Genomic DNA, 144179 nt, shown 5'->3' with positions numbered 1-144179 from the left:
ATTTAACTTTTTAAAAATCACTCCTTTTTTCTGTTAATAAAATGTGCTTTCTCTTCTTTAGCTTGATTATTCAAAAATCTCACAATTTGCCATGACAAAAGCAAAAAGAAGAGATACTTTCTAGTGTAATTAATAGGAAGAACTCCACCTAGCAAAGCTACCAAAACTGATTGGTAAAAAAATAAAAAATAAAAATGTTTTGCCCCACTAACATTTTCTTTTCAAACTCAGTTCAGACTTAAGCACTCATGCAGCTGATGGGTGACATCAGAGAGTTATTGATACTATTAAATTCAAGAAGATTCCTCATATCCTCATATGCATAGGGCTAAACATGCTCAAGCAAGGTTTCATATAAGAAGGCAAATCAAAATCTGCATATGATTACAGGGTTATAAAATTTAATTTGTAAAATACAGTTTCTAATATTCAGGTTCCATTACTCTTGTGTTGAGGATGATGTTATCAAAAAAAAAAAAAAAAAAAAAAAGACCTTTTTTCAGCAAAACATAAAAAGAGGCCACCAGGCCACCATTAGTCAGTTGGGACAGCCCAAACTGAGCGAAAGAAGTCAAACTAGGTGTTGTCGTGTCCATACTGACTCTTGAGAGTGAGCCCCTGTGTCACACGGGAGCTTAGGGCTGCTACAAATTCCCCACCTGTGCTGATGATGTGGGGCACACACACACTGCCCAGCTGGTCAAGCCTGGTGAGAAAACACTCCATCAGGTTTTCTTGCCTGGAAGCTGTCCAGGTGGATTATTCGGGGGTTTTGAATAAAATATTCCCAGAATTACAGAGAGGTTTTACTTCTGAGGAAACTGAGTCACTGCAGAGAAAATGCACACAATAAGGGGACCGAGGACAGAGATGCTGCTAGGCAGCGAAGACATACTCTCTGAGACAAAGTGCTTGCAATACATCTTCCTTGTTTAGCATCTGAGTTTCCACTGCCTCTGTATTATCAATTGGAAGTCGCTTTTCATAATAATCTTCTTGAACACATATGACACTGAATGTTTAATCCTTATAGCTAGCCTAATAAGCACAATACTATACAGTGTGAAATAAATACTCCTGGTGATCCGCATTGTATTTTGCACTTGACAGTCTCCTTTCTGATATTATTATTCTGCAAGTCTGTTTAATCAAACAATACCTTCTCCTGTCTGACTCTTACTTTCCTCACTTTGAGTAGCTGTTGTCTCTGCCTTTCAGTGTGGAGCTGCAGGTTTCTTTAGTGTATGTCCATTACGGCTGACAACCTCATAAACCTGAAGCAAATGTCTTTTGAGACAAAATTGCATGTTACAATCACATGTTCTCAACATAGATGTGTACAGTGTCATTTTGTAGTAGAGCTGCCATCTTCTGGGACACTAAATAATACTTTTCCTCAGCCTTATCCATGTCTCTATATTTCTGCAAATCCTCCATGATTTTGACAACCATTTCTACTCAGTGCAAGTAATCTTGTTTTCAGTTTTCAGTTAAATAAAATGTCAGCAGGTGTCAACCCATGCCTCACTGGTGCCATCTTATAATTTTGCAGAGCTAAATACAGATTGGTGTTTCATTCCACTGACGCCTTTGTAGGCACTTTATTCTTCTGACACTCTTTTCTACCAGCCTACTAGGAAAGGGGATAACAAACTAGAGGTCCCATAACTAAATCTATATTTCACAGCAAACTGCTTCTTAAACAGTGGCCCACAGGTAGGCATTACTATGGCTGATAACGTCTAGTGAGAATAGATGTGATGCACACAATCATCTGTTTACCTGTACTTTCTCCTTTTAAGGCTATGTCAAAGGAATAAAAGTTTAAAGCAAATAAATATACATTCCCATTAATTGCAAACAAATCTCTGTGGTAGGCATTCAGTTTTGCTATGTCAGCAATCTGGGTTGTCTGGGTTGAACTTGGCCTTCATTTTTGGCATATGCAGTAAGCCTTGACAGCTTCCTCAGTATCCTTGGCCACCTGAGCCCTCAGTACAAATTATCTCCTGCTCTCCTCTTCTATTTTTTTTTCAACTCACAGATGCCTTATTTATGCAATTATGTTTTCAAGCCGTCTAGGAATCATTGTCCTTTAAGCAGAATCCCCGCTTCCCTTTGAAGTAATTGAGAGCTTCCTATTGATTGATTGTATAGGCTGGAAAATTGTTCTTCTGGCCTCACTGTGCTAATAACCTAACTTGCTTTCTGCACGATATCATCCTGGAAGTATAGCTTCAGCAGTTGTTGTCCAGCTTGTGGCTAAGACCAGATAAGAATTTTAAATAAGACTTATTTTCTCACTCTGAACTTGCCTTGGCATAGTGCTGCCAAATGCCTTTGGGAAGTCTGTCTGAAATCCTTAAATCTCTTCCAGGTTTCTATTCATTTTGTAAATCATGTCTGTAATTGGCAAACAAAAAGGAGATGACAAACTCGACAAACCCCCCCTCTCTGTTTTGAAGTGGTGTTTGTCAGGCACCATTTGGCAATGGCAGCAGGTGGAACTCTCACAAGGAAAGATGTTAAACTTTGTACATCAAGCCAAGTCCTGCTCCTCAGTCTGAGATTATTAAAATTCATTTGATATAATAGTTATGATATTTCAGTCAATGGTCTTCCCATATGATCATACTGTTCTGAAAGTGCACTGGTTGCTTCCTGGAAGGCACCTAACAGCAGCTTCATGTAGTATGTACTATTATAGTATTTTAAATCTGACTACCTAAGATTCCATTTTTCCAGCTTTTTTAATTCAGCATCTCATCTTCAAAGGATGTTTTTGCTGACATTTGCGATGAAAAATGGGCACAAATGTCCTATAAATTTGCCATGCACAAAATCTTTACACCCCTTACCCAGAGAAGTGGGTATTCTAGTTTTTGCCTTAAATATCAGTAAAATCTGCTTATGATTTTATCACCTTTAAAATTACAGTTTTGACTATTGTTAAGCTGATAAAAAAAATATTTTATTTTATTTTATTATTTTATTTTATTTTTCTCAGTCCAAAACATGACTAATATAGTCATTGAAATTCTCTGTGACAGTGTGCCAAATCAGCCAGGATTCTGAATTAAACCAAAAACACGAAGAGATTTGCATGTAGCCTGAAGTTTCATTAAAACACACATATGAACAACAATCTTATTTAAAGTAGAAAATATTCATTTTAAATGGCAGAGAAATAAGCAGAAGTTTACAAATAAGCCTTCATCTTTCTAAACTCACAGAGGGAAGGTGCTTAAATATGTGCTGCTACTTGTCAGAATTCTTCTATTTCTAATGTATCTGGGATGGAAAATTATTGTGCCTTATTATTTATTTCTTGATTAAGTTTATAAATATGTTGTGTCTGTGTATGTATTCATAGCTATACCAATCCCCAATGAATTTTATTTTCTTTTTTTAACTAATATAAGGAAAGGAGGCAAGGCTTGAAGTTCCTGCTGCAAAGCAGTTAAGTGGTTTTACTGAACTTTTTTGAACAAGCACAGCTTCATAACAAATTTGGCCTAGAACTCAATGTGAAGATAGCGCAGTGCACATTGTTTTTTCTTTCAAGGAATACCAAAATAAATGTATAATGGAAGGTGTAGCTTATCGAGTTTCACTTTCCATGAGGTGCTGCGATGCTTTCTATTGTATATCAATGTGTTGTTTCGCTGCTGAAAATCAGTAATGCTTCCTTTGTGACCTGAGACCCTGTATGTAGGTAAGCTACCAGATGGTGTTATTACAGGAGAGAATCAGAAACTATGCAACTTGGGAATCTCTGCATTTTCATATGATACATAGCGCTCTGAAGAGTGCTGTAGCTAAAACTTTTAAAATAATAGTGAAAAATAATGAAATAACTATTAAGAGACTTACTCTATTTGATCATTATGCAAATCACAATCATCTCTGAATCTTTTTGCTTACCTGATTTCTTTGTAGTAACTATATCATGAAAGAATGTGATAAAGCAGCTTATTTCAGCTTCATTGGGAGGTTAGAAGCTTTCCTGTCAAAGGTGGGCAAACTGATAGATATACAACTATATTTTGACAACTAAACTCTGGACTTGGAATTTGTTCTGAAGTCTGCTTTTGTATTTCAGACTTGAAGAAGGACTTGTCTAGTGTTTTGTTTTATTTTATTTTATTTTATTTTATTTTATTTTATTTTATTTTATTTTATTTTATTTTATTTTATTTTATTTTATTTTATTTTATTTTAATCTGTTCTAATATATGCTACCTTGATCTAAATGCTTTGTCTTTTGTACATGCTTTGGAATAGTATAGCTGCAGTGAAGCAGCCTTAGAGGAACAACTAAACCTATAATTTTAACAATTTGGGATATGATATCTCTTTTTTTGTTCTGTTCCCTTGATAATAACAGCTTCTGTAATATTACTTGTGAGATTCTGAAGCCAATTAAATGCCTGTGTAACTCTTCAAATGCAGATTCTGGCTTGCTCAACAGTGCTTGATATAAGTATATCTAATATATAAGTACTTTTTAAGCTGATTTTAACAAGTACATAAGTACTTCTTTATATGATACTTCAGTGGAAAGCAAGTATTTCAGAATAAGATTTCTAACATTCTGTATTTTTATTCACATGCGAATTCAGTGACTGTATTCATATAAGTAAGGATTTGCCCCTGAATACAGGTTGTAAAATTAAGCTTATCTGTTCTCTTCTGTGTGTCTTTTGTTAACTGACAATCTATCTTCAACAAGAATTATCTTCTTGTTGAAGATAAATTGTACATTTTTGTATTTTTGTACATTTACTTACTTCTTGAGGCAGCATCACTGTAATTGCCAAAAATCATGAGTAACTGAATCAACAATAAAGTAGATGTGTCACAGTCATAGCACTGTGACCATTGCAAGCCCTCATATTCCTTTTCTTTCCATGTTAAAACTGTCCCAAGCTTAACATTATACAGTATGACCACTTTTACTGACTGCTTACCACATGCTGAGTTTAAAAGCCATGAGGCCTTTTGAGGAGATTAATATAATGTGTTTGGAAGATGGAGGATTAAACTACCATAAAAACTGAGCTCTCTGGTGTCAGATCAGGCTGTTGGCAAAGAAAGCTTCTAAAGATGCTTCTTTCCTGAGAAAAGTCATTTCAAATATGAATGCATTTTAAATGAAATGCACAAAGGGTTCCTGGCAAACAGCAACAACAAAAATCAAACTTAAATTTAGATCCTCATACTCTATATGCTTTTTTTGAGAAATGAAACCTTCAGTGATGCATTTATACTGCAGATGAAAATGTATCTGATTTGTCATAAAATCATTAATGAATACCAAACACCATGTGCTCTGAATGGATAAAACTGATCTCCTGTCATGTGGATCCATAAGATGGATTTTCACTGGCTTTTAGAAATGGGTATCTTCAAAAACATTTAGGCATGCTTTTTCCTTTTCTCCTTTCAGGTTCCATTTTTTTCAGCTCTATGTTTGTTAATAGTGAGCTGCACAGACACAGAAGCAGATAAAACACTGAGTGTTAGAGTTCTTTTTTCAGGATTTCTTAGTCAAGAATCAACAATGGAGAAAATCATTTGCATTGGTCTGTTAGTCTATGAAACATCAGTTTGTCCCTTTGAATTCTGAAACACAAAGGTAGGATTTCAGTTCACCTGCAAAGTCCTTTCCTTTGAGCTTGTTTAGGTAAATTGACTTTGCATAATGAAATTTTCATTGCTTCTGGAAGTAAGCAGAATAATAAATTTCAAAAAGCATTTACTACATGGGAATTGCTCCATTTCTAATCACAGGCTATATCTATGAAATAGTATTACTAGCTCAGTAAACACCAGATAAACAGCTATAACATTTTAAGGGGGTATAGCTTAAGGACATAAATAAGAGACAAGAAGATAAATAATTCACAAATTTTTTTGTTTTAGAGATATCGTTGCATCCCAGATCACTATGTTCTAAGGGGGGGGAAGTAAAGGAGGATGATCTGTCTTTTTGTTTTCACCTTGAAATTATTAATTAAATTTTATACTATAATAACATATATGTACAGCAAATATAAATGTAGTTTACGTTTCTGAGTAGTCCTATACAGTCAGTGTTAATTTTCACCTTCTTATGTTATCTTTGAAAGTGTTTGAAACAATATAGCACAAGAAAAATAGACACAAGTGTCTTACTAGAATAAACCTTCCTCACATAAGCTTATTTATCCCCTTCCTCTCCATAAAATGTGAGAAATGATCCCTCAGAATGAGTAACCAGATGATTAATCTAAGCATAACAGCGTTATATAGGAGGAGTTTTTCCCTCCAAATACAGAATTTCCTTCATAAAGAGGTTGCATGATTGATTGTTCCCTGCTTATTAAAACATACTCATGTCCGGTAGAAAAGATCACTGCCTAAGTGAAAATTACATTTTAGTGGGGTAAGAGCTAAGCTTCAAAACAGCCTGTACCTCTGGGCTTCTCCTCTCCATGGCTGATGCCCACTTAGTGGAGCCATATCCCACAGGCAGCAAACCGCTCTGGACATTTCTACACCTGCTAGAGCGGAGGTGAGAATGGCAGATAGTGCTGCCTGAACCACAATCACGTTTCATTTATTTTGTTGTACACATTCCATATGTAAGGAATGTTCCAGCAATTTGTGTCAATAGGGGGCTTGAGTCTCTGATATCCGGGGATAAGAGAGCAAAGGGGTTTCAGAATAACTGCCAACTACTGTGACTATTGCATGGGACACTATGCAAGTCTCTGATATCCGGCCAAGAGATTAAGGAGAAAGGGGAAGCTGAAGGACAACGAAAAGACAAATCTTGCATGGGACGCTGCACAAGTCTCTGACATCCGGCCAAGATGGACAAAGGAGAAGGACAAGGACAAAACCTGGGAAGAAGACTACAAGCCTTCAGCACAAGAGACCCCCAGAGGGACCACCGGAGACTGATACGCATGCGCCAGTGGGAGGGTTCAGATTCCAGGAACTAATTATAATAACTCTGCCTTTTCTAGAAGTAGCAATGAATATGTATTAGCCTAGGAGCATAAAAACCAGCCACCTGATGTAACGTGTGTCTGTTGGAGGAGCGCAGACTTCCCGCGCACCCAGCGCTGTTTGCTTGCCTTTTATTAACCCCATAAATAGATCTTATAAAGCTAAATTGACTCAGAATTTGTAACACATAGCATCTCATGTTGAGCAATATCTTGTACACCTGTTTTTTTGTGTGGCACTATTCTGGCACCATTGCTCAGGATCCCAAGTGAATAGATGCAACAGCCCTGAGCAAAAAGTGCAGAGTACTGGTATTAATGAAATTCTGTGCTGTACAAAGCTCTGTCTCCTGTTACACTTCTACATATTAAAAAGGAAAAAAAAAAAAAGTGTCACTCCCCTCTTCCCCCCCCCCATGCCAGCCTCCAGCATGAAGTCTGAATTTTTAATGAGAAACAGTAGATTCAGTTTCTCTGTAAGTGCAAAATTTATTGTGGCCTTAATTGTTGTTCAGAGGCTAATGCATGCACAGGGTTCTGTTTATTACTATCTAGGTCACAGAACTGATTTTCCCTGGAAAATTGAATTACATTGGATAGGTGAATTTCTTTATGCAAAATAATGATTCTGGATATACCCTTGACTAGAGAAGTGGGGCCCAGTTAGCATTATTTCTCAGTCCATTTTTTAGGCTTGTTTACTACAGTATCATAGTTATTTTTTGGCAAATTTCATATAAAAAACCAACATCCAAGCTTACAGTAAAAACTCAGATGAAACCGTCACTAACCAGGCAGTTGCTGTAATCCTATGCTGAAAAGTCAAAGAATTGCCCAAGAAATTTATGTGGATTTTTTAAAATTCACTTTACTCTAAATGCCTAATTCTTAAAGCTAGAAGAACTGGTACACAAGCAAAGGTTTATTACACATTCTGTACCTTGAGAATCCCTCTTGAATACAAAATTCTCTTAAAGACATAATGAATAGGGCTCAGGTATATGTTCGTAAGTGTCTTGTGTCATTTGAGATGTGTTACTGTGTCCAAGAGACCATAACGAGGCTAGAAGATATGACACAAAACAGAAAGACGTGTTCCCTGTTGAGAAAGCAGCTGGAGACAAGTCCGGATGCCACAGGCATAGCAATGGCAATTGAGTCCCCCCTCAGCGTTTCACTTGTTACATCTTCCTTAGATACATCTTGTTCATCTTTTCTTTCTCCGGTGTCTTGAAGTAGATTTCAGTAGTGTTTCAGTGGCTAGGCACTACAGGATCAAGTAAGGACTCCTACAGGCAAGGAAAAAATACATTGAATTGCTCTTGAAAGGCATAAAATGGGAATCCTCAGCAGGAAAGAACACCTTACTGAAAGGAGGTCAGAGACAAAAATCCGGTTTGCTTCTTGGTAGCAGAAGGGCAGATGTAAGTTGAGAACTACATGTATTTATCTCAAGTGATGCTAATCAGGAGCTGCCCTCTCTGCTTAGTACTTTACTTTCCTTCTAAGTATTGCCACTGTCATGATATAAATACTTTAATAACCCTAGTATCTGTAACTTCTACTTTAACTGCTTATTGAGTGTCAGACTTATTTCTGCATTGATTGTTAATTTGTTATTTTCTTTCCCTTGTCTAAAAATATGGAAACATATTTGATGCATATTCCCAACAAGAATGTTTTAATGAGGTTTCATGATATTTTATTCATCCTACCTTCTTTACCAGTCGATGGGTATCCTTTAGTATCTTATCTAGGTTATCCTGTTTTTTACCAAGCTATATATAACCTTTATCTTTCTTCCTCAGCCCCAACAAAATCTTACATATTAAGCTAGTAAACTGGTGTTCAAATACACCTTTCTTCTTTTCTAAGAGTTGTTTTTTGTAGAAAGTTAAGAGGAAGACAGTGCTTCTGATGATACAATATACAGAGATACCAGCTTGTGTTCAGGGTGCTACTCTTCATGCTGGAATCTTGCCTACTGGACAGCGTGGGTGAAAGGAACATCATCTCATTTGCAGGTTTTTCGTCCTTTACCTGAAGAGTAGAAGAGCTATATATGATTAGTAAGACTTACTCCTCAGTCCATCTGGGTACACAATACCAGTAGCCACCAGAAACATCAGATTTCCGAGCATATATTTACAAACAAAACTACTCTTTCATCAAGGACGTGAGAGAGGCTTCACAAGATAACTGCCTGTTCAAAGTATACTTGTTTCCCAAGCCAGATGTTATAATGTGTATCCAGCAAGTTCTTTTTCCTACCACTCCTCCTTCCAAATATCATAACACCTTTGTTGAAATGTGCACATCAAGACTTTTTTCATCTGAGTGTTCAGGCTGGGACTTGGAAGTCTGTCCTATCTGTGCTTCCACACTCATGATTAGAAGACTTGCTAGCTACTTCCTGGGAAATGCCTGAATTAGTGCTTTGTGAATGAGTACTGGTTGCTATAGAAAAGTACAAAACCAAACCACCAATAGTAGAGCTGGTGCATTGCAACTATGTTCATACTTCATTTCTTTTATTCCCAGGTTGAAAAGAGATTTACATACAGTATGGTAAATTTCCGTTACACTTCGAGATATGACTGAGAGACTTAGGAAATTTTTCTTTCAGAAAAATAGTAGGGGTTATTACCATATTGACAATTAATTGTTGCTCTCTACAAGCACAATGTTTGACAGGATGACTACTTCTGCAGTATGAAAACCTTAAGCTCATATATATTTGCATTATGATGACCGGGATGCCCTGCCTGCTGTTCTGGCAAGCTTTACATTGCAATATTTTACTTTTTACAGGGTCATATCTTTAATTGTGTCTTATTACTGGAAATAAAATAGTGAATTGAGACTATGCACGAGTGCTTCACTGCCTTTATTTGCGCTGATCTTCTTATAAGTTAACCTATCTGAACTCTGTAAGTGTTCTTCATGTTATACAGCAAACAGCAATATTACATTCCATGTCTGAGCAAGGGAGTTTTACATGAATACAAGTTTAGTGTACCTTATGCATCTCCTGAAAACTGGCACTGAATCATACTTTGTTTTGTTCAGTAATTATATCAAAATTATTTGAAAGAATTGAACACTCAGATATAGGGTCTTGTAAAAATTAACAGTGCTTCTAAATATGTTGCATTTCTTACATATTCTAAATAGTAAATTGTTTCTGAAAACTTACTTTGGGCTCTTACTGCCTAATGAACTAGTCATGTCAAGTAAGAACGATGATTTTAAAATGTCATATTTTAAACACAGTGGTTATTAACTATTTTCAGTCTTTTTCCCAGGTTGATCTGTATGTTTTATCTGTGGCATGAGATCTTAAATACTGAACATATGCCAATGAATCTTTTAGAAGACAGACAAACCCTTCTGAATATACAGTTTGTATTATTAAGCTGTCATAAAGTGGGAGAAGCCTTTCCAGTCACAAGACTATGTTGAAGTGGGAACACAGAAGTAACTTAGATGAAGACCTGCAATAGTGAGGTCTGGAGGAAGGCACTGGAAAAAGGACGGGGGGAAAAAAAAAAAAAAGGATAAGAAGTATGAATGTAATAAAACCAAAAATAGGAAGCTGGTTGGAATATTGAAAAAGGGGTTCATGTTTCATCTAGCCACCACTCTCAGAAGTAAGGCTATCTTGGCAGCTGAACAGTATCGATTAGAGGCCTCTCTTTGTAACTGTCAAACTAAAAGGTTCAAAGTGGGAATCAAGCAAGTGTCTCAATCAGATAGGCAAATTCTGGTTTTAAGGAAGAATATTGACTGCAAGGCCTTTTTATAGTCTGGTGGATCTAGATCATATGGCAGAGTACAGTTCTCAGTTTGGAGGAAGTAAATTCTTTCTATACCTAGAATTGATTTTGTTTAGTTCTTTATGATAAAAAGAATGATAGAACTAACGTTTCAAGGTGAAATTTTGTTTTCAGATAACCATATGGCTGCCTGGAAGTCCTGGTCTGATACATTATGGAGCCTCACAACATCCTCCTGCTACAACAGCAAGAATTTTCCTTCTGTGTAAGCTGTCCTAGGAGGATGACACCAGTATCTAACAAAAAAGGTAACTGTTTTCATGGGAGGTTTGATCAGTGGGAGGACATTATGTAACTATCCACTGATCAGATAAACTGATAACAAACAAAAAAAAAGGATTAATCACAGATATAGGAATGTGGAAAAAGAAACCACTTTCAGTGATGGAATTTCCTGATCAGCCAAAAATGTAGTTGTGTTTATACATGCAGAAAAAAAAAATCAAAGAGAAAACAAACAAAAATGATTTGGTATAATTTACTGTTTAGGAAGTTCATTATTATGATGCTACAGCTAACTTTAATAAAATTTGTTCTGACTTGTATAGCTATACAAAACTGTAGTTCTTATGACAAAGATCAGGCCTAGGGGAGAAGTTGAAATGAGATAACATGGCAAAATCCAGTTGTGAAAACTAAAATGTAACATTAGATGACATAAAATAGCAGAATCAAAATAGTGAAAGTAACCTCACAGGACACCAGAGGAACACACAGATCATAAATCTAAGAGTTACTGTGAATACAAATTTGTAAAAGGGACCTTCTGAATCAGATCAACTACCTGCAGAGCCTTATCTGCAGTACTTACTTGCAATAGCAGAAAAAAAGTAAAATTGCAGAAGTTGTATATAAAGTGTTCCTTCTCCTGGTAAAAGTCCTAGCTTCCAGCAACACCATTTGTACTGCTGGTCTCTACCGTATGTTGTGGGAATGAATTCCACAGGAGGAGTCAGAGACTAGTTAGCTGACAACAAAGTCAGCTAATAGAAGGTTAAAACATGATGATTGGTGTTTCCTCAGTCAACTCCTAAGTTATCCAAGTATTGTTTTCTAAGTAAAAACCAACCAACCAAACAACAACAACAACAAAACAGAGAGATGAACAAAATGCATAAAAGTTCACTGAGAATTATTTATTTATGGTTTTGATACACTATTTGACAACGTTTCACAAGTCATGTCACCTCCTTTTTACAATCAGTGCTTGGTCAAATGTCTTTCCCTCTACTGGTCAGCAAAATCACAGAATCATAGAATATCCCGAGTTGGAGGGGACCCATAAGGATCATTGGGTCCAGCTCCTGGCACTGCACGGGTCTACACAAAAGTTTATACCATGTGACTAAGTGGACAGTCCAATCGCTTTTTTAATTTGAACAGGCTTGGTGCAGTGACTGCTTCACTGGGGAGCCTGTTGCAGCGTGCAGCCACCCTCTCGGTGAAGAACCTCTTCCTGATGTCCAGCCTAAACTTCCCCTGCCTCAGCTTAACACCGTTCCCACAGGTCCTATCACTGGTGATTACGGAGAACAGGTCACCTGCCTCTCCACTCCCCCTGGCAACGAAGTTGTAGACCGCGATGAGGTCCCCCATCAGCCTCCTCTTCTCCAGGCTGAACAGGCCCAGTGAACTCAGCTGCTCCTTATATGTCTTCCCCTCTAGGCCCTTCACCATCTTTGTCACCCTCCTCTGGACACTCTCCAACAGTTTTACATCCTTTTTCTACTGTGATGCCCAGAACTGCACACAGTACTCGAGGTGAGGCTGCACCAGCGCAGAGCAGAGCAGGACAATCACCTCCCTCAACTGACTAGCAATGCCGTGCTCAATGCACCCTAGGATACGGTTGGCCCTCCTGGCTGCCAGGGCACACTGCTGGCTCATATTCAACTTGCTGTCAACCACAACCCCCAGATCCCTCTCTGTGGGACTGCTCTCCAGCATCTCATCACACAGTCTGTACGTATAGCCAGGGTTGTCCCTTCCCAGGTGCAGGACTTGGCACTTGCTTTTGTTATACTTCATGCAGTTGGTGATCGCCCAGCTCTCCAATCTGTCCAGATCTCTCTGCAGGGCCTTTCCACCCGCATCCATGTCCACAATGCCTCCAAGTATGATGTCGTCGGCAAATTTGTTCAAAACACTTTCTAGTCCTACATCCAAATCATTTATAAAAACCTTGAAGAGGACTGGCCCTAAAATGAAGCCTTGAGGGACCCCACTAGTGACCATCCGCCAGCCAGATGTGGCCCCATTTACCACACCCCTTTGAGCCTTGCCCATCAGCCCATTGCTCAGCCATCGTATGATGTTTTTGTTAAGTTGTATGCTAGAGATTTTGTCCAGTAGGATCCTATAGGAAACCCTGTCAAAAGCCTTGCTGAAGTCCAAAAATATCACATCAGCTGGTTTCCCTTGGTCGACTAGATGGGTGATCTTATCATAAAAGGAAATCAAATTTGTTAGGCAGGACCTACTCCTCATGAACTGTTGGCTGTGACCGCATTGTCCAACAGGTGTGCTTCAATAATTTCAAGAATCATCTTCTCCATAATTTTACCAGGCACTGACATGAGACTGACAGGCCTGTAATTGCTATGGTCTTCTTTCTTACCCTTCTTGAAAATCGGCACAACATTTGCCAGCTTCCAGTCTATTGGGACCTCTCCAGATTCCCAAGATCATTGAAAAATAATTGAGAGATGTCCTGCAATGACATCAGCCAGCTCTTTAAGAACCCTGGAATGGATCCCATCCAGACCCATGGACTTTTATGGATCTAGGTGGAGTAGCAAATCCCACACACGTTCAGGGTTGGTTGGGAGTTTGTCTTTCGCACCATCATGGTCCCCCAGCTCAGGGCATCCTGAGTCCCGAAGCCCATCATCAGTGTTCAAGACAGAGGCTAAGAAGGAATTAAACGTCTCTGCTTTGCTTGTGTCATTGTCTGTGAGGAGACCTCCCCATCAAGTAGCAGACCTATGTTTTCTTTGGTTCTCCTTTTTCTGTTCATGTAGCTAAAAACCAACCTTTTTATTGTCTCCCACAGACTTGGCCAGCTTCAACTCTAGTTGGGCTTTGGCCACATGAATTTTCTCGTTACACACACAAACAGCATCCCTGTATTCCTTCCTTGTCACCTGACCCTCCTTCCAGCAGCCGTACACTTCCTTTTTTCACCTAAGCTCCAGCAGAAGATCCCTGGTCAGGCAGGCCAGCCTTCTGCCCCGCCTGCCTGCTTTCCAATATTTTGGAATTGCCTGATCTCATGATTTTAGGAGGCAGTGCTTCAAGATTGACCAGCACTGATGGACGCCAATGCCTTCAAAAGCAGTTTCCCAGGGGACCTTGCTGACTAGTTCCCTGAGCAGCCTGAAGTCTGCTTTCCCCGTATCCAGGGCTGAAGTTTTGGTGGCAGTTTTCCTTCTGTCACCATAAATTCTAAACTCAACCACTTCATGGTCACTAGGGCGGAGACATCCGCCAATTGCCACGTCTCCCACAAGACCCTCTCTGTTCTCCAGCAACAGATCTAGGAGGGCACCTTTCCTAGTTGGCTCCCTTAGCACCTACACCAAGAAGTTATCATCTAGGTGCTTTATGAACCTCCTGGACTTGCTCGTGTCAGCCATGTGGTGATCCCAGTTGACGTCTGGCAAGTTGAAATCCCCCATAAGGACAACGGGAGTTGATCTCGAGGCATCTCTTAGTTCTGCAAAGAAAAATTCATTGGCATTGTCGTCCTGGCCGGGTGGTCTGTAATAGACTCCCACTATGACATCCCCTTTATTTGTTCGTTCCTTAATCCTTACCCAGAGGCTCTCAACTTTGCCATCGCCAACTTGAAGTTCCACACAGTCCAGCCCCTGCCTCACATACATTGCCACCCCGCCACCTCACCTACCCTGCCTGTCCTTCCTGAAGGGCCTATAACCAACCATCTATTGCAGCACACCAGCCACAGGACTCATCCCACCAGGTTTCGCTTATGCTGACGATGTCGTAGCTGTGGGACTGGGCCAAGACTTCTAGCTCATCCATTTTATTCCTCATACTGCATGTGTTTGTGTAGAAGCACTTCAAATGCGCCTCCCTACACACAGCACCTTGTGAAGTCGACCGAAGGTTCTCACTGGCACACAGTCCCCCTGATTCCAGTGCACCATCCCTTAGCTCATCACTGACATGCCTGGTTTTATCCCCTTCCTCCTTTGACAGTAGCTTAAAGCTCTGTCAGCCCTGCCAACTCCTGAGCAAAAATCCTTACCCCTCTCTGAGAGAGGCGCATCCCATCTGGTGCCAGCAGGCCCGGTGTCACATAGACCTTCCCGTGATCAAAAAACCCAAAGTTCTGCTGGTTGTTCCAGTCCCAAAGCCACATGTTAATCATGTTAATGTGATGAGCCCACTTGTCAGCATCTATCCCCCCTATCGGAGCACAGAGGCAAACACAACCTGTGCCCCTGATCCTTTAAGTAGTCACCCCAAAGCCCTAAAGTCCCTTTTGATCACTCTCAGACTTCTCATTGCTACCTTGTCATTACTAGCCTGAAAGACCAGTAGTGGGTAGTAGAAAGATAGTAGAAAGACCAGTAGCAGGTAGTAACCAGTAGTCGCTTCATTACTGAAATACCAATTGACTGTCATTTATGTTAAATTCACAATGGCAGGACTAAAACCATATGGTTCAGGAATAAAGTATAAGGACATTCTGAGAAAACAACAATATGCCTTACAGGGAGGCATCTAAGAAGCTTAGTCTATTTAGGATACCAAAGAGTGATAGTGATATATATATTACTTTCCAGAGTGCTTATTTGTGAAGTGTTCTGATAAAGCAGCCTCAGTACTTGAAGAAAAAGGAGTGCATTTAGCTAAAAGTGAGTAAATTAATGCTAGAGGTTCAATATAATGCTATAGCAAGGAGAGGAAAACTGCAATATGAAAACATATGCAGTTATATGGAAAATTGTTTTTAAGTTTATCTATTTAAATCAAGATGTTTAATGTTTGATTTAACTGTAGCTTAAACATTTTAGCGTGTTACATAGGTAGGGCCAGATCTTTCATATTCACAGTGTGATTTCCCCACAAATAAATTTGGAAATGATCATTGTACCTTACTAAATGATCGCAGATGAACTAGCTTTCACTGACTTAAGAATAATACAAGCACTTCAAAAATAATGTATCTGTATGAGGCAAAGACCATCTAAGAAAAGGAGATCTTTTTTTTTCCCCTGTATAAGCTACTAATATTCTAGCACTTAACCTGGAGGCAATCTCTTTGAACAGAGCCTTAAGAATTTGAGGTAAGTTAAAATAAATCAGTACAGTTATCAAATATTGTGCACAAAATTGTGACAGTAAGGGAAGATTCTTACCACCTACTTCACTGCTGTAAGTCTGAGTTCAAATACAGTACCTATCTAATAATGAAAAAAAAATAAACAAAAACTAAAATGAAATACCTTAATGTGAATTACTCCAAAAAGTAGTATTTCACATTTTTATGTGGGTATGCTTTTTACTGTCTCAGAAATTCATCTTAAGGTCAGTAATGTGTCTATTGATACTGTTCAGCTGAATTTTAACTGACCAAAAAAGATGGAAGCTTTTCAATTAAGCTATCAATTTCCTACATACACTAATCATCCAATGTGATGCTGTTCCCTTGAGCTATAATCATTTCTTAAAATAACAGGAGAGAGTACTGCCCTTGCTTTTATGATCCAGACTTTTTCCATCCAAAAAATAACATCCTAGGTATGTAGTACAAACAGAGAAAGGGGAAATCTTTTCAGACAAAAGATAATAAAAACCTCCCTAAGTTCTAACATATCACAAACTATGTTTACTTGTAACAAATTTCCTTGCTATTCCTGTCTGCCCACCACGTGCTAGTTAAATGGTCTTCTGATACACTTTATTGCTTTCTTATACAGTTGATTCCTCTGACCTTTGAAGGGTAGCAATAACATACATACCTCTGCGTACGGAAATCCTGGGTTAGCCTCATATATCTCTTTTAATATCGAATTTAATTTATATTTTTTAAATCTCCTTTTTTTCCATGAGTTAGTGGATTGTCCTTTAGTGATTAATATGTGAGCAACTTCTCTTAGGGCTTTGAGAGTTCTTCTGTCAGCTCACTGCCAGACTTAAGAAGCATCTCCCAACTTGTGCCTTCAAAAGTGGGAAAGCAAGGAGAGACCTTTGGCTGGGGGCTGAAGGAAGCATGACTGGGGTGATGGTGCATCCAGTGAGCAAAAATATATGTATACATGCAGAAGCTTTGTAGAACTGTTTGTTTTTGTATGCATGTACATGTACCCATAAATGTGTTCACTCACAGCTATGTGTTTCTATGGATATGCATATATACACACTTGCACCTTCATAATACCTATTTTTCTAATGAAGTTGTGTTATCTTCCCCATGAAGTTCTGAAAACAGATTGTTTGTAAAGCTGGGGGAATTTAGACTGCAAACTGATTTCAATTTTACTTTACTTCTTTGTGGGAGAAAGGAAAGGATTGTTGCTACCTAAAGCCCTTGAGGTCAAACTTAATCATTAAAACTTTCCCATAGTACATGTATTTTGTCTTAAATAAATTGTGATTAAGTAAAAACATGATGTGAGCATAGCTGGGACTCAAGCATTATAATGTTTGCTCATTACTTATTGTTAATCACACTATGGCTGCTTCAGATATTAAGAACTAGCAATCAAAATTAGAAACAAAGATGAAAAACAGTACCATAGTTAAAAGAAGTTTATAACCATTTTGCTGCATCTTGAAAATGAAGCATGAAAAGCAGGAGGGGAGATCAGAGGGGGGAAAAGAGTAAGAATAATACTTTTTCAGTGGGCAGGGTTTTGGTTCTGTTTTTTGTTTGTTTGTTTGTTGTTGTTTTTTCATGGAAACTTTGAAACAATTACATTATCAAGAACTCCAAGCAAAGAAAAGCAAATTATAAATGTTTGGTTTTACATATTCAAAAGTAATCTCTTAATAACACTGACATTAATGTGATGATATTGTTTAAACAAAGAAGTACTTGTAGAATTTTTAGACAAAGATTTACATTAAATTGGAAATCAAGTAATGCCCTCAAAAGAGGATTTTTTGCTGTCATAATCAGGAATGGGACAGGATTTCCTAGTAGCAACCACTGATGCAAAATGGATTTTCTTGTCATGCTGCTAAATTGTGCCTATTGCTGTCAATAGGATAAACTGGATGTTAAAAGCCTGAGGTGTTTACATTTGAATTACAAGATTTTTATTATTAATATTATTTTTAAGTAATTCCCACTTCATATAATGCAAAGGGTAAGATAAAATTGGTGTTAATACTGTTCACTGTTTTAAAGTGGTGAAAAAGCGCACACTAAACAATGAAATGAAGCAGAAACATCTGCTCAGCTGAGAAAGGAACAGAGAAGTGTACTTTCTGTTTTCTACCTGGATAAAACATTTCTTATGAACAAAAAGTGGCAGTGTACCTGAAGCCTTTACCTTTATTGCTATACAGCGTGTCATTCTGGATCAAGTCTGAGGGACCTGAGGCAGCTGTCAAAATACCACCATTTCTCCTGTGCCTGCCTTAATAATACACCATGTAGCAGCATGGTCCTCAACTTGGACAGACAAAAGTAAAAGGAAAAAATACCTTCCAGTAGTAAATGGGAAAATATTTTTGATAATGCCTCAGCAGACATGGATGCAAACTAAAATAAATAAACGTCAGAAGATGAGACACACTTTGAAACTATAACCTACATTGCTGAGCTACGGTGTGCTGAATTGTTTTACAATGAGGTACATTTTAAAAGGCAGTAAAATGTGCAAGTGTAGAGATATGGAGAAGGCTTCCTGGCATCTCACATTTTTTGTAAGAAGGTAAATTCTCTTCATGCTTCAAAGTTTTTAGACAAACAGAACAACAATTGTAGAAATTAGAAGAGGGAGGTAGTTCTGCAAAGTTAAGCGCTTAAGCACTTCCCTGATACCTGCTGGAAACCAAGCTGGCAAGAGATGAGCATGCTTTACTATTTCCAGCTGGTAAAGACCTGGGAATTGAAGGGGAAAAATGCAGAAGGGATGTGACACTAATATTAGAATCTTGTGTTTCATTTCATTTGTGATTATAGAAAAACAGCTGTATAAAAGTAGGTGATGATTCTTTATTTTGAATTACAGGTCAGAATTACAGACATAAAACCAGAAACTAAAAATAAATAAATGAATAAATAAATAAATAAATATCTCTGTGCCAAGCTGATTATAGCACACAAGAGTTGAAAAAACAAGTGCAACCATCGTTAATCCTGCATAGTAGCAATAGCACCTCTGGGTGATTACACACAATGTACAGTTTAACTTCAATTGCCCCGAATTTGCTTAGTTTCTTCAAGTAATCTCTTGTTTTCTTACTATAGTTTTTGTAATGTGGCTCTCAACATTCTTACTAAACCCACTCCTACCTCAGTTAAGTTTCTTTTCCAATATGGCATGTGTAGTTTGTATCAGCAAGGCATATAAGATAGCTGTAATGTTGTACAACACAATGAATAGTTGTCCAGAATCTCTTTCCCTGGGTTAGCAATTCTTCTGTTATCAAACTTTTGGCACTTGCTTATTTCTCCTTTAGTAGATAGACTTTTTTTGATCCCTTTCCCTTCTACTCAGGGAAGGGTAGAATAGAAAGAGAGAAAGATAGGATCAGTAAGAGAAATAGTAGTCAGATGTCATGTCACATTCATGCTTTGCTGAGCAGCAGTTAGAATTCAACAATCACAAATTAAAAATGATGTCAAAATAACATTACATATTATCATGGTCTGATAATCAGCAACGACACTTACTTCCTTAAATTCTAATTCTGTCATAAAAATCTTAGATATGCATAACAGAAACCATATCACTATAGCAAAAATAACTTCAGTACAAACAATTAACGATCAGCTATTATCACTAATAGAAGGGGATTACTTGTACCAGCTGCTCTCATTGACTAAATACAGACTTATTAATGTTTCTTTTCAATTGTACCGTTTGAAAAGCCTGTCATAATTCTCATACCACATGATCACCTGCCAGCAATGACAAGTCTGTGACACTGATTCCTAAATACCAAAATAAAATTAACATTTGACCTTTCAAAACTTAGCTCAGAATCAAAGTCCATGTTCTAAAGTTCAGGTAGATCATCTTTGCTTGGCTGAAAACAGCAAGAAGCCATATAGCAAGCCACTACACTAAGCACAATGAAAGAGCACAGAGGTATTCAGTTTACAGAATGCAATTTACTTCTATTAAAATGTTAAACATTCTGCATGCACAGCACACTGTACCAAGGGAAAAAGAAAAAAAAAAGTCTAATAACATTAGAATGGCATCTAAAATAATTAAATTTTGTTTTTCATAACTCTGAGAAAGAAATGAATTGAAAGGAAAATTTATCTTTCTAATTTTTAGAAAAAAATAAATAGCCTGTTGTTTCACTTCAGTTCTCATGAAATAATGCTTTAAATTTTGATGCCAGTTTCTTTTAATTCTTACATCGTTTTTACATTTAAAAAAATGGTACAGCTTAGATAGTCTTTAAAAAGCAAGTAACAGCACATGTAATTGCCCCATAACAAATTTTTTTCATTTTTTTCCCCTTACCCTATGTAACTGGAGGCTCATGCAACATTTGAATTCTGCTTTCCCTAGACTGCCTCTAAAGCCAGTGGAGAATAAAAGAATCTCTAGAGAGCACTGCAGCACAAATTCTGAATCATCTTTTTTAGATCTCCCTTTTCAATCACATCTGTTGAGCCTTTCTTGAAATGAAACAGAGCAATTAAATACCCGTTGTCCACAACAGTTAAATATTCTAAACAAATCATGCATGTGTGAATGGTCCATAATATTAAGACCCTAGTGAGGGAGTTCTCCCACTCACTAATTTACAGAGCAAATGTAAATTTACATTTACAGAGCAAATGTAAATTAGTGCACTAATTTACAGAGCAAATAGATGACATTTAAGTTTCTTATGTTGGTACACATTTTTATAAGAAACTTTGGAATTGTAAAAATTTAGAAGATAAAGGATAACTTTACTAAAAATAGAGTAAATACCAGAGCTAATATGTTAAAAGCACACAGAAGACTTCAGCAATCTAGTTGTAAGAATTAAAATGTTATGATTTATATTTCATACCAATATCTTTGCAAGAAGCTGTGCTTTAGGAAGTTTCTTTTTGTTTTAATAGCTTTGTTTATATTGGCATCAAGTGGTATGATGCACAAGTCTATTCTTATAATAGCATCCTGGTTTTATCTATTTTATTAAAGGATGCTCTAAAGCATTTTAGGGACTTAACAGAAATCAAGGCCAAAAATGCAATACTTACAAATTTGTAGTATGTTCTATTTTAGAGACAATGAAAATTCCTTTGTTGTAAAGTGATTATGGGTAGCACAACTCTAATTTTTATTGCTTGTCCATGCACATTATCTTTTCAAACAAAATCAGTTTTCCATCTATTTGGACATACTCAAGGTTTCCTTTCCAAAAATATAATTTCTTTCACTTTCAGTGCAAAAGCATAGGACCTTGTTATGGCTTATCGAGATTTATCCTCAGGACATTCCAAATGCTTAATGGAAGTTATCAATATACACCAGTTCTGTTTCATTTTGAAAACAAACAGCCAGCTTACTAGGATAACAGGCATCTTAAATACTTTGTGCTACAACACTCAGCAGCATACTATTTCAGTAAGCAAAATGAGACATGACACAAGCAAAGTAACTCTATTAAATGACAAAATATTTTCCCTGTTCTTGTACTCTGAAATTATTTTGAAAGACCAAAAGAATTCTATTTGCATTTTGTCTCCATAATACATGTCCTTTTATTGCAGCTGTCTAGATAACAAATGTATATTCTGCAAAAAAAATAAAAATAATTCTGTACACAGTAGTTTATTCTGAATAACCAGGAGTCAAATGTTATGGTAGAAAGCATTTAGAAACACAGTGGAAGAGTAAAAATAACATCATCTTGAAGCAAGAAAATATAGCCCCAGCTATGTTGCCTGGAAGAGTGGAGCAGTTTTTAAAGGCAAGTTTTTTTATTTCTTTTTTAAAAAATAATGATTAAAAGAATTCCAACATTATGCAAATATGATTAGCTTAGATTTACTACTTTATGCAACAAGCTGTGCTTTAGGAATCATGTTTTTATTTTGGTAGCTGCTTTTCCAGTGGCAGAGAACTTATGATGTACAGCTATTGACATAATAACATCCTCATCTTAGTAACTTTATTAAAAGTAGCTCCAAAATAGGACAGTGCATAAATACACAATTCAAATCAAGTCAACCAAACCATCTAACTTTATAAAAAGAACTTAATTTTTCAGTGTCAATTTAAGTTAACAATTCTTTTATTCTGTTCCAGATAAGATTATTTTTTCACTTGCTGAATAGTTGTTAAATTGGTGAAAGATACCCAATAAAATGAAGTCCCAAAGGGACTAGTGTTACTGTGTCAATGTTTTAGGACTTGAGGCAAAAAGGGATGCGTGATACTATATTCAACTCATTGCAGCCTTCAAAGAAATACTGATGCGATTTGTCTCCCCTCTTAATTTATGTAGACCATGTAATAGCATTAATTTCTATTTCTAGGCCTTCATAAGACCTGCTCTTTTGATTGGCCACTCCTTTTAAAATTTCTCTATTGGCTTTTCCTTTTTACTGCCTCAGAAACAGTTTATTTTCCTCACTTTCTGACTCTCCCATTCCAGCTCCACCTCCCACCCCTTCTTTAAAAACCTCTGAAATCACGTCTAGCCTCTTTTCCAGATAAGGCTGTACTCAGTTGTCCAGTTTCTTTTGCAGCTACCTCAAAGCAAGATGTTACATGCTCTGTAGAAACACCTTGATTTTTTTCTTCCTTTTAAAATGTCTTCTTTCTAAGGTAGCATCTAGAATTCAACGTGCCAAAAATCCTTCATGAACTACCTATTGAAATATTTCCAAACTTCTGCTGCCCAAAATATAACATGTCTTTCAAGACATACTGAGAGAACATTTCATTTGAACTAACCGTGGAATAAGGTCTTTTAACTCTGGCCACTCCACACCTCTATTGCAGTCTCATTCATGCCATGGAACGTGCCTCAGGCTGTGCTGTTGTTCTTGGCTGGTGACTGGCAAGGCCCTGGGACATTGCAAGGTGGCCAAGCTGACAGCAGGTGCAAACACTCAAACCCCCAAGGTATCAGTCAGCTCACAAGGGTGAGCATTCTGTGTTCTCTGCTCAGCTTGCAGGTAAAAAGAAGCCACATTTAATTGAACTAATTTGGATCTCACAGACAGGCTACCATCTCGTGTCCATACGTTAATTAACATGTAAATCAAAGTTTAAAATAACAGTGAAAGATTCAGCTTCTTGCCATGAGGTGATGATACAAATATCTAAAAAGCAGTCAATTGCAGTTTATAGCAGCAGCTGTAAGAACAACAATATTAAAAGGTATCCAGAAATCAAGTCTGTAGAAAAGACACTAGTCAAATCACAGCATGCTTGTGACACACACAATAGCTGCAGTATAGTTTCACAGTTCTCTAGGGCACTAATTAAAGGGTAACCTTGCTAAAAGACCTGATAGCAGGTAGCTTTCCAGATGTGGATTCTCCAGGCAGTAGTAAGGCAAACGTTAAGCCTAAACAGCAGAGAAAAAAGTGTGTGGGGTGGGGTGGGGGCAGGGTGGGCAGGCTGAATTTAAATGTGCTTCTCTATCATATAATTCTACCTTCTATGTATTTTAGGTGGTTTAAAGTATAAGGTAACTTAATTTACATTCTTCGTAATATGGAACTTGAAAAAACCCTGTAAGAGTTTAACTGAAGAGAACTATCTAAATTCATTTTGGGGGGAGAGGGAGAGAGAATGACTTACACATAAAACTGAACTTGTCCTACCCAGTATTTTGCAGAATATCACACACGCGAAATTTACACTGAAAATACACCAAAACTTTGTGACCTTTTTTCCAGTGAAAGTATTTGTGCATGCAAGGTAGTGCAAGTGAAAAGTCTTCAAGAAAAGAAAAAAAAAGGATTCAAGTTTGGAAAAAATCTGTGAAATGTCCAGTCTTTTAATGATCTTTCCTTAAATTTCATTCAGTTCCAGCATCACAATCAAAATAATATTCATCATTCAGGAGATGTTATTGTGGAGACATCTGTGTTAACTCTGAAATATTGATCTGTTAATTGTTATATAAACTTCTTTTCCTGCCTGAAACAACCTAGGGGCTTGTTAAATAGAGATTAGAAAAGGAAGAATAATCTCGTAATGTAGAATTTGGCTTTTCCTCTAAGATCTAAAAGTTCTTTTCCTCAAACTCCCACTGGCTTCATTGTGCTCCTGGAAAAGTCAATCTTCATCACACTTGAAAATAATATTTTGTTCCTTCTATCTGGCTCAGAAATAACATCTATCTACAATTTAAATTTGTTGAGGTATAGAATGTCAATCATTACACAGAAACATGGGAGCTTCATTTTCCTTGGGATGCCTAGGCGCTATTATAGAGAAAATAATCACCATAAAAAGAGTTGGCACAAAGAAATACATTAGTGAATGATACAATTTCCAGAGCCCGTGAAGTAGGCAGCCAGCCTCACTTGGCTGTCAGGTACCTGCAGTGTCAACGGTTTTAAGACTTCCAATAGAAGAGGATTTCTCATTTTTCCTTTTCTGCCTATGATTTTGTGCATTGCAGATTAAAGTTCCTCGTGGATTTTCTAAATTTATACCCAGTTTAAGTATTAAAAGAAAGTAAATGGACATAGGTAGATTTTACAAAATGAGTGAAATCTCATTGTGAAACATCATTGTATTATTTAGCAGGCCAGCTACTCAACTGATATTAATTGGGGAGTTACACGGATTTGTACAGAGTACTGACATATATATATGATGAGAATTTGACTCAATTTCTGCTCACAAAACCAGATTAATCTGAAGACTAGAAACTTATTTTTAAACCCTTTTCACATTTATTCTCAACCTTCATTATGAGTTGCTGACTTGTTTGGCGTTTGTGGATCTGTGAGTCTCATTTGAATAAGTTCATTATTATACTGCCAGGAGAAACAAAATTAAACTTAATTAGAGGTCACATCACCTCCAGCTCAAGTTAATTAAAAGCCTAATCAAACCTTTTGGGAAACAGTAGCCTGTCAGTGAAAAAATGATAAGGAGAATAAAGCTCACTATACCCACACTAAGGACAGTAACGTGCCTGGTTACCTTTCATTTTATTTCAACTCATTTTGCACAAAAAGAAATATAAAGAATAGCATATATATTCTCATATAATGCTCATATTAAACAAAACCATTTGTCAGTTTTCTATCAGTCTAGAAAACAACAGATACTGCAGAAAGAAAGGCATGCATGGATCACAACATGTGTCTTTATGCTTCCCAGCACATAGGTGCAAACTGAAAATAATTAGCAAGGTCAGATTTCCAACTTAACTGCAGTTGGGAGAAGTACGAAAAACAGCTGGAGGTCTAACATAACTAAATCCCAGTTTAATAAAGATGAGCTGAGTAAAACTAGTGGCAGAGTGCGTAATATGACTGAGTCTGGAGACACATTGCACTGACCTGCTGTGTGACCTAGGAAAGCCACTGCTTCTCCTGGGTGTTTACTTTGTCAATTTAAATTGTCCATTTTATGACCCATAGCCTGTCTCTTCTTCAAGTGAGTGTGTAGTCCTTGGAGGGCTGGTGCCTTGGTCTCAGTTTTGTTCTTTTGGTGCTATAATCATCAACATAAAGCTTCAGATTAATATCCATAGATATAAAGAAGACAAAGATTTGTGCAACTGAGTGACTATTCCTGTAACGGTAAAAAGCTCATATAAAATAATATTTACACAAATATAATTACCCTTTGGTCATAAAATACATTAATTGAGACAACTGAGACAATCTTTTGTTCTCAGTAAGATATTCTCTTTGATTACTGCTATCTTATTAATTAATAGATGTTACTACTACTCATGTTGCTTCTGAACATATCCTGCAACTTTATTCACAGTAAGCAATACTTAAAGTTATTCTCTCTCTCCGTTATATTTTCTGTCATTTGAAAAGGTGGTAAGCCCTGCAGATCTAGGCCAGCCTGTTTTCATTTGTACTGGTAAGGATTTTAGGGAACAAAGGGATTCCTTTTGTTATTTTAAAGCCATCATCTGAATAAAACTCTAATACTAAAAGGCAACTTCTACGTCTCTGTGAAGCCCTGCTCACTGCAGTGATTTAACGTACTCAGATCATCTCCTAAGGATCAGGTCACAGCCTTGATTGACTGCATGAAGAATATTTATGTGTCCCTGTGTTTCTGGAAGGAGGCAGTACACATTGTGAATTAGCCTGGCATAAGTTTCTCAAAAACAATGTCTCTAAAAAGAGTTATTGTGAATATACAGAACTAATACTGTGTTGGGACTGTGTTAAATAGATCCACGGCCAAATATAGGTTTTTTTGTGATGCTAGAGTCTCTATCTTGTTTTGGTAGAGTCTCTATCTTGTTTTGGCCTTAGTGGGACTAGTTATTAAGCATTTTATGTGCAAGATTACTTAATCAACATTTACAATGAAAATACTACAGGTCATATGAATACTTCAAATAAAGATATTTGTTCTTTTCTAGCAGTGATAGGAGAAGCTAGACAGCTTACAGAATCCTAATTAAATAACTAGATGAACTGCATTGTGTATCATTTTAACAGCAAAAGAAAGGGCAGAAGCTCAGATGCTTTGCTGCCTGGCACTGGAATAGAAACTTACACAGAGACAACTCTTGGTTACCAGGTAAAGCTACCTATTTTAGGTAGGAGACTTCAATTAACAGTCCAGGACACTACAGTAAGAGTTAATTCAAGTAACAATTCCAAGTCAAAGATTTGGCTGATACTTGTGTCTGTTTTCATTTATCAGTACTTGTATTATCAGTGTTTGCTTTCCTACTTATAATTAATAGGAAAGCAGAATATGTAGCCATGTGTGATATGATACTGCTAAGCACCATAAAACTATCAGATAACAGTACGAATTTATTTGTTCAGTCAGCCTCAGAATTAGTGGCTAACGATGTGCCAGTTTGCCTTTTGGAACTAGCAGAAGTGATAGAATAAGCCCTTGCAATTCTGAGTGATACTGTCAACTTCAACAGGTTTTAACCAGATTTATGCAGCTGTAACAGAGACCAGATCCTGTCTCATCAGATCAGGTTGAATTGTCTTTAAGGGCAGATCTCAATGGGTAAACTATTCGGCAAACATATTTAAGTTATCAGCTGCCATGTACTAATATTTACGATGAAACTGAGCTTGTGTTCTAGCTCTAACTCTGTATCTAAATTAAAAAAAAAATGGTTTAGTGAATGATTGCTTTTCCTTCAGTATAACTTACACTATTGAATACACTTCTGTTCAACTTCACATTTCCCTCACCAAATCTTTGAATTCAGCCTGCTTGTTTCTCTGTCCATGAGCAACGCAGAGAGCAAAATGCATCCTTTTTTGTCTTAGCTCAAGCTGTCTTCCAAAGGTTTGAAAGCACAGAAAAATTAAGTCATGGCATCATTAAATAATAATAGATAGCCTCTAGTATAAAACAATCCAGAAGATGTCAGAAGAACTTAGTAACAGCCGTCACTGCTGTAAGGAACCTACAAGGAAAGATACTTTTCATTTGGGAAGTCTAATGAGGAAAAGTTCTACTGACAGATGTCGAAATTTTTTATGGCTGGTTTCATATCACTAACATCTCTCATATAACAGCTTGTCCCACCAGAAGCCCACAGCTGAAATTTATGATTTTTTTTTTTTTAATTTGACAATAAAAATAGTTTATTGAACTTGAAAAGAAGTCTGGAACAAAAAGCACCCAAAAGGAAATCTGGGATATTCAATGTATGTTAATTATCTGCATTACTTTGATACATATTTTCTGAGTAAACCAAGAGCCTTCATTTTTAGTCTGAAAACTTCCCTAGGCACTATAAATAATATTCAATGTTAAATAATAAAAACTAATAAAAACTCAGATTGTATCAAACAGTTTGGCATCATCCCTGTTCTGTACTGGATGAGCTAAAATTCCTGAAAATGTGAACCAAGCCAGTTGTTCTTGACATTTTGTGTGCTTGCCCTTACCTTTAGTGGTCTTTTCAGTGGTCTGTGGGGACAGGACAAGGAGCAGTGGACAAAAAATGGAGCCCAGGAAGTTCTGCACCAACATGCAAAAGAACTTTGTCACAGTGAGGGTGGCAGAGCACTGGAGCAGGCTGCCCAGGGAGGTTGTGGAGTCTCCTTCTCTGGAGATATTCAAGACCCGTCTGGACGCCTACCTGGGCAGCCTGCTCTGAGGAACCTACTTTGGCAGGGGGGTTGGACCCGATGACCTCTTGAGGTCCCTTCCAACCCCTACGATTCTGTGATTCAGTATGATTTATTTCTTATTCCTGCAGGATGAGTATCTCTTTCAGCTGAGGCAAGCAGAAAATTTTCATCAGAACATTTTGTGACAAGCTTTCAGAAATCACGTAAAATCATGTTGACTTAAAATGGAAATACAAGGAAAATTTTCATAATTACTGATTTTCAGATCAAAACCCGGAGATTTGAAGTTTCATTTTAAACTTTAGTCTTAATATTTATATTTGTTTTGGTTTGCTCTTTACATAATTTAATGATACATAGAATATTGTTACTACTGTTGAGATCTCCCATTTAACTCAAACTGAAATGCCTTATCTTCTTAGATGAAAATCTTTCCTATTTTTGGACCTAATGAAACCACAAGTACAGATGCATTTCCTTGGATTGCCCCAGAGTAATCATTTTCCTTACTAATACATCATGAGCATTTTGTTTTACCTAAACAGAGTAAAAATAGTATAACAGAAAATCAGAAAGCAAACCTTTCTGATTTTTTCTTCAAATAAGTAGCTAATACGTGAAAATTCAACATTTGATTTTAGTATTGTTTTTCTCTCGTTACATGTTTTCAGAGAGAAAATACTAAAAACACACACAAGTTTGTTCTTTAGCCTGCTATCATTTTTCCCCTAAATGTTATTTTCAATTTCAGAGCCAAGGGGAAGTATCAAAAGTGGCACACAGATGTTTACATCTGAACAAACACATAGGACATATGAACATCCCAGTTGCAAATCAGGGCTGAAATAAATGCATATTATGTCTGGCACTGTTGTCTTTGAAAGCATTTTCATACCTTTTTCTAACCATGTTAGTTCCCTGTGAGAACACGTTGCATGCTATTCAGTAAAAATTCATATATGTTTAGATTTGTGAAAACATGCACAAATTTCTTAATCATATGCAGGAATTCATGTGTGTTTTCCTCAGGGAAAATTAGAGGAAGTTCAGGAGAACGTTGCTTCAATGAAAAAAAAAAAAAAAAAAAAAAAAAAAGCTGCTAAGAAAGTCTGCTCCAAACTTTGTCATGCTTTATATGGCTTTTATACAATCAGGCAAGAATAATTGAGGAAACAGGAATTTCCCAAGGATTAACATTCACCTTGGAGAGTGCATTATGGACAATTGACAACAAAATCCACAGAAAACAACCACAAAGCATTACTTCTCAGACTTCATGAATGTTTATCAGCATTTATGAAACCATCTCTGACAAATAAATAATCATTTGATGCCTTTTATGAACAGTTTCATAGGTTGCAAACCATTTCTAGAATAATAAAGTCTTGCATGTCAGCAACATAGATCTATAGTGATAGAACATTTCTTGTTCTATCATTCTGTCTTTTTCTCATTCACAATATATGTATAGGCCAGCAAGAAAAGAATTGAAATGTACAGGTGAAGGCCAATATCCATACTATAAGGCACTGGAGCAAAAGTAGTAAGAAAATGCTGATATTGCCAAAGACTGTCGTGACTGTGAGAGCTAAGCTTCACTCAGACTGAATACTTTGACTAGTGAAAGAGAAATCCTAACTTACAAAATAAGCCTCCCTTAACATATATATTGGGAATTTGATTTTGTGTATGTGATTAATAAAAACTGGTAATGGCTTTTGTGATAGGAAAGAGAAACTGAATGATCCCTGTGGATCCCTTACAACTCTGGATATTCTATGGTTCTATGATAAGTGACTTTGTGACCAAGGGTCATAAACGTGGGGAAGCTAATATCTAGGAACATTAAAAGACAAAATAAAAGTAAAAAATCGCACTCAAACAAAGTATACAGAAATGATGGATGCCAGGAAAGAAATAATTTTGTCATAAGAGGAAAACAGGTATATGGAGATAAAAAGAAAATACATTGAAAAGAGAAAGATGTCTTCATCTTTCACAAAGTAAAAATCAATGAGAATAAAACATACATAAAGTGAGTCATAACAGGATGATCGTATTTTCTCAGATGGGTTCATCAATCCATAAAAAGAAATAAAAACATAAAGTGGTGGAATAAAGAACCAGCAAAGCTGGCTTGGAAATACGCTGTAGCTTCCCTGGGGCAGCACATTGCCTGAGGCTTCCCTCAGCTGCGTTGTCACATGTCACAAATGAGTTCTGGTATGTGCCATGACCAAGCTCTCTTCCTAAAGTTATGGGTATATCTTGGGAAAGTTAGTACTCACTGTCCACTGCTTCCTTTCTGAAGTGAAGGCAATTATTTTGCTTCTAGGAACCACATTTAAAGTGTCCCACAAGATTACTGGAATGACTCTCCATTGGCATCAATTTGATGGATGATATTTATTTAACCTCTTTGAAAAGACAGAGATGCTATTCTCCTAGTAATAGTCTTCTGAGTTACAGTGATGCTGCATATGGTCCAGGGACTTCCCGTATTGATGGGAAACCAGGAAGGGATGTGAAAGTATATGGAAAATGTATCTTTCTTTTCTTAGTGCTTGAAACTTAGAAACATATTCAAAATAATGAACATCTTTTTGTTCCATAGCCGCTTAATAAAGTGGTTAATAAAAGCTTTTTGCCCCAGTTTCAACTTCGGTGAAAAGAAATCTTCTGAGTTGCATAGTAGGAGTTATTTTGATAATTAAGATCAAAATGCAGACTGGCAATTACCAGTTGCAAAGCATTGTGTACAGTCTTCCTGTCTGATACATTACAGAGCTTTACAGGTATCATAAACAGCTGTGGAAATGATAACCTCCTAACACGGGAGAACAGTACACAGAACCACCTTTGCAGCCTGTGTAGCTAGTGCCAACTGTTTGTCCACGTGGAAGCTCATGCTGCACCCCTTGGTGGTTTTAGCACTGCTAGTTAGATTAAATCTAGTAGGAGTGTGTTTTTTTCCATATTTCACACCTTCATCCTGCCGGGTGAAAACAATTAGGCTTCAAGTGACCGCTTTTCTTCTGGAAGTCAGCCTCCAAAGTTTCAGCTAAGAAGAACTTTCCATTTTTGCTCTTTAAAAGTGAGAATTTTACTGAATGAAGAGAGAGAACAAAGATCGATGTGAGGTTGTAGGACAGACAATGCGTCAACCTCTCTATAGATCTCTCTAAAACTTTTGCAAACCTTCACATTTAAGGAAAAAAAAAATGGGCCCTGCTGAAGTAAAACTGAATTCCAAGAAATTTGGGACCTAGGACTTGGTGCTAAATTACATTCTTTTTGAGAGATAATGTAATATTACCAATCCAAGCACTTTTAATTTTTTCTGTTAAAATGTGTTTTATCAGATGGAATACCAGGAATAACAGAAGGTCTTCAATGGTAGCTGTTTTATGAAACTTATCAAAGTGAAAACTCAGAGAACAAAGGACAGAAGAACATTTACAGTGGATAATACTTGGTTTATGTTTCCAGTGCAAATAAAACCTGGCAAGAGAAGAACTTGGATTATGAAGAAGAATTGTATTACAGGCATAATTTAGATTAAGTATCCTAAACTTTGTTCAAAATAACACTGATTTTAATAGGCTTGGCTGCTAGCTTCTTCTGTCATAATCTTAGTTTCAAGAAGTCTGGAAATATGAATGACGTTTCTCATTCATACCTCAATTTTTCTTTTTGATGCTCTCAGAACAACTTCAGTTTTGGATTACTAACATTACTGCACTTCCTAAAACTGGTATATATATTTTAGTTGCAAGCACTGCTGAAAACTTCAATGCATGCAGCTCTGTTTTTTCTTTTCAAGATTGTGTGCAAACAATTCCTCTTCTTTGGTACACAGAAACATAGTCTCTTTAGCACGTTTTTCATGCTTTTCAGTTTGGGCTAGCCACACTAAAACCAAAAGCAGAGTGAGTTATTTCAAGGGCTACAGGGGATTAAGACAGAGAGTGAAGGTGGGTTGTAGGCAGATGATGGCAGGAGGCTTGGTAAGCACAATAAGAACCTATATATATCAGCTTCTCTTTCACCCTAATGCATGCAGCTATGCATAGTGAAATATGTATATGTACATTACAGTTCTCAAAGCAGCACATACTGCTAGACAGTTGGAGGAAGTCTGTTATGGCTGTTTGTCAAATAGAAATAGTTGCAGTTAGTCTGCTTTTTAAAACTGATGTCTATTACAGTCAGAGTTGTGAAAATGAGAAATACATGCAAGAAAATGTTAAACTGAACAGTAATTTTATAGCTTGTCTTGTATTTGTTTAGTCAATTGAGGTTGTAGGTAATAACATTATTTGAAGGCTAAAACAAAGAAAAAGAATAATCTCAGAGGAAGCTGGTAATTCAGGCCCAAATACAAGAATTTGTTCATTATTGAGGAAATAATCTGATATTTGGCATTCCATCAGCGCAGAACAGCAAGAAATGTGTTATGAACTTCCCGAGAAAAGTAAAAGGCAATGACAATTCCCCAGAATCAGTACTCAGGTCATTTGTAGTTGATTGCTATGTTTTAGAAGGGGCTTCAACATATTCTTGGTTGTGTTTAGAAATGGAAGTAGTAATAAATACATAACTTGGCAGAAACTGACATAGGAGCAAATGGTTTGGGGGAAAGAGCTTTTGAGATGTTACCTTATGAAGCCCTCCTTCTCTAAGTAAGCTGTTGAATGAGGAAACACTCAGACTGTGTAAAAACAAAGGTGACTTAAGAAGCAGGCTAGGAGATAGTGATACTGCAAGATGGTTACGTAAACTGTTTTCTGAGTTCCTTCTATCTGATTCTACCAGGCAACAGATTGCCAAAACTTAAATGTTCATGTCTAAATTTAGGATTCCTGTACAATTCAGCAGTCTAAAAACTCAAATTCATACAGAATTTCTCCAAAGCAGCTACATGAAGATACAACTGAGCAATAGAAGAATGGCACCTTCCCTACCACGTAGCTCCCTGTGCAGGTGAACAGATGGAACTAATTATCATTTGTGACCAGACTACATGCTAACTGCTCAAACCTTCTTATTTTTCAAATGTCTGCTTGCCAGTTCTTTAAATTTTTCTTATAGCTAAGTTCTGGTAACTGTAATTAAAAATATAGTTCTTAAGAGTTGGAAGACAGTTTTTTCTAGTAGCGTGGCCAGAGTATGTCTGTTTCTTTGCTGACCAAATGGAGACAGATTTGGGGCTCCTGAGTCTACAGATTAGAAGTCTGAGGTTATAAAAGCTTAAATTCATAGAAGTACTTGCTTGCAAGAGGAGAGGTTTAAAACATTATTTACAATCATAAAGAGAGAGGAAAATCATCAAGAGGCTTCAAAAAAAATCAACCAAGAACATTTAGATTAATAATTTAGTTCTAATAGTAAGATTGTAATGCACGGGAACAGACAACTCTGAAGCTGTAGATCTTTCACACTTTCCCTGTTCGAGCACCTGCCAGGAATGAGCTATGTAGTGCTCTTGCTTTGGAGCAGAATAAGTAAAATTGCTCCCCAAATCTATTTGTTATGGGTTCTACAAAATGGAAGTGGACAGCAGTTCTGCAAGTCCTACAAATGATTCTTCTTGCCACCTTTCAGATTAAGGGCCTGCCCAGCTGTGTATTCAGTCCTTAAAATGTAAGGCATATGATTTAGCTTAGACAGAACAAACATTTTCTCTCTACTAGAAAAATCTTCTAGGCAGATTATTTTATAACAGTTACATAGGCAACAAATCCTTAGTTGTTGTTACACTTGTATTTCTGTTCCTCACTGGCATACTGAAGTGGAAGCAAATTTTACTTCAGATACTTAAGTAAATGTGTCATCCAGTTCATATATCTGGGATTCTAAGTATCAGGCGCTATTCAAGGAAAACAAGGTAACTGAATTATTTTTTTGATATTCCTTTTATCATAATTACGGAAAAGTGGGCTGAGGATTCCCTGTTGTCTTTTCCTGTTCACCTCCCTTAAAACTTGTTTCACTTTTTGTTTTAAGATCCGTTATTCAAGTTTCATTATTTTTGTTACTAAGCATGGTTTCACAAGGTCATTTCCCAAACCCCACAGCACATAGGGTACATACGAACTTCATGCTTGATTCTGTATGAGCTTTATTTAAGCTTTCTTTCTAAAACTTCTAAAAATCTCTTTAGGATGAAATTGCAAATAGACTTTCAGAACTACCTAATTTACAGCAGCAAATGGTTGGTAATCTTAAGAAATGGGCTTGATGCACTATTTAAGAAAGTTTAAAAGGCTATTTGAACCACTGCTTTAAAAAAATGCCACGAGCTTAACAGAACAATAAAATAAATGGGCTGTGAAAGGTTTGCTAAGTTTAACAGAACTGCTCAATTGAAAATGAAGGAGTCTTAAATGTAAGAATTGGTTCCTTCTGTCATAGTGACATTTTTGATTTATAATTTAAACAAAAAAGAAGTTATCCTCTTTTCAGATATTAATATCTGCCTCAATACAATAACATTGATTAAGCATCTATAGAACTTCTTCCTCTCATATTCTGCTACTCTAGGATCAAAAGTACTCCTGATACACTCTACTGCTTTCCTTAGATAAGGAGGAATAAATTTTTGTACGAAAAGAATACAGAAAGTTCAAAATAATTTAAAAGCAAATTCTGCATTTATTGTCATTCAAGATATTCCCACTGTTTCTTCACAGTAGCTGTTCAGCTTTCTGCATTTTCCTGCACAGTTTTATTCAAGTATGTGGGTCTCTCTTTATTAAACATTATTGTATCTGAGTTAAACATCTGAAATTCCAATTTTCCAAACCTAATTTCAGTTATTTCTATCTGAATAGGTTACTGCTGCAGTGCAGATATGCTCACTCACCTACAGTTAACCCAATCCCTTTGCATTTGAGGCAGACTGCAGAGGTTCATAGGCACTGATCAGCTCGTGTAGCAGCAGAGCTCTGGTATGGGTGCAGATTTGCGTGTGGCTCTTCCCAAGGAAAAGTGGGCTTTTCTTCTGTGAGGAAGATGCTGAAAGACCTTCAGCAGGCTACCTGCATGGCTGAGCTTCACAAATACAAAGTGTAGGCTTGGATTGCTTCCCCCCTACACCTCCCACCTTATTTTTTCAAATTGTTAGTTTCTTCAAACCTTCAGTCTCTATCATCCAGTGTGAGCAAGTGTGACATATCTAGAAAACCTTACTGAAATGAGGTTTTTCAATAAGAATCTTGTTTTGCATGGGTACTTCCCCTGGATGTCACTTGGTCACATAGGCAGTTTGATTAACACCCTCTAGTAGAAAGCATGGGAACAATAAGCACTGGCAAAATTACACACCAGCAGTTATCTCAGACTTCTAGGGATAATGTTCTTGAGAATGATCCTTCTTTATGACCTTCTGTATTATTCTGATTACCAAACTAGAAATTATGTGAAATAAAATAACCTGTGGTTTCATTAATGTTGGGAAAATATTTATTTCACACACACACACCAAAAAACAAACAAACAAAAAAAAAAAAAAAAAAAAAAAAAAAAAAAAAAAAAAAAACCTGAGGTTATTAGGTAATTGCTACTAATTGTACAATTCTTATACTTAATATGAAGATATTCTAGAACAATGGAAATATAAAGGGAATAAATTAGTTGCTGGAATGTTAAGATACATATTTAAAAATAATTTTTCAGTTTCCAACAGGCTTTCTGTGTTTCAAATTTCTGGAGTTTTCAAGTTCTACTCTCCTATGCTCTTAATGGTCCCTGGCTGAGACACAAGAATGTAGATGTATAGATAGATAGCTAGATGGGTACGGATTATATATAGAGAGAGATTTATATTTTCATCTCTCTTGTATAGATGTGATTAGATTAAATTGCATTTAGCTGAATAATCTAAAATGTATTATCCTCAAAGTAAACTGTTTCTAATTTGATAAGAATCATAGAATCATTAATGTTGGAAAAGACCTTCAAGATCATAGGATACTACCAGGAGTGAGCTTTTCCTTACCATTTCATTCACAAGCTTGGTTACATGAAACACGCTTTATTTCTAAACATCTGATCCTGTCTTCCCCAACACCACCCCATGAAGCTGTCAAGATGCTGTTTGGAACACAGTCCTGTTAAGTCACCTACAGAAGTTATTTTCCTGTTGGATAATCATATGCACAATAACAGTATTTTACATGTTGAATACAGTAATACAGCTTTTGTTTTTTTATTTTTTTAATTGCATGACTACTTGACTTCTTTACTCTGTCATGCTATATATTGCATGCCCTCTTACATTGTTGCAGCATTTTCCCATTTTTTATTACATTCAGGACACTACTATAGTAATAACAAAAACAACAACAAAAAAAAGTCTATATACTTAATATAAGGAAATATGAATCAAATTGCTTTCAGTTTAGGTGGTCAGTTTGGAGGTGAACATTTATATGTTGCTTTTGGATGCAGATGTTTTGTACTGACAACCAGTTGTAAGTAGCTGAAATAGCATGCAAGAGAATATGAAACTAGTTTATGACCCGTACACTGATTAAAAGTTTGCCAGTAACTTTAAGATAAACATTACTTTCACTGCTTTATATGTTAGTAGAGCAATGTCCTATGGAGCTCATGTACTTTCTTTATTATTAATTATTCTGTGCTCTTTATCATTAATGTTACTATCTTTCTTAGAAACAGTAAAAAAAGTGCCTTCTGCACATAAGAATATCTCTAACAAATTCATTATTGAAAGCTAAGCAATACGTCAAGCAGCTTATAAGCTGGTTTATTCTGAAAGTATACATGCTCACTGCCTTGATGCAGAAAATTGCTCAAATACAAGCCAAAGAAAATAGAAATAATAGGTGAGATTTCCAGCCCTTTTGTTACTCTAATGAGAGTTGGCAAGGTATTAGAAGAGTAATGATAGTACTCTATATTAGTGGCATAATAGAAATAGAAAGTCCCTGGCTCCAGGAGAAGGGAGATGCCCAGATCCAGACAGTGCATCTGCCCTTTATTGATTATTTTATCTGTTCTTCTGTAATTGGCCATATGAACAAATAGAAATAGTAATTCCTGACACAAGCATTTGTCTACTGCAACAGAAATAGTGTGCTCCATCCACATGCACACTTGAAGGGAATGTAAACTTCATTGTCTGAATCTGCTGTAGGATATTTGATCAGAGCTTACAGAAAATAAAAGCTATCTTTTCTCAAATTAATATATTATGTGCGACTCTACATTAACATGCTTAAAGCACCATTTCTGAAGTTGTGAACTGAAACTGTTTTGAGGCTGGAAACCATTAAACACCTGCAACTGGCAATAGTTCAATTGCCCTGAGGTTGACAATGGAAAATTACTGACTCAATGTGTTTATTCTAGTCAGGAAACTGCTAATTACCTCTTAATTGCTAACAGGAGATTATTTCCTCCAGGATAAGTGAATAAGCGTTTGTGACCAGTAATAATCAGGTTTCCCTTCCTTTTCTAAATGCATGCAAGCAATTCCCACCTCAAGGTCCTACATGAAAGTACGGAAGAAACTGGCCATAACTACTTCGGATAACTTCACACTTCAGTAATTTTAGTGGTTGCCAAGGCACTGCCTGACAATATTTTCATACCAAAACAGTCAGTGCATCTCCATATATTCAGAACTGGAAAGAATAAATAAGGAGTATTTCTTTTGAGAGGATAATAAAATCATAAACATGTAAAAGTTCTCCCTGAATTGAGGTTTCCATCTTATACTTCCCTGTTTCATTCTGCATCACACAAGTGTTACACTCAAAGTCTTATGTGGAAGGGGGAGCAAGGCAAGAACATGGAGCCAACAATTTATCATTAGCCCATTTAAAGTCTTTACAATCTAATCAAAATCCACCAAGATATTACCAGTTTAATTACAATAATATTAACTCTCAGCATAATTCAAAATAATACAGAAAAGACTCATTAAATTCAAAAATTCACAGCAGGTTACCAACATTCCAGAGTCCCTATGGGACATACACATGTGCCTTTTAATACAGCCTCAAATTGCAGTTTGCTCCCCTATCAGCCATGCCCAGTGAAGCTCAGGAAAGCCTCCCTCAGCCCCCAGCTCCAAAAGCTGCTGTTGACTGCACTGCAGCTACAGAAACATCTGGTCTTCCCAAAGTACAGCAGGTGAGCAATGAATGGCCTTCTAGCTGAGTGACAGCATGGCTCAGGCCACAACAAGGCCTGGCAAGTTCTTGAGACCCTGCATTGTCAGGGGCCTTTTTCTAGTACACACAAATGTATTACTAGTTCCAAAAAAAAAAAAAAAAAGCTATGGAGGGAAGGCTGATATACCTTGGTCTTAGATTTGGTCTTAGATTTCTTTCTGCAGACACCAGAATGAATCTACTATAATATGTGTGGGAATTCTTGTGTTGGCTTGTTTGGTTCATGAGAAACCGGGAGATCAAAACATTGCCTTAATTACAATCTCTTCTTAATCCTTGTGATCTTAAAGTGAAAAGGATAGCATTAGTTTACATAATGGTATGCAGCAAATCTGTGCTTGAACAACAGCTGTAGCTAAACGCCGTAATGTTTCTCTAGATAACTATGGTGCTTTATTCTCTCTTTCACATATGTATTTATACATGCTTTCTCATTACATAGCATTCATACTGTAAAAAAGTTAACTATTCTTTTTTTATATATAAAAATATTAGAATTGAATGAAGGCAAAAAGGATATTTATAAAATGCAATTTGTTTTTGCATATCACCAGTAATCTCTCTATGAAACCTACTATGGCATCTATCTCTACTATTCAAAATTCACTTTAAAGAAAGTTAAAACACATTGTACCCTTATGTCTTCTGTGTGCAGTGGGGGGTCATGAACATGATTTGTTGAGCAGTTTGAATTCCTTCTACTATTAAATAAGGAAGTAAGCATTAGTTTCATTTTGCACAGTGGAGTTTGCTGCCCCTCCACCAAAAGAAGGATTATTGAAAGGGATTCTATCATTGAAAGTAACTTCTATCAAATTGTGGTTCAGTGAGTTGTTATCAGTGGATACAGTTTAGGAGAGTCAGTTTGATTCAGGCATTCAGTTTGATTTTTTGCCTTTTTGATATGTATTACATATATTACAAGAGTAACAGAAGGTTGGCAGGTCACAGTATAAAACTGAATGTTCAGTTGAACCACCCAAAAGAGGAATGAAATGAAAGAAAGCAATTGAGAGCCTGAGGTTTTCTTAAAAGTTTAGATCATGAATTTCTTTGGTGACAGTGAACCAAAGAGAGTCCAATTGTAGTAATTTATATTATATTTTAGGATATATTTTTGATCTGCATATTGATAATTTAATTCTCACAAATATGTTTTGGTTAAACTAATTATTCAACTAGGCATGGCTGGTTCAAAATAGTAGTTAGGATATTTTTTTTAATTTCAGAGTTCACATAAAGCTATGATGTAGTGTTGCCTTGCAAGTCCTCTCTCAATTTTACTTCCATGTCTTTTGAATTTGTAGTAATAATTTTCTTTTAAAATCAAAAAAGAAAAAAAAAATCCTAAAAAGCTACACAACCCCTTCTCAATATTAAATTTTTTTTCTTGTCATAGTTTACTTATTGAATTAGACAAAGAAGTAGTGTGGCAAGTCTTGTACTTTGGATTTAGTTATGTGTCCAGTTCGTATTCAGTTTCTTTCTTCCCCTTTCATCTGGATGCCTTGACAAACAAGTGAAGGTTATTTTCCTTGTGAAGTGATGTAACTTGAGCAAAAATATCATAGTTGCTTGTGAGTGTTTGTATAATGCCTATATAAGAGGTAGGAGGTAGGAGGCTAAAATCTGATTAATGTTAGGAAATAATGAAGGCAACGTATCTCCAGATAAGCACTATTTGAGATTTTATTTGTATACCTTGTAATATTTATACATGAAAGTCAGTGATCTGTAAAATCCCTATGCTTGATGTTTTTAAGTATAGCTATTACACTGCCTTACACTGCCAGTAATCTGTTTCCATGCATAGTTGTAAAGCTATTTTGTAATGAGTGGTGATTTGAGGACTGTTGCATATACAACAGTTAAGATTAATCTACAGGAACATGGTAGGTTTAAAAAAAAGAGAAGGGGAAGGGGAAGGGGAAGGGGAAGGGGAAGGGGAAGGGGAAGGGGAAGGGGAAGGGGAAGGGGAAGGGGAAGGGGAAGGGGAAGGGGAAGGGGAAGGGGAAGGGGAAGGGGAAGGGGAAGGGGAAGGGGAAGGGGAAGCAAGGGACCCAACAGTATCCTGTAGCACCAGCACAGATAGAGTGCCTTTAGAAATATCATTAATAAATTAGAATAAATTAGTATTGCAAATATAAATTTATATACAAGGACATTTTTTAAGCTGCAGAATTTTGTTCTGACATCCTGATCCAATAATTACCCTTAACTGTGGCATCTCTAAATTTTTATGCCATGACTACACGAGCTGCTGTAGATCAGTGAATTTTTGCTTACTAACTTCATCTCTAACGTACCTAACGTTTTTTCTATCCTACTGCTGAATACCTAATTTATTAGCATTTAATAATTTAAATTATCATAATACTCAAAAATTATGAGAATCTCAGACATATTAGTTCTGATGTCATTGAAATTTCATTCATGTTATCAACCCCTTACAAAATCCTTAAGGATTCCCTGCACACAAAATTCAGATATCGGTTAAAACCTCCATTAATGGACAAAACTCCACCAAATACCTTATTCACTGTTAAAACCAAACAGCAGCAGAAGGGAAGAATGGATATGGCTTCAAAAGGTGTTTGTACACCTTTTAAATGACATGAAAGCTATCCTGAAATATGGGATTATGTACGTTAGGCAAAAATCTGTGAAGGCAAATATATATATACATATGTATATATATATACACACACTGGGAAAAAAAAAAAAAAAAAAGTAGACAAAAAGCCATTAAGTGTTTATGTAACAGGGCTGAAAGAGCCTAAACTTGTTGGAATGGTGTGAAATCTAGAAAACAATCTTTTGCAATCTCAGTTTCTTCAAAAACAAACATAGCCAAGTAGGTGAAAATATGGAAGGTTGCATGAAAAAAAAAAAAAAGAAAAGTCTTTTTATACATATGCATCCTAAATACTAATAGATTAGCAGAGAGACTTGCAGTAATATGAATGTTTTCACATATTACAAACTGCTTTTATACATTCAGTTTGTGACTGCACAGTGCTGTGTCATCATGAGACAGCATATTGCCATTTAGGGACTGGGTTTGGATCTTAAAATCATTCTCTCATCAAAAGCATGTAATATTTTGGATGTAGCTCCAAAGTCTGAAGCTAAGTCAACAAGTGTCATGATCTAACAAACAGAATAGAGTTACCCTCAGAAAACCCAAGAGAGCATAAAGTTGCTATCTTGATTCTGATCTGAACCGAAACATCACAAAACCAACTTGTCTGTGCAGGCAAGACTAAAAGTTATATATTCTATACACCAAGCATACCAAAAGCATATACTAAGGGCTGTAAGGTAGTTATGTTTTAATTCATTCTCACAAAGTATGTCTTCTTATTTTTTGAATATTACAATATTACATTAAGATAATATAAACATGTCTGTTCAAAAGCCATTGGGAAAAATGAGTTGTCAGTTATGATATATTTTACTTATCATTCATAACTTACATTTTAAAGCAATAATGCCTATGGATGTACAAATGCATAATGTACGCACACCAGATGGCAATTTGGAAATATATGCATGAGCTGAGGATATATGGAATACTTCGCTCACAGCACACCTTGAATTCAAAGAGCATATTGATTTTTTCTTTCCTTATAATGAAACACATTTTTTCTGTAAAGGTGTTTTCTGTTTAAGATTTATAAAGTGAGACTCCAGCAACACATCTCTCAAATGATGCCGTGATCTGGTTTGTTCTGTATTAAAGAATTAATATTAAAAACTAAATGGCTTGTAGTTTAGAGTAGTTATGAAAAATCAAAGATAAAATGTCTGAAATAGCTGTAAGAACATAAATATTTTATATTTTTTATCACTAATAGTGTTCTTCCATTTTAAGACAAGCAAAAGATCCTTCCTTTGCATTTTAACTTTAAATAGCAGTCTAAACACTCTTTTTAAAAGCTGAAAAAAAAATGTAATTAACTGAAACCATCTTGATGAATAAAGCAAAACTGTCTACTATCAGTCTTTTTCTACTGGTGGAGTTTTCTTCATTGCATTTCAGCCCCTAATTTCAAACTCTACTTCAGTAAATAGCAAGACAACCTTGCAAAAGGAATAGAAGTAAATTATTATTTCATTTTTTTTCTCTGAAGTATATCTGCTGCCATCTGTTGACTTCCGAACTACCTTCTAGTCTTCAGTAAAATACAATCAGATTATCAGTGTTATACATACAATTGCACCTCTTAACAGCACTTGAAGATATTGCCAAAAAGCCATTTGAAACTGAGCCATATGTTTTCATTTTGTAATAAAAAAGACACACAGAAAAGGCTAAAATCTGTGAAAATTCCCAACTAATTAGCATAACATGGTACAAAATCATTTGTACAGCTACTGAGGAAAATATTAGCAGTTAACTTAGTTTGAAAAGATGAAGTCTGTAGAATACTGTTTCCAGGCAGATACTGAGTATTTAGATGCAAAAATAATGCAGTTGTGTATGTCAACATGGGGTCAAAACATGCAGCTGGATTTAGTTTGGTTTTGGGAAGAGTGCTGGGATTGAGTTTGCTTTGGTAAATATACAGGACTCATTTACAAATTCAAATGAGAAAAATCTGCTTTGTGAGAGTGTAGAACAACAAAGTAACTGGCTATTCTGCTTTAATTCTATTCGTTAGCTGTGTTGCATGCAGAATTTATAGTTTTCTATGGACTCCTTCCAGTTTTCCTCCTTCTATACTTTATTTAGAAATCTGGAAGTCTTATTAAGGGAAAGAGGCATATTACTTTCTCTCATGTTTGCAGAAGCATCCAAAGGGGGAAATTATTTGCGCATTTTTAAGATGTCCTGTGTTTTGCGAATAATTTGAAATTTATTTATTAAATGCACTTCATTCTATAATTTATTTTTTTTTAGGAGAATGCCCTACAAGTAATTTTAAGTTATTTTTAAACCTTCTAACGTACCTTTTAAAACCTTTTAAAGTATAACCATGGGAGGTTGTGCAGTGTCTATGAACAGTGTTATATTTTGTATTATTTTTCCTTTCTTAAATTATATTATACTCATCTCTGACAAATTTCTTCACCCAAAAAGCAATGATGTTTTTTCTCTGTCCTTTTCCTAATCAGTAAGAAGAAATATAAGCCTATGAAATTCAACAAGTGCGTTTTTCTGTCTGAAATGTTTTTGTTTGTTTGTTTTGTTTTGTTTTGTTCTGATTACTTCTGTTTTGAGCATACTCGTGAGAATACTTTGATCTTTACTCCTCATACAGGAACTGAAACATCACTGTAGAAGAAGGGAATTGCAAAAGGAAGAAGGCTTCTAAAATGCAGTAATTAGAGTTTGAAAAAAATGTTTAGCAGCTCCAGATGTACTTTAAAGCACCTGTTGCTATATATATTGAATTGTGGTTGTCTAAGCAGCATCAGTCACTGCACCTGTTTGCTGCCTTCTGAAGAGTATTGAAAATTTTTAGCTCCCTGAAATTTATGAAAGGCCTAACACTGCTGGTATCTTAATGCAAAAGTAGCATGGGTCCTCACAAAATGCAAGTACTACACAAAGTCCTCGGTGCTATCATAAGGTTACCATTGCCCCATCTGTTCCACAATGCACCACATTTGTGAACAAACCAATTGTGCTAATGTGGAGAATAAGTGTCCTGGAATAGCATTTTATAAGAGATCATGTCCTATATTTTCTAGCAGATTCACTTCTTCGGGCTTTATGCTGTGTCCAAACACTTTCTCTATAGTGACTGAAAGCAGGCTTTGAACACTATGTTCCCTAGTTATTGGCAATGTGTATGAGTATTTACAAAGCCAACAGGAAAAAGTCCCTTCTATAGCTTTAAATCTCTGTTCATACAGCAGACTGTATATTTTTATGTGTCAGTCTGATCAGCTGGAGTTATTTTGTTCCAACATTTATTTGTTGTCATGTTTTATGGAGAAGTAAATAGTATGTTTAAAGCAATTGCACATTTGTTTATCTGTCAGTTGCTTTGGCTCAGATTAATCCTAGTTACAAATCACAAGCAGAATCACAAATGTTGTATGTAGTCTTAGTGCATAACATCTCCTGAGAAGTAACTCCTGCTTTCCCCAGAGGAACAGACTCAAGTTGGCCTTAGGATTCCTGCTAGGAAATGAAAGTTGTGAACCTTCTACAAGAGGTTCTAGAGATATCACATTGGCACAGAAACTTGCAATCCCTACTTCATATAGCCTCTTTGCCCAGAAAAGTCTTTAGACAATTTTAATGATATTCTGATTAATTTTCTGTGCTATTAAATTGAATTTTCTTTTTAAAATGTTTTCTCTTTGGGGCTCCCTGGCTACATCTTCTTTATTCACTAGCTGTGGAATATAAACTGGGGACCTAATAAGTACTATCAATAAAATTGGTAAAATTAAGTTTCAGACACAATTCCCTATTATTATAAGAAAGCTCAGTGAGATATAAGATAAAAGAGTAATAAAGCCCTGAAAATTGGGATTTAACAAGGAAATACCAACAAAGCTTGGAATGTTGTATTGTGATCTCAATGACATAATAAATATTGAATCATTTATTGATATTGATATCAATATTGATATTGATAAATTTAAGCAGTACAAAGACCTGAATAAAGCAGCAGCAGAGTTAAGTTTGGGCATAGATTATTTACAACAACTTTGCATGTCTATTAATTTTAATAAAAAGAAAACAGAAGCCCTGATTTAGAGGTCTTCAAATAATGTAAGTGTTGTTATTAATTTATTAATTACTTAAATGTTAAGGGCTATTAAAATTGGTGCAAGCATAAACTGGCACCTCTCTGCCTAGAGAATAAATAGAATTCAGATGATCCTTTTTCCTGTCATGATAGGTATCATCTTTTGAAGGAATTCCAAGCTATTAAATAGAGAATGCTAAGCCTTCAGATCATACAGTATTATAACATCAAAACATACTGGAGCAAAATGTTCTGACACTTCCTGAAATATTTATTTAAAAACTCAGTTAACACCTGAATAATGATGTAAATGACCATGGTGTTAGATTTTTCTCCCCTGCAGTCTTGGTAATAAACTGGAAGAATATTTTTTCGTTAATCTTTTATAATGATTACAGAGGAATCAATTTCCTATAAAATCAACCAAGAGCAAATCTGTAGCAATGAGTTCCAGAAAGTTATTGTGCACATATGAGCGATTGCCAACTTAACCTGATCAACCAAGACAGCAACTGAAATGAGGGCTGACAATTATGCTTACAAAATGACACATAGCAATTTAAAATAATTTTAGGGGTTATGGTTGGCTTTAAAACACTTTCAAGTGAAACTACATTACTTTATTTCATTAGATCTTGATTAATGTGTTACAAAGAAGTTTTTAGTCCTGAATTCTATGTTCCACAGACATTTATCAACATGATGTGGCATAGCTTTGAATTTATAGTTAGGAAAATATTACAGGAAACATTCATCGGGAAACTAGGGAAAAATTTGTATCCATTGAGATGGAAGGTATATATATAGAAAGGCACTCTTCTCTATTTCCTGTCTTTCCCACTTTCCTCTCTCCACCTCTCCCTCTTTTTTTTTTTTTTTTTTTTTTAACTGAATGGTAGGCCCTCTACCAGTAGAAGGGCTACTTTTTCAAGGAATATTTATATTTCTCTCTCCTATACAACTTGGTTTCACCTTGTAAGAAGCTGCTAGATGAACAACTGCTTTCTGTTTGGCACAAGTGTGAATTTGTTCTAATATAAAGCAGCAGAAAGTTAATGGGCAGAACAGCTTATGAATCTCTGTGGTCATCAAACAGATGCACAGAGAATGTATATTATTAATGCCATCTTCTGGGTGAGAAGAAAACATAGCTCACTGATGTGAAGATTATTTTGTAGTATTTTTCTTAGCCTCAGTTTCTAAAACGAAACCCTGCAGTGTCTCATTTTGCTTTGTGGTGTTGTTTTTTTTTTAAAGCCATACAGAATTACAGCCAGCCATGGTGTTCCACTAATTCATACAAATACCAGGTGTGTAAAAGCAATTTATTGTTCTTGGTTGCTTTCCTTACCAGCAATGAAATGCAATCCTACAATATGCCACCCAAGAGAACCCTTGGCTAAAATACTGCTTGATCAGTCTCAGGGAGCAGCATGAATGGGCTGCTCAGAGGGCAGCAGAGGGGAAGCTGATGGATGCAGTCCTTCAGCAACAAGCCATGCAGTCTCCCAGGACCAGAGCAAAGCAAGCAGCTCAGGTCTGGTGAGAGCAACCAGCAACCGCAGTTCTGTGATCACCAGGCAAGCCTGTAGTGATAAAACAGTTCAAGACTAAGTCAGGAACTGAAGTGAGCAGGGCAGGGTCAAGATCAGCCAAGTACAAGGCAAACACAGGCATAACTACAACATAGCCCATCCCAAGCTTAAATGCAACTCCTGAGACAGCAGATGGGGAAAGAAATATAGCTGCTGTTTTCATGGAGTCTGATGCAAGGTTATGTAGCTATACCACATCAGAGCAGACCCTGCTCACAAGCAGCTAAACCCCTGAAGCAGGGGGAGGAGGTTTCAGCATAAAATTACAGAGGGGTGGTATATGCTGGGTATAGCAAGTAGAACATGATGGTTCATGCAGGGCAGGGCCCGGATGACTGGTATTTACTCTTTCTCATCATATACTTCAAGAAAGTATTGAGACAAAGTTTGGCTTTACTTCTGAAAGGCAGGGCTTCTGTGATACAAAATGATATTTGTATATGCACAGGGGATCCAGAGCAGCAGGCACCTTTTTGAATTCTCTATGATTTACCACTGTTAGTAGCTCTAAGTTTTCTGACCCCAGACATATACATAAATACACAATTTCTGAGGTTTAAGGAGCTTAAAAAAAAAAAAAGTGTATTTGTGCGTTAAGGTTTCTCATGCAGAGTGCATTATTGATCTTGTTTTGTGACACTTTTGTAAGCAACATAATCAACATGTTGCTTTCTCTTATGAAATAAGAACCTATATACACGACCAAATTAAAGCAGCCTGATTCCAGGCAAAAAGCTGCAAACAGGCTTTTAGTGACTATATAAAATGGAGGAGGTAAAATCTGTTATCTGATAATGTTAGAGATCCAAAAAATCAGGAGGGTTACGTAATTATTTGCAGTGTTTTCTATTTCATCTGTTTTCATTAGATAGAAATTTCTTTAGTATAGCTGATTTTCTAAAAAATGATTATTAACTAGTCAGCTGTTTCTCTAGTTAATTCAGTGAAGAAACACATAGAAGAAGGAACAAAACAAGGATGAAAACTGGTCATACTGTCAAACCACAACACTGAGTCAAGATCTGAGCTGTTTACATAGTTCTGTCATGTAGCATTTATAACCTCCAGGAAATTTGTGGAGCCATATCATAGGAAATATTTCATAGGTACTTATCCATTTGACAAAATTCGACTGAAATACACAGACAGAGCTTTAAAGAGATAGACAAGGGAAATAGTTTAGTTTCCTGCAGCATGCTGGCAGGTTGCTAGAGACCTTACAGTTCTGATTCCACTGTAGCTGCACTACAGTGACCAGCTTCATTTTCACAGCATGTGCAGCAGCAGTTAGGTGAGAGAATATTTTACCTTTAAAAATTAAGCCTTCATAATTTAAAAATATATGTATACCTCAATTGTTGTGAAAAACATCAAGACCTTTCAAAGCTTCAGAATGGAAACCAGTGAGCTTAACACCATCATTGGTACGTATTAATATGTATTAGCCTGACAGCATAATTGGTATATCATCAAATATAATGTGCAATAATTTAATTAGTATTCACATGGGGTAAATATGTGTGGGGAACAGTTCTTAAAATAGTTTATGGAAAGAGAAACCTTGCAGGGTTCTTTCAGGCAGCTGCCAAGCTTACACCAATAAGTACAGTCTGCTTGGATAACCAGAAAACATTCAGTCAAAATTCCTCAACAAAATGCCATTAGGAATTTAGACAGGAATTTTAGACATAAAATTTTAGACAGAAATTTAGACATAAGAGCTCCTTGTGTAGAAGAAAAACTGCCTTGGCTTGTCAGCTCAGCCCAACTGCACTAAAATGCCGTAAGCCTCCCTGACCAGCCTCATCTTGACTCCCATCCACCCACCCTCTGCATGCAGGCTGGGACCTTCATGAAGACTCAGGACTGGGCACCCAGAGATGTGCCCCTGTGCCCAGCCCTGTCTCCTGTAGCCCTTGCTTTCCATCTGATTTCCCCAGGTGGACTCTGCACATGCCCTTTTTCCAGCCCTGCCTCCAGACCAGTTTCATACTCCACCCAAGCGGACTGCCTGGGGAGGACCAGGACATGACCCAGTGTGGCAGGGAATAGGACAGTGGAATTGTGCCCTGCCTCTACTGCTCCTCTCCCACCTGCAGCAGCCACATCCTTGCTGCTCCTGCATGGGAAAAAAAGTAGAGAGGAGAAAATGTTCCATTGTGCAGGGCAGTTGTCAGTAGAGTCCATCTTGCTGGATGCTGGGCTGGGTTTTGAGTTCCTCAAAATGTTCTATAGTGAATGACTAAAAGGAGTTTTCTTGTAGTAGCAAGTTTTTCACAGTATCAATGCCAAGAGCTCACTGGGAAGAAGTACAGAAGGCCTTTATGACACTGAGTGACTGGTAGAGGACATGGCAGATTACATTCAGCATAGACGTATTGAAAGTCGTTCACACAGGGTGGAAAAAGAAAACCTAGTTCTCTGTAAAATAATAGAATCTGAGTGAAGGATTACCACTTGGGAATGAGATATTGCCATTACCGGAAAAGGAATAATGAACAAAATACAAAAAATCCTTATGTCGTGTGCAAGCTGACTGTGTGCCCAGCTCCATCAATGTGGTGTGGAGCATTTCCCTCTCCCTCTCAAAAAGAATATAGAGTAAAAACTGGAAATGGTTCAGAGGGAGTCAACAAAAATAATCAAAGGTATGGGGTAGCTTTTCTACAGGGAGCAGTTAAGCAATCTCATTTTTTTTCAGCAAGGAAAGGTGACTGAGATAGGCGATGAAACAGTTGTAAACAGAAGAGAAAGAGCTCATTCTCCATTCTCCATCTCTTCCAAAATTTTTCTTAAATGAAAACATCAAAAACATGTTTGAAACAGAGGGAGACCAATCTACAGAGAACTTAGAAATGAGCTGGGATTGTCTGTCCTGTTTTTGCACGCTAAACATGCATATGACCAAAAAGAAACTGCCAAAATTCAAAGGGAAAAACCCACCAAAGGTTATAAAATGCAAAGACTTTTTTTTTTTTTCTATTTTTTTTTAAGTACATTTTCTAGAGTTCTTTCAAAATAATATCTTTCCATGATCTGAAGTATAATTTGACCTTTTCTGTTCATGACTTGGGGTGAGTGTATTTGTTATCCATTTTCACTTAATCATTTTTGTTCACTGACTGTCTCACTTTAATACAAAATTAGTAATAAAATATAATTCCCTTCAGAAGTCACACAGTAGTTTCAAGATCTTTACTAAGAAACAAAAGGGAAACAAAATGGCAAGAAACACAATTCACAAACGCTATGCATGTGTTAAAGAAGTTCTTTCTTCCTGTCCATATCATTAATCATCCAGCTCTAATGTTTAGCCATAATTACCATATTAATTTGAGCATGTTTTCTCATAGCTGTTACTTATGGCTACTGGCTGTTATTTAAAAGAATAAAACAAAACAAAATATTGTGTTTGTGGACAATTAAAGGTCCACAAAGAAACAGTTTAATCAAAAATACTTGGTTTAGAAAGATAATGGTGGGTTTCCTAAGATTCAGTGAATGCAATTTAACTAAGTAGAGAGTTGTTCTTCACTGAATCAAGGTAATCTCCTTTATTTTTACACAATGTTTAGAAAAAAAGCCTATTAGAAAGTGTACAAAAAGAAATGAAATAAGGCAAAAATCTTAAGTTTTTTTTTTTCTTTTCCTCAAACATAAAGCAGGAACATTATAATTGGTGTTTGTCTGCTATTTTTCAAAACCAGAAAGGGCAAAACGGTGTCTTACTGAAAGCACTTAACAAGGTAGCAGTGGTAGGGTTGTATAATTTAACACAGAGATGATCAGCAGAGTAGACAGGGCAGGAAGATATTTTAACAAAACTAAAACTAAAATTAAAAAAAAAAAAAGCTAAATAAATTGCATGGATGATGTCTTCTTTTTCTATGACTTTTAGATGCATTTGTTTTGTTTGTGTAGCTCCTCTTTCCTTTAAATGCTCAGTTGTAGCTCATCTCAACTGAATTCTTGCCAGAAAACAGTGCACTGAATTGTACATTGATGAGGAATGGTAAGGAAGGGGTTGAAGGGGTATTATTCTGTAACTGCAGATTAACATGCTGTGAATGAGAGTTAAAACGAGAATCTGAATGTGGTGACAATTAATTACCCACATGAGAATTTTCAACAAAAAGTTATATGTAGAACAGAACAGGAGTGGGGTTAGTGTAGCTACAGGAGTGGTTCCCTCGTATACCAGTTATGGTGGTTAACATACGGGACATTGAATCTATGCTTGCAGTCTGGAATAGGCAATCTGCTTGGGACACACCGAATGCAACTCTAGTTACTTTCTAACAGCAGAGTGGAAGGCATCAAGTGACTGAAGCTGCCAAAATAAGACACCTTCACTTTTTCTTAGTACCACACCAAACTCCGTTTCTGTGTTAAAGAATCAAGTTAACATAGAGTGTATGGAGAATAAACTCCAAAATATTTAACTGCAGGGCCCAATCTTCCACTTATTAGTCTTGTTCTTCATTGGTATGACTCAATTTGGGTTGGTTGGACTACACTACACTAGTCTTCTGGTCTGTGTACATATTCACATTACCGGACTTCTGTTTTGAAGAAAACACTAAAACACAGTAATACCAGCGTATTATAAAGCTCATTGATAAAAGGTGGTGATGGGGAACAATGGCAATCATGGTGAATTTTTGTGTTCTTACAGTCTATATTGGGCTTCCTGAACATTTTCTTAACATTTCCTGAAGTGGGGAAGGGAATTTACCAAAATCATCAAATAATTTTTCAACATTATTTGTATATTTTTAAGAGGCATCAGAGTTGGGGCATGTCTTTGACTGTTCCAGCAATGGTTCAAAAAAATCCTCATTCAAAACAACTAATAGCATTATAACAAGCTCCTTAACAGCGGGAAGTTTACTCTGGTTGTCCATTTGCTTTTAGTTCTGAGTGTCTGGAGGAACAGCACATTCAGCAGTTTTTCTAAAGGGGTATTTTAAACCAGTTCCGCAATTCTCCTGGTATAGTGTTAAACAGTTAAGCAATATTACACGGTATCTTATGCAAGTGTGTGCGCATACCGTATGTAGAGTTGCTTTGTTAGAAGCACTAGGGTGTTTTTACTACCCTTGAACAACACATGGTACGTTCAGCATCAATTTTATTCCCCTTTTAATTTAGAAAGGAAAACTTATGTTCCCCAAGGTATGGCTCACTTTTCTTATGAAGTATTGTATTTCTGTGATTTATTGAGATATTAACATGGAAATGGTGATGTTAAACAATACTTGGAATAGCTCTAAAAGTGTAGTGGGAATCATGATTTCATAAGAAGAAAATTAGTTATGTAGGTAACATTATTGTATAATTTCCCATAGGATCTCTACATCAGGCAAGATTTTATTATATTCTAAAACAAAGTTGCTTGCACTCACTTTAAATATAAAGTACTGCTGAATACGGCAATATCATAAGAAGGCTCACAGTACAAGCAAAGACATCTGTTAATAGTACCATGAATAGTTATGAACTGTGGTACTCAAATGGCTTTGCCAGCAAAGCATTGCCTCCTAATTTATTTTTATAGCAAATGGATGCCTCATTTTTCATGGTTTGGTAGTTTGCATTCAAATGTACCAATAACTTCCAAGGCAATCTCTTCTACACAGTGTGTTTTATTTGAGAACATAAGATGCAATAGCTAATGATGTGTTGGTGGGTAGTCCTCTTCTCCATCAGCAGTTTTGTATGAATCCTTATGTTCTTTTTTTTTTTTTTAAAAAAAAAAAAAAGCTCATGAAAGAATGTACAGTATAAAATTATGTTTATTGTATGAAATATTTAACTTCTTATCATACAAATGAAAGGGGGCAGAGGATGTGTAATAAATATACTGTGTTTTTTTAACCAATATGCAACAGCTGAACTGGGCATTTTACATTTTCTCTCATTCCTGGAGGCATCACCAAAAACTAAAAGGGAACAAGTGGTCTCAGCTGTCACAGAGCAGAGTTCAAAAGCCTGTAAAGGCTTCCATGGAAAGAAGAGGAGGGAGGCAGCAAACATTTATTAAGCTCTGCCTAAATTATTTTTTCGAATTTGCGGTAGTTATTAAATATTATAAATTAGAATAACTGGTTGTAGAAACAGTTTGTGATGATAACACAATTAGTAGTCAGTAGCTACTTTCAATGGTTTATCAGCTTCCTTGTGGTTTATTGTCATATAATCATTTTAAAACAGCATTGTGTGGCTGGATGGATGGGGATGCTACAGCTATTGGCTTGCTAGGCTGTTGGCACGCTCAGCTTTGGCTGTGGTAAAAGAGCCATAGTTCACTGATTCCAACATTGCAGATCCTCTTACATGTGCTTGGCACTGCTGCCAGCTCTGTTAAATTAAATCCAGTTTCCTTTAATATGATGCCGCTAACCTCTGTGGGGAGTATTTCTGCATAAATATAAGTGATACTTTCTTCAGCAGTGACAAAATCTACTGAGTGAAGAGCAAAACATCCATGTTATTTGTTGTACTAGGTTGACATGTGGTCTCTACTGATCTGGTTTTGAAAGACCTTGGAAGAATAAAAATGCACTGGGAATCTCATGATGGAAAGTTAATGAAAATTAATTTCATCTGATAAAAAAGCAAGAATACAAGTACAATTTTAGAAAAGACAGTTTAAGTCTTTATAGGTGTACTGGTTGGTTTGGTTTGAAGATTTTTTTTTTTTCTCTGAGATTTCTTTCAATCTTTTCCAAGCATAGATTCAAATTTCTATATCCTGTCAGTCTCAGAAGGCAGTCTTGTGAGATTCATTCCCTGAAGTGTATGTAGATATTTGTGTCTTTGGGACTAAACACAAACTGGTATAATGCTGAGCTACATTACTGCTCTCCCCAAAGGGCCTCCTCCCTCTCCAGAGAGAGCTATTAAATAGAGCAGCTTCACTGACCAGTGAAGTTCAACTTCTCCTGTGTGCACAAGGCCCATGAATGCTCACCAGCACCCTGCAAAACTGTTTTTTTATTCCACTCTGCTGGCCTTGTATGGACGCTAATTGAAAATTGCATTTAGTTTTACAATTTAATACTAATATTTGTTACAACTAGCCTATATGCTTATCTTGGATATTAGAAAGTTTTACTTTTTCTGCACTTTTTTTCCCTTTTATGATTTCACAGCATTTTGTATAGTCACTTCCACAGGAATCTTTACTCAAGACTTACCCATGACAGAGAAGCCTTACTGTTTTGAAAGAATGTTTCACCTACTCTTAGGGAATAAAAGAAATAATATTAATAAAAATAAAGCTAAAACCACCATACACATTCCCAACATAGTCTTTCTCAACTTGCTATGTCTCTGTGAAACATTCAGCTTTGGAACTGAATTTAATTGAAGGTGTTTCAATTAACCCTCCAAAGGCCTTTATCAACAAAGCCCCCTTCAGCTGGAGCAGTGTCTCCATTATGATTCGAAGCAGCTTCAGGAAAACTGCTGTCTTCCCTGCCCTCACATTTTGTAAATCACAAAAACAATCACCTGAAGCCTCTGACTAGCACAGGCAAAGCAAAGCAGTGTCAAAATGCAGTTGTTGTATGAGTGGAATTCAGATAGCAGATCTAGTTTGAGACGCCTCAGTTGAATACCAAGAAGAAGCTTGTCAGCTAAATGACTGTTTACTGTCCCAGTCTATTTTTGCGACTCCTGTCCCTTTTCACTAGCATCACCATTTCATACCTGTCTTACAATGCAGCCTGCTATCTAGCATTTAGATCTTCTTTGTCAGAAAGTACAGTTCTGAAATACATCATGGTGATGTACTCTAGAAATAGGGCATTTTTTTTCATGTGGACATGACTACACCTTTGTGATACACTATAATTAACTGGCCTTATAATGACAATTATTTCAGACCAGTAAGAGTAACAGAAAGCTAGGCCTGCCATTCTTCAGTGCCTAAATAACATCCTCCTTGCATGCCCCTGCTGACAGAGGCCTTCTCTTTGTGCTAGAGCGAAATTGTGACAGGAGTCCATAAATAAAATCACTGTGAAAGTGTACCATTCAAGCCACTCTTACTAGACATGCTTTGTGTGGGGCACCACTCCAGCCATCACTGCTAAACTCTGCTGGCACTGATTTGTCACTTCTGAAGTCTGTCGCACGCTAAACACAGAAGCTGTTGTACTGTAGGGGATATTGATCAGATCTAGTTAGTGCCTGGTGACTGTATGCTAGTGAAACCAATTGGGCAGATTACTTTGTGCTCGCTGGCAAGTAAAGCTCAACTCAAGATGTGATCAATCCACCAATCTATAGTGACAGAATAATACATTAAAACAGATTGATCCTTGAGCTCTACTAAATCAGGTAAAGTCCTTGTCCTTGAGTGCATGTGTTTTGCAGAAATATGATTTATGTATAACTCTATGAGTTTCTGTTAATAGCCTTGAAACAGTACATTTTTTTAACATCTTCCTTGCCAGAAGTGCTTTTTATTTTTAAGATGACACTATGCTGTATGTTTCCCACACAAAAATATAAAAAAGTAATTTTGTGAGTAGTAAGTTGCCAGTTAATTATAACCGCTCCTTATGAATTCTTCATTGAATTTAAGCCTGAAAGCTAAATCAAAACAACACTTGCTCTCTGGTGATGCTAGAGATAGAAGGGTTATGTCAGTTCAGAAGAAATCATCTCATCTATCTACACGTCTACCAAAGATTTCCTGTCTGCTAGGATATGCAGCCTAAGAGTGCCATACTTCATCCTTTTTTTCCCACATCTTACATTGTGGAAATACCACTATCTGTAGTGACTGTATAAAGCAGAGGAGAGAACTGTTGACTGCAGATGCAATGAGTAAAAGCTATCCTTTAAAATGGCAAAAAATAGCATGATCTCCTATATACATCAGGATAGCAATTATTAATGAGGCAATGGTTGGTGATCACTTTTTCATTGAAAATGAAAGAATTCCAAGAATTACTCTCTGTAACCCTCTAAGTTTCTAAATGGTATATGATCTTAGCAACCTCTTTGTTAAAGAGAGATACCTAGCACTAAGAATATTAACATATATAATTAATGTTAATATTAATTAACATCAATTAGGGAGGGTATTAACACGTAAAAACGCTGTAGGACAGTGAAACACCAGGAAAACCTGTTAAAAAAATTCTGGAAGCTTAGTTGTTGGAAATGGCATTTGCTGGATGAGAAAATTTACTTTTTTTCAGCTTCCATGCGTCAGAGACCAGGGTGCTGCCCATTAGCAATGAAATGTATAAAAGAAATATTTAAAGTAATAAAGTAACACACCAACATAGAGTGAGAGGGTTGTACAGAAAATACACCTTTGGGGAGTAGTATTTTCTTATTCTCCTCCTTTGTTTTTGTCCCGTAATTGTCCTCAATTGTCTTCTAGACTTGTGCTTCAGTGTATCCTTGGAATTTTCAGCATTGCTAGAAATTTCATGTGTCCTACAGTACTGTTTTACTGTATAACCAATGGTGAACGTGAATAACTCTTATATAAATCCTTATTTCAATGCCAATCATTAGTTTTTCTGATATTTGAAAGTAGTTCCTTATTTTTTAGAGAACTACTTTATTTTCAGCATTTTATTGCATCATGGGAAAGCAACAGCTTGACCCGTATCACCATTCGTTATCACTTTTCATGCTGAAGAATACTGAGCCAATTAAAAATGCATATACTGAAACAGATGTGTCTGCACATCTCAAGATACTTGCAGATTTGGGTCTTGTAAATTTAGTCTGGTGAAAATAGATTAAGGCTCTGAAATTAAAGTGAGTCAGTATTTGAACATTAATAGTGCCTGCATAACACAATTGTAATCTGTGGTTTGGAAAATAAGGTTTTCTTATATCTTGCAGATTCAGCATTGATGTACAATTCTCTTTTGGCCAAATGCTGTGCATTTTAAATGCATCAGCTTGCACATACATATGCATTCCATGCCTTCATTCAGATCAGTATTGCATTCCTATTGCTTTGTCTAGGGTAAGACTTTTCTGTAAGCCAAAAGTTTTCATGGTTGTTCCAGCTAATCTGTGATTCAGAAGTTCAGCACATATCCATCTGATTCGCATGAATCAAGCAGTACACATCCCGACAAGCTAGTAAATTAAATCACTGAAGGTGGTCCAGCCTAATTACATTATTTTTAACTGAGGGAGTTCAGCAAATATGTTTAATAATCTACAACTTAAAGAGCACTCAATACAAATTGTTGTGGAAGGGTAGGATGGATCTCTAAGCCATCAAATTGAGAGGCAGAGGAGGAACAGATGGGAAAAAAAAACATGCAATGCGTTAAAACACTCAAATATACAGTGTTTAAAAGGCTAGTTTTGTAGTTCAGTGGTTTTGTAGTAGAGTGCTAGCATTCTAGGGGTGGAAAATAAATATTATTTACATTCACACCAATCTTTGGAAATACACAAAATAAAATTAAAATCCTCCCTCATCCCCAGTTCAAAGATGTTTGGCAGCTCTTTGGGTCATTAATCTGATTCTTTTCTCTTACTAGTGAGAAACTGTGAATGTCTTCATGGCTGTACTTTTTTGCAGCACTAATGCCTTTTCCAGTGACCTTAAAAATCAGTTATTAACACTGTGATAATGCTAACTGTAACAAATCATTCAGGTTCAACATATTTACACTGACAAGCTTTAACAACACCAGGGAGAAGTTTAAAGCAGGGGTTTGGTGTGTGGCACTGAGCACCCTTCCCAAACAAAGGTAGGGGCTGATGGCTCTGTTGCTTGTGACTCTGCATCAGTTAGCTGAAGTAACTGATCGTGCATGAGAGCTCTTGTCCAGAACCTATACAAGCCTGGCGATCTCATCAGTATTTTTACTGTGATCATTACTTTCTTCCTTATGATGAAAGTACAAAAGAAGTACAAAAGGCCTGGATATTTCCCTTGGCTTTTAAGCAGTGTCTAGTCTCATGATAAATGAAAAACAATTTGTTCAATCTATGCTGTACATTATAGTTAGAGGCAAGCCTGCAGTGCTTAGGGTTATGGGTATAACTTCCATGAGTCAGCCTCTCAAGACTGCTTTTCTGACAGGTGAGGTTGCAATCAAAGTTTGAAAACAATTTCCCTAATTATATTTTAGGGGGGATTAAAATAGTAAAAGTAAAAAAAAAAAAAAAAAAAAAGCATATGAAAAGTAACTATATATATATACATACATTTTTTATCCTAAATAAAATGTATAAATATGACAAGTCAAAAAATGCATTTTTGTCTGTTCTGCTAGTTTTGTTGACATTTATCTATAACCATTTTGCAAGAAGAACCAGAAAGAATCAACATTTAATGTTATATTTTACTGTTTCTTCCAAAAGTCAAGAACTGGGAGGCAATTTTGCTTTTTTAAAGAGCAGAAGTAGAAAACAACAGCACTTGCTGATTATATATAAATATAGGTAAGAAAAGGTAGTGCTTAAATAAAATAACTCCTTTTCCTTTTATTCATTTTTTTAATGACGTTATCATATGTGCCATACGTAGCTTAGTATTTCTTGTTTGGGGGCTTTTTACCTTTTCCAGTAATTGCATCCTGTGAACACTTATGTCTCATTTTCTTCTATTTGTTTTGTTGTTAAAATTGGTATGATGTTTTAAAGTAGATTTTTCAAATTATTTTTAATTTATTGAGTAAATATCCTTTTTTTTTTTTTTTTTTTTTTGGTGAACGTTTGTTCTGTATTTGGCATGAAAATTTCCGTGGTCAGAATTCTTCAGAGGGCTGTTTCTTCCCATCTACAAAATGTTTGACACACTATTTATGTGTCCCAAGTTTCTCACAGTCCATAGCAAAATGGAAATTGAAACTGAACTGAAGTGTCTCTTTTATGAAACATTGGATAATTCAGGTTGAAAGGGACCTGGGAGGTCTCTAGTCCAGTCTCCTGCTCACAGCAGAGGCAGCTGTGAGATCAGACTGGGTTGCTCTCGCCTTTATCCTAATGGGGCTGGAAAATCTCCAAAGGTGAAGTCTGCTCAACCTCTCTGGGCAGCCTCTTCCATCGCCTACCTCATGTGGAAAAATGCTGCTCCTCGTGTTTGGTGTCAACTTCTTGTGCTTCAGCTCATGTCCATTGCCTCTGATCCTCATGCTATGCACTGTTCTGTCTGGCACGGTCTTCTCACCCTGTACCTTCCCTTTCCCCCCACCCCTGCTCTACTTTACTGATGTTTTCTGTACCGGGGGATGGGGAAGGCAAAACTGGACATTATTCCTCATATGTGGTCTACTGAGAGCCAAATAGAAAGGGGCAATCCTCTCCTGTCTGCTGAATGCGTGGCTCTTGATGACACAGCCCAGGACGCAGAGGGCTTCTTTAGTTTATAGAAAATCTTGTTTTTTACTATTACTGTTTTAAAGACACTGAGTGAATCTCAGAACAGGAACAGAAGTTTGTAGGTTTTCTTTTTTCTTTTCTTTTCTTTTTTCTTTTCTTTTCTTTTCTTTTCTTTTCTTTTCTTTTCTTTTCTTTTCTTTTCTTTTCTTTTCTTTTCTTTTCTTTTCTTTTCTTTTCTTTTCTTTTCTTTTCTTCTTTCTTTTCTTTTTCCTTTCCTTTCCTTTCCTTTCCTTTCCTTTCCTTTCCTTTCCTTTCCTTTCCTTTCCTTTCCTTTCCTTTCCTTTCCTTTCCTTTCCTTTCCTTTCCTTTCCTTTCCTTTCCTTTCCTTTCCTTTCCTTTCCTTTCCTTTCCTTTCCTTTCCTTTCCTTTCCTTCAGGAAGACGTGGCCCTCAATTATGCACTGACAATCATTGACATTCCTGTGACAGGCAAAGAAATGGATTGACATAAACAAGTATAGCACTAGAAATAAACTTAGGTTTGGTCCTTGTTGAAAGGATATACAGTAGGTAGAAATGAGTGAAAGGAAGAGAAAGAGAGAGCACACCTGTTTACATATTGTTAGGAAGATCTTAACCATTTATTTTCATTTTTGCAAATGGATCCAGCATATGCATTTGGTTTTCTACTGATTATCAGAAAGTTAATTTAATTTCACCTTTTCCTGGGCTGAGATTAGAGGCATTCTGCCTGCACTGCTTGAGGACAGAGGAAGGAGACTGTGTGTGGTTACCACTGTACCGTGAAAGGGCAGGGAATATGTATCCTTTCCACAATTTTCAAGGAAACCTCAGAAAAGAAGATCATTTAAATGCTGGTGCTGAATTCTAATGGAAATGTTTGAGTTATTACTAAGCTTCCTATTCATGCATGTGTTGATCACATGCTGAGTCTTGCACCAGGTGTAATCTCATCTCATTACGTTCTTAGTGGTAACCCTTTGTCAGCATTCTGGCTTGCCATGGTACAGGCTCTTTTGCTCCTCTTGGCAGTCTTGCTGATATTACTGCTCTTATGTGCATATTCATATCCAGATTCATACATGCAATGTGCATACTATATTTATTCATATACATGTATACTCATAAACATATTAAAGTATATTACTTTTTATAGCTATATATTCACACATATATATTGAATAAATTTTCTTGGAAGAAACTGTGTTTCGAGCATGCTGGGTTAATGAAATAGTTTTTACTTGCTAATCCCAGATCTATCACTTTGTTCTGTTAGGTTTTTGGGTGGATAGGAGATGAATGTAACTTTCTAGGATGTCTCTGCAAAAGACGTCTTGCAGGAAATATATTGTCCTAGAGAGTATTAAACTTCAGAAGTGTTTTAAACTATTTGAAGTATTTAATGCTATAGTGATTACAAACTAGAAGTGCTGACATTCCATTAGTTGTAGTAAATACATAAATAAGTGACATAAAAGAAAAAAAAAAAAGTGATGTATAATCCTATTTTAAAGAAGAAATAAGCAGAGTGTGGGTTTTTTTGTTTGTTTGTTTGTTTTTTGGCTGTGGTTTTGTTGTTGTGTCGTATTTTTTTATAATATAAATATACTTACACTTGAAATTATACACAGAACTGGGAAAGTTATCTTTTTGTAGGGGAGTTATCTTTTGCTAGTGTTTTATATGGAGTGGTAATTCATGTCGAGAAAATGGTTGATATTAATAAAGAAGGGGGAGATTTGAGAGTGTGGCCATGGGGGTGGGCAAGCCCCGTGGCTGATGATAATATTAGACACTTAACGATGAGGCCATCAGGAATATAAAAGAGTTTAGAGGGAACAAAGAAGGGTGACTCAGGAGACTCCATGCAGTCTCAGGGTTGCTTGTTCTCCAGCCATTAAGGCATGGGAGTCACTGGGTGTTTGCTGTTGTTATTATATTCAAAGTTGTTTGACCAGTGAAAAGTTGTTTTGAAAAGAACTGCTGTGGAGAGAAGGGTATAAGAGGGGATCCTGTCCTCAAGATAAAAAAAAAAAAAAAAAAAGAAGGCAACACGATGTGATGAAGTTATGTCATCAATAAAGAAGCAGAAAGAAGGAATGAAAAGGAACAGGCTAGCAGAACAGGGACCAGGACAGGAACAGGCACATTGATCGCCTCATGAAGATTGGTTCAACCAAACTCAGCAAACTGCTCAGAGAGAAGCTTGTACTGAAAGTCGCTGGAAATGGGCACACTGGAGCTGGAGAGAAGCTCAAGCTGAGAGAAGCCGAGTCATGCACACAACTGCCCCTCGCTGGTAAGCAGCTGCGCATTATGGGGAATCATACGTCCTTAGGAACAAAGACTGTCCTGGTAACCTTACAGCTTATTCCCTTTCTTAACAATCAGACAGTTTATGATCCTGAAACATGGGACCAAATTAAGGTCAAGGTGTGGGACTCTGCAACTGAAAACGACAAGGTTGCAGTGGGATTGCTCGGCTCCTGGCGAGCAGTCTCTGAGGCCTGAAAGAGCCGTGTGGGGCCACAATCACAAACGTGTGGCTTGCCAGACAGTGAGGGAGCTGCGGGCTCCTTTACTGATCCGACTGCTATGCCATCGCCATGGGCCCCTCTGCTGCTACAGCCATCGCAGGCCTTTGCTGTTCCACCCCCTGGTGACCTGGACGTGCCTTTCGACCCAGGCCCTATTGGCCTTGAAAAGGAGGTGGATATGATTTTCTTTGATGCGGGAAGCACGGGATACATAAGGCCCGAAGACCAAGTTGCTTGACAACTTAAAGCGAGACATATGGCTCAAAAGGAATGGAAAATGGAGACTGTTAAGTCATGGAACTTAAAGGATTGTTTGTTACCTTTCCTGATGTATAGGCATACTCGGGTTTAGTATGTAAAGCAATGTTCTGTATATTTAGAATGTTTGGTGTTTGTGTGTGCGTGTTGGTGGAGCATAGACTCCCCACACACCCACCGCCTTTTATACCTTTTATAGCTTTTATACCTTTTATACCTTTTATAAGTATAAATATTACAAAATTCAGATTGAGTTGAGACTTCATTTATAACACTAGTAATAATGAAACTTAATTACATATATTTTAGTTAAATGTAAGCAAGTTCATTTCAAAAGGCAATTGCAAATGATTTATGGAGTTTGGTACTCTTCAATCAGAATAAAGCTACAAAAGATTGTTTTGTGAAAAACTTGGGATAAAGTGAAAGTGTTTTGTTTCCTAACTTTTCCAGCTGCCTTAACATTGAGGCTTTGATGAATACTGTACTAGTGTAGTGAAAGCCTTTTTGTTTGCGTGTGTTCGGCAAGTAATTGATTACTAGCTTATAATGTGGCCCTAAGAGCTGGAAGTGCCTTCCTTAATGCGGCCGTGTCACTTATAATGGAGCTGAAGTAGGACACTGGGTGAAACAGACTGTACTGGAATTTCCTGCTGTGCGGTATGCATCCGAATGAGCCTCTATCAACTGCCCATTTGTTTCACTTTCTGACACACTTATTAGCTACCTGTAGCTATGTGGGCAGCCTAGAAAGTGATGTTGTGGTCTGATGATTTTTTTTTTCATTAGAAACAAGAACAGCACAGATCTTTAACAGCACTGCTTTACATTTATTTTTTTAATTGAGTCTTACCAACTGACACAGTTACAACAGCCTTCTACTTAATATACTCTCAGACATTTCAAATCAAAAACATTTCTGTTTGGGGAGTTTATTACTCACTATCAGGATGCAAAATAACCATTCAATGCTTTTTCTAACAGTCAGCCTTATTTTTCACATGACTAACTATGCCGACAAATGCAAATCACCTATGATAAGCTACTGAAAGACTATTCAAAACATATTTTTAACCCTCTATTTTTCAACAGTCAAAAAAGCTATAGAAATCTGAAAGTTTTTATTTGTCTGAGAATATATAATTGCATAGTCCTAGCTTGTCCTTTATTGGAATCTAATGTTTACCATTACTATTTAGCTGGAAATTTTTTTGAGTTATTTTGAAGCTCTTGCTTGCACAGCTACTACCCCAGGTCTTCAGGGCAGTGAATAGAGATTGGGTGGGAAATGTCAGTAGCCCACAGACTTTTTGTTGTTTCTGCATAAGCAAGTGGGTAACAAAAGTGTGGCACAATCAGGTCTTCTGTTCTGCAATTGGAGATTACTTAGCTGTTTAAAATGGAAAGGTCTAGATTAAGTAGAGATATCGGATTTATATATGCATTTATAGTTTTTACCCCCAAAAACCAGTATAGACTCTATGAAGTCATATGAGTTTTTAGGAGTTTTTCCTCAATATGAAGGTCATAAAATTATTACTGCCATTTGACCACGCTTGCATGCGTTTATGTATGTATAGATACAGCTGCATAAAACATAAATGAATGGCATGGATGTATGGGGAGGGTAAGTTTTTGAAACATAGTAGATAATGAAGCTTAGGTGCTTGAAATGAAAATGTACATAATGTTTCATGTAAATGTTTATGCAAAAATGAAGGGAAGAAAAGGTAACGGTGTGCTTTGCTTTTTAACCCTGTTTGAACTTTAGGGCAAATCATGGGAAGGAACTGTGGAAAATCGTGTACGTCAGGAAATCACCAGGGAGTTCACTGCTGGAGATACTAAATGTGAGGTCTGGCTGGTCATTTTCTTTAGATTCTAAAATATCCTTCTGGCAGCTCACCTTGAAGTAAAGATATATATATTATATTATTTTTTCTTTGTATTAAAAAATATTTTTCTTATTTTTTATAAAATATGTAAAATTATATATTATATAATAACATTATATGTATATTATATAATATATATATATTATAATATATATATACTTTTAATACAAAATAAATACTCAAATTAATAACATCACTTGGAAAGAATGAAGACTTAATATTCTAAATATATAGGCTGGCACTTTGTTTGGCAGCCCCTTTGTAGCCTCCCTCCAGCTGCAGGTCATGGTTTTGTGTTCCTCCTCAACCTATCCCTCTACCTTTTTCTTGCAACAGTTTTTAGCACCTGGGGACAGAATATAGTAGGCTCTGTCAAACCAGTTATTCCTGCTGTGGTAGCTCTTTGGGCTTTGTGAAATTGCAGAGCTGAAGCTCTTAGCACGGCTTTACTTCTTTTTCTGTTTCCCTTTCTCTCCCAATAAAGCTACACCTGTGAATTTCTGCCAGCTGTGCTTAACACGACCACTTGAACAAGACTTCTTTTTCAAACAAAAGCTTGTTGAGGGATATAGTTCTGCATCCATTTTTAAATATTTTGTTGTTGTTGTTTAAACAGAAAAGGGAAACAAAATATATTTTTTTAGAATAAGTATTAAGCTAGGATGAGAGGTATCACTTTTCACAAAAAGCAGTAATGTCTAATTGTTCTGACATTCATTTATTCAGCAAATTTTAGGTATTTTAAAGTTTCTGGAAGTTCTTTCTCAAGTAATGTAACGAAAATATTTAATACTTTTAGAACATTTTGCATCTGCTATGAGTTACAGAGTAACTATATAGTGATATTAACTCTTTATGCCTATGCACCGAGTGTTATTGAGTACTCCTTGGCTCAGTCATATGTTATATGTGCCCCATTTAACTTGTATTCACTTTGTACATCTGAACATTTTCAGATGTACAAAGTGAATACAAGTTAAATGGGTACTTTCCATCACCCATGCATTTGGAGACCTCTAATGTTCAGATAATTCAACTGATGAATGGACACTTACCTGACGTTTTCCTTTAAAATATATGAAGTGCGAAAACCTTACACCCTTTAAAGTGGAACTGTCAAATGTTCCTGAGTCTTCTAGTTGGGGTGAAGATTTTTAAATGGGAAGGATTTACATGTTGCAGTGACCTTTATAGAATTTCTGTGTAATACATGACAATTGTCATCAGAAAAAAAAAAAAAAAAAAAGAAGAAAAAAAAAAGGAAGAAAAGAACACTTGTCAACATTTTCAAATGTCAGACTTCAACTTACTTAAATCTTACAGATATACTCAGTCTTTTTGAAATAGCTGGAAAACAATCCTGTGAAGCAGTGTTGTGCTTTGTATTGTATTTGATGTCTAGAAGACATCTGTATGTTTGTGGAGTCACAACTCTGATTTAAATCAGGATAGAAAAGTGTGTAAAACTATTTATTACTTTTACAAGATCAAACAATGGGAAATAGGACTTCCTTCTGATAATACCAAATACTGGAACTACAGCTAGCAGACTGTCTTTTTCACACAATTCTACTCAACTACCATTTTAGATTTGCACTGAATACGCGTCATTTTCTGAAGACATATAATCTAAAGCCAGAAAATTAAAATTATACACAAATCCATCCAACTAAATCTGAATGCAATTTAAATGGAAAAGATATGCAAAAGGTTTTACGAGGAATGTTACTTAATACCTGAGAGTTAAGTATCACAGAATCACAGGACAGAACATTTCATTCATGGGGGAAAAATGCACTTCTTTCATGAATAATTCATATTATCTTCTCTTGAATAATTGCTATTATTTAAAGAGCTTTGGGTTTCTTTGTTGTTGCTTTTTTGGCAGGGGCAGGAGAATTGTGTTTGCTTATACTGTGAATATGTCTGTCTTGAATTTTATGGGTCTCAAATTTCCAGGTGTTGACTTTCAAAAGGTACACGCCATCAAATTAACAGTTTTTAATCTGTGTTCAATTACTTTTTTCCTGTTCAGTATGAATTAGCAAAACAGCTACCATTTCCAAATTGTAGAGTGGTGCAAATCTGTTTTCATTTCTAGTTTCTAACTGATCTATTCCCATCTTTAAGGGCTGCAGCAGCATATCTATTCCTTATAGAATCATAGAATCATAGAATATCTTGAGTTGGAAGGGACCCTTAAGGATCAAGTCCAACTCTTGACACCGCACAGGTCTACCCAAAAGTTCAGACCATGTGACTAAGTGCACAGTCGCAAGTTATTCATTTGACCTCTTTGCTCAGAATCTCCAATTTTTCTGAAATATTGACAGTAAAATACGTCTGTAATAAACTGCAGAGTTTAACATGAATGAATGCAACAGCATTTGTCTTATTGCCACATGGAGGGATAGGCTAACTTGAGAAAATAGAATGGAAGTCATGGAGAAGTGTTCTGCAGGTAGCAGAAGTGCTCAATGTAGAAGGCATTTCTGGAAGTTAGATTGCTTTATGTAGTTGTGAGCATTATTTCACCTTCTTCTATGCTTCCAAAACCTTTTTTTTTTTATTCCAAGAGAACTAATTAAAAAAAAATTACCAACATGCAAAATAAATACCAACATAGCAAAATAAATAAATAAATGATTCCATACCAGAAATAACATGTCATAGAAACCAATGTTTTTATGTAAGGATATGAAATGCCTGTTAGGCAATTTTACTTAAAAATTACTAAGATAAGGACATGGAGAACTATTCCTGTTTCTTGAGAGCTACTTAGAATCCAAAAACAAATATATTCTATACATATATAGAACAGTTATATAATACGAAGCAATTAGTACATGAATTAGAATAGAGTTTGAAAACACAGAACAATTGTAATACTTTTAGACAAATTTTATACAGAAAGAGCTTGTCAAGGAAATTTTTACTGGGTACAGTTTATTTTATATAACTGTGTTGTACTAATGAGCACCTACCCACAGTACTGATAAGTTGGTAATGATTCTAGATTTCAAGAATTTTCCTCCAGAAAAGTTATTCCAGCACTTACTTTCCAAAACTTTATTTCATTTCAAGACACCAGTGAGGGAGGGTTGGAAGAATCTTGATGTGAGAAGTTACCCTTCCTGAAAACCGTTTCTAATGAAAAACCTTCCTTTATTCGGGGGAATGAAAATTCCAAGAAAGGTGTTTGGAACAAGATGCCAAGTAAAATTGCTGCTAAGCATTTCAGAGAGGCATTCACAACTCACAGTAGAAATAGTACACAATCTGTGGTCTTTGTTCTCGTTCCAGACCTGTTGTGGTAAAAGTGGTTCAGGGACAGTTTTTGCTTATGGTAATGAGAGCTGCTGTGTTCTGTCAAGTGTTCTTTTTTTCCCCACTGGCTGCAAAATGGGATAACATTTAGAAAGCACTTACTCACTGAAGTGTTGCTTCATTCTCAAAAGGGACCTTACATTGCATTGACCTCAGAAGAGAAGTGGACTACTAAGAGTCAAAAATGCTTGAGCATTTTTGCAAATTTCAAACAAGACACCTGCTAGTTCTATGTATACTCTCAGTAATTTAAAAACTAAAGACTCAGAATGCCACAGTCTGTCTGGAGTCCTGCCTGTCACTGTGCTGCCTCTGGTCTTCTTGGTAGTATAGGTTATAATCAAATCTGACTAAATAGAAAAAAACGTAGCATTAAGTGGAAATTTTACACACGGTTCTAACATGACTTGCACCATATGCAGCAATACCAGCACACAGACATGATAGGCCGTATTACTAGATTAAAAAAAAAAAATACTCCTTCCAGTCATGTCAACTTCAAAAAGTAAATGTGGCAAAGGGAGAACATCTGAAGATGTATGGTTACGTTCTGTGGTTTGGACTGGAGAGAAAAGTGGTGTGTATGGGGTAGGGAGTGTCAGGGTTTTCTGTCCTACTCACCTTCACTGACCCCTCCACAGCAGTGGAGGCCAGGCTAAAGCTTGCCTAACTAAAAATGGAATTAGGATTTTTAACTACTTTTTCTATGTCATGGGTGACATAGTTTGACTTCTTTGGTTGGAAATTGTAGGTTACTGATCAGGAACAAGGACAGTTGAATCACAGCAGATACCAGAATAAAATCTAAATAAAGTATTTCTCAGACCAACTAGGATAATAGCAAATACTATGTGCTTGTTATAGCAGCATAGTCAATCAACAGAGCAGCCAGTCTTTATTTTCATCGCAGACAACAGTCTTCATTGTTAGTCTAATTCTAATAATTTGTATTCTACACAGAGTTGGGAATGTAAATGGCCTTAAATTTAAGCAGCATTCAATAGCCAATCCTGGTTGTTCTACTCAGCCTGGCCTTTTGAACTGAGCAGTTTCATAGGGGAAATCTAGCTGAGGTGTTAGATATCCTTTCACGGATAAAGTTTATTCTTTAAGTAAACAATATCCCTAAAAGTACAAATCACTTTCTCAGTGCGGGAAGACTGCTGTAGACATCAGAAAATAAATTGGGTCACTCCCATCTCCCTAGCAGCATGTCTAGCTGTCTTTATACATCTTCCACTCAATTTCCTTATAAGCCCTGAAAATGCATATTCAGTGCTGTAATTTATCCTCAATGCTTCAGTGCAGAACAGCCTTAATTTGCCAATTAACACTTCACCACCCTCCAGCAGGGCCACCATCAGTTTCTTTACAACTATTAAAGCAGCAGTGGGGTTGTGCTTGCTTATTTCAGAGCTTGGTGCTGCTAAGGGGGTTACCTACAGGTGAAAGTCGTTTTCTTTACAAAGTTCTCACTTCCAGAGCATGAGAGTTGAAATACTGTGGTATCAGCTCAAGTGGTGTTTCACAGTCTTTACGGTCATGCAGGCTGGTGTTTCTCTCCTCTGATTTCTTTGTGGGTTTTTTTTGTTTGTTTGTTTGTTTGTTTTTTAAATAATGAAACAGCAAGGAGTGAGAAATGAATCTCTCAAGAAAACATGTAGTATAGCTCCTAAAGTACTAGCGACCAGAACTGGAAGGAAGATGTAATTTGAAAACTCATGATTATACTTAAATATTTTGTCTTATAATCAGGCACTTAATGACTCTCCTGCACATTAAACAAGTTATCAATCAAGCTGGGTACAGCTTAAAATTTGAAGTGTTTCACGTCCTGGCTGTAGAAAGCACAGTCTAGCATTTGGTCAGGCTTTAGCAGCAGCTCTTCAGTGTTGTAACCCTCTCTGATTTACTGTGCTGGTGTATCTTCAAAATAGTAAAACTGCATGTAATAAATGTCTATCAATGTGCACAACTCTTTAAAGCAATCGTGTGGTAATTCTAAGCAATCTTTTGTTACCTTATCAAATAGCTTACTTCAGTAGTCGAACTTAGAGAACAGGGGGAAGGCAATAAATGTGTCCCTTTCAGCTTTTAAGGTGATAATTTGCTCCAAATCATGCTTTGGATGTTGTATTTCAACCAATTTGGTTTCACAGAATTTGTCTGTAAGATACCAGGGCTGAAGTGTGATTCTTGGTAACAATATCTCTTAAAAATGAATTCATTTTCAATTTTCCCTTGACACTTTTTTATTTTAAGTTAGGAAATCTATTAACTTACTATCCAATATGTCCTGTCAAACAATGTGCGTTGAATTTTTATTATAAAGAAGAGCTATAATGTTCATAATTCTAAGTTTTATTGAGGGTAGATTTAATTCTTCTTTTGAGTTTTCTGATGCCTGCTTTTGTTTTCCAGCAGAATATGGGAAATGTTAGCTGTGAAGTCCTAATCAACTAATTGCTTCGGTCTTGCTAATTGCACTCAGCCTGATCTACAAAAGGAAGAGTCATTGGACTGTTTTCAGTGTTTCCTCTGGACAGGTATGAAATTAATATTGATTCCAAGTTTTTTGTTATCCTTTATGCCCTGGCACTAGAAGGAGTTGTTCTTGGATATTGTAAAGTTAAGTAATAGAAAAGGAGTTTTTGTGAAACTGTTGGGGATCAATTTCTAACAGTTCTTTGATGTTATGTAGTAACTCAACCTGGAACAGAAATAAAGTGCTAGAGCAGAGGCTTGATCAAAGTTAGAGGGATAGTTTAGGTTTATAAAGAAACCTGATAATATTTTTAAGTTAATATTATAAAATCTTTTCTACAGCTTGAGAATCCATTTAAAGTCAACACAAGTTTTGTTATTGACTGATTTGAATCAGGCACATACAGAAAATGCTGCAGGCTGGGGAAGGATCCCAGCTGTTAAGATTCCCTTAGAGTTAAACCTGTGTCATCACTGTGCCAGTCTGGGATGAGCCCCATCTGGGGCCCTTAGGAGCTGTGAGGAAGTACTCATGCCACGCTGTTTTACAGAGAACCTGGAGACAAAAGTGGTCTAGGTTGATCCTGTGGTTGTTAGATCCATTTTTACCTAAACTGAAAGCCCAAAACCATCTGTGGAAACAGGGCAGGGTAAATGGGAAGTCTGTGGCTTTCTCATACGCAGCTAAAGTGCTTATGGGGAGAGTGCAAAAGCGGTTGGCGGTTTGTGTGCTCCTGGAGATGAACACATAACCCAAACCCTCTTATTTTAGTTTTGCTCAAAGGCATTCAGAAGAAAATAAATGTCTTTGTTTTGTTTTGTTTTCTGTAATAAATGAATAAATTGAATGTTGCTACGTAATATACCAGATGGTCATATTCGTTGAAGAGGAAGCTTTTTCCATTAAAATATTATGCATAAGTGATGTATTATGTAGATATGAGAAGCTACTTTATAACTTCTTGCACTGTGGATTTCTTCTTAACCTCATCTATGATGGGTAAAAGACTGTAAACAGATGGAAAGACCTCTGCCAGTTCTGTCAAGACTATGAGGTTCGATTAGAGCCAATTGCGAGTTTTTTGCAAAGCATAGTACTTTTCATTGCAAGCCAGCTACGTCAGACTTCAGCTGAAATACATTTATGAGACAAATGCAAATCTGTCATTGTCCTCTGTGTCTGAGTGTTCACGTATACAGATGTTTGATTTCCAAATAACTTTAATTTTTGAAAACTACTTTATTCGAAACTATTTCAAATGTGTGTACAGGAATTAGTTGGAACTTCTATGCAGTGGAATAAAAAATAATCTTTAAAAATGAGCAGCACCTCTGTATTACACTTTCTTCTCTCCAGTTTTGGGCCATGTGTGTACTTAAGTAGATAATGCTTTACTTTAAGCTACTAGAATGTTATTAACTGATACTGTGAGAAACTTGCTGATGATCAGCTGTCATAAGAGACTGTAGGTCTACTCCTTAGTAGGTGTTTAGTGAGTTTGTAATTAAAAAAAAAAAAACATTTATTCTTCATATGCAAGTTTGAAATGGACGTTGCTTTTTTTGTAGTGTTATAAAACACACCATTTTTCTCTGTAGCGATTAATGCTGCTTCTTTATGCTTATGGTTTTAAGACCCTAATGTAAATGAACTATTACAATGAACTTCACCACTTACCATGAAGTTTCACAGTAGTGCAGTTCTTGATCTGATTGGAAACTGTATTTTAAGGTCATCCATGTGTGGTTTTTTTACTCTGGTTTCCCATCATTACTATGCTTCACTTGATGATTATGATTTCACCTAGTTCAAAAGAACACTTCACAAACAGGATAGCTTTATTTTATATGATAGTATTTTTCAGGCTTCTAAGTATAACTAAAGTCTGAAACAAAACCCAGGCTTAGCAGCTTCAGCTGTGCTGAGAGAAAATTCATTCTTCCTGGAAGATTTTTGTCTGTATTTATTTTCATCTCTAAACCAGCTGCTGTATTCCTGCAACAGTGAGAAAGCTTAGGAATTCAAATGTACGTCTTCTATCAGTGGCACTGCTGGAAGAAAAATCAGCCAAATGGGCAGGAACAGTGAGGCATACGCCATGAGCATGCTGCTGAGCACAAGAGAGTAGGAAGAATATGAATAAGCAACAGTAAAACTCTTAGTTTTACTCTGGCACCATCCATTACTTAACATTTCTCTGATATTCTGCTACTGTAAATGAGCCTTCTGTAAAAAGTTTTTTCAGCATACAGAAATGGAAGTTTCAGTATTAGAAAATATATTGACTTATTTTGTGACATTTCTTATAAACCTTCTTTTAGAAAGATGTTCTTATTCTGTTAGACAGTTTTTTCTTCTGTATCTGCCCTAAATGACTTGAAGACCGTGAGAAAGAGAGGGAGGGCTGGTAATTTTAGAAAGTCAGAAAAGTGGCTATGGAGTTGAAAAGGGCTGGCTATAGGGGAGGAGGGGTGGTGTCACTTCTTCCTTCAGGAAAAAGGTGTCATATTTGCTCATACTCCCATTTTCCTGGCAGGTAAAAGAATAGCAGTGGTGAAATTATACTTACATGGTCATCTCTGAATTCAAGCCTAAGCCAAACTGAAGCTACACTCAGTCTTCTCTTTGTTTAGCTCTTTTTCTTCTCTATTTGCATATATTCTTATTTTTTCTCATGAAACAATCTACACTAAACTATTGAATACAAGACTTTACAATATGCTTGAGTAATTAAAGACATATTGAAAATCATTTTACAGTAATCCAAAATCTAAGTTTGCATTTAGAGACTCAAACCTGATGTGTTTTGTTTGGTTATGGTTTGGACTATTTAAAAGCTCTGCCTTCCTTTCAAAGGTTATTAGGAGGGTTTTTTGGCTACACCAGTATTTATTCTTTTGATTGCTCTTAATTTTTCTGTACTTCATGTTAATTTAAAAAATTGTCAATGGTTACTCAAAAAAGAATCATTTATTTTTGCTGGATAATCTTGATCTGTTCCAGAAGTAATGTTTCTTTTAGAATCAAATTTAACATGAAAAACAAAAGTTTAAAAGATTCAGTAAAACGTACAGGAGCTTGACTCCTGGTTTCCTTCAACAGACTTTAAAAACTGAATTCCATTATAACTCAGCAATTGGATAAGTAAAGACATTGCTTTCTTTATTAGAAAAGTGTGTGCTTTTTATCTTTTCTTGTTTATTTTTTTTAGTTATGAGTGGCAGAAACTTATTTTAATGGAAGCTTGAAATTCTTTATATAGCCCGCTAATGACAAAAACATGATTGTTTTAGAGCAGTTGCATATTGTAAAACTTTTGAGGAAAAATCAACAGGATTGTTAATGCTACATGGTATTATCACAACATGAGAAAATGAACGTACTTATATATTGCTGAATTCTTAGAAGTTTATTGCAGTCATATCATTAATCCTCAATGTAAAGTGTAACTTAACATGTGATGCACGAAATTGTTTTTTATTTGAATAAAACATGCCCCATAAAGTTCAAACTGGTTGCATTCCTGATCTGGCCTACAACATCTGCTCTTGACCAAATGGATTCAGCTGACAATCTAGTATAACCTGATATAGTCCGAATACAAATCTGTCATTATATTGTTTCGCTTAAGTTTATTCATTGCAGGAGAAAACACATCTATCATTAGGGTATGTTAGTATGTACCAATATCTTTTTGCTGCTTTGATCTATATTGAAGACACATATGAAAAGTTTGATTTTTCAGGAGAGCTAGAGTCTTCGTTGTTCTTCAAAAATTTTCAGTAAGCTAAAGATGTCTTGTTAAACCTGACAATTTTTTCCAATTGCTTAAACCAGAAGATTACAGCCTTTAATAATGACAGTATAGTTCATTTTTGTAATTATTACACCTATTTTTGTCTTCCTTCATCTGTGATGTTACCTAAAGGTAACTCAAAACAGATAACCAGTAATTTTAATCAGAACATTGTTTTCAACCATACAAAGCAGTAATTTGGATAAGAATCCTTTCTATCTCCCATTTCTTGTTCCCGTGCTTTTTTTTTTTTCCAATAACAAATTCAATTTAAAGAAAAAAAAAAAGTTTGACCTGTATATAGAACATCTGAGTAATTTTTTTCTTCCTAAGAGTTCCTTACAGCCAACCGAATATGAATATCAAGTACAACCTGAAAATTATCACAGTGAGTTAGAGTAATGGTACTTCTTGTCTCCAAAAACATCCTGTAGCAGATGCCTACTGCAGAGTTAAGAAAGGGCAGGCATGTATGATAATTCCTCTGATACCCTTTTCTTGTATTTCCATCTATTCTCATGTTAGAAGATTTCCTGAGTTAGAAGTTTTTCCTGTCTACTTAGTAACCCATAACTTTTCCAAATACTTGACGAGTCTCCCTTGTTGGCATTAAGGAGTACAGATATGCTGCCTGTGCTGTGAGAATTCTCTCTGCTACTAAAAGCACTGAAAACTGAAAAGTGTCACAAAACAGCAGCAAATTACTCTGATGCCAGCCTCATGGCATCAGAGTAGCCTTTTTAATTTCATTGAATATGCCAGGTCAACAGACATGTATGGCAGTAACAGTTCTTTAAAACCCATGAAGGATGCTAGGTAGCTAAATTTTCTTTCATGCATCCAGATGCTCAGACAATCAAGTTGGGTGCTTGGGTTGCTTTTCCCCCTTTATGAGAGAGTCTTTTTCTATTAATTAGAAAGCTTTCATTATGAAATTAAAAACTGTGGTCTTCAAATGTCAGACTGCAAAGGTAAAAGTAACATTAAGCTAAAAACTCAAAGGGTTAAATCTTTTTCAGGAAGTATGTGTGCATTTTCAGACAGATTGAAACAGACATTTCCATAACTGTAATTTATGCAATTCTGAATCAGAATTTAGATTAAAACTTTGAAGTGTCTGCTACAAAGAGCTGTGATGTTAAAAACTCTAGTTCTTATTCTGTGCTCTTGCACATCAGACAAGATTTTTGATTGTAATGGGGTTTTCCTTCTTTAATATATAAGAAAAAAGTGAATTGTAAAGATTTATGTGCTATGTCACAGAATTCTTAAACATTGCTGGTTTTGTAAGTGGTTCTTCTATTAAAGCATTTTACTTCCACTCTCCATCAAAGTTGAATTTCTGGCTATAAAAGCAAGGCTTTTCCCAACTGTGGTGTTGGTTGTTTTTTTGTTCTGTTTTTTTTTTTTTTCTTTGTGTCAGTCACATTTTGGAAGTGTTATTCTTTTTAATATTACCTAGGTTTATGATGTATGTTACTAGAGAATGAGAGAAACATATTAGAGAAACAGAGGAAAGGGGATGAATTTAGAAGAGTGAGAGCTGTCCAAGATAAAACATTTTGATTTTTTTTTTTTTTCATGAAAGTCATGTCCTTATAAAATAAGGATCCTCTTAGAAACAGTAAAATATATTTGGCTGAATTACCTTGCTACAAAACTAAAATATAGAGATTTTCCTGAAATACTGAGATTAAAATGAAAATACACTAGCATCTCCCTAATACTTCCCTATTTTTGTTATTCATGTGAGAAGTGTGTGTTGGAGAACAGTATTTGAGGCAGTGGCAGCAAGTAACCTGATAGACCTCCTTCTTGTGAGGCTTCAGGGAGTCCTTCAGGAAGTCGCTCTGATGCTCATCTATCCTTGCCCTAAACAGAAAGAGGGAGACTCCAATAGACTTTTCTCCTCTTGAAGGAATAAACGAAAAGACCTCCTGTATCTTCCGCCTTCTACAGGGCCAGGTCTCTGTGAAGCAAGATTGAGCCAGACTAGATGAGTGTTTCTGGAAGAAGCAGTGTTTTGCTCTTGGTTTTTCTCTATTTGTGATCGCCCAGCTCAAAAGTAAAGCCTGCAGGCCCATGACTGCAGGGTGGTATGGGAAGAATAAAGAGACTTACAGAGAGAATTTTCATGGATGGAGGCAGACAGAAATCCAAAAATGTTTCTCTGAAACATTTTTCAGCTCCAAAATATATGTGGCAAAAGAAGTGTAGGAATAGCTTCTGACCGTCAGCTCAACTGCTCCTGGGAATGGGAGCTCCCCTCCACATTTGGTCTGTGATCATCTCAGGTCTGACTTAGCCAAAAAAAAAAAGCAGGGTCTTGATCCAAAGTCGCTTATTAGGTCCTAAGTTGAGCTTTGAGGTAAGCCTCCAAAAGCACATTAAATTGACCCTGATCTTTAAGACTTATAAAGCTCAGCCTAAATGGCAGCCCATTTAGCTGCTCTTAAATGCTGTGCATTCTACAGCAGGGAGCTTATCAGCTCTTGGTGCCATCTATTATGAACCCTTTTTGTGCGTGGGCTTGCTTGTGAGTGGAAACAAAAACTAGCAGCCTTTAATTATCTGGTACTGTTTTGAATCTGAGAACTTTTGAAGAGATTGTATTTATGAGTATTTATTATATTATTTTTCTTTTACTGAGCACTTTCCACAAACAATATTTATTACAATATTTTTTAATTTCCAGTGCAAAACGCTGTAAGCCATTCTATGTTATTTATTAGTTAATCACAAACTGCATATATATGCAATAAAATATTAATCTGTGTTTCCATATTAAAGTATTTCATTTGAATTTATAAGAAACCTCATCACAAGGAAGCTTAGGAATGTATAATAGTTTCACAGTTTTAAAGTTGTTGTTTTTTCATACATGCAGAAGTTGCTGGTCTTTATTGTGATATAACGATCCTCAGAAGTTTATTTTAGAAAGCAGAGCAATGATATAACAATTATATGATAAAGTCTGTGAATATCAGTATCAAGCCTTGTTCATTGTTGTGACACAGGAAAAAATCACATAATCATCTGAATGTGCTCTTTTAGGTGTGTAAGTATTGTTTAAGAAGACCAAGTGTTAAACAGCACTGAATGGTGTATTTTGAGTATCATGGCACAATCTTCATTTGAAATACACAGCACTTAAGGAGTGATATGTTTTAATCTGATGTGAATTGCCAGAAGCTTTATTGCATTAGAAGATAACCAAATAGGAAAATGAAGCAGCTTTGCAATTGTGCAGTGGTATTTGCTGTTGGAAAAATGGGAATTAAGCAGAACAAAAAGTTTTAATTGCACATTTCAGATCCAGTACTGGCTTGCTTCAAATCTGAAACACGTTTCTAGGCAGTATTATGCCTTAAATTTATATACTGGAAGAAATAATTGCTAGAAAAATACCTTTTAAAGAAATTGCAGTATAAAATTTTATCTCCATACTCTGCCAATATATTTGCTATACTGTAAGTCTTGTAATAACCTTCTAAAGACAGTTTGTATACCCGAAAAAAGATGACATCTAGCTAATGAGGGATTGAGACACAGCTCAGTGACATGTAAGATTGCAGGCCTCTAACTGTTTGAGAATTATACCTTTAGTATGCAAATACATCTCCTAGGGAAGTTCTGATTAAAGGCAAATTAAATAGATGTATATGTCATTTAAAGTCAAACGGTGAAATTATATGGTAATTAGTATGCTGTGTCTGTCTATCAGGAATGATATTTCTTATTGAAATTATAAATTGATGAAAGAGTAGGGTTTTTTTCTGTAAGAATGAACTACAACTGGACTATCCTTCCTGCCACATCAATAGCCCAGTAAATCTCTGGCCACTTCCAGATTTATTTTTTTCAGCTACTTCTACTCTTGAACAGTATCCAGTTCATGGCTGTAGGAGAAATGTTGTCACCTGAGTCCAAGAGCAGATTTTCTAGAAGGAGGCAATTTTCAAACTGTCACTTTCTTCTTCTGTCTTTTGCCTTTCATTCCCACAAAACTTTCCATTCATTTTCTAGTTATTTTTATCCTCTAGACAAAAGCATTTTTTCCCTTATCCAATGTAGTTGGCAAAGAAGGATTTCTGTGTGTTTAATACAAGGACTATGATGCAGCTATTCATTTTTGGAAATCAGTATGCAACTTTGACATAATCTGAAAAGGTCCAATTGGATAATCAGAGTGTAGCTTTGAAAAAGAGCTTATCTTAACAGCCAGGCTGTGCTCTCAATTATATATTTTGCATAATAGAAAGATGGCCCAACACTGGAGTTGTTTGTTTAGCTCTTGTCTACTTTTTCCTTTCAATATTTTGTATGGTATTTGCAGCTTTTAAACCCTGTTGGGTAAGAATATTGTAGGTTGAGTTATTTCCATTTGTCTCTGGATGAGGTTAGCAGAGTGTGAAAGGGAAAAAAAATAGTTTCTGGAATAGGAGTTTTAGAAAAGTATTTCTCATCTCTTCAAAATGATGATTACTGTTTTTATATTGCAGATGGGGAGGGGTTACCTCTAGGCAGGGCAGGGAAGAGAAACTATAAAATAGGCTTTGTGAAACTGCTGAAGAAGGCTCTTAAGAGGGGAAAAAATGTAAGGACTGTTTGTCTAAGTGCTTCTTTAAAGCTGTCTATAGTTGGATACTTTCTCTAATTTGCAAACATATGTGTTGGGCACATTTAGGACCATTTCTATGTCTCAGGTGCACATGGCTATGCCTAATCATGATAATCTGGTTCTCAAACACAGATGAAAATGTACGTTAACTCCATTTCACCTTCCCACCCTCAAAAATATTGTGATCTAATATGTTTATTGCTGAACACTTTCAACTACATGTATATGCTCCATATATGCTATAAATGAAGTCTCAACTCAATCTGAATTTAGTGATATTTATTAAAGACAAGTAAACAGCGCTGGGTGCGCGGGGAGACTATGCTCTACCAACACACACACACAAACATCGAACTTTCTAAATAGACATAACATTGCTTGTACATACTAAACCCGAGTATGCCTATACATATGTACAATCAGAAAAGGCAACAAACAGTCCTTTACGTGTATTACTATCAATGTCCATGACTAGGGGAGCATAGTTGGCCTGGTTGAAGTGCTCCCATATCTTCCATGACTTATAACAGTCTCCATTTTCCATTCCTTTTCTTGATTACAAACACCGGAGAATTCCAGGGCTAGTCGTGGGAACAATATGTCTCGCTTTAAGTTGTCAAGCAACTCGGCCTTCGGGCCTTATGTATCCCGTTCCTCCCGGATCAAAGGAAAATATTTCCGTCTCCTTTTCAAAGCCAGTAGGGCCTGGGTCAAAAGGCATGTCCAGGTCACCAGGGGGCAGAACAGCAAAGGCCTGCGATGGCTGTAGCAGTCGGATCAGTAAAGGAGCCCGCAGCTCCCTCACTGTCTGGCAAACCGTGTCTGGCACACGTCTGACTGGTCCCACACGGCTCTTTAAGGCATCAGAGACTGCTTGCCAGGTGCCGAGCAATCCCACTGCAACCTTGTCGTTTCTAGTAGCAGAGTCCCACACCTTGACATCAATTTGGTCCCATATTTCAGGATCATAAACTGTCTGATTGTTAAGAAGGAGAATAAGCAATAAGGTTACCAGGACACTCTTTGTTTCTGAGGACGCATGATTTCCCATAATGCGCAACTGCTTACCAGCGAGGGGCAGCTGTGTGCACGGCTCTGCTTCTCAGCTTGAGCTTCTCTCTAGCTCCGGTGCGCCCATTTCCAGCGACTTTCAGTACGAGCTTCTCTGAGCAGTTTGCTGAGTTTGGTTGAACCGATCTTCATGAGGCGATCAATGTGCCTGTTCGCGTCCTGGTCCCTGTTCTGCTAGCCTGTCCCTATTCATTCCTTCTTTCTATTTCTTTATTGATGACATAACTTCATTGTGTTGCGTTTTGTTTTGTTTTCTTTTGTTTTGAGGACAGGCTCCCCTCTTAAACCCTTCACCCCACAGCAGTCCTTTTCAAAAACAACTTTTCATTGGTCAAACAACTTCGCATATAACAGCACCAGCAAAAACCCAGCAACTTCCATACCTTAATGGCTGGAGAACAAGCAACCCTAGACTTCATGGAGTCTCCTGAATCACCCTTCTTTGTTCCCTCTAAACTCTTTTATATTCCTGATGGCCTCATTGTTAAGAGTCTTATGTTATCATCAGCCACGGGGCTTGCCCACCCCCATGGCCACACTCCCACATCTCCCCCTTCTTTATTAATATCAACCATTTTCTTGACACGAATTATTATGCCATATATCACAATATACAACTTGCACCAGTTTAGTTGGATGTCTGACGGAGGAAATGCTAGGTGTTTTTGAAATATTTTTCTATTCTTCTCAATTTATAAATTACTGTTTTGCTGATTTTAAGGAAATGACTTAAACGAAAATTATAAGGAAGGAAAGGTAGTTGTGATGAAAATTTACATTTTAAACTCATTGGGCAAATAATTCTCTTTGCTCTGTATACTGCTCATACCTAGTATAGTCTGGGTTTGTAATATATTAATGTTTTCTAACTACTTAATTTCATGCAGTACGGTCTTTCTGTAGGCATGTTGTAATCTGTACAGGGAATACTTACACTGGTATATGTTCCTATAACTAATACCTTCTCTATCTAGTAAAATTTCACTTGAGTCTGTAACTTCTCGCAGCAAAGCTCGTGTCTGATTGTCTATGATGTTCCTTTGACTGCAGCAGTGGTTTGATACTGAATCTAAGTTTGTAGTGGTGCCTGCTATGGAGACAAATAAAAATGCATCTGGTATGATGAATGATAAATAGTAGATAAAGAAACTGGAGCTTCGCCCTTCATAATATGTTGGCAGTATTTTTGTAATTATTCTGCTTGGACTCTGGATACCAAAGCCAGGATAAATAAAAGAAATACTTTGAGAGATTATTGGAAAATTATTAGTGGTTAAAGCAAGTGGAACTGTACTTCAGTACCTATTCGATGACCCTGTTTGTGGCCTGTTTGACTGACAGATAACAAAACCTGCATGGTATACTATGTAAAAATCACCTTTAATTTCCTGCTCAAAGAGCTTCACAACCAGGATATGGTTCCTGCAAAGCTTGAATTCTGTTCATCTCTTACATGGCAAAAATGAACCAGGTCATATCCCCTAATCAAGCAATTATTTTGGTGAGCAGATGAAAGAGGAAAGTCAAGCTTATAAAGAAACACTTGTTTAGAAAGAGTTAGGACTTGGAAGAAAGTAAAGGCAAGCAATTGGAGGAAGATGCTGGAATTCTTGAACAGTGAAATAGATTAGACAATATGCACAGATGATTTAATAATCTTTAAGTACAGATGTCAGGGGTCTCAGAATAGCTGGAATAAAAGTTCTGCCCAATGTTCATAAACTTTAAATTACTTAAGATGGTTGTACAGACTTTAATACGGTAGATATTAGGTCAAAGATGGAGTATAGTGCTTCAGGTAATATAACTATTTTAGCTAGAATTAATGGCCCTTTAACTAAATAAGCTGAAAGAGCAGTAGCAAATATCCTAGTAGTAATTACTATACTCTGAACACTTTTAGTTGTTTTTTAAAATCAGTAAATGTGATACTGAGAGAAATGTCATCAAAGGATCAATAGATTAAATTGGACTACATTTCTATATTTAAAATTGAATTAAATTAAAAACAAACAAAAACTGAAAGTCTTCTCAATTTTCAGATAATATCTGTAGAACTGCCAGTCCTAATAGTTAAGAAAATGTGATGGTCTATTGACATGCTACTCGCTATTAATACAGATAAGCTTTATTGATTTAGAGGCTTGTTGGAGACCTATTTGCTCATCAGAAAATGGTGCGGTAATGTTTGATTAAATATTATTGCTACATCTCTGAAAGAAATGGTACTCAGTGCTGGCTACCCTTTCATTTCTGTCATTCAAAACAATTGCTGGCTGCTCAGTTAGACATTTGACTCATCACCCTCTAGAGAAAGCAATGATAAGAGTTGAAGTGCATGCAGATTTTTTTTTAACTATATGACTGCTAGAAATAAAATCTCAAGATTCAAGACATCTTAAGCAGTGACAAAGTGTAAACAGATGAAAGTTGCATGGAGTTGCAATATGTCAGTGTGTAAGCAAAAGAATGACAAGTACAGATTTACCACATGAATTTTTCTCCCCAATAATGACAGTATAGGTTGTAACATCATAACCATAGATGTAATAATTACTAGATGTTGTTTCTAGATAAGCTTTAGTTTTGTCCATACATGACAAATATAATAAATTCTGAGGCATTGGAATGTGGTGAACCTCAAAAGATATTGGATTCATTGCTCTCAATCATGTGAAAGTCACTCAGTCATCTCTACGTGGCAGAATCAGAACTGTGTTTTTACCTTATTTCTAGTCAATCTGTGCCAGATTCCGGAAGATCAGGATGGACATGACATTTGATTCTCTGTGATGAAATGAGAAATAAAATAAACAAAAACAACAACAACTTTGTTGTTGTTGGATACTTTGGATACTTTGGATACTTTGGATACTTTGGTTTGCAAAACGCAAGTAAAGAGCAGAAAAATCTCACTTGTTCTTTCTGTCTCTGTCTTTTCTTTTCCTTCTTTTTCTTCTGTCTTTCCTTTTTCTTGCTGGTGTTGTTTCCCCTCATTACCCCACTATGTCTGGTAAAGTCTTTATGACTTAGAACAGTGTGGAGAAAAACTGAATCGTTGAAAACTGACTGAAAGCTCTTTTATGAAAATGCCATTAGGAGCTATGAAATTTTAGTTTTATGGTAAGTCTTGGATACTTAGTCTTACTCATGGAGAATTAGCTATAACCATTCCAATTTAAAATAGATATATTCCTGAAAGTATTTTGTCCACTCTTGTATTATTTGTCATTCAACAACTTCAGCAGATAGAGTGAACCAGAGGAAGATAAAAATTGTATGGTAACTGTATTTTCAGTATTTTTGATAGAAATAATGAATGTTTCCTTGTAACCTGTAATGATTAAGATTTGGATAATAATGTTTTGCTGTTTGTGATCTGAAGTTGGCAGGTCAGGATAACTTAATGGTGTAAAGAACTGTTTTGCTGCTTAGTTTAATACCTGCTTCATATCAGTAGGATATTTATTGTTGCTCAGTTGAGACCAGAACAGAGTAGACCAATACGCCTCCATTTCTGCCTTTGTGTTTGTATACTTGTTCAGTGGTAATGCGTGCAAATCGTTGATGATGCTCCTGGCAACTGAAATATTTTTTCTTTATATAGAAACTTGCTAGAAGCTTTTTTGTTGTTTTCATTCCCTCTTGTACACAGAAGACTTAATTCAGTGGTGTTTACTTTAAAGGGAAACATGTACTTGTCTCCTTCAGAACTGTGGGGCCTTTATCTTTGTTAGAAAGCTGTGATTTTGGGAGGTAGAAGGCCCAAAAGAAAAACTCTAATGCCTGGTCTCAAATCTTCCGGTGTTCATTTATGCCCTCGCAATCCTTGTGGATGCTTGTTGAAATCCATTTAGATTCAAAGCAAGACTCCTGGTATAAGGAAGAAATATGATGATGGTACCCTGTTAATGAAGTGTTTAGCCTGATCTGGCAATGTAATCTCAATCTCAAAAAACTGCATATCAATTTTGTGGAGATCTATGTATATAATATGCATACAATACAGATTGCTATTTCCAGAGGTTTTGAACATAATTTAGGTAGCTAGATGCAACTGTGCATTACTCTGACATTAAATTATTATATTCTGTGTTATAAATAAAGTCTCAACTCAATCTGAATTTAGTAATATTTATAAAAATAAAAGGTATAAAAGGCAAGTGCTGGGTGTGCAGGGAGTCTACGCTCCACCAACACGCACAGACAAACATCAAACATTCTAAATATACAGAACATTGCTTTACATACTAAACCCGAGTATGCCTATACATATGTACAATCAGGAAAGGTAACAAACAATCCTTTAAGTTCCATGACTTAACAGTCTCCGTTTTCCATTCCTTTTCTTAATTACAAACAAGTCTCCATTTTCCATTCCTTTTGAACAATATGTCTCGCTTTAAGCTGTCAAGCAACTCGGTCTTCGAGCCTTATGTATCACGAGCTTCCCACATCGAAGAAAAACATATCCATCTCCTTTTCAAGGCCAATAGGGCCTGGGTCAAGGTCACCAGGGGGCGGAACAGCAAAGGCCTGCGATAGCTGTAGCAGCAGAGGGGCCCATGGCGTAGCAGTCGGATCAGTAAAGGAGCCTGCAGCTCCCTCACCGTCTGGCAAACCCCACGTTTCTGACTGTGGTCCCACACGGCTCTTCAAGGCCTCAGAGACTGCTCGCCAGGTGCCGAGCAATCCCACTGCAACCTTGTCGCTTTTAGTAGCAGAGTCCCACACCTTGACATCAATTTGGTCCCATATTTCAGGCTCATAAACTGTCCAATTGTTAATAAGGAGAATAAGCCATAAGGTTACCAGGACAGTCTTTGTTCCTAAGGACGTATGATTCCACATAATGTGCAACTGCTTACCAGCGAGGGGCAGCTGTGTGCATGGCTCTGCTTCTCAGCTTGAGCTTCTCTCTAGCTCCGGTGCGCCTATTTCCAGCGACTTTCAGTACAAGCTTCTCTGAGCAGTTTGCTGAGTTTGGTTGAACCGATCTTCATGAGGCGAGCAATGTGCTTGTTCCTGTCCTGGTCTCTGTTCTGCTAGCCTGTTCCTTTTCATTCCTTCTTTCTGCTTCTTTATTGATGACATAACTTCATTGTGTTGCCTTTTGTTTTCTTTTTTTCCTTTTTTTTTTTTTTTTTTTTTTTTAAAAAAAATCTTGAGGGCAGGCTCCCCTCTTATACCCTTCACCCCAGCAGTTCTTTTCAAAACAAGTTTTGATTGGTCGATCAACTTTGCATATAACAGCAACAGCAAACGCCCAACAACTTCCATGCCTTAACAGCTGGAGAACAAGCAACCAGCTGGAGAACAAGCAATCCTGAGACTGCATGGAGTCTCCTGAGTCACCCTTCTTTGTTTCCTCTAAACTCTTTTATATTCCTGATGGCCTCATCATTAAGTGTCTAATGTTATCATCAGCCACGGGGCTTGCCCACCCCCATGGCCACACTCCCACATCTCCCCCTTCTTTATTAATATCAACCATCTTGTCGACATGAATTACTACTCCATATATAACTTTCTGTCTTCAGAAAATTCCAGCCATCTTCTCTTCAGCCACATGAATTTTTGAAGGTAGAGAGATGAGGATAGCACAAACCAAGTGAAAATTACAAAAAACTAATACTCCGCTCATGAAGCAGTCTGCCTACACAATTTTCTGAAATGACTGTAAAGTAAAAGACAGCACTAAGAATAGTTTTAACCACAAAATTCCATTTCATCAGTTTATTTCCATTGCAGGTGAGTCAATCCACTGTTCCTTTGCACCCAGCTATAGCCTACCATCACCCAGTTTTCAAAGAGCAATCACAGACAATGTTCTACCACAGCTTTCTCTGTCCCTGCTTCACTGAAACTTGGGAGATGTTTTATGCGTTAGCACGCATCCTCTCACATTCCTTTCTTACACTCTCCCTTAAACACTGAGACCTGTAAAGTGATTCAGCAGTTCTGAAACCAGCTTTCAGCATAGTGGCTGTTGATGCTTTTTGTTGTTGTTGTTGTTTTTAAGTGTATTAGAGCAATTCTAAGTCTTTGCTAATAGACCTTTACTGAGATCCTTGCTTTGAGTTTGGCTGTTTGAATTTCCTGTGTCAGGTGCACATTGGGAGGTGTTGAGAGTTGAGAATTGTTGAGAATTACTTTCAAGTTATAATAAATTTTTAAAAGTCAAGTTCCTAAACGAAGTGTTAATTGGGCCACTCCCTTTTGGATAAGCACAAATAGTTTCTTTCCCACCTACTTGCCACTCATTTAGTAGATTTAATTACCACCTAGCCAGAAGGCAGAGACACTATTAAACCTAGCCAGAGGGGACAAGAGGGGAACATAGTCACTTTAATGAGCTGGAACAGAAGTAGGTCAATGAAAAATATATGTATAATTTACTATAGTACTTCTATGTGTGCATATATATTTAACTAGTGGACTAAAGGTGGTGTTGATTGTTGAAGCCTAAAACAGTAAACCTCAGTTGAGTGATGTTTTGTTCTTCCCTTTTTTATAGTTTGCATTTACTCTGTTCCCACACTGATTTAAGTCTTCTGCTTGAGCTTATTTGTTAATTTTGTTATTATAATGTCTTACTGAAGAAATGCTACATTATGTGGATTTCAATTTATCAGGTCTTTTTGCAAGAAATGACTGTCATATGTATTTTTATTAAAATTATTGTTCTATACTAAAGTTGTTTCCTGGAGCTATAGGGTACCTGTCTTACTGCCTTTATTTCATAAACAAGTAGCTGTTTAGGTTAAAATGACAAATTTCTTATTTTCTTTGAGTCCTTGGTGCTTTGTTCACGTGACACAACTTGATACTTTTGGGATGCATGTGTGGAAAAACAATGGAAAAGACAAAATGGAAAGAAGAAATAATTAGCATAGAAGTTATGTTGATCCTGTTTACATGAAGCACAGTATCTTAGTACTCTTACTACTGCCAATTCATGAGCCTTCTGCAGAATAACCAGAGAGATCTCTGCCCTAAGCTAAGTTGTTATGGTTGCGTTCTGAAGAACTTTTTTTTCTGTATCAACATCTTGCTTAATCACACACACACACACTTTTTTTTTTTTTCCATGATTTGTTTTTATCTCTTTTCTAGCCACAGCATTGTATCACTGCAGCACTTTATTTGATAATATAATAAGCAAGATAGCAATTACAAAAAAAAAGTTTCCACACTTCCCATACTGGGCATCTTTCTTTTAGCTGGTTTCTTTGTCCATTTTGTCAGCTAGTTCCACAATCAGCTACACCAGCAAAACTGAAGTAAATGCTGTGAGAGCAAGAGTTAAGTGGCAAAGAAAATAAAATGGAGATGGATGTGCATACAGTGTGCATGTTGTCTGAGGGAGCTAATTCAAAATCTTCTGCTCAGGAGTCGGTTCCTGACACTTCAAAAATGTTCATGAGTTGTGCTTTTTGCTGCTTTTCCATGATGGGTGTGCACAGCTCTCAGAAACATGAATCGTGATGTTTCTTAGCAGGCTTCTTTTCAGAAGAGCAGAGATGGCAGAAACATATGGAAATTCAGTTCCATATATCAGAATATCTCTCATGCTTTAAAAGCCAAAAAGCATTTCAGCCATTGCCTCACACGTTTAAATACAAAATATACATTGTATTCCACCTCTGAATTTCATGAGGGATTATGTCAGCTGAACACAAACGGGGCAGCCACTCTGTATGTGTGAGGAAATACCTCATCTAATAGAATAATCCTAAATTTTATACTGTATCCGTCATTTCATCATCTTGAATCAGGAAGTAACCTTATAGTAATTTTGAAAGAGCTCTGTGGTGCTTATGTGACATCTGGCTGTGGCCTTCTGTGATCTCTTCATCCATGACTGAACAGTGTTCCTAGGGAGGAAGGCCAAATTAAGTAGATCTTAACACCGTTTTCTTTTCTCTTAACCTACTGTTTCCATATTTGTGTTTTACTCTGTTTTTCCCAGCTGAAAGCTGGACAGTATGGCACTATCTACCATAATTCAATAAACTAATATTTAGAGTGAAAATAGATGTTCTTTCTCAAAAGTAATGTTAATGTATTTCCTTGGGTATGTTTCCTTAAGTAGGACCATGGTAGATCAACATTTCTATTGCTTAAAGGAAGGTCAAGTTGTGATAACAAGGACCTCATAATCGTTTTGTGGTTGATAGTAGTGGGACATGGCATGATAATTTCTGAAGTTGTTATTGCAAAGAAAATACAAGAGTAAAATAATGGGAGAACCTGAATGTTTTGATCCAAATACAGGCAATAAACTCCATGCAATAAATTGCCAGTCTGTGAGAGCCACAAAGTATCTTCTCTTCATTACACTCCCTCTGCCCTTGCCAAAACACACTTTCTAGAAGCATAAACAATCTTGGGAGAAGTAAGCAAAAAGCATACATATAATATGCCACAAGATCAGAACAGGAAAAAACAAAACAGACACCAATGATATTATTATTCTGCAACACAAAATAAACAAAAATTAACCTGTGACCTGATCTAGAGTCAGGAAAAAGAGGGAAGGAAGAATGAGGCTTTCTTTTTGATCTGAGTGTCAGCAGCTGACAGTCATGAGCAAGGAATACAAATCCAACACAGGAGAAATTTTAATCCTGCCTTTAGGAGTGCCCAAATACTTCTTACTTCTCAAAGGTGTTATATAAAGAAAATGTCTGAAGCTTCAGAGGTACTGACAATGCAAGTCCAGAAGGCAGGCTGAGCATCAGAGGGAGAATAACCTCTTAGGGTCTGACTGGTACCTGATAAAAGCTTTTAAGCCTGCTAGTGTAACAGCTTTTTGTCCTTACAGAACAAAAAGCCTTTCCCTTTCTCAAAAGCAGACCCAGCCTTCCTCAATGATACTAACAAGTTATATAAGGACTAAGACTTAGTTATCTAAGGACTGAAATCCTGTGTCTCTGATGTGCTAAGTGCCCCCCTGCATAGTTTCTAAAATACTGCACTTATGCCAAGTCTAAATGTGATTTCATAGAAACCAGAAGCCTGAAGACTTCCTCTTTTGCATATACAAAATACCAGTATGCGATGTTTCTGTTGTACTGGATCAAAAGTGAGAACTAAAAGCACAATAGAAATTGCAGTTTGCAATTATGCCTTTCTTGGTGGAAATTCTAAATAATTCCTTCCAGATTACTACGTTGTACTTTTCTGTCCCTCACAGTCTCCTCCACATTTGAATGATCAATGCTGGCTTCTCATGGCCAGTATTAGTAATATGTTTCTCCTTGGTATTAAAAATGTATTGCAACCTTTCATGAAGAACTGAAATTTCAGCTTAATTTTTCAAATACAAATAACTTGCACTAGCTGAGCTGCCAGCATTAGGTTGATATGTAGTACAGTTTATTTTTTGGGGGGAAAAGAATGTATTTAATTTACTTCTGGGGCTAGTGTCATTCAAACCAGTCTGTATTCTTGGCAACAATGCTGAGGAATCATCTTTGCTTTGTGTGTTGAGCTTTGTGTGTTAAGCATGATGATAATAATGCTATGCAGTATTCATTTAGACTCCGAAGCCTGAAGTGGTAAGGGCATAATCCTTTTTCCTGGAATTAAGACTTTTGCTCTTTTCTCTAAAGCAGAAGATAGAATATTGTATCTTTCCTGCTGTGATCTTAAAAGCCTTTAGGTATGTATTTCCTGTAAAATTTGCTTACTCTGTGTAATTTCTTCTTTAATAACATACTTTTCAGCACAAGCCAGTTACTTCAGCTCCTGGGTGACACCACTTTAAATGGGATTACAAGGAGCAGTATTGTTCTGTTCCAGTTTAATGATTCCTAATAACATATATATATATATATATTCCCATTGCATGTTGATTGCTAACTTTCTTCATTTCCTAAAATTTGGTTTCTTGAGAATAAATACCTGTGTAATACCATATTTTATTGATTCATCCCCAGCAGTAATAAATCTAAGTGGTTCCCGATTTCTGGTCTTGATTTCTTACTTAAGTTCTCTAGTTGCTCTTAAATAAAAAGAATAATTTCTCCCCTAGCTTCAAAGGCTAACCAATATAAACTAGGAGAAAAATAAAGTGTTAGGTTACTAATAATTTCTAAATGAGATTTCATGTAACTTCAGCATTCTGTTGTTTTAACTGCATGAAAAAAAAAAAAGTAGTTGATTTTTTTTTTCCCCTGTATCTATCTCTATTGAAATCCAGTGGTTCCTCATGGTAGTTCTCCTCTATTCATTGCCAATTATGAAATCCATGTATGAGTTTTTCACATTAAACCCTTAGGCTTGAAAACTTTTGTCTTCAAAATCAGAAGACCCCTCACCACAACACCCCTCCTAAACACTGAAATATGTTCTGAAATGTTCATCTTCCTATCCGTTTATAGCAGCAGTGGAAGTAGAACCGTCAAAAAACAAACATTCTTGCTTGCAGTTTGGGAAGGGCTACTGTATCCACTTGTTCCTTTTCTGGAAGCCATTCTGTATCTTTAATTATTCTCTCTGCGAGGAGAAGACCAAAACTGCATATAGTTTTACAGATGCAACAGAACAGTGGGTCTGTATAATGAGATAATGATATTTTTGTTTGCTTTTCTGTTTATTTTTCTGTTCCTTTTTCAGTAATTGCTAATGCTCACGTTTCTGTTTTTCCAGTCCCAAATACCAGATTTATGTTTTCACAGCATTATATACAGTGACCTTAACATCCTGCTCCTGTGTATTAGTGGTTGGCTTATCACTGTGTAGGTAAAAATTATTATTTTTTTTTCTATGTGCATCATTTCACAACTATCCTTTCTGAATTTCATCTGCCATTATCTCACACAGTTGCTCGGTTGCAAGGCTTTTCTGCAGTTCTTCACAGTCAATTCCTATTTTTACCACCATGAATAACAGTGGCAGCCTGAAAGTTTGTCATCACACTTTTCACTCCTTTTTTCAGATAACTTAAAAGCATGCTGAACACCAGGGTTTCTAATAAATCCTGTAAGACTCTGAGTATCTCTCTTCAGAGAGAGAAATGACTTTTGCACTAACCTTCAACATCTTTCTTTTTAGTCATCTGTTTTATTCATGTGAGGCCCTTCCTTCTCATGTCTGCTCAGCTTATTTGAAAAACTTGTTAAAAGATGTTGTAGAAGACCTTGTATGTATGTATGCTGTATTAACTTGATCTATCTCATCAATATTCTTATTGACTCTGTTATCATTGACTATAAAACTTTACAATGTATTTTTGATGTATGCCTTGCCTTTATATAAGCTTTCTTGATCCTTCTTGAACAGATCCTATTTATTGTGGTTTTGCTAATTCTGTTCTTCTATAGTTTCCAAAAATTTCTCTGAAGCAGATTTCAGAATTACTGGCTGGTAATTTGGAAGAAATTTTCCATTTAAACAAACAAACAAACAAACAAAAAAGAAATTACCACCTTTCTTGTCAACTTCCAGTATCCTACCAACAAGGTGTTTTTGAATGGCATTGCATACCCTGATTCTAAATAACTAATTTATTTTAGCTTTAATCCCTAAATGCAAGTCATCTGAATCTGGTGTCTTGTCCTTGGTGCCAGAAACTTTCCCGATGACACATCAATTTGATACAGGTCCTCTGATGTGCTCTCTGTAGAAGTGATTTATCTGCTGTGAGCATTGCTTCTCTTACAGTTATCTAGAAGACTTTACTGAACATAAAATGAAGCATTCCAAGAATTTCTTACTAGTATAGGGAAAAAATTAGGAACACTGTTTCATTGCTACTTTAGAGTAGCAGTGACCTTGCTGGGTTTTGGATAGATCAGTAGCCACAGTGTTTGCAGTCATTTAAGTTGCTTTCACAACCTCTTTCCAGTGTATACAGGGTCATAGCCTTAGTATTCTCCCACTTTCTTATTTACCTTTTTCTGAGTTACTAACCAATACATAAATATTGCCTAGTTACATGGCTCAGAGTAAATAACTGAGTCACCTCTTGGAAGTTAATTTCTGATTGAAGTTTGTTGCCCTACTTTACCTTGCCACACTTTTTGATAGCAGACCTTTTGGAGCAAGGTGTGCTCTTTGGTTCAGTTCCCACTGAACCACTTTGCACAGGTATTGCAAACCAACTACACTGAATTTGTATATTCTTTGTCATCTCCATCACTGGGGGTTGGGGAGGTTTTAAAAGGGTTTTAAATCTTCTAATGAACAACTATGTAGGAAGTTGATGCATCATTAATCCTCAGGTCATGGGATTGCCCTGTTTTCTCTTTTTTGGAGTTCTGCAGGGAAACTACTAGTGTCACTGAATCTGTTGAACTTTATGATCCTCTGCAGTTGCTAAAATGATGCAGTATTGTATATGTATTATAAAATCTCATCTTGACTCTGTTTCTTGATTCACCTCATTCAATTCATTTGAGAAGTGTCCAAATGTCCATTTCTTTTTACATATATGTTTTTAAAAGGTAATAACACAGGTGTATTATCTCATTGAAGTGAGTTTTACTGCCCATCTTTCACAAAGGTAAGACACAGAAAGTAAGATGTGTATGGATGGGGTGATTCTAAGAAGATTGTATCAAAGGTGACAGAAAACATTTTCTTAGCAGAAACTTTAGATTCAAATAAGATTTTTTCTGTACTTCCGTGGAGGAAAAACTCAAGTGCTTTGGATGATAGATGCATTCTACTTTGAGAGTCTTATGATCTGTTGCAAGTTGTGATTCCCAGGCATTTAAGTTTGTGCTGCTTTACCTTTTTATAAAGCATACACAGCATGTAACTAAATCTGAGATGACATCTTTACTTGCAAATGCATCTTGTGAAAAGCAGAGCTGTGCAAGACGAAATTAAGTAAACAGTCATTCCAGCCATATAGCTAAGTAATGGGAAATGTTTTTCCTGCTAATTTACACATGCAAATTAGATCAGGCTCTTTTATCAATAAATCAATATGGCCTAATGAATTCCTTGTGTGGAATTCAAATATAGCTAACTGCAATCCGCGTTTGTTAGGAAGAATACAGGGTGTACCTCACTTTTGATGGATGTTTCAAATTGTGTCCTGAAACAGGGTGTTGTCTTCAAGTGGATGACAGGGATATCCTCATAAAACTCATTTATTAATGCAGTAAACCCTTTATTTCTGGTAAGCCCTAAACATTCACCCACTAGTTAAAATGTTAAATGTCCTTATTTTTTCCTATTGCTTTCTTACCTAAATGATTCTTGGCAGTTTTCCCACAACATAACTGTCTCAGTCAACACCTGTGGCATTTTTTCTAGATGTCTGTGTATTATAATTGACTTTGCTACTTTATCTTTCCATTTCTTCAGTACATGCACACCACTGGATGGCTGGAAGCAATATGGAGCTGTCATTCATATACTTCCATTTTTTCTGCCTCTACTGAACTGTAGTTTACAAACATGAATAATCATTCCATTCAGAAAGTATTATAATGATATTGTAACTCATTAAACCACTATCATGGGACATATCTGATATATGAGAAAAATATTCACTCAAGTAGAAGTTATTGTCTTAGCTAATACTTATCCTCCTGCCATCATCCTTAGTGATATGTAAAAACTTACTATCTTGGGGTTAAATATAGGTACGTATGCCTAACATTTAAGTTCCTGCTTCAAAAAGTTGATTGATCACTCCAAATATAAAGCGACATACTCCTTGTTTTGATAGAAAGTCATAGTACATATATAGTACTTAGACACAGTTGTCAAAGATGTGCCTTTTAGTGGATTACACAGTTTTCATTGTCTAACTGCTTTAAATGACACGTAAAGAAGGTTTGGGTCATCTCAGTTAGTAACCTCACCCAATGATGCAGGATATATTGGTGCAATTGTATGTAAAAAGATTGTATACAAAGGTGTTATAGATTACAGATGCTTTGAATTTTCTACGCAGTATTGAAAACAAAATGATTGTTCTTTTATCTGGACTAAGTTATAATATTTTTCCCTGAAGAAATTAAATTTAGTAAATGTTTTTGGTAAATTTTAGCCAAGTGAAATTACCCAAAATTACAAGCATATTGCTGTGTAGATATCATCCCCAACAAAAATTTGTATGTTACCCTGATTGTTAATGTATCTGAAACAGTGTGAAGCCCATAGGCTGTGACCAATTAGTCTGTAGCCATTTAATTTCCTCATGACTGCAAGTACTTTAAACTAGTCTATAAACAGAACTTAGAGTGTATGTAACTCAATGGTGAATTTCTAGCATAAATAATAGGGAATAATAGGAAATAATTTTATTTTTGTATTTTTTTTTTTTCCAAATACAGACCTGACAATTAGGTTTACTTTCATCACATTGAATGTCTGCTTTTTCTGCTTTACATGAAAGAGAAATTTAAAGTTTGGGATGGCTGATATTGATATTACGAATGTAGTACTAGCAGACTCTCAAGAAAGCCATTCTTCAAAAGTTTGTGTGAGTCTGTGTTTTTGTTGTTGTTTATTTGTTTAGTAGTATTCATTGTGTTATCCATTTCACTTCTAAAATACTGGCCAAAATTTACAAACACTGTAATGTTTATATGAAGATTAATGTCAATTCTTAGGCTGACTCCCTATAAGAGAAAACTAGCACTATAACTATACTGAATGTTGTATTTATTGAAACAAGGAATGATTCAGCCCACTTTTACATGTAAAATGGTGACGGCGAGGGAGGAATCAGTCTAAGCTTTCTATCCTGTACTACAAGTTTAATGAGAGTTTTCATGGGTATCATCTGCCTAGAATTCCAAATGCTGCTTATTTCACTCATATTAATATTTCTGCATGTTCATGTCACCTCCAACAATACAGATTTTTTTTAGATCAATACATTTGTGATATTCAATGCTCTGTGTGTAATATACATAATTCCCACAATTACTTGAAATGCCCGTCTGTTTTTTCTTGTTTTCAGGTTAGAAATAATACTAAATACTAAAAATAATAGTATTTAAGTTATTTCAAACAGCACATGTTCACAACTTATCTTTAACCTATATGGTGGTGTATGGACTACCTTTGAGCAGTAATTTCCTTGGGTTTTCATCTTTTGTTTTAATTCATCATTTTATGCTACTTATCAGTCTTGTTTTGGTTTTTAAATATGAAATCACCATTCACCCTTGAAGCCACCTTCACAGCTGTTGAAAAGTGCAAACTTCATCAGCATCACACTAAAATTGATTTTCCAGGCTGATATTCATGATTTTTTTTTTTTAATTGCTTATAAAGAGAGCATTCTTTCACAGGCTGAAATATTAAGAATAACAGCACTTGGCCCACAAATAAAAACAGCAAGCAAAAATCACAATGATTTCCATAAAGGCTTGAAATGAAACTTAACTAGCAATTGACCTTGTGAAAAAATGTACAGTTTTATAATATATATTTTTTAGTTCAAAGGAACAAGTCTCATTTGGTGATACTTGATGATCAGTTTGGTCAAGGACCCTGGTTGGATTGTTTTATTGTAGGTAGCTATTTACAGTCAACGTTTCTAAATCAACTCAAAATGAAAGGTTTGGGGGGGCAGAAATCCAGTCAGAAATGGTATAATAGAACATGCGAGCCTGAGGGCAGGAGGTAGGGGAATTTGAGTGACTAACCTTGCAGAAATTTATTGTCTGTATAAGGTCACAAATTCTGTAGCTTGGAAAATCATGTATTTTGTTTATTTTAAAGTGTTCTTGTAAGGCATTTTAGGGAAAATTTAGAGAAGTACTAGAAGATCACTTCCAAGGTCTTGACAAGAAACTGATTCCTGCCCTTTTGGATATATTCCCTTTTCCTTTATTGAGTAATTTGAAGGCATACAACCCTCTTAAACAAACAAACCCATTCTCTTAAATACACATATCATAGAGATAGCTGACATATTTTATTTATTTCTCTTTGGAAATATTAGTCTCATAAGAAAATGGAAGCTGTGTAAAACAAACCATCTCTGAATCTCTGTCAGCTCTGAAGATGTTCGGCCTGTCATCAGATGCTTTCTGGGTTTAGCCTACTTCCACTTTTCTGGGAGATATTTTGAAAATTAAGAGGGATAATGTAGGATTAGCAAGATGAACTGCACAAAGTGCAGGAAAAACAACAGTCCTAACATGAATAAACATTCATGTCCCAACATTGCACTTGTCAGCCATTTGAGTGAAGAACTAGGTCAAAGATATCTAAGTCATCATCCATGAGGCCCAGGGGCATAGTAAATGTGTTTAATTGAATGTATTTACTGAAAGAAGTAGTATAGGAAAAAACTTCGCAAAAGCGCTGGTAAGTCAGGTACCCTGAATTTCTACCTGAGTCAGTTGCAAGTGCTGCTGTGTTCTTAGGATTCCAGTTTACTTACTTCTAATAGACCTGAATTTGTATTAATATGAAAGAGCTATAAAGGTTTTTCTTTTGTGTTGTGACTGACAAATCTAGTCCTTAAATCTTGGAGATAGGGAGAAGTAAGCTGACTTATATTTGTTGAATGGAAATTTGAGTTGTGTGTGAGGCTTTTATGGTCTGTGAAATTCTCTCATATTCTCTAAGTATTGTTGGACTATTAAAGAAATGATATATTGGTGCTTATCTTAATATCAAACACATCAAATCTTTACCTCATGCAGTAGGGCACTGTCATATTCTATATGGTTCATATAGCATCATGCATAAATTCTCTTTAATCGTAACAACCTTGAGAATATTTTGCAAAGAAATTGGTGAGCTATTTTCAGCTCTTCATTTTGTGCTTTAGAAGTTGGAAGGGCAGGTCTGAATGAGTATACTCTTGAACAGTAAAATCTCTGCTCAGAAATGTTATTTCCAAGCCTCTGGAAGATGATGCAGTCAGTTTTCCATCCATTGTTATTGCCAAAATTACATAATCTGGAGTTTATACAATTAAGGAAACATTTTACATCCTGGAAATATGGGCAATAGAAGTTGCAACCTCTGGAAACATCCAGCCAGATGCCACCTTGTACCACATTTGAAATATGCAGCTTCTACTAGGTTAGTGGATGAGTAGTGTGAGAGGCATCGATCAATTTCTGATTAATTACATTAATTAATTTAATTAAGGAAAAAAGTCGAAAACAGAGAAAGGGGCGTCCAGCAAGCTCTATGAAGCATACTGGAGAAGTAGTGTGAAGCTGTGTGGTGTTTATGAGACTTGAAATTATTTTCTAAATGACTTTCAGCTCTGGGTTAATGTTAAGAGGCAAATTCTGGGAGGGGAAAATGATACTGGGGGCTGCACTGTATACATCTTCACTGTCTTGAATGAGACTTATATATTTTTTTTTTCTCGCTTCATGTGCATTCCCAGTTGCAAAGGCTGCTTGATTATAAAAACTTTATGATTAAATGACCAAGTCTTACTGTGAAGGTTATTTTGTGTTGTCTTTTTTTTTTTTTTTTTTTTTGGGTGGGGGGGCTGTTTGCTGTTTGAGCATGGCAACAGCAAACAGTCTGTCCCCTGCAGTGGCACTGAAGGCTGGAGTATTGTTTTAAATACGTAAGGATAGGTCCTGCAGTGCAGTTACATTGCACAGAGAGTAGAAGAGACATATAAACCCTGATACAGTGCATTAGAGCAACACAGGGACAGCTCTGACTTATTCTTCCAAAGGGAAGAATACAGGAAACATGGACAAGTATTAGTGCACTGACACACATTTCTTTATCAGGATAAATATTTAGATATTTGTGTGGGCTTCAATAGGAGAAACTGTTGAAAAGATCCGTTTATTAAATTACTCTTTTTAGGGGATATACACAAGCCCAACTTCAGCCCCTTTCTGTGACTGAAGAAATCTTAAATCCAATGTTTTCACCTGTTGTCATCACCAGCCTAAAAGTTACTTACTCTGGAGTGCTGAGGAACGAATATGACACTTTCAGTTTCCTCTTGTTGTGCTCCTCCACTTTAAACATTCACTAGCAGAATGGATGGAAGCCTGGTATCTACATGTATCTTATTTCCTATCTAAGGACTTCTGTGTTCTCCTAGATAAATAGACAAAGATACTGAGAGAGGCTGTTGATACCCCTGTAACCTAGGTCTAGCTGCTTGTGACAAAGCAGCTAGACAAAGCTGAGAGGAACATGCTGTGGAAAAGAAGGGAGGTTAGAAAATTCTTTATTATATTAGTGAGTAGGCAAGTGGCTAAAATTTTATAAGATTTCTTTGTGAATAACTGTGTTAAGGAAGTAGTCGATGAAGAGTGAAAAGCAATACGTGTTAACAGCAGTACGGAACAGTTAACTTGTTGGGTTAGGTACTTTGTCACATCAGAAGGCAGAGAACTGAAGAGCAAAAAGCTGTGTCCCCCGCTTCCCTTGTTTTGGAGCCTCTGAGCTGGGAAAAGGAGTTTGGACCACTGAGGCATTTGCTTGCTGAAAAGCCCATGGTGCATGACTTGCTACAACAGTGACAGCCACAAAGGTTTGATGTGAAGACATTGCCTTTCCTTCCAATGGAGCTCTAATTTCTTTTATTTTTTTTTTTTTTCTGGAAAGGGCAATACAAAGTCTATACTTGGCCAGTGTGAAATCTATTTAGTGTTTGCGAGATAGAGGGAGGGGGAGAGAAAGAGACTGTATTACCCATTATCTTAAGCATTCTTTTCCTATTTTGCTTAGCCTCCTGAAGTATTGGTAAACAGCAGCTTAATCTCATCTGTGTTTGTGAGGCTAAAGAAACAGTTTCTTCTTGTATCTTAGACACTTTGTTCTTCTGCCCATCATGGTATCCTTTCTTTGATCTTGTTACTGCCTCATCAGCTTCTGAGAAATCTTGTAACAATAGTTACAATTGTAAAAATAGTTGTAACTATTGTAAAAATCTTGTAACTATTGCTGTGACAAAAATCAAGGGTAGGGAAAAAGGAAAGTTGAAAGCTCTTGCTTCAAGCACTTTCAATGTATGATTAATTTGGAGAGCTCTCCTTGTACTAGTTCCTTGTTATTCAGTCCTAAGCAATTATTTAAGCTGAGCTGAACTAACTACAAACATCTGTTTTAAAGAATCCAATGTACAAATGTGCAATTTCCAAGTGTTTCTCTGTAGTAGACTAGCGGCTTATTTCTCTTGTATTCCTCTCTAGCCACCTGGCATTCCTGAAATGGTGACTGAAAACAACTGAGGCATAGTGTCAGAGGGATGCTTGTCTGTAGGTTTTCTTAATCGTTATTCATTTTTACTCTGTGAAACCCTAGGAGAACAGAAAATGCTACCATAACCCCCTTGATTTACCTCATTTTCCAGAGCATTCAGTTTACCCATTTCATGGTAACTGGAATATTTCCAGTACACATCTTAAATTGGTGTTCTTTTTGTATTTCAGTTTTGTCCTTATGCATGAATGCTACTTACATACCAATTTTCATGTTCCTTAGAAATGAAATTGTATTGCTGTGGTCTAGCAAAGTATACAGATTAATTTTGTAGATGCTGATGTTTAAAGTTTTTCTTTGAGTCTTATTTCCATTTCCGCTCCCAAGTAGAAGTAACACAAAAAGCCATTCTTAATGTGTTTCCTAACAACAAGTTGTTCATTGATACACATACCTCCTTTTTCATTGCTCCATAGTCCTTCTGCAGTACTTTGGTAGCTTAGATATCCTGCAATGTGCCTCTCACCAAAAATATCTGATTAGGCAATAAGCTAAATGAATTATAGTTTGAATTAAATAAGTAACAGTAGCAAGGGCAAAGAAGAGACCAGCAGTTGATGGAAGAGGAGAGAGACAATGGAGGAGGGGTAGGGTGGGGGATTGCCTCTGATGGACCTCTCAGCAGCAAAGTCATGAGGGCAGATGCAACTGTGAGGAAACAGAGTATGAATTGTATGAACTGTATGAAGGGTGTATAAAATGTATTTCCTGTGAAGTAAATAATCATAACAGGAATAATAATAAAAACAATACAGCTAATATCAGGATTGAATTCTTCTCTGTTCTTTGTTATATTAAGTCAGGGGAATCGTGTTTGTTTTATGATTCCGTGGCTTTTTTATCAGTAACATTGACTGATTTATCTTAAAATTTTATGTTCTGTCGTGTTACTCTTTTCCATGACCATTATTTTAACACAAGTAAATTGGTGAATGAAAAAGACTTTCTGAGAACAGGAAAAACATTTAAAAATTGAAATATAAAAGGTTAAATATTAAAAATATAATAATAATAACAATAACAAGAATATCAAAATACTTTCAAAAAGATACTTTCAAATATATACAAGAAAAGGTATGCAGATGACATCCGTGAAAAATATTGGAGGAACTTAAATCTGAACTTAGTGAATTTGAATGCTGATAGTATTTACTGTTTCATTGTATCAGCAAATATGGAATATTGTTTTTCTGTATTTTACCTAATTTTGTTTTGCTCTACTGCTGTCTCCTATTTTTTTCTTCATACTTCTTAAAACAAAGATGATGTTAAGCGCTGTAGTCAGCCTGTTTAGTTAGTCTTTTGATTTACAAGTTTAATTTCCTTTATTGAAAGTGTGAGCTTTTCTTATAATGTGAGGATAAACACCTCATATGAGGTCTATCACCTTCTATGTACTGCTCAGATTCTCCTGCAAATAAAACAATTATAGGTACAGATTATAATTTGCAATTTAAAAATGTAAACACAGAAGACAGTGATGCTCTGCTCTTGCTGCTGACAACGTAGAAAAAGCTGGGTTGAGTACAGTGTCCATGACATCCAAATATACTGGAGTGAACGAGATCAGCCAAGAAAAAAAATAATAATTACCCTGAGGGAGAATAACATTGGATCTAGATAAAGGGGAGGAGAGAGAAGAAGAAAAAAAAAAAAAAAAAAAAGAAAAAAAAAAAACCTTAAGGTTAGTCATTTCATTTCCATCTATAAAATATAACCCCAAAATGTTTGTTTTTACCTCAGCATAACAGATTTTTATCTTTTCTCAACCTGCAGTAAAATACAGAGAGGTTAAAGTAAGTCTCGCTTTTGTCCTTGAAAACTTTCACATAAGGGTACAGATAATAGTTGCTTGTTTACATTGAACATAAACCTTACACTGCACCTTTCTCTGAATGCAGGATTTTTTAAGTATGTATACACTGAATTCTAGTTTTGACCTTAAATTTTATTATTATCATGTGCTGAGAACAGGAAATGAGAGAAATACAAAGAGAATGTAAAAGAAGCAGACATAGAAAAGTAATTTAATAGCAGAAAGACATATTGCATTAAAAAAGCTATGCTATAATTATATGATTTGCATAATTAAGTGCTGAAAAGTCATGAACTATGAAATACAACATTTCAGACAAAAAGAAGAAGGGATATGATTTATGTCTGTTTATAAATAAGAATTATGTCTATGTATTTATATATTTCAGCCACAGATTAATTTGGTTAACTGCACAAAACAGAACACTGGAAGTATTAGCCTTAACCATTTTATGGAATTAAAGCCCAGCCCATCTATCTCCTTTTTCTGTTCTAATCATCATAACTTCTTTTCCTGAAATTTTCCCATTACTTTTGTTAGTGTAGTGGTGGCTGTTTCTGTGTTCAGTGTGGGCTGCTTCCACTTTATCATTTGCATCTATGACCAATGACCTGTTTAAAACCTGTCCTCCAACCAGCTATTTGGAACTTCTTGTTTCTGATGCCCTTGCACTGTAGTCATGCCTGTTAATGCAAAGGCTGAGAAAAGAGGTGAACATATATCAACATTTTTTGGAATAAAAATATATTAGCGTTTTTCATGCAAGAAGGGTGGATGCACACCAGCCTTGTCTGTTCATTGTAGTCTCTGTGTAGAACATCTGATCTCATAAGCATTTTCATAGCATTGCAGTGAACTTATTCTACAGAGTAGCTTTATTATATCAGAGGAGAGTAGAGCCCTTGGACACTCGTACTTATTTTTCCTTAAATGTTCTGTGGGAGTTCAAAAGATCTCCTATGTCTGGCTTTGTTTTCATCTGAGCCATGCATTTCTGAACCTAAGAGCACTTGCTTGATATTCATTCAGAAAATAGTCACTGAATGCACAGTCCTCAGAGAAGAGACTCATATAAATGCCACCAAGAATAGGGTCATTCTTTCTTGCTGTGGTATCAGCAATTCTGTTTTTTATTGTAAAGTGGAGCAGCTTATTGGAGAAAAGCTGAAAGTAAAGCTATTTTACAGTGAAACATAGCACAGTGGTGCAAGCACTCTTCTGGAAAAGAGGTATGGTGATCCTGACCCTTGAGCAGAGCTGGGAACAGGAGCCAGGTCTGCCTGTGTGATGGGGCTACACATCAGCATGTTGTTGAGAAAAAGGGATGCAAGCAGGCAGAGGTGCAGAGATCCTCATCCTCTTCTGGCAGCTGTGCTCAAAAGAAAGTAGGCAGTCCTCCATCCAGTACATATTTGAAGAATTTTAGGCCAAAATAATTTATACTAATGGCTAGTGGCAGCACTGTAGAAACCATGTAAGCCATCTCAAAATTCTGTACCTCACCTCTACTATGAGACAGGCCCAGGAGCTCCTTCAACAGACAGGGAAATACTGGAAATCCAGTAAGCACACTTCCAGATCGAACAATCACTGTTTGCAGGTGATACAGATCGGCTGTCAACCAAGGATTTTTTAAACAGTGTCATGCTCTTCAGTGTTACCTGACTTGTGCCATCTCTAAGCAAATAGTCCTAGAACAGGGTCCATCGGCAGGTCATATATTAATTTCATGCGACACAACAAATCAATAGAATTCACTAGCACATTTGTTTATATTCTGTGTTTGACAAAATCCAAGTCGTGGATTTTCAGTTTCAGGTAAGAGACAAGATCTCCACTCAGTTAGTGGCTTGTAAGAAAAGTGTTGCTTCAGCTCTGATTAGTCTACTCTTAGTTAATTGACCACTTACTTTTGATGACTGATGCTTGCCAATGTTAACATTCATACCTCAGCTGATGTGCAGCTGCTAAATATCTAAAAGAAAGCATCACCAGAATCAGACTTACAGAGGAGATTGTAGCCCAAAATGTTGTCCTTTTTTTTTGTTTTCCCCAATTACATCAGCTGATCTAGGAAAGTATATTACTTTTCCCTGCAAATCTTGTTTCATTTGAAAAAAAAGCTGTTTAACAAAAATAAATGGAAGTACAGAGGGCATTTGCGGGACCCTTAATCATTGTAGCCAGAATTCCTTCTGAAGTATTCTGCTGATTTGTTTTCAGCTATTGAACAATATATTTTGCCAATAAAAATATTGTGCGTAGGATTACATATTTATCTGCAAATTTAACAATATGTGAATATATATTTCCTGCTGCAGGCCAACATAAATTCCTGAGTTATTACGTGAGGTTTCTTTTGGTGTTTTTTGTTTTTTGGTTTTTTTTTAAATGTTTTGTATTAACTACTAGGCAATTTTCTTCCTTCTCTTGGCTATTCAATATCATAATGGGAAAAAAACACTCATAATGCAACATTAATAATACTACAACAAAGGAAACATATTTATGACTAGAGGAGAACACTGGCTAACTTCCTGACAGGTAACATTTTACAGCATATGCTGACAAGTAAATCTTTATTTATGACTAGGATCATAGAACACCAGGAAGCTTGTCAATAAATGGTCCTATAATGCTGTGAAAGAAAAATTCTTTATAAACAACATCTTGCAAACTGAATTTAGCTGGATGATGCCTTGTTAATTTTTGTTATAGATGGTGACATTGGTATGAATAAGATTTATTACATTAGTCAAATGAAAGTGCATGTGCTGAATGCACAAGTTTAACCACCAGTACCTGCACAACAAACCTAATTAAATGGTGTGTCATTGAAGATGATTTAAATGAAAAGATAATGAAGCAAATCGCATGAAATGTGTTTAACAAAATTTATTCCGAAAGAATCGGAAAGGTTATTATAATTAGAGAAGTAGTCCTCCATGTTAATAATCTTTTTAAAGCTGTCTAATTAAAATCCAAAGCTTAAAAAAAGTCATGGTAACTCAGCTTTTAGTTTGGGGCAAAAGACGGGGTTTATCTGTCACTTTTTAAAGAAATGAACACATTCTTAAAACAGATGTAAGTGCTGAATTTTGAGGAAAAGTTTCAGGTCTACATAAAAATGTATGGCTTATGGCTCTCTTTGTTTTTCGTAAGCTTCAATCAATGGCCTGCAGTTTAGCAAATGACTGAATGAGGACTAAATGTCTGCGTATGAACGTTATGGCTTAACACCATTCCTAGTTAGAAAAACATTCATTTACATAGGAACATTTTATACTTGTGAAAGAGGGAACCTGGGCAGTTGATAAAATTTCAGCATGCACTATGAAGCTGAATTTAAGCTTAATGTGCTTACATTGTTTGTTCATTGTTTGCTGAACTGGGTGGGCCCTTATACATGAAATTAGGGCGGTATTCTACTGAGACATCATTAAATCATGCCCCATAAAATCATGTCACAAAAAGTTTTAAACACGTATCTTACACCCAGAACAAAAATAGTAAGGTAAACAGTTCATGAAGGTATTTAGTAACATCACTTGGCTGTGCGCATGAAAATGATATTCAGCAGTGTGCTAGATGAGAGACTAAGTGTAAGAGTTTTCACTAGATGAATAACAATGTGTTTTTTTTTTTTTCTTTTTTTTTTTTCCTAAGTATATGGTCAGAGAAATAAAATTTTGAAGCATGGTTGTCATGGGAGTAATAATGCTTACTTTAGGTCATATTAAAAATAAAGACGGCAGTGGTCAAAATGTTAAACTTTGATTAACAAGCAAATAGTTAGGCAAATGTATATTTTATTCTAATGGATTCATAAAGAACATGCATATATTTCATTCTATTTAGAATTGATAGGCTCCATCAATGCTACTCCATATACAGCAATAGGAGTGAAGAGGAAAAATAGGAAAAATTTCAATTCCCTGTGAAAGCTATGCTTACAGCTGGTTACAAAATTGCAAGTATCCCTTTTGTGACAAAATGAGCACAGGTAGGAAAACAGCAGAACCTTGATTGCATCCTAGGAACACAGATAGGTGAAGAAATGAACAACTTTCCTCTACCAATCAAGGGTGTCTGAGTTCTGACTGAGAAAAAAAATTGAATCTATGGACTAAGATCAAGGACAGCCACGCATTTCTGAGCATCACAGCCAGGCTAGTGCTGAACAACCGGGGACCAGATTGATATTTACCCATATTCCCATAGAATGTCTCATTTTCAGAAGACGTTCACGTTAGGCCTTCCTAATTCTTTTTCAGTCTTGTCTATCCCCCTTACTAGTCTAGAAGCATTTGTGTTCCTAGTTGAGAATTTTTGGATGCAATATGATTGTGTTGCCAGTAACCACCCAACCATGAATCTGTAGCACCGCTCAGCCTACACCAAATCCCTCTGGAATTTCCTAGTGTTTCAGTGAGTGCTCACACATCATCTAGCACTAAGTTTCCAGACAATTACTCTGGATTGCATGCCACCTATGGAAAATTATTTTAGGGATGACACCATTGCTAGACCTTCTCCCTACTCTCATTTTTAGTGCTGTTATCCTTGGTCTCTTTCTAGAGTTTATCTTCTGCAAGGAGAACATCATTTTCTCTCTCCTACAAAGGTTCCAATGCAATTTAGAGCAAATATGTTGCAAATAAAAATGTAAAATAATTTGTACCACTGACAAGAAAACTGGCATTTTTATTGAGACACCTGTCAGTACTTCATTCAGAGCATTACCAAGTTGTGAAAGAAAAGGTCATTAAGAACAGCAGCTACAAAAATAATAATTTAATCTTACACAAAAGATTGTAAACCACTTTGGAGCACAGAAGGACTTTTATTTTTCATTTTTCACTATGTTGTTTGTTCAGTGAAAGAGGCATTTGTCAATGAAGTGACTCTCACCAGGCTCTGTATTGCAGGTGCTTAATTGTCTAGGACGATATCCTGTCTGTGAAATAAGGTTCTAAATAGCACTGGAGCTTCAGTCAGTTTCTCCAAATGCAGAATAAAATTTACTATTAGGCCGAAAGGTAGCTAAGAGTGCTTTCTGCAGGAAGTCTTAAGATGATTTTCTGATTAATGTCCCGTAATTGGAAGTTACCATATAACCTGTTTCTGTGGGAGGAGAAAAGAATAACAGCCAATTATCGGTCAGCTGTGTGAAACACTAAGGTATAGACATGGTATTGAGCTGTGAATTTCGGACCTATGGTTTGAAGTCAACCCCCTCCACTCTTGAGGTGTGTGTATTTGGGATATTTCCAGTTTCTTCAGTCTGTAACTGAAATAGAACATTACACCTTTTGGATCAGAACTCATTTGCAGAATTAACTCTTCACAGCAAAGTCCCTGCATAGATGTTTTCAAAAACTGTTGCAATGCTAGTCTTAATTATTGCTGCTCTGCAGTGACTTACAGTGGATAGCAGTCATACACTACTTTAAAAGTATGATGTGCAAGTTGTGTTGTGTGGAGAAAGCATAGTAACTTCAGTAATTAAAGCCTCCTATATAAATACATTAAATATAATGATGTAGGGTAAGGTAACAAGTAATGCATGCAGGTAGCATGCAGAGTAGTGACTTGTAGTTAATATTGATAGATACTTGAAAAAAGTATCCGAGTAAAGTAATTCTGAAAAAAAAAAAAAAGCTTTTTTTTTTTTTTTTTTTTAAAGCAGAGTTCTATCATGTTTATCCTTTCAGAGCTTCCCTGAATGCAATGAGACTGTACAGAGATGTTTAATGAGATCACAGCCATTTGTGAAGTGTGACCTGTTGGCTGGCAGAAGGTAGATATATAGGGATGAATCCCTGTAGGTGGCTAAGTTTTAAGGTTTAATCTCCACAAGGATTCTGAGATCTGTCAGCAAAGACAGCCAGGAGAGAGAAATTGCAATGCACACATCTGAAATTTAATCAAGAATTTAAACTTACTATAATAAGCACGAAAGCATAAGTTATAACAAAGGTACAGCTTTATATGTATTTGGTGAAAATTAATAGGATACAGGAAAACCTATATTCTAAGCAATTTTGTGTTGAACTTCTGTTGACATATCTAACTCAATACATTAATATTTAGCTGATGATCAGTCCATCAGAAGTGCTATAAACTATGATTATTTCCAGGCAGAACTTCAAATTGAATGCTAAATACATTTTTTTGACTCATTTCATAATCACAAACAATAAAGCAGAAAATGAAAAGGTTCTTTGCTCACAGAGCATTTGAAGTCACTCTAGCTTCTAGTTCTGATCTTTGCAGAAATACTGCCACTTTACATGAAAGACTCTCTCTGATCAGGGATGAACACTGAAAATTTTAAAACTTGGCCCTATTCTGAATATTTTTTCCCTTTAAAATGTTGCAGATTTTTTTTTCTCTCTCTTTTTTTTTTTCTTTTTTTAAGAGCACTGTCTCCTCTGGGAGTTACATCAATTCCAAGTGCTATTTTTTGCCAGGACATGCTGATTCAAAGATCGAAGCCGAAATTCCTTTAAGTGGTATATTCTTTATTGCAGCGCTGGATGCACGGGGGATCTCTCCACCTATTGTGCATACCCAAAGCGGAAAGCAGTCTTGAATTTATACAATCAATCTATCAATATTCTGCAAGCGCCTATACATATTCATCACCTATCCCCGCCTTCCCTCGCTTCTCATGCTAATTAGCCTTTTGGCACCTTGTGCCTGCGTAGAGCCTCGCAAGAATTGTAGGCAGGGGTCTTTAGGACGTGGGCAGTGGTCTTTGGGAGGAAGACCCCGAGTCTTCCTCACAGTGTACTTTTCACCTTTGGCCAGGAATCTGCTGAGTTGGCACGTTTCTTAATTGCAAGAGCTGGTCGTTGCTAATTCTTCTGTTTGTTGTATCTTTATAATGAATTCCAATGTCCAGTTTTGAGATTTATAGTCCTTCCATTTGTTTCTCTGTCCGTCTGCCTCTTCCTTATCATGAGTTCCAGTGTCTTGTTTCGAGATATACAGTCCATGTCTGGGGATTGTCCTTGCCTCCCCAATGCCTCCTTAATCAATACCAGAAAGTTCCTGATGAAATCTGCCCGAGGTTCTAGTTTCTTAAATCTGTCCTTTTAACAGGTGATAGAGTAATAGCAGCGGAATCTGACACTAGTGACTCTGGATTGATCCAAACTGTTCAAAACATTTTCTGTTTGCTATTTCTGTTGCTTCTCCATTTCATTTGCCTCGCTGGTAACTGGCTCAGAATCAGAAGATACACATATGGTGTCCCTCTGTTTCCTGAGGTGCCCTAATATTCCTGTAGCTTAAATGCTGACACAAAATTTTGAGCACAAAGAGCCACGTCCAGTGGCCTTGTGACTGTATCTAAAAAGTCAGGTCACTGTGTTATGGGTTTCCTGTGCCTTTGCTGAAATATTCTTTCAGTTCTTAGTGAACTGTGCAGGCTTCTGCCCTCTCTCTGTTGCATTCAGTTGTCTTGCATTTGTTATCTTCTTCCGAAATCCTGTCGGCCACCTGAAACATGGTTCATATTTTGTCCTGTAGTACAAACACAGTTTTTAATAAAATTAACACATTCAATATGCTGTCAAATTAGAAATTTTTTGGGATGCCAGTTTTTGCTATGTCTTTTGGAAAAGGACATCACATACAAAATTATTGAATTTTTATAGATTACATGTGCCACCTCTTCTGCAGATAAATTTCTCTGCAATGTGCTCTTATCAAAAGGAAATGTTAGATTCCTTTGACACAACTTCTAGATTTATGGTTAGAAATCAGTATTTGTACTTAAAAAAAAAAAAAAAAAAAAAAAAGATAATTTCCTATGACCGTGAAGAGTTGGACAAAGCTTTAACAAGAAGTTAAATGAGTGGGTCTTACTCTGTAAGGCTGCAAGGTCAATCTGTTAAAGAACACAACTTTTTAGTCTGTGGTTAAAGGGAAGATAAGCAGAATCCTAGTGGGAATGCGAATAACTTTGTAAGTTAAGTGACATGATTCCATCTGCCCAATTTGGGTGACTCCCAAGCCGAGGCAATCTTCTTCTTGGTTGGCTTTTACAAATAAAACATGGACATTTTCAAGGACACAAGTGGTTGGGACTGTTTGTCCTTGTGCAGGCTGTCTGAGAGCTGGCAAGTCATACACCCCGCATGCCCCAAACTGCAGGCTAGCAGCCTTGGTTCGGACCCCGACACAGGAGGAAAGGGGGCCATCTGCCTAAGTGCAGAGTCCAGTTTTCTTCCTCTTTTGATCTCTTATCCATATGCTCAGCAAGACTAACTGTCCCTGCAGCCCTTGAACTGGAAAGGTCAAAGCAGAATGTTGCAGAGCTACAGGAAAATGAGCAGCTCAGCCTGCACAAAAATCAGTCTTTCAGGCAGAAATGAACTATGTGTTTTTAGCATTTCTCCATTACTTTTTTGTTGTTGTTGTTCTCTTTAAGCTTATTAATGTGTTGTTTTGTTTTGTCTATGCTTCGAGGAGTAGGTTAAAGCACTTTGTTAGAGCACGTTCTGGTTTGTTCTTAATATATAGCAGATAAAGAGAAAATAATGCATCCATGCATAAAAATCACTTTATGCTAGGATTGCATTTGAGAGCATCTGGGAAAACTCAAAAGCTTTATTACAGAGTGGTGAAGTCCATTACTTGAAACACCAAGAATGTAGCCTAAATTACTTTCTCTTTCTCTTACTTAAACCGCCCAATACAACTTCAGACCCTTCAAAGGAAAAAGTGAGTACATCTGTCCTTTTCCTTCAGTGCTAAGATTAATACTGTACTGTCAACATGTTGTCTGCCTCCCCAGGCTGGTCTAGCCATTCCAGCAACAGAGGAGTTTTGCCTTCAGGGTTTTGTTTGTTTGTTTGTTTGTTTTTGTTTTTGTTTTCCCCAAAGCTTTCAAAAGGCAATTGATGTCATCTAGTACTCTGAGAGAAGAGCTGTGTTAGTACCATAGTTACAAGTCCCATTGCATCCATAAGAGCTGCAACTGCAGCCCTGTCTCACAGAAGAGTAGTTTCTTCCATCTAAAACTACTAGTGTACCTTCTAGCTAAATTGCTGATTAAAAACAACCCAAAATGCCTGTTTGCTTCCTCTGTTTCACAGCAGCCTCCTGAGGAAGAAAATAATAAGAATCTTTGGTCACTTAGATTAATTCCTAGTCTCCATTTTTTTTTTTATCTTCTTTTAGATTGACTTTCACTTCATGGAAAAAGCCTAATCACCACTTTTCTTCACAGGTCATGACAATAACTTTTTTTTTTTTTTTTTTTTTTTTAACCTCAGAGCAGCACTGCCTGTGTGCCCAATGGTCGGCGTGGTGGGGGAGGGGGATCTGTCAGTCAGCTGAGGCTGGTAAGCCACCAGTAAAGTGGTCACACCAGCATGGGGATGATGAAAATAAGATCTTGAAATTTATAAGAGGGCCAGAGTAGATGGTCCTGGTTGGAAAGAGACATGAACTGACAGAAAGACCAGCATGTTCTTGAGGAGTGTTAGTCCTCACACCTGGACCATGATGAGAATGGCAACAGGGCGCCTCTGGGTTGCTGTCTCCATGAAAAAACAAAGCAAGTGACCCAGTGCAAAATGTTGGGATATGGCACAGAACAGGTGCATGCTTATACAGATAATGCTCCTGAGGGATGATCAAGAAAGGGGGCAAGAGACTCCAGAGGGAGAAGCAGCTGCTGGGGAGGACTCAAACAAGGCAATAAAGCATGCCCTGGTGTTAGCACTATATTTTGCTGCTGAGAAAATGGAGCTACTTCTCCATTTCATGTGCTATGGGAGGACTGGTGCTGGTGGAGCTGGCTGTGGAGTGGGCTGATCCTGAACACTTTCCCACAGAGTGCTTGTGCCTGGAGGATTTAAAGGTAAAGAGAAACACTCAACATTAAGTGTACGGTCAAAGTGTTTGTTGCCTCACATCAAAACAAAAAATAAAAATAAGTGCCAACTTTTTGATGTATGTGGTTACTTTTACAGTTCTGAATATTTACAACTGTTTAAAGAAAATCAGGAAACTGGTTCAGATATGTTGCCAGTTTATAAAAAGACAGAAAGTGGAAATGAGAAAAATATTTACCTGTAGAAACTTGTGAAACTTACCCTGTCAGGTTTGTTTTCACTGCAATTCCTTTTGTTTTGTTTTAGTTTTCCTTTGAACATCAGGTATTATATTTTGTGTAGTCTTGTTCTCTGTAGGCTTATAAAAGAAGAATAGCTTCTTTAGTAGTTCAATTTAGAATGAAAGAGTGTCAGGAATTGCTCTTTCTTTAAGAACAGCAACAACAAAAAACTTTTGTTCATATCTGCAGCATATATGCTCTTTTAATTTTTAATACAGAATAAAACTAAATTCCAAACCAACCTCACTGTTGCTGTGTAGCAGTACCAGAATACTGTGCTCCGATCCAAATATTTATTACAGCGTAGCAGAAATATTTACTGTGAGTTAAGTGTTGTCCTTATTCAGACAAAATGTTGGAAGAACATAAATGTGAAACATGTTTTAAAGAAAAGTAAAGTACATGATTTTTTTTAATGGGATACTGTCTTTGTGAGTGTGATAATCTTTGCCAGGGTACAAGCTACTGGCATTTTGTTGGGCAATCCATGAAACACACCACGTGCAGTCAACTACTAATTTTAATACTGAAAGATGCTATGAAGTTTTTCATCAGTATTCAGGTGAATAAGCATCACATCTATAAAAGGACAGTGGGGGGGGAAGTGAATTAAAAAAAAAAAAAAAATTGGTCTAAAATTTCTAGGTAACTTTGGGAGGGGAGGGTGTTGAAGAACCAGGCATTGAGAATTATGAAAAGAGTTATACTTCATACTTCACAAGGAATTTTTAAGCTAATAGGAGGCAGTGGTTTGGTCATGCAAATAAAATGTAGAGTGGATGTGTGTCATATAACGAGGTTAAAAAAAAAAAAAAAAAAAAAAGAGCAAGTAATTGTTTATGTTGATTGCTTATGCAGTTGTCTGTAAATTAAGAGGGTAACTATATTTAATCCAGGCAACCCTGGCTAGCCATCGGTCCTGACACTGAAATTTAGTATTGGAAGACTATTTTTGAAAACCAAGTAATGTGCTATAGAAATCGGGGAACTGATGGAATTGTTGCAGTTGGGATTACAAAATCCTTCATTGATTACTGGGTAGATTGTTACTCTACTTTGTAAACTCTATATATCTCTGTATATATCTCTGTAATGCCTGAATTACATTGTCAGGGAGCAGGAACAGGGTGCACTCCTGCTGCGAGTCTCAGATACTTGGTTGGAAAGAACTTTGTTTCTGCTGCCCAAAAACTTCACATTTGTGGGTTGTGTGTTTGGTTGTGCATTTTTCTGTTTTTAATTTGGTCCAGTGCTGGTCAAGAAAACTTAATGTTGTAGGGTTTATTTCATGCCAGTGGCATCACCTGTTGTGCAATAACAATCTTTTATATTTTGGCATCTAAGCTCCTTCTTTAAAGGGTGGTAGAGTCAAAAGTACAGTGTGCTGAGGAGTTAAGTCTTTTAGCAATTCAGGGTTTCCTTCTATTTCAGTGCAGTGGAGAAAAAAACAACTAACTGACTTTTTTCTCCCCAACTTAGAAGAAAAATGGTTTTCTTTATTGGAAGCAGATCAGGGTAAATCCCTCTGCAGACTTGATCTTGAGTCATGCATACCCAAGTGCTGTTCTAAATGCTACTGCTGCAGCAAGCCATGGGTCAGAGGTTGTCTGAAACCTGCAGGTATCAACAAAGTTCAGCTAGAAGGTATTTTGTGTACATTTTAACTCCGACTCTTGTACTACTGATGCCTCAAGCAGCAAAAACTTAAGACCTTTTTGAAATAGAAATGGCTATTTATTTATTATTTATTTAATGTGGCAGTCATGGCTTATAATTTGGTATTTTGAAACAATCTATAATTTTAAACCCTCATCACATATTCTGGAGTTTGGGATATAGCTTGTGTTCTGTGGGTTGAATTAGGATGATTTAAATTAATGAGGAGCATTCAAAGTGTTACTTATGCTGAAAGGAAACCTACTCAATTTAAATGCTACTGTGAACTAGGAATTCAGAGCTGGATGTCATTGAATCCAAGTAACTTGCTTGGGCTATACAATGTTGTTTGATAGTTTGTGAACAGTGAGTAACTACTTCAGGAGTGTATATAGTACATTCTCAGATTCTTGAAGATAATCACTTAAAATACATAACTTGAGTCTTCTATTCCATTGCAAAAAGACTGAATAATAAATAAAATAATAAATAAAATATTTATAAAATATTTTATAAAATATTTATAAAATATAAAATAATAAATAAATAATAAATAAAATAAAGATTTCAGTTCCATTGAAATGTGTCTATAAACTGTTTCCTCATGACAGACTCAGTATATGGCTTCCAGATTACTGATGAAAAAATGCTTCATCTGTGAAAGTCAACCCTTGTTCTATAAACAAAGACAGATATTACCAAGGCTCAGGCTTCTGTTTTTGGAGATTAAAATCTGCATTAATATTTTTCTGTGTGCTAATTTAATTGTGGTTTCACACTAGAAAGTGGAAATGGCTGTTATGCAGTATTTCTGTGTTTGCTGCCTGGTCTCTTGATATATGTATTGCTGATGCCTTTGGCAAGCTAGTATTTGCTAAAATCAGTAACATAAATCTTTAATGTCTCTCTTCCTTATTTATGTAATTAATGGTCAAACAGCATGACTTAGAGGACAGTTTAAAAATCCATTTTGCCACAAAAGTATTCATTTGAAAGCACTTTTATTTCTTAAGAAAACTGCTGTGTCATTTTTATCAAAGTAATTGACAGTCATAGAGGAAGTAGGAGGGTAGAAAGACCTTTTACGTCTTGGTAAAGACGTAAGGCCAGACTGAAATGTTGGCCTTATTTTTATCAATTTGTAGTTTGGTGAGTTGTGCGCTATGATTTTGATTTTTAAACAAGGCATTCCCTTTACCCTGTATGACAGCATACTTGCTGTCTGTCATGATTTTAGTGAGCAGTCACACATTTGAATGGGTTGTCCTTCAGCCCACGATCTGGGGGCAATACATAAGCAGCAGAGTTTCGTATTCCTCAGTGCACAGTAACATGCTTAGTGCAACAAGGGAAATGTATTGTAATGGAAGGAAGAAACAATTTTACAATGATAGTAGATGAAGTGGTGAGAGAATTTGTCAGTTGTATCTAAGTGAGAGGCTGGGGGGAAATTCAGGAGAGGTTTAACCAAACACATGATATGAAATTGTGGGTTAACTAGAAAGTCCATTTCCTTTCTTTAGTCTGTTCTCATGGAATTTGGGCTACCATCTTTCATTTAGAGCCATTCTGAGTTGTTGTTTTTCTGAAGGTTGTATATAGAAAACTTTTTTTTCTAACTAGAAGCCTAACATTTGCTGTTGATACTCATGTTGAAATGAATGACTTCATAACAACCTGTAAGAGTTTTAACTTTTATAAATAATATTTTATAGAAATTCAAAGACTGCATTGCATCACGGCTAATTTCTTAGCCTACCAATTTAAGAGAAAATAAAATATATTTGGTGTTTCTGTACCAAACCTCATGGCAGAGGAATTTTCTAGTACTATATTATAGGATATAAAATATGACTACCAAATGATTAGTGTTATACGTGGTATAGCTACTCGTATTGTTGGAATTAGAGATTTAAACATCTGGTAGGTACTAAAAACAGCTGTGCTAAATGTTTGTACTTGTAGGATTTTTTTTTTTTTTTTCCGTTTTTAATTAGTGTTAATGCCTCTGCAGTTACAAAGGTAGTAGCTTCTAGCTGCTTTTTGGAAATAGGTGTCTTGTCCAGGATAACAATTTACTCTAATTCTCTTAGCTGCACATGTATCTTTCTGTTACCTTTTTTTTTTTTTTTTTTTTGGGGGGGGTGTTATTTGAATTAAGTAAACGCACTACATGCTGTGTAGTTATTAGGTATTACTGGTATATATCTCTCTCCTTTTTCAGCTTCAGTCTAAAAATTTGCTAAGCTTAATTCCTGGAGTATGTGACTACCCCACTGCTACAACACCATAAGTAAAATTCAGTGTGGTTCAGTGTTTTTCCTGAGAACAAGATCTTGTGAAATTAGTGAGTGATTTGCATGTGACCACAGTTGACTGTTAAGATTTTTTAACTACTTTGAACCTGCTTCAATAGAAGTTAAAAATCAAAGGTGTTTTATTTATAATTGAGATTGTATCAAAGTTTTTGTTTTAGAAACAGAATGTGGAATTACATTAGTGTTATGGACTGCATCACTAGATGGTAAGAATAATAATTAAAAAAATAATAATAAAATAGCTGAGAGATTTTTTATTTTTTTTTAAATCAGGGTATCATACATTCTTCTAATATAGTTAATAATAAAGTCTTGCAAAGCCTAAGAATGTAAAAAAGCTTTAGCGGTGCCAAAGTGATACCTTAAGGTAGAAGAACCTCAGCTAATAAGCTTTCTTCAAATAGCCATAACCTTTGTGAAAGTTTTAAAATGCAAAAACATGTAATAAGGATGTATACGACAAGAATCTTAAACTGTGATTCAGAACCTTGATGCTCTGGACTTGTAAAGAACAATATAGTATTCATCATAAGAGTCTGTAGGTTATTCGTTTTCAGTTGCTGCAAGTCAAATTCCTAATTGTTTATTAGGATGTAGAAACAACAATTTCGAGACAGATTACAACTTTGCTTTTATTCTGCTATTTTGTCTATGGTAATGATAAAGGACTTAGGACAAGCAGAAATAACTTACGAGATTTGTTGGAGGGAGGAACACAAAGCAAGTATTCCTGTAGATCTACAAACGTTATTTTCTTCCAGTTTGAGAGCTACATATCTATGTCTACTCTTTCCTTCTTTCTCCATTTTTGAAAATCACTTATTTGTGTGAGGAGCCTTTTTCCCAATACGTGGCTGCCTGGTTTCTTCAAAAACCTTTTGGAAAAGGCATTTTGTGCTTTTTAGGAAATCAGTTGGAACTTGCTGAGCAGATCTTACATGCTCACCTATTTCAAAAGACTCTGTGAGAACAAAGTCTACAAGAGATGAATTCCCCTAATAAGAGTGGTGTTGATTCTTCCTCATTAGATTATTTGTTGTGCCTAGTGCTATAATGAGTGTTGGCATTAGGCTGTTGATGTGTAATTTCTCAGATTTTTCGTAGAGCCCTTCTTGAAAAATGTGTCCACGACATTCTGTTTCTGAAATGCTGTGGTAGTTTTGAAATGAGAGATTACATTCCACAATTAGCATCTCAATTACTTCAATTTTATATTCCTAGAGAGTACTTGGGTGATCTGTTACTGTTCATTTTGTCATTTTTTTCTAGGACGTCTACCAACCCACCAATTAAAGAAGAGGTCCAGCGTGGGGAATTCCCCAAACTCCTTCACAGTAAAATCATGTAAAAATTTCACAGGGTTTTTGAATTGTAGCCTTACTTTCTCAAAATGCTCATTTCTTGCCTTTATTTTCCACAGAGACTCCTTGGAAGTTTTCCCACCACAGATTTGTTCTTAGTTTTTATGCTGCTTGCAAGGTATTTTAATTTTAATTATTTATTTATTTATTGTGATGTTCAATCTAAGTTCATGATCCTTTCATTTTTTCATAGTGGGACATTTCTCAGCTTTTTTTGAGGAGGCTTTCTGTCTTTTTTTTTTTTATTCTTCTTCCTTAGCAGCTTAGTCATGCTGCAGCTTTTCTTTCAGTTTTTCTCACATGGTTATTGATAAATGACACCTTTGATTTATCCCAGCTTGCTTCTTTGCTTTAATAGCTTGAATATTACTTATAAAACACTTTCTTTTTTTGTTTGTTTTCTGCTCATATTCTTCTCTTAAGTATTTTCTCATTTTGCATAGCTTCCTTTAAAATGTCACATATTAGTAAATATAATCAAGTGATGATGAGGATACTGTAGTTATTACACAAAATGGGGATTCTTAAATGGCTTGCCTATTTTGCTTATTCTGAAAAGGTTTTTTACTACCAAATCTGAAGATGGAGTGGCTTCTGGATTCTCAGTTCACAAGCTTAAATAATACTTTTCATATTAAATAACATTTTCATTTATGAAATGAAAATATGGAAAGGCTTTTTCAAAATTTGAATTTAATACTAGCTCATACTATCTAGTATTGAGTCAGTGCACTTGCTAAGTGGATTTATTTGCTAGGATCCAGATAGGATTTTACAGGATGGCTACAGAATAATTCTGCCATTTTGCATCCTTTTTTCTCTTGCTTGTTCCTAGAGAAACATCTGCAGATTCAAGAAGTATTCAGTTTCTATAAGAGGAGCAGAGGAAATGGAGTTAAATTTATGTGTGTAACCACTACTGCAAATGTAGAAATTTAAATCTAGCTTTTCTGTGGTTGAAAGTATGGAAGAAGATTTCAAGACTCTTCAGGATTTACAGTTGAAGAAACTCTGTGAGCAAGTGCTTGAATTTTAAGAGATGTTTGATCCAAAGTTCTCTTTTCTTCTTTGTAGCACCACCAGTTTTTATGAATGGTACAAGGCTGAAGTGATGGAATTGATATCACGATTCAGTCTCTCCTTGGACTTAATGGAAGCTCAGAATTGACAGAAATCATTCTGTTAGTAAATGTAAAATTTGACTCTGACTTAAATCTGGAAGACTTCTCAAAACTTGGCCTAGTCCCTATTTGTAAATGCATCTTTTGATTTGGTTTATTTTGGTTGTTTGGGTCAACCCATCTTAGCCTGCTTGATTGCAGGTGAGGAAAGCAAAGACATGGTCCTGTTTTTATTGAAACGTTAGTATGCCAAAATAAAAATAAGAATAAAAATAGTGAAGATACAGCTTGGAAAGTTGTGGTCTCTCAAGAAAGGAAGGTAGAGAGAAGGAAAAGAGGAAGAGGATCAAGAGTGTCATTGTTAATTTAGGGCAGATAGGAGCTACTAAGGTTTCTGAGAGAAATTCCCTAAAACCTTTACTAAAATTTCTCTCGTATAAATAACTTGAACATAAGGATTGCTGTTTAAGAAATTGAATAATTGAAGTGATTTGGACATTTCTAAAATTCTGAAGACCTGATTTGATACTTGGCTTTGGGAGGCTTAACCATTAAAAAATTATGTTGTGTTTATTTTGGTAAAGTTATATGAATTAGATTCATAACCAACAGACTCATGATCCTACCATATCCTTACAGTCTTCTTTAGTAGGAAGATTTGTAAATATTAACACTTAAGTAATCATTCTTTTTATAGTTATAAATTTGAAAGCTTATAGTTTCTTTTTGATTTAATGTTGATCATTGTAGACTAATCAGTAGTCTACAAGTTGGTCTGGATATGAAATGTGTGGATGTATATTTCATTTTCTCATACACTGTGCTAAAGAAGGCTGAGTCCTCGATCATTTGCATCAGTTCAGTTACATGAGATGTGACTGATTGAGGTGAAGCAGATTACTAAAGATTGTCCTGAATTCAGTAGGTTCTTTACTACAATGATATGCTCAGTGGAAAATTTTGTTTCTGTTTTTGTTGTTTTGATTGTGTGTTTTTGTTTGTTTTGATTTTTTTTCCAGGTAGTTTTAAGAATGAAATGCTTATTAACTTTAATTATTAAGAATTGATTTTTTTTTTGTTTATACTTTCTTTTTCAGTAGCTGTTAATAAAAATTAATGTGTTTTTTCAGTAAGCAGTGTGGGCTCTGGGCCTCTATTGGAAATAGTCTGTTCAGGTTCCTCAATGTTTTTCAGTATGACCAACTTAGAGATTCTTGATTTATTTTTTTTTCTCAGTTGGTATCTGTAGTGACCAGATAAAAGCTATAAACAGATCATTTCAGCTATGGTGCCTTTTCTATGTAATAAAACAACGGAAAGATAAAAAGATGGATGTCTAATATGTCATGCAGAACCTGGATCTGGTTTAAATCATCTTTGTACAGTGTACCAAAGAGACACAGAAATCTGGCAACAGTGTTGAGAACAGAAATGGGTAAATCCACCAACTAAACTGCAACTAAAAACACAAACTATCTCAACTGCTTGAGGTCACCTACAGGTAACAGAATTGAAGAAGAATCTGTCCTTACTGTGATTTCAGGTATTTCTACTAGTGATAGTAATAGCTGATGTTGACTGAAATACTGTGAAAGAAATTTTATTTTCTCATCTTCTGAGAAGCATAGCAGAAATGGTTATTTTTCTGCGTTTTTTTTTTTTTTTTTTTTTTTCCACTGAAGTGGTAAATAGTTGAGAGAGGCACACAGACACTAGGGAACAATATTTGGCTTCAGCAGTTATGTCTGGAAGTTGTTTTCTTTTTTCTTTTTTTTTTTTTTTTAAATATATATTTTGGTGTGTTTCTGTAGTATTTGAGGAAACTTTAAAATCTGTGTTTTTATATGAATTTACTAGTTCCTTATAATAAGAAGAATTGAAAATTTCAGCTTTTAATTTTTAAAAGACAAGTGATTGAAAATATTAAGGTTTTTGTTATGCCACTTAGGTTTATTATACAATAAATTGAATCCTGAAGAGCAGGTGAAACATTGCGCTAGAACTGTGGTAATATTCTTTTGAATATCATCAAACTATTCAAACCAGCCATATAAATTTCTCTCCTATTCAGTTCTATCATAAAATAGTAAGCGTTGGGGGAACACACAGCATCATCAACTTGTTGGATTCTTGAGACACAAAGTGGTTTAAAGGAGATTAAGAAAATATAACAAAATGCATGAAGTGCAGTGCTGGTCTTCCTACTTTTTTTTTTTTTTAATCAAATAAAAACAGAGCTTTGCTAAATTCCTGTGGAACTTTAGCTGTGAGCAGCTGTTGCTGATTGGTAACAGACATCTTTTATCAATATTGTAGGACTTTCACTGTTTCTGCAGGTTAGAAGGACCAAGTCTGTCAGTCAAGAGAGCTGTCTTTTTGCTGCTTACTAGGATAAGAGGACATGGAACCACTGCTATTTCTGGAAATTTTGTTCTAACGTTTTAAGCTTTATAAGCAGTGCAGTACATAAATGAGTACATTGTTGCTGTGGCTAGAAGAAATACGAACTTTAATCTGACAGCCAAGTGGTATGTTATATATTTTGACACGTTTTCAAAACAGTGAGCAATGCCTCCTTTCCTTCGATGTCTAATTAGTGGCATCCCTGCTGCATTCTGTGGCCACTGAAGTGTCTACCCAGTTCACTTGCAGTTGTTGATCATCCTTCTGCTACTGCATTCTGTCATCTGACTGTCATTGCTTGTGGATTGTGACCTAAAGTAATTGTGTAGGATACTGCCCCATGTATTTTTTTTTCCTAAAATCATGCTGCTTCTCCTTTCACTGAGCTGTGGTGCTTCTAATGATATTTGTATCAACTGCTCATCAAAAAGGAAAAAAATACAAAAATAAAAAACCCTCACATCAGTACTGACTGATGCACAAAGCAGAGCAGGGAACAGGAACACACTTGTCTGTGTTTGCTTTCTGTGACTGATATTAAAGCAAAAGGGAGCCTTCAAGCAAAGTATTGGCAGGCTATCCTTTTACAAGATGTATCAGACAGCTGCTATGTATAGTACTAACCTTGCAGCATGATTAAATATCACACTTCCTCCTTTCACCAGCTGAGACTAAAACAGTGTTTTGGTATCTGCTTAATGCTCACTGCCTCCAACACTGTCCTTGCTTAAATATGTTCTCTCTAGATCATTATTCCTCCTTCACGTTCTCTCTAAATCATCCTTCTTGAAGCATCTGGTATTTCTTACGACCAGTACACACAAGGTGTGAGCCCAAGCATATGCTCCTGCATGAGATGCTGTAGTGGAAAATAACACCGAGCAGAGCCAGTTCAGCAGGTATCACCCTTGGAAGGAGAGGAAAAGTTGGTCAGCAACCCCTCAGGCATGTTCCTTTGAACTGCGCAGCTGCCCTTGATCTGTGGAGCAGAGACCAGCCTGCACTTGGTATCACTTCTGTAGGCTCTATTTTTCACCTGATCTGAAACCAGTTGGGTGCTGTCTACAGTGCTGAAGGATTTAAAGGTTATTTGGAGATGCTTTGTCAGTAATTTAACTTCTTCTTTTATGGGATAGGTTTGTGACATACAATAAGGGAAGCCTTGTTTAGTCACCAGGCATGAAGTTGACTGTGAAGCAGTATTGTCTCAACAGCTAGCAATTTGATTTTTCTCTTGTCTCTCAAGGGTCTTGCTATATGAAAATGTCACTTGCTCTGAAATGATTTTAGTTTAACTCCTGAAATTTTTTTCCATGTTAAATACTGAACTTCTCGTTGGTGAGAGATATACAACCTGTAAAGCTGTTAAGAGATACCTGTAGGCTCGTTTAGTTGCATACAGTATAGAAGTGGAGAGGTCATACTGCTTTCTGTCATAGCTAAGTTAAAAAAGTTGCTGGAATTCATATGCATCTAATACTATGCTTCAAGAATATTTTAAGTATTTCTACAGAAAGTATGTGTTGAAAGATTTATAGTGGTGACTGGGAAGAAAATGTTTTGGTAAAATGTCTTGTGCTGTTACTTCTTTGGCTGGATAATCCTAATATTTGATTTCTGGTTTTTGTTTTTATCCCCCCCACCCCCCCCCAGATGTAAGTGTGACTTTATTAGGTGCTAAACAACCCTGTATATCTTCCTGTTTTGAGTGATTGGAGTTCAAACAATTATTTTTTCTTTAGTATGTTGGCATCTTTTTTCTTTAATATCTAGATGAACACTGGAAATGAAATATGTTTTTGCTTCTAATTGTATAGGAAGTATGTATGCTTATTATAAGGGTAGTAAAGAATGAAGAGTGATAGGAAAGTATGGTATCCCAATGCCTTTGGAACACTTGGAAAGATGAGATCTGTGTTTCTTCCAGACTCTGTGTCCCTACACCCTAACTCTGCGAAATCATCTAACTTGTTTTCATAAATAGTGAGGCTATCCAAATCTTCAACAGTGTAAAGCATATTAAGGTTCAGTTTTCCTTTGAAATGTAGTTTACCTGATGAGATTCTCAGAAGAAATCAACCCCTCCAAATCTTAGATATTTAAGAGCTATGGCTAGTGTGGAACACCATAGAAAGAGTCATGGTTGTAAACTGTTGAATGCATTGATGTTTTTCCAGTGCGCCATGATGACAAGAACATCTCTTTTGAGTAGTGATGTGCTGATCAACCGTGGAAATCCTGTGCTCAGTGGTTCTTGACATTTCTCATTTCTCCCATGTGGAGGAATGATGGAGTGGCTAAAAATAGAGCTGCAAGTTTAGAGTACAGATGGACTATGATTCAAAACCTTTGGGAAAAATATTGTAATGCTACCTGGGGTTGGGCATATCTGTCTGTTTTTATATATTGAGAGTTTTATTTGTAGCTCTGTATTTCTCTCACCCATTCAATGAGAGGAAGAATCATACTACTGCTAATGTGAAGCAGTGTAAGAGCAAAGAGACTGAATGAATGTTACGCTAAGATGGGTCCAATGCTAAAAAATGCAACGGAGTGATAGAAAGTTCTTAAAATCTAGCAACTGCCAGAATATCACAGGTATTATTGTATGCCTGGTAAAGTCTAGCCAACTGTAAAATGAAGTTCAGCTATGTTTTCTACGTTGTGCTGTAAAACTTCCATTCTCTTTCTTTTACTCTCGTACTGTTAGGTGCAATCCTTTTAGCTTCAAAGATTGAGCTGCAGAGTCCTGATGTCTGGAGCTCTGAGAAGTATATGCCATCTGGCTTGGCATATTGGTTGGCTGTGGAGAGGCCACACTTCAATTATAATATGATAAATTGAGGATGCTGTTGTGGAAAGACCATTTGTTGTCCATAATAAATCAGTTCTTGATTTATGCTGATGCACCTGTTACATGTTAGATCGTTGTCAAAAGTAGCTCCCGTACACGTGTACCCATACCCCTATCTACAGACTAATTTTGCCTCTGTGTGTGACTTGGTAGGGTTGTGGTTTTTTTTTTTTTAAATAAAAATAAATTACATCTGCTTTGAATTTTTTGTGCCTTTTCCAACAATCACTGTCACGAAATTGAGAACTGTTCAGCAAGGAGCTGGCTTCTAACCTTTGTGTGCAACATCCTGGCTGTAGGTAGGCTGAAGTGGGTCACTGGTAATATGTTGCTTCTATCACATGCCGGTCTTAAAGAAAAGAAGCATCTGCCTCTTAGCTCTAATGGCAGATGATTTAGTGATGAAATGCCTAATGAAGGGAGCCAGAATCTAATGTGTTGCTAGGTACCTGTATTGCTCAGCATGAAAACAAAGGCTCATCAGTAAATCAAAAATGTGAACAAATAACAAATCTTAATCCAAATTGTTCCAACAAAGATACTTGCTGTAGTTAATCTAGTAGATGTGCGGTTTCACTGTGATGGGTACGATCAGACATTAAAGCTCACTGGAGAGCAAGTGGTAGTTAACAGAATTAAATATGACATAGCAATTCTATAGTTCTGTGGGTTGCCTTCAGTTCTCAGGACAGTGAAGGCTCCAGATAAATTGAATGCAATTTCTTACCTGTTCAAAGCCGAGCACAAGATACTAAAATACTTTGTGGGATAAGGAACAAGATGCTCAGTGCATTAGTGAGTGGATTTACATATTTTAGTGTTGTGGCTGGTTGCTCCTTAGTTAGCTTTGGCGTCTCCGTTGATTTGGTTAGTCAGTGGAAATTCTTAAAACATGAACAAAATGTGAGTGTAGGGTTAGAAAGAAGATGCCTAACTTACCCAGGGCTTTGAATTGGAATAAACAAATCCCTGTTTATTCTTGCAGGTTGTTTTTGTTTTGTTTTATTTTATTTTGTTTTGTTTTGTTTTTTTTGGGGGGGCGTTGTTTGTTTGTTTCAGCTCAAAGCATTCTAATCCCCTAGTCAATTTTATAATGGTCAATCTTCACACAATTTATTTTCTTATGAGTTTACAAAAGAAATTCACATAAACACAAAGAGATTCCTTTGATTAAATAATTTGTTTTTTAAAACTTAATTCAGTGTTTGTGATATTTGATTTCTCTCATTTTAAAAAGTTTTTTTGGTATTAGAATGGGCAAATACAAGCTGTGGTGAGGAGTAGTGGGGAAAAAAGACAAACCTTTGGCTCTTTTTACATTTCAGAGGAAAATGAACAGAAACTACAACAATTACAATGTGAGTCTTAATCTTTTAACACTATGAACTCTGAAGTGGAAACATACTTGGACAACAGTATTATATCAAAAAAATATATTGGTTAAAAGATTAAACTAGAGCACCAGATATTTTTTAGAGTGTTTAGTTTAGTGTTTTTGGCTTTTTCTTTTTCCCCCCTTCTTAATGAACAAGCACTGTGCTTTGAAGCTGGGCCAGATATGCCAGATTGGGTCTCTATGAAATCAAAATAAGGAGTTGTAAGACAGAGCAGTGTTAAGGACAAAACACAATGGATGAAACCGTATCTTTATCGGTAACTATATTATTATGTCATCAGAGGAACAGGACAAAAGAATGTTACCTGATTTCCCTTTGGCAATGCAAGTGTTCTTAATTGGTTATAGGTAGGTATGTTGAACCCTTAGAGGGGGCAGGTCTGAAATGCCATGCCTTTGAATCCCTTTGGTACTGTGCAGAGGCAGGCACAGTATTGATAATGGAAGTTATTCTTTTATTGTGCTGGCTGCCTTTCAACAGGCTAAATACCACGGAGAAGAAAGATGTCACTGATTTATGTTTTGTGGCTACACATATGAAAGAGTGCTTGTTGTGCAGTGATCATCAATGAAAGCATGGGGAAGTTTAGCCCAGCTAAACTTGAGCATTTTCAGAATCTTCACTGGTCTCTAATGCTATTTCAGTAATTTTTTGGGGGTGGAGGGTGGATCTAGTATAAATCTCCTCTGGTTAGACTGCTTATTATTTCATCTTTTGGCAGTACTTACCCAAATTGTCTTTAGATGCGTTACATATGTTCAACGTTTTATCTATGGGATAACATTTCCTCTTGAGTTCTGTTAGGAATAAGGCGAGTAGTATTTCTGACTTTATTACAGATCAAATTGTGTAAAGATTTTCTTGTACATTTCTTTTTGTACTTCACAGCATAAAAGGCTTTATCATATTTCTTTCGATTGTTTTCAGGGACTGCTAGGTAGCCTTCTAACCTTGCTGTGTCAATGTATTTAATGAGCCAAAATCCCCATCGGGTATCTTGGAATTTTGGCAGTCAGTTTTTTGGGTGCTTTGCACTTTCCCTTATTCTACATAACCTAGAAGTGCTTCACAGGATCCTGATGCAGCTGATGTGTATCAAAGTCCCTCAGGGATCTAAAGCTCGTTTTAGAATGTGTGGTCATCTAGATCTATCTAAAGGATTTGTGCAAGTTCATTACAAGAATAGTCATTTGCATTCCTGTTGTCATTCTAATCAGTAGGATGTGGCCCAGTATGCTTATAGTATTTATTAACTTCTTAAAATGGGACGTACTTTCTTGTCTAATCCTACAGAATGGATACCCAGCCTCATTAGAATGAAACTTATTAATTGCAATCAACTGATAACACTTCCTATGCTTTTTTCCTTCATGATTTACAGTGATGCTCATCTTGAAGCTCCCTGTTTACTGCAGTTACTTCTACTATAGGATTTAACTGTACATACACTTTTAAGATTTACTGATGTTTTCTATCATTTCAAGCCATCCAGCTGTAGTCATTAAGTCCCATAAGTCCTCTTCCCTTCATTCTCCAGTACAGCAAGTCCTGTAGTCCTTTTTAAATCAGTAGGATTACTTGGAACTTTAAAGTGTTGCTTAAAGGCTTTGCTCTTCAACTGTGATTGCACATTCTTTTAACCCCTTCAAATTATTTTCCCTTAACTTTTTCTTTCACGTTTCTTAAGTTGTAAGTAAAGAATAGCTCTTCATATCTCGACTGGTGTTCCAGGAAATGTTTTCCTGTAACATTAAAGGAGAAAGGTTTGCTGTTGCTGGCATACATATGATAAAATAGATCATAAATAACTGCTTCACTTGGGCTTGCCAAGGTTAAAATATTTTGTGTATTTCTGATGCCTGACATGGGCTATGCACATGCCACAAAAAAGCTTAGCTTTCAGGTAAAGGATTTTTTTTTTCTGTAAGAGTCATATACTATCTAAAATGGCTGTTACCTATTGTTATGTGTATTGACCACATATCATTTGTATCTCAATGGCTGACTTGCACACATAGTCTCCGACTGTTTAAATTGTGCGCACACATTGTAGAATTTCTTTACTCCACAGTAATAAAATTCAACATTGCTAATTTGAGCAAGGAGCATTCTGTAGATATCAGTGGAAAAAGTGAAATTTCTGCAAAGTAGGAACTTGCAGTTGCACTTAGGATATTCTGTGATTCTGAGTTGGAAGGGACCCACAAGGGCCATCAAGTCCAACTCCTGGCTCCACATAGGACCACCCAAAAATATATCCTATGTCTGAGAGCATTGTCCAAATGCTTCTGGAGCTACAGCAGGCTCAACGTCATGACTACTGTCCTGCGGATCCTGTCCCAGTGCACAACCACCCTCTGGGTGCTGAACCTTTCCCTAACCCCCAGCTTGACCCTCCCCTGTCCCAGCCCCATGCTGTGCCCTCAGGTCCCGTTACTGTCCCCAGAGAGCAGAGCTCAGCGCCTGCCCCTCCGCTCCCCTTGTGAGGGAGCTACAGGCCGCCATGAGGCCTCCCCTCAGCCTGCTCTGCTCTGGGCTGAAAAAAACAAGGAGTCTCAGCTGCTACTCATGTCTTCCCCTCCAGGCCCTTCACCAGCTTTGTAGCCCTTCTCTGGAAATATTCTAATAGTCGTATGTCCTTCTTGCATTGTGGTACCCAAAACCATATGCAGTGCTCAAGGTGAGCTGAGTAGAGCAGCACAATCACTTCCCTCAACCTTCTTGCATTTCTTTATTCAATAAGACCCTATTAAAAAGTCTGAATGTGTAACGGGTCCTATCTGATTTTATTTGTTTATATATGCAAACATGCAGACAGGAAACCTCCAGCTCTTGTGGATGAATGGAAAGCTGTCTGTGCAGGCTACTATTTTTATGAGTAGCAAGCCAAATATATTGTAGGATGAAGTTTCTCTGATATATTTTTTTCCAGTTCTAATTTTTCTCACCTCTAATTTTGTGCATGCATGCTCTGTGGTAGTTATACTTTTAATATAACAGAAGTAGAGCTATATAAGCATATAATTAACAGGAATTATAAAGCATGCAAAACTAAAGCAGTACTTCAAAAGAAACATCTATAGATGAGATCTAGTGTTTATCCATGCAGTTGATTCAAACGAAAGGTACAAAGTCCCCCCCCCCCCCCCCCCCCAGCTCAAAGTCTGGCAAAGAACAGGAAGTTTGGTGTAAATTTGCACAAACATGTTTGGTTACTTTTCACACAGGACCCTGAGTTTGGAGCCCTTCTTTGCTTTCTGTGTTGTTCTGTGTAGAAGTGGCTTTGCAGCAGCATGCCAGAACTCTGGAAAGTTATGTTAGGGAGTTCCAGAAAGTAAAGATCTATCTTGGAATAGCATGTTCTTCAAAGTCACCAATAGTCCCTCAGTGGGTGGTTCCTTATGTCTCTAAGGAGAGGTTTAAATCTGTTCACAACTCATAGAGCCAACCAACTCATAGGGTGTTGTTGGTAGGGCTACTCAGAATGACTCTTAAAAGCACTGGAAGAGAAGAATAACTATTTGAATTGCATCCTGACACAAACCCTATTCATTCTGCTGTTTCCTTAGATACCTTGACTTTTGCTTTCTCTAATTTTATTATTTTTTGTTCTGTACATTATCTTTTGGGCTCAACAAAAATGCGTATCTGAAGTTTCTGGGTAACAAGGGCATACATAAACAGAGTTCAAGGTCCACCATCCAGGTTGTTAATACAGCAGGATCCAATCTCTGTACTTCTGATAGTTTGCTAATGGACCTTACCATCCCTTCTGTAAATAGTGGATCATTAGTAGAGCCAAAGACAAATATGTTGTTAGAACTTGATTTGTTTCCACCAGTACTGTTTTTTAGTGTTGCTTTTTTTTGTTGTTGGTGGTGGTTAGTTTTTTTGTTTGTTTGTTTTAGAACATAGCTCAGTATTCAGAAATATTCTAATATTAAAATATTCTAAGTTTGGTACAACTTATTGATCCATTTGTGTGCTTCCAAAGCGGTTTGAATGGTGTTTTTTGCGCTTTTGCACGTGTAAATAAATGTTTTCCTCTTACATGTTTGTGACCAAAGCTAGACTAGCATTACTTGTGTGATTTATTCTTTGACTTGTATTTACCTACAGAGTGATGACATCTGCATTCTGTGAAGCCACTTTCCTAGGAGGAAAAAAAAAATAGTCTTCACTAATCCCAGTTTGTGCAATATACCTTGTGTATTTGTATGTACCCTGGAATGATCAGTGTGAGAATGACAATTTTAAATTATGAATAGCCAACTCAGGAATCCTTTGCTTGAAGACGAATATGCTACCAAGGCTAATGTACCAGCCAAGAAAAAGCTGGTGGGGAATATTGATCAGGCATTGACCTCCTTGAGAAGAATTTTAATGATGGTTTTGGATCTAGGTGAGAATCACTTATTTTCCTGCTGTGTGTAGAGGAAATATAGTGTTATTTATTTAATTAAAATGGTTCCAAGGCACAGATTGAACTTAAATCCCCAATTTATCTTGCTATTTAATTTCAGTTTAAGGGTGAGAGGTACTAGTGGCTGCTAAGTCACTCACAGAAGCATCTTTGTTGTTGCTGTATCTTAGTTTCTGTGTAGGAGACTAGAAGTGCAAAGCTGTATCTTTAAAGGTATCCAACTGTTAGTCCCTAGATTTCACTAAAGCATGATGTAGGTGGGTGACTAAGTGCAGTACTTTATTCTCATTTCATAGGGATCTTCTATAGTGCATCCAGAGGAGGGCCACAATGATTAAGGGCCTGATATATTAATGTAAATGTGCAGTTACGGAGACAAGAGAAAATAAAATAGAAGTATGTGGAAAGCAGTGTGATAATTACATCATCTTTCTAATGGAGCATATATTCCAGTCCCCCCCCCCAAAAACAAACAAACAAACAAACAAACAAAAAAAAAACAACAGAAAGTTTAAGTTACCTGTCTTTATTCTGTTGTAATGTGGGCAACCTTGATAAGATCCAAAAGAAGACACTGGGGACCTTGAATAAAGTTGTTACAGTATTTTTAGAAATATTCATGCACAACAGCTCAACACTATACAGGAATGGCAGAGCTAGAACAGAACCAAGCTAGCCAGCATGTTGGAAGCAGTGTTGTATCGTTAATGGGTGTCTGCCTCTCAACTGATGTCCTATGCCTAGAGGTAGGGCCATTATAGCCCCAATAAAGAGCCTTCCCAAGCCACTGTGAGCATTTCTCAGAAATAATGAGAAGTGCCCCATTGCGTGTGTTCACAGTGACATGTGACAAAATGGTCACCAGTGTGAAATATGTTCATCTGATTCGTGTCAATATGGAACAATGCTAGGGCCTCATAATGAAACGTGACCTTCTGTCTTACATTCCCTTGTATAAATAACCACAAGTCCAAGAGAAACAGAGTGGTTAGTGTATATAGTTCTTGTATCTTGCAAAAGAATAGTCTAGTAGTTTGTGTCGATAGGGGGTTTGAAGGGTAAACCTTGAGACTCGGGTCTGGGAGATAAGAGAATAGGGGGGAGTTTTTTGAGATAACTGCTGACTATTGGTTGCATGAGACAGCTTTCTGACATCTGGCCCAGAGACTACTAAATAAGGAGCGGGGGGGGAACTGAAGAATGATCGGAGGACAAAGCCTGGGAGGAAGACTATGAGACTTCAGTACAAGCGACCCCCAGAGGGACCACCAGAGACTGATACGCATGCATCCGTGGGATGGTTCGGGTCCCAGGAAACTAATTATAATAACCTTGCCTTTTCCAAAAGTGGTGATGAATATGTATTAGCCTAGGAGTGTGAAAACCAGCCACCTGATGTAACTGGTGTGCGTCTTGGTGGAGCAGAGACTCCTGGCGCACCCAGTGCTGTTTGCTTACCTCTATTCCTTTAATCAATTGTAAACTTTGATTGTAACCCTATTTGGGACTCAGTCATTTATAACACCAGCATCAGTCCAGCAATCCTGGATTGGCAGGAGATAAGACTAATCCTTTAAAATATATTTTTCTACTATAGAACTGGCTTCTTTAAGTACTCCATTGGATTTCTGTAGTACAACTTGCACAATATAGCAATTTTCATCTTCAAGTATGTCTTGCAATCCAATTTCATCTGCTGGACCAGATCTGAATCTTAAATGATATAAGAGGCTTTTGAGGACTAAATTGGGAATAAACTATGATTATTTAGTTTATTCTCTGGTTAGATTGAAGTGGTTCCTTTTTATTTTTGTCAATAGCTGTGTGAATTGCAGAGTTAGAATAAGAGTATCGGATAGTACCAGAATTGCATTTGCTTTAACTTTCTTAATGTATTCTGTGCTTGACCTGCATAGCAATAACTGGCCATGTGCCGAGAAATGGATATATTGCCCTTAGCAGTGCAATTTTGTAAGAATATTTTCTTAAATTGATTAGTATGTATCAGATACATTAATTTCACCAAATGGCATGTCTTTTATCTAGAGGTGAAGACTGGGACTGATACTTAAAATAGAGTGAGCTGCTCTCTAGAGTAGAGGAAGTGAATAGAAATTATACATCAGTGGAATTATATTGGATAATGAACATTTGCTCACTGCTAGGGTAACAAGTAATGAAAAATGCCAGTGTCCTGCAGTGAGATTCCTAGAGCTCTGAATTTAACTCCTGAAAATGAATAGTGCAAAGTGATTGTACAACTATGTCTATAGTGACTTCGCTCTGTGGAGCAAAATGTAACAAAAAATATCTTGAAATTGAACCCTGGCTAATAAAGATCAGATATTAAATGCAATTCATTACTAATGAGGGTTACTAGCAGTTAGAACTAAGCAGTTCTGAAAAAGTTGTTGAACTCGTGTTTACAATTTTACTTATATTTAGGTACTTACCTCTGAGATAGTTGGGATGGTTATCTGCAGAAGAGAACCATTAGGATATTTATATAGTTATGGCATACTTGGGAGCTTTATGGATTGTCTTTGCCAAGCTTAATTATAAAAGTACATCAATGTTACTCATAAATTTCTTGTTACATGTCCTATCCAGCAACTCAGGGACTTGAGGGGTAAAGTTTTACAGCAGTAATAGAACTTTATTTCCTGCATTGATCTCTAATTCTGGCCTGTCTGAAAGCATTCATTATAGAGGGCTGGCAAGAGGACAGAGAACAAGGTGTCCTGTTCTTCCTGTTGTATAGTGAAGATATACGTGGCTATGTGTGAATTAAGATGGAAGAGAAAAAGTAATAAACTGCAGAGAAATAGAAATTCCTGTATTATTGGGAAAGTGTGGGGTCATATTGTGAATCACAACTAATATGTGGCAATAATGGCTATGCCATGCTTAAAATTTTGGAACGTATTGTATTTCCCATTTGGATTAAATTAAATACATACATCATTCTAACAAACCTCTCACAGCAGACTGTGAATTTTGAAAGTGGGGAAAGGACTTAATGGCAATGTATTTCACATTGGTGTTCCTCTGTCTAGTGATTCCATTATTTTCCCATAAAGAATTTACAGTTTCTACACAACTGATGTTGGTCAAGTTGTGAATAGACATTGCTGAAAGTGGAGTGAAAAATGACCTTCAAATACAATAAACTCAACAGCTATTATTTATCTCATGGTCTTAAGAGACAGACCTAATAACCTCTTTCAAAATAAAAGGGAAAGAGAACTAGGACACAGTTCAGTTGCAGTGCCAAAAGCCTATGATCAAAAGCTGATCTTGAATGCAAGAGGAGTCTGAGATACCAAATCATGGTAGTTCATCAGCCAGGTTTGTGACTGAGGGAAGCAGTGGTGAAAGACAAGCTGTTCTTATAACAGTGTGTCTGATGCAATCAGGTACCTGAATATAGGAAGGTAGTCATGAAAATCTGGCCTTTTTTGATTTTTCAATTTGGAGTTAATTTCTGTAAAATGATCTACTTGAATGGTTTAGGAAATAGGCTTATAGAAGGGTCTTGTTTTAAATAATTGCAAGCTAAACCAGTTATGACATGTAAAGAGGATTTTTGTGCCAAGTAATATACTTTTGAGAAGAAGACACCAGCTAAGTAAGAATATGTTCACAGGCGATCAAGTTTTTCTGTTTATAGTCATTTATGAGACAAAAGAAAAAATCCCTTTTGGGTAATTAAATTCAAAGATTAAAAAAGGGAGGGGGAGGGCGCTGTTTCAGAAATGTGCTATTGCTTTTTCATATATACAGAATATTAAGCAGGTTTGGGTTCATTTACACAAGGTGTTTTGGAGCAGGCAGGAGGGCTTTTGTGCTAGAAGAATGTTTTTCTGAAGTTCCATAAGAATTGTAGAGTAGTGATACAGGCTTCACTTCTGCCAAATCTGCAGAAGGCAGAGAGCCAAAATTAGTTTACTAAGGAATTCAACATCGAAATTTAGATTCTTGCATGCATGAACCTGTGCAAGGTATACATTAAATGCCTAAACTATGCATGCACATCCATAACTTTATATGTTTAGATGAAATCTGGGTGTACAGGTTGTACTTATTGAAGGAATTGACATCTGCCCTATTTAGTGGGGCAAGCAAAAGAAAACTAACTTGTTTTTTGCTATGTCCTTGGGTGAAGATGTTGTTAATCAGATGTTGCTGATGCTTATTGTATAATAAATGTAGGCCTGTATCAAAAGAGTAGCAGGTGGGCAATGATTCTTTAAATTTTATTATGTTTTCACATAGTGTCTTTTAGTAAGTATTAAGCATTTTGGAAACTGCTTTTACCTTGCAAACTGTAGGGGAAAGGTAGTTTAGAAATTGCAGTTCTGTTTATCTCTAGGATATGCAGTGACTGTGTAGCACAGTTGGTAAGTGTCGTGGTTCCGCTCGAGTGGGCAGCCGAGCTCCACCACAGCCGCTCTCTCACTCCCCCTCCTCAAAGAGGAATGGGGAGAAAATATGTGAAAGGGGCTCAAGGATTGAGATAAGGATGAGAAAATCACGCAATAATTAGTGTAACGGGCAAACCAGACTCAGCATAAGAAGACAGATAGTAAGATTTATTGCTCATTACTAACAAGCTAGAGAAGTGAGAAACAAAGGAAAGAAACCAAAAGCACCTTCCCCCCCACCCACCCTCTTCCACCTCCTCCCCCCGAGCGGCGCAGGGGAACGGGGGAATGGGGGTTATGGTCAGTCTACAGCACTTCTTCTCTGCCGCTCCTTCTCGGTCACTCTCGTCCCCTGTGCTGTGGGGTCCCACCCACGGGATGCAGTCCTTGACGAACTGATCCGGCGTGGGCTTCCCACAGGCAGCAGCTCTTCCAGAACTGCTCCAGATATGGGTCCGTACCACGGGGTCCATCCCTCAGGAGAAAACTGCTCCAACCTGGCTCCCCTATGGGCAGTAGCTCCTGCCAGGTCACCTGCTCCTGCGTGGGCTCCTCTCCACGGGCTACAGGTCCGGCCCGGAATCTGCTCCGGCAGGGGTCTTCCACAGGCGGCAGCCTCCGTCGGTGCAGGGCCACCTGCTCCACCGTGGTCTCCTCCACGGGCTGCAGCATGAAACCCTGCTCCACCGTGGTACTCCATGGGCTGCAGGGGGACATCCTGCTTCACCATGGTCCTCACCACAGGCCGCAGGGGACTTCTGCTCTGGCTCCTGGAGCACCTCTCCCCCTCCTTCTACACTGACCTTGGCACCTGCAAGGCTGTTTCTCACTCCCTTGACTCTCCCGGCTGCTGTGTGGCGCAGCGTTTTTTTCCCTGTCTTAAATATGCTCTCACAGAGGCGCAAAACAACATCGCTTATTGGCTCAGATCTGGAAAACAATGGGGCCCTTCCCAAACATGGGGCGGCTTCTAGATCTTTCTCACAGAAACCACCCCTATGGCCCCCTGCTACCAAAGCCTTGCCACGTAAACCCACTACAGTAAGGAAAGGACTCCAGAATTAGATCAGACTGTGCAAGTCAGACTGCAACCCCTGCTGCAGCCCTCAGGGAAAGAAGTGGTTCCTGTTGATAGTAGGTCTGTCACCATTGAGGAGCAAGGCTGTGTGCCACTTGGGTCCAATGTTAGATCAGAGCAGGTCTTCGAGCTTGGTGGAATTCAGAATATAGCTCAAGATGTACATTGAATATGCAGAGTTGGAGCAAGCACCTGGTCAGTGTTAGTTGAACAGACTGAGGCAGGGACGGGTGCAATAACCATATAATAACACCACGGGAATAGTAAAATACAAGTCCTCCTATGTTCACATACGGTTCTCTGCTTAAACCTCTACTTGCATGGATTTCTTATCATGGACTTCTCCTCTTGCTTTTCTTTTGCAGATTAATAAACTTACAAGCAGGCAATGAAATAGTATACTGACTGAAAAGCAAAGCAGCAAATAGCTTTGGGTGTTCTGATGTTAACAGCTACTGAAAGCCTGTAAATTAACAGAGTTGAGAACAATTTTCACAAATAGGGAAAAAAAAAATAAATATTAGCAATTATGCCAAATAATAGTGGGCATGATCTTAGGACTGGAACATGTGCAGCATTGCCAAAGACAGGGGCTTAAAATGTTCCAGCCTGTTGTGAAGTGAATAAAACTACCTGCCTATTTTTGCTACAGCAGAACTACCATGGGACCATGAGTGTGGCTGCATGTCAGCAGTAACACGCTGAGCTCTGGTCATGTCCTGTCCTTCACAGATGTACTGGAAAATCCTTTCTTATATATGTTTAAATATTACCGCTTAGCTTTTCTCTTTATTTACAGACCTAGTGGCTGTTATCCATGTTTCCCACATGTATCACTTCATGCTGCAGCCATGTGCAAATACTTGTTTTGTGCCTGTCCCTTAATAAAATGCAGATACACTTTTTTTCATCTCTAATTCAAGTTCTCCAAATGTAAACTATCAAAATAAATTTCTTTGATCGCAATTTCAGAATTAGGCTCTTGTAATTTCTGAAGCTTTGTGTTCCTAAATTGAGCTAAGTCTTGCTTTATATCTGTGGTAGTAGTATTTACTTCAAGGAAGTTTTTCTAACTTTTTTATTTGATTCAGCATCAGGTAGGGTCAAAGTATCAGATGTATTCTTCCAGACCTGCTCACAATGAATAACTTTGTTTTCCCATGTTTAAGCAGCACAGGAGAAGGGACTATAGTGATAAATTTAAGGGACTTTGATTTGTCACTCCCCTTCACAAGCTGTGAGTTCCTGTGATTATAGCATCTTTCTGAAGAACAATTAAAACGGGGAAGTTACCATTCAGAGTTTATTACACATCGGAGCAAAGCAATACTCACAAGTTCTTATTCTGTCAGGAAGAGAGCAAGGGTGACAGGATCAGGATTTGGTTCTCTGCCTGGTATGATCTGTAGTTGCTGGGCCTCTGAATTGGTGAGAAGTACTGTGTCAAATGCCTTGCTGAAGTCAAGGTAGACCACATCCACAGCCTTTCCCTCGTCCACCCAGTGTGTCACTTTGTCATAGAGGGAGATCAGGTTCGTCAAGCAGGACCTGCCTTCCATAAACCCATGCTGACTGGGCCTGATCGCCTGCTGGCCCTGCAAGTGCCGCAAGATGACTCTCAAGAGGATCTGCTCCATGAGCTTCCCTGGTACTGAGGTCAAACTGACAGGCCTGTAGTTCCCCGGGTCTGCCCTCTGGCCCTTCTTGTAGATGGGCGTCTTTGGATAGACTTGGATAGTAAGTTATGCACATGTGAACACAGAATAACAATCCTTTCTACTTTAAGTGCTGTGGCTTTTTGTTTTCAAAGGAAATAATTACTCTCAGTTTAGAAAACTTATTTTTTCAACACATCGTGAAAGTTTAACTCTTCTTGGCATTTTTTTCACATGGTAGTGATTTTCTTTGTTTCTGCCAAGTGATCCATTTATTTCCTACAGGTTAAGCCAATTTCCCCTTTCTGCTTCAGAGGGCAACCTCCAGATCTCATCAATGGTCACCAGCAGGGGTTACTTGAAAAAGTCACATTTCTGTGAGAAATGTTTGTTTCACATGAGCCCTTACACTAGGATAATCTAGATGCTGAAGTATTGCATTAAGTTAGCAGTGTGCATCCTGATTAAGCAGTTCCCAGATGAGCAATATGAAAGTAATCCTTCTGTAAAGTTACTGTGAACCGCTCAAAATTCTTTAAGTACTTTTCTAGGTGGCGATTAAAATCCTGTTAACTGTGGCACTGAAATGTTTCTGAACATCCATATAAAATGCAGTTTATTTCAGTGGAAACAGTAAGAAAAATTAGTTTTGCAAGCTCTGAATTGCTCCGTCTGATATCAGTGGTGATAGTGGCAGCAAACAATAAAATACATTAGAATGTAAACTATGTTATCTTAAACTGAAGAAAGGAGGCTGAGAGTGAATTTTAGTTGTAATTGAAGTTCCTTTGTTTTCATTCTTGAATTTACTTCTTACATGGAAGAATGTTTTCTTTACAGATAAGATTTTTCTAAATTTCCCATTCTTCTTATTTTTGTCTTCTGTGTAAACTAGGTTTGAATTTATAACAATAGTCTACTTCACTTTAAAATATCCTAATTATTTTCTGTAAATGCACTGTCTCCACCTGTGGTGCTTTCGGCCTCCCTGTCCATGTGTAAATCAAAGTTATAGGACATAAGGTTTGAGATCTCTTCTTTCCTTGTTTAATTTGGGTAATTGATATAGGAAATAAAGACATTAATTTGGAATTAGTTAAATTCAGTTCTTATTGCAGACAGTGCCGTGATTTTCTAATGTAGCTGTAGTAAGTCATTTGGTATCTGTTTTTCTTCAGTTTCCCAAAAAAGATGATCATGGTGTCATATTTCTTTTATGAGCCAGTGGAAGAAATGGAGTCATACAAATACTTCTGGAGATGTAGTTTCAGTAAACACAAAAATGAAATGTTGTGTACCAAGTGCTGTAAGAAATAATCACAGCAAATAATTAATGAGAAGTCTTCTGGTAGCTCTTCTAAGTGTCACCAAATCAAACAGAAAAATAATAAATAAATAAATATATAAATTGTATGAAAGTGTTAGGGAAATTCTCCTTTATGTTTATTGAATCACTAAAAGTGGCTAATCCAGCCTGAAAACAGAGGCATTGCAGCCAAATGGATAGGCCTCAATCATCTGTCATCATGTTGGCAAGTGATACTGAGAGCGGTCTCGGGGTTGAGCTCAGGTGGCAGCTCTGGGTGAAGCTCCACTGCAGCAATATAACAACCAAGAGGGCTGACTACTACCACATCAGTGACACACAGTGATTAATGTCCCCTGTAGAAAGAAATTTGTGAGGAGGGTGGCATAGGGATGTTAAAGTCATTCTTCTTGTCACAAGTAAAGGCTGAGTGGTATTCTGTGCCCTTCTCAGTGTTTTGCAGACTCTTGCTCTAGATCAGACCAGTTGTCTTCTGTTTCACTACTGTGGGCCTATAAAGATGGAATTCGTTGTAATATTAAGCATGTAAGGAATAAGAAAAACTAGCAAGAACCAAATTTCTTTGCTTTTTAAGTCCAAGGGGCAATAGTAAAATAGAAAAGAAAGTGGTATGGTCTGATTCAAGTTCAGCAAGCTAAAGTTTTTACAGCAATTACCATTGATCTTGGTGTTTCATGAAGGATGAAGGGCATGACTAACTGGCTTTTGTGTTTTTGTTTTTGTTTTGTTTTGTTTTGTTTTGCTTTGTTTTAATTTTGCTCAGATTAAGAAAGAAGGGGAAAAAGCGTTTCTGTTTATTTATTTATTTATTTATTTATTTATTTATTTATTGAGGAGAAGGAGAAGAAGGATGTTTTTTCCCCAGAATGAAGGCATTTAACAGATACCTCTTGTAAACTGCTCTTTTTATACAGCACCATGATTGGATGGATGATTTCGGCAAGCAGGTCACTTTCTTTATCAGGTTCATATATATTTGCAAATGTTAATAGAAGCAGGTACTGCTTATGTTTTTATAATAGTACCATCTGCCTCATAACAAAGAGTATGCTTACTTTACGTTTTCTATTTGTTTAACAGATGTCACTTAATTAATTTAATATTTATTGATAAGATAAGATAAGATAATACTGGGGAGAGGATGCTGTTCCAAAGTCCCAGACTGTAGTTTATGAAAACTAATTTAAATTGATGGCATTTCAGTAAATGCCACTGAGGGAGTAAAATGAATAGCTCAGCAATTAAAGCAGAGTATATTCTGTGTATTACAGTAAAATGACTTCATGGTTCTCAGCTAGTGAGAACACCGAGTGAGATCATTTTGTATCATTCTCTTAAAATCATTCTTCATTGCCACATCCTTCTGGATCGTACCGTTGACAGTTTGTCATCTTCAAAAATTGTGTTTTGCAGTGTGTTGTCAGCTTTTCAAGGTCCTCACCAGGAGTAATGTTATGATCACGATGAAAGTCTGTTCCTCTTCTGTCTTAGGTCCACCTTTAAATTATTTTGTGTGCCTTTCTTTATCACAGTCTGCTTCCTTCTCAGCGGCTCCTACTTAAAGGCTGACCATAGCACTGCAGCTTCCCCGGCCTCAGGGCACCCAAAGGGCTGGTTTTCATTACAAATGGCTGACCTGGCTGTGTCAGGCCTTTCCCACCTACAGCACTGCCAGACCTAAGCTCTGCCTGGGAGGAAGTAGTCACTTGCCTGCTGTCCACTTAATATGAAACAAGCTAAAACTAGCTCAAGCCAAAACAAGCTCTTGACAATCCCGAGACCCTGAGCTGCCAGGTCAGCACAAATTCTGTGGCCTTCTATAGTCCAACAAGCACAGCATTTGCCACTACAGGATGCTTACCAGAACACTCTGCTGCTATTCACAAGAGTGTGGTAAGGAAAAGAAATCTAGATGTCTTTCTGCGCAGCTACACTGATAGCTAAAATACAGTTCTTTTTGTGGTTTTCTGTATTATTTTTTTTAACATTTTTGTGTGTGTGCGTGTGTGTTGAATAATTACAACTTTCTATCTTTTGAGAATTTTTGTTACTTATATATATATTTTTTTGTGAACAACAATTAAATCGTAGCTTAATAATATATTTGTAAATAAGTGAGTTCAGAGGTGTTTAGGATGTCTAAATCAATCCTTTATAATGATTTAGGTCACTAATGAAAATGGTGGCAAGCATAGAAACAATTGTAGATCAGACCAGAGTTTTTTTCTCACCCAGTAACTAGCCACTTATGTGACAGGCAGAGAATGCTTAACGCTCATTCTAGTATGTTACTGACCTCTCAGTGATTTTCTCTTCCATTAATTTGTCCAGTCTGCCTTGGACTCATTTGAACTTGTGACATCCAGTGAAAGGAGCTGTAGGGTTTTGCTGCCCTTACATAAGGAGCTATCTCCTTGGATTTGTTTTGGATCAGCCTTCTGATTTCACATTACTTCTTTTAGCTGGAGGGACTATGAACAATCAGTCCCCATGTGCCTTTTAGCTGTACTTCGAGATAGGCAACAGAAGTTTTAGTGAAGGCCTATAATGTCCGTTTCTCAGTGAAAAAACATCCTTTCACATTCTGGACTTTTCTGAGTCTCTCACCCTTTTCTGACCATAACTCTTCCATTGGACTGTCTTTCTACAGTCTTGTTGAGGTTGAGCTCTTGCCCCCACCTAATTACCAACGTGTTTTTCTTAGTTCTGTCTTCAGTGTGTAAGTATCCTTCATCCTGAAGTAATTGCAGTAATTGCTAGTGATATTGCAAAAGGAATATTAAAAAAATATACATGCAGTTCGGAATGCTTGTGTGCTATAACTAGCTCTTTTTAACATGAACTTCAAGAGAAAACTGAGTTGCCGTTACAGTACCCCTGAAGAGTTTCGAGTATGCTTTAACTCATTTTTTTTCTTAATTTCTACATACAGTACTAAAATCACAGAATTATAAAATTGAATCCAGTGATATCTTCTACATATCAGAAGCAGAAACTGAGAAACAAAACTGTGATAAAAGCACCCACCTGAGAATACTGTCAGTAGCCATTACCTGTGTGTAATCTTATATAGCTAGTTTGAGCACAAAGTAATATGCTATAAGCCACCCATTGTTTTCTTTTTATTTATCCAAGATACTAGACGGTTAGTGGTCTGGAGTGTATTTCTTAGTTTTGCCTTTTAGTATATTAGTATATCCAGGCAGAAGTGATTACATCAGAGAGAAATATTTCCTTATTCGGACCTGCCTATTATTAGCAATACATTTATTTTCGGCAAATACAATTTCACCCAACTTGGCTTCTGTCAATTAGCTTTTGACAAATGTCTTTTGTGTGTGAATTTCTGCAAGATGTAGGAAAAAAAAAAAAAAAAAACACAACAAACTTCTGGGACAGGTGTCAAAAATCTCAACCATGAGGTTCGGAGCACTGTGCTGGAGTTAACAGCCATTAAGAACGGGGCCGTAAGCTCACTCTTGTCCTATACCTTGGTACACTTCTCACTCCAAATACAATAGCAGAGGACACTTAGTGCCAGCTTGCTTAGAACCAGAGCAAACCTTGTCTTTGGAAACTGCAAAGCTACTGTGAAGTGTGTCTATCAGGCATTCTTTTTAGGGTTGGGAGGGTGGGGTCACTATGGATGGGGGGAAAAAAGCTTCCCAGTGTTACTGTAACCAGAATTCATATCCTGCTCTTTTTGCGTCATGAATTCTGTTGGATTCCAAAATATGTGGATTTTGGAATTTACTTGGTACTGAGCATAATTTGGTTAAGAAACAAGGCCAACAAAGATAACTGTTTTGTAGCATGTAGCATTTTATTCTGCCAATAACTTAAAATAGATGATAATACACTGTAGAAAGGAAAGCTGACCGATACTGATCTTCAGTGTGCAGATGAGGCCTCCTGCATAATCGTGGATGTCCTGTGACCAGAGCAAAGTCAGTACCCCTGATCTCTGTTAAGCATCTTCAGTTCCTTCAGCTTCTTTGGGGCACACCATATCGTATCATAGAATCACAATATGGTTTGGGTTGCAAGGGACCTTATAAAATTATCTAGTTCCTACCCCCCCGCCACGGGCAGGGAAGCAACATGATACCAGCTTCGACCATTTGTAAGTAACTATTCAGGTACAGCACAGAAGACATTTGGAAACGTCTGTGAGTCATCCACTCATTATTGCTATGATCATCTGTTTACTTAATTTTCCTGTGTTACTGGACAAAACCATTATAGGAATTAATTTTGGAGAAGACGGTTGAAAGAGGTATCTCTTTCAATTCAGTTCTTATCCCTGCACTGTCATAATTGCCCTTCAGCAATGAAAGGCTTGTATCATTTTGTGTTTGTATTCTTTTGCTGCTGACCAGTATCTCAGGTGAACAGAGGCTTCCAATTATACTGTATTATATTAAATTATTTCTGTGCAGCAGGATTGTTTGATAACAGGGACTATTGTTCCTGAGAGAACAAAGTCAAGTAAACAGGCCTCTATTTCAGAGCTATTGCCTTCATCTGTTCACATTTGGATGGGTAAACAGAAAATAATGTCTAAGTTTCAACAGTAGAAAGTCTTTAAAATTGTTATCTTCTTCTAGAAAACGTTTAATCATTCTAATTTAAATTTTTCACTTAAGCAAAGATCTGTTTTTCTCTTTGATGGAAAAATATATAAATGATAAAATATTGAAACATTGATAGCTGCTATTCAATAAATTAAAGCTGTCATACATGTGACAGGGTGGTACCCATGAGTGTGTCAAATTGCATCAGTCCTCAATGTCACATACTCCTACATGCAGACTTGTTATTTTCTGGATAGTTTATGTTATTATGTAATGTAAAATGCTGTTTCAGACTGTCTGTCGTGCTTCTGCATTCAGTAGACAGAAGCCTCCTACTGAAGTCTGTGTGACTGGTTGGGCATTGGGACGAGTTGCCAGGGAGGTCGTGGAGTCAGAGTCCCTGGGGGTGTTCAAAGAAATGTTGGACGTGGTGCTTAGGGACATGGTTTAGTGGATGACATTGGTATTAGGGTGATAGTTGGACCAGATGATCCTGGAGGTCTTTTCTAACCCTATCGAGTCTGTGATTAGTGGAGTCTGGGAGATATGGCCAGAAGAACTGTACGGTCTGAAGTCTTCATGGGAAACCCTGGTCCAGAGCATTAATGTCTTGGCTTTTTAAAAGAATGACATCAAACTCCAATAATGGAAGTGATTCAGTGAAAATCTGTAGAATATCATTCAAATAAAAGCTGTAATGAGTCTTTTTTGGCTGTTGGCAAAAAATATAGCATGCATAGCCGCTTGTTATTCTAGCACAACCCTGAAGTAAGGTCAAGCAGTCAGCTGGTATTCATGAGAGCACCATACAGCGGTGCATCTGTTCCAAAAACAGATGGTGAGGTGACACAAAGGAAGGACTCATAACAGCACAGGGCATTTTTACAGCCAGCCACCCAGTCTCATATCTCTAATTTAAAAGCAGAGAAGATGCTGCTAGCAGTTACTGTAACAGAGAAGTGCATTCTGAGCATATAGGTAGACTGGATAATATACGTATTATATAAAGTGCTAATGTATGCTACTAATATAAACCTATTAGTAGACAGTAGACCATCATTCTCTGGTATTTTATGCCAGTTTCTCACTTACTCCAATCAATCTTTGGCCTTTTTTTTTTTTTCCCCACTAAACTTGGAGTTTTCTCTGTGGTATTAGTTAATGCTACATCCTAAATTCCTGCTCTTGGTAGTTAAAAGCTGATGTAAGAACTGGTTCAATGCAAATTTGTACTTTATCCGTGCCTGCTAGCAGAATGTTTGGAAGGACATTGTCCATTTTTCACAAATCTTAGCTTGTACACTTCAAAAATCAAATTTGAGCTTTATGTTGACTTCCACTTCTGAATCACAGCTGTACCTTTCCTCTTGTCCTCCAATATGTCTGACTTCAGCCTCAAAAATTGAGGAAGGAAGTAGAACAGTATAATTGAAGCTATAATTGAAGCCATTAGCTATGAGACTAAATTGTTTCTGCTTATGGCAGGGTCATGTAATGTAATTATTTTGTCTATTATTATTATTTTTAAATAGAGTGCTGTTAAATTTGTTATTATTTCTGCCTGATTTTTGATATGAGAATGTTGGCTAGGTTGTGCTGGTTGTAACTGCAATGTCCTTTGTGAGCTTTTAGGAATGAACACATATATAAAATCTAGCTATCCCTCATCTTTGTGGCTTTGATGTGGCTTTTTTTTTTTTTTTTTTTTTTTTTTTTAGCTTTAAAACAAGCTGAGTGCTCCTCATATGCAAAAATTCTCAAAATTTTAACTTGTTTATGGGGAATGAGCAGCTAAATGGCACCAGCTGCCAGTGGCACCAGATTTCAACTGACACAAAATGTGACAATAAGCTTCATTTTTATATTGATCTATGTCCTGAAAGTGGAATCTGATAGATAACCTTAGCAGAGAAGACTACACATCTATCCAAATAAGAATATGTAAGGCAGACTGCTGGCTCTTCTTTTACAATCCCAGTCCAACTTGGAGGAAATGTCAGTGTTTTAGAAAGACTAAATGGGACATACTGTTGTTACACAGAGGCCAGAGTTTCTATGAGAGATACACTTCTTTTGATTTATTTTCTTGTCCCACTAAGTGACGTATTTTCTGTGCTGCTCCTAATTTTATGTGTAGTGCTAGACACATCAGTTCATCTCTTTATATTTGTATTGGAATTTTTTATTTTAAAAAAACAAACAAACACAAAAACAAACAACAGTAATTTTTATAGCAATATGAATTGTTTATAAATAAGTGATGTTTTATTATGCATTTGTTAATATACACAAAAGCACTAGGAGAAAAAAAAAAAGTTTTACCAGCATAAAATAATGCTTTAATCTTTAAAAATAAAAACAGATACACATTTTCAGTCTGACCTGTATTTTAGTAACTATAACATCGGAAGAAAAAAGTATCAAGGTGATGCTTCTAATTCCAGGGTTACTCTTTTACTGTGAGTAACCCTGATACAGTTTTAGGCAAAATCAGCTGTTACTTTTCTTACCTGGTAAGGGTAATGCTTAGCATAGTGCTAGTGCCCTGTGCTGCAGATGCAATCTTTAAGTATAGTCTGTAATGTAAAACAAATAGTGCTAATTCTATTTTACTAACAAGGAAGCAAAGATGAGTTTCAAACAAGTCTTTACAACCCTGAATGAGAATCCTAGAGAGCTAGCTCCAGGTTCTTCCTTTCACAGAAAATATTCTTTCAGGCCATTAATCCTGGGAGTATACAGGTCCCACTGCCAGACAGTCAGAGAAGAAAAAAACCTGTCCAGAATCTTTAGGAAAAAAAAAAATAACACTGGAAACCTTTGTATAGTAATTGTATTGAGAACATTTCTAAAAACTAGTCACTCTGATTTTGAAAATCTATGTGCATGTGGATGGCTGGGATTTCTCTGACCCTTTTGTTCACTGTCATCTGCAGAACATTGGAGCCTTTCTGAAGGGTGCCATGCTATATTTGGGAAGGCACTGACTGCCAGAAATAAAGAAAAGCAGGCTGCAGAACAGTGGTTCTAATTCCTAATGCTTTGAAAAGGAATCACAATCTTTTCTGCTTTTTTATTTTTGCTATTTTATTTAACATTTTAATTTTTATTGAATTTATTTGCTATTTAACAGTTTAGAATGTGAAGTACAGGGCTTTTTTTGGGGAGGAGGGTTATTTGTCACTGCTATAAGAGTACAAAGGTTCATTTATAGGTCAGTGTGCTTTAGCAATACTGCAGCCATGTCTTCTAATGTTCCTCCTTAATAGGCAGAGACAAACCTGTCAATGAAAAAGATAACAAACTGAGACACAAAAATGAAATTTGTCCCAAATCAATGAGTTAAGGGCAC

At 36.6% G+C, this 144179-nt stretch overlaps 1 long non-coding RNA gene across 4 annotated transcripts; it reads left to right on the top strand.

Moving 5' to 3' along the window:
- The first annotated feature begins 68485 nt into the window (after positions 1-68485).
- LOC106015856 (uncharacterized) lies at positions 68486-128086 on the top strand. 4 transcript variants are annotated; one of them, XR_011808765.1, is made up of 4 exons: positions 68486-68578; positions 69555-69679; positions 115631-115689; positions 127466-128086. It is a non-coding gene; the product is annotated as an uncharacterized lncRNA (long non-coding RNA). The 4 variants fall into 4 exon arrangements; XR_011808763.1 differs by having other exon boundaries at positions 68573-68709; XR_011808764.1 differs by lacking the exon at positions 127466-128086 and adding an exon at positions 116646-117417 and having other exon boundaries at positions 68573-68709.
- Positions 128087-144179: the final 16093 nt, after the last annotated feature.

Source organism: Anas platyrhynchos, chromosome 4, assembly GCF_047663525.1.
Source record: "Anas platyrhynchos isolate ZD024472 breed Pekin duck chromosome 4, IASCAAS_PekinDuck_T2T, whole genome shotgun sequence".
Lineage (NCBI taxonomy): Eukaryota > Metazoa > Chordata > Aves > Anseriformes > Anatidae > Anas > Anas platyrhynchos.
The sequence above is the reverse complement of the archived record's forward strand: the minus strand, read 5'-3'. Positions and strand labels throughout refer to the sequence as shown.